The 110,921-nt window shown below is 38.9% G+C and overlaps 5 protein-coding genes, 1 long non-coding RNA gene and 2 pseudogenes across 6 annotated transcripts; 5 read left to right on the top strand and 3 right to left on the bottom strand.

The window, feature by feature from the left end:
* Positions 1–2,764: 2,764 nt before the first annotated feature.
* On the bottom strand, positions 2,765–4,141 carry LOC121743330. Its single transcript, XR_006038242.1, has 2 exons — positions 3,397–4,141; positions 2,765–3,313 (listed from the first exon to the last, which is right to left on the bottom strand). It is a non-coding gene; the product is annotated as an uncharacterized LOC121743330 (long non-coding RNA).
* Positions 4,142–6,404: 2,263 nt separating this feature from the next.
* Positions 6,405–7,042, top strand: LOC121743545 (14 kDa proline-rich protein DC2.15-like). The gene has a single exon (XM_042136872.1). It carries the CDS (start codon positions 6,462–6,464, stop codon positions 6,870–6,872), a length of 411 nt encoding a protein of 136 aa, XP_041992806.1. The 5' UTR covers positions 6,405–6,461; the 3' UTR covers positions 6,873–7,042.
* Positions 7,043–20,379: 13,337 nt separating this feature from the next.
* LOC121745978 lies at positions 20,380–23,563 on the bottom strand (annotated as a pseudogene).
* An 11,026-nt stretch (positions 23,564–34,589) lies between these two features.
* On the top strand, positions 34,590–39,282 carry LOC121743671 (hsp70-Hsp90 organizing protein 3-like). Its single transcript, XM_042137001.1, has 7 exons — positions 34,590–35,631; positions 37,654–37,942; positions 38,023–38,108; positions 38,194–38,417; positions 38,524–38,590; positions 38,674–38,733; positions 38,813–39,282. The coding sequence occupies exons 1-7, from the start codon at positions 34,723–34,725 to the stop codon at positions 38,924–38,926; spliced, it is 1,749 nt and encodes a 582-aa protein (XP_041992935.1). The 5' UTR covers positions 34,590–34,722; the 3' UTR covers positions 38,927–39,282.
* Positions 39,283–39,422: 140 nt separating this feature from the next.
* On the top strand, positions 39,423–43,548 carry LOC121743672 (annotated as a pseudogene).
* Positions 43,549–52,143: 8,595 nt separating this feature from the next.
* On the top strand, positions 52,144–57,049 carry LOC121743344. The gene is made up of 2 exons (XM_042136628.1): positions 52,144–52,287; positions 56,195–57,049. The coding sequence occupies exon 2, from the start codon at positions 56,218–56,220 to the stop codon at positions 56,740–56,742; it is 525 nt and encodes a 174-aa protein (XP_041992562.1). The 5' UTR covers positions 52,144–52,287; positions 56,195–56,217; the 3' UTR covers positions 56,743–57,049.
* A 4,400-nt stretch (positions 57,050–61,449) lies between these two features.
* Positions 61,450–63,690, top strand: LOC121744862 (flavonoid 3'-monooxygenase CYP75B137-like). Its single transcript, XM_042138537.1, has 2 exons — positions 61,450–62,467; positions 62,927–63,690. Exons 1-2 carry the CDS (start codon positions 61,541–61,543, stop codon positions 63,545–63,547), a joined length of 1,548 nt encoding a protein of 515 aa, XP_041994471.1. The 5' UTR covers positions 61,450–61,540; the 3' UTR covers positions 63,548–63,690.
* A 25,543-nt stretch (positions 63,691–89,233) lies between these two features.
* On the bottom strand, positions 89,234–94,689 carry LOC121745155 (primary amine oxidase-like). Its single transcript, XM_042138953.1, has 5 exons — positions 94,080–94,689; positions 92,567–93,237; positions 92,316–92,429; positions 89,909–90,456; positions 89,234–89,554 (listed from the first exon to the last, which is right to left on the bottom strand). Exons 1-5 carry the CDS (start codon positions 94,666–94,668, stop codon positions 89,344–89,346), a joined length of 2,133 nt encoding a protein of 710 aa, XP_041994887.1. The 5' UTR covers positions 94,669–94,689; the 3' UTR covers positions 89,234–89,343.
* Between the last annotated feature and the right edge of the window lie 16,232 nt (positions 94,690–110,921).

A 110,921-nucleotide genomic window follows, 5' to 3' on the forward strand; every position in this document is an offset into this window, starting at 1 on the left:
TTTTCAAGGGTCTTAGGAGCTTTTAGGAGTTATGTATTTAGGACTGACAACCCTAATGTTTGTAACCAATGTTTGCATCACATGAGCATAAGCTAGGTGACTCGTTCTATCAAAGTAAGAACTGTGCTAGGGTGTCGTAGTTGGAATTTGTATAACCATAACTGTGAACGCACATCCCTGAAATTCCCTTATCTCTATACTTCTATCTCCGTGTTTATTTGCAATTAGTTGTTTACTTGCTTTCAAATTGTTCTTTGTTTTAAAAAATTCCCAAATCTTTCGGTTCTCCAAATAGTAATTGAGTTTTAGTAGAAGATAGACAGTCTATGTTTGTTTTCCCCATGACCGATATCCGGTACTAACCTTTAGCTATACTATTTCTACTCTATATACTTGCATGTATTTATAGTGTTAATAAAAAGTGCATCATTTCATTGAACATGTCCTAAATTCAACTTTAAAATTCCATATATTTATCCTCCTTTACCATAATCATTCATCCATCATTGGAGATTGGAACATAGCAAGAGAAGACGAGAAAACTTCAAGATTCTACCTTTTGGGTTTTATCTAGTTGTTGATTAATGTATAGATATTTTAATATGAATTGTGTTACTTTGTCTATGAGTAACTAATTTATATGAATTCTAGGGATTGAAAATAGCACTTTATGCTTATATAAATTTCAGTTTTAATATACAAAGACTCCATTTACTTTGTTCAAATTAAGGGATAATGCTTTTGGTTGGTTGACAAACGTATGTACGGGAATTGGAGAAGATCCATATGTTTAAGGCAGTGGCGGACACATGATTATGATACTGAGGGATCCAAACTAACGTTAATAATTGTTGCGTATTTTTAGTAACAATAATGCCAGAAACAAGCATGAAATAGAACAATACAATGCACACGTTATAATTTTAAAATGAGCAATATAAATTAAATTACATACGATGTTAGTGTCAACTTCAAATAAATGAAGAATATAATTTTAAATAAAAAGCATGACATCATAATTAAATTTACTAATACGATATAATTGCATATAATGTTAAGTAAATAAATATTTTTATTCTTAGATTGTAAAAATTACTACTACAATAACAATATTTACCTAAATAAAAAATAAACAAAATTATATAAAGTTACTTGTGTGAAAAACACGAATAAATTAATTATTAGCTAATGAATTAATCTAGCTATAGAAAATAAAAAATCTTAAATAAATTAATGGATGAATGATTCTATTTAGCTAATAGCTTGAGAAAATCCAAAAAAACAACAACAAATACGCCACCAACTGGATTCGAAGCAGTGACGTCCAATGGGCTAGGCCAACCGCTCAACCATCTAGGCCACGGAATGACAATTAGATGCTGTACGAATAATAAATATATAGTTAATTCAAAAATGAGTGGGAGTTCCAAGGGTCCCCATGAAAAAAGGATTACCCTAGAGTGTGAGCTTTTTAAGGGTCTAATTAATCTATTTTATGATATTTGTTTTTGATTGACGACCTTAAGTTAAGTAATCAACTTTACTTGTCAAAGGGAATAATTGTGTGACTCGCTCTATTAATCATGTAGTCAGGTTTTTGGATATCCTAATTATTATTTTATAAGCTGAAGTTGTAAAATCATATCCAAAAACACGGCTACAAGATTACTAGAGCGAGTTCAAAATTATTAATATTAAATCATGAAGTTTCAATTTTTCTCAACTGTCCCTTTTATATACAGAATGTTGTCTTTTAATGATGTTCAAAACGATATTTTTTTTGTTAAAATAAGAAAAGAAAAAAGAAGAATGGAAAAGAAAAGAAAATTTACATATTTTAATGAAACTCGACATGTTGAATATCATTAAGCGTGAACTACATAAATAGTATCTGATCTTACACTTTTGTACAAAATTGATACCTGATCTTTGTTTTATATCTTTTATTATATCCGGTGACAAAAATATCCCTAGGTACTAAACATGTGATTTTTAAGCCATAAAGGGTATTTTTCAAAATTTAAATTAAATGATACTCCATCAAATGTGTGATTTTTCTTCTTCCTTTCTTCTTTTTTCTTCTTCAGTTTCTATTTCTTCTTCTTCTTTATCTTCCTTTCTTCTTTCTTTTTTCTACTTCGATTTCTATTTCTTCTTCGTTCTATCTTCCATTTCTTCTTTGTTTTTTAGTGTGATATAACGAGCTCGAAATAACTGGGTATGTTTTTCTGAAGTTAAAGATCTTATGAAGACGAAACCTTTTAATTTATCTTTATTACTCCCATTACTAAGATTATTTTGTAAAAAAGAAACAAATGTCATGAATAAGAATGATGCACACTAACAAATTGTTCAATAAATAAATGTTTGAATTATGCGATTGAATATCACACAAGTTTTTCTTATAAAACCATGATACACTATTATATCTACTAATATTTAACGAATAATTTTTTTGTTAATAATGAAATTGTGAATACATTGAACCATACTTTACTCTTATTTTTAAAAATTAAAGAATTTTTCCTACAAATTGTGCACACCAATTAAATAAAGAAGAGTGAATTAGGGAAGAAAGAGAAATGAATTAGGGAAGAAGAAAGAGAAGAAAAAGAGAAGATTTGTATAATATCGTTTTAGGTCCTTTTATTATTTATCTATCCCATATTAGGCCAGATCTAGCCTACACCGAGGGAGTAGTAAGTCAGTTCATGCATGCACCTCAAGAAGATCATTGGGAGTCAGTCATGAGAATAGTGTGATATTTGAAGGGAACAATAAGACATAGAGTCTTATTTAAGAAACATGAGTATTTGGAGATACATGGTACACTGATGCAGACTGAGCAGGAAATCCAAATGACAGAAAGTCCAAAACAGGATACTTTACCTTTGTAGGAGGTAACCTTATAGCATGGAGGAGTGAAAAGCAAAAGGTGGTAGCACTTTCAAGTGCTGAAGCAGAATTTCGAGGGATAAAAAGTGGACTGACATATGTATTATGGCTTAAGAAGCTCATGACAAAGTTGGATCTCAAATCACCTCAACCATGTCGACTTTTGCAACTATCAGCATCTCAGAGAACCCAAATCAACATGATCGGACCAAGCACGTGAAGGTTGATCGACATTTCATAAAGGATACACTTGAAGCAAAAATTGTGGAACTACCCTATGTCAAGTCAAAAGATCAATTAGCAGACATCTTGACAAAGGCCATAAATTCTCAATCTTTTCGAGGAGTATCGGTAACCCCGTTACATAACTTGAGGGGAGTGTTGGAAGGAAGATTCCCACAAATCAAGAATTGATCTCCTGCAATCAAGGATTGGTATTGTAATTAGTAATCGATTTAAATACCTTGTATAGAATACTAGGTTAGCATGATTATAGCTTACCATATATATTGGGTGATCTCCTAGCCTATAAAGAGGCGTGTAATTCTTCTCCAAAGAATAACCTAATATGATGAATATCATTCCAGAAACCATATGATCTCTTTTAACACATAGGACAGACTAGAATTTGTCCAAACTTTATAATTTAAATAAATATTAATCCTTCTCTATATTACCAAACAATTGACTAATGTTAGGTTGTGTCACTATATAGTTTTTTGAGAAAACGCGTACTTGACAAGATTTATTAACAAGATTTATTAACTAAATAATCTTCTTTTTTATACTATATAGTTTTTTGAGAAAACGCGTACTTGACAAGATTTATTAACAAGATTTATTAACTAAATAATCTTCTTTTATTACAAGTAAAAATGTCATCGGAAACTAGTCATAATATTCCGAGCAAATTAAAAGGGTACTTGGTTAAAGTTTATTGTAAAAATATCGAGTGAACTACATGTTAGAATATTTGACCAAAACAGCGAGAACAATATTTATTAAATTCACTCTATTTGTAACCTATAAAAGAAAAATGTATCAGAAAATAACGTGTATACATACAATGACAAAAGAAATCCCTATGTACCTTAAAACTACTTTGTTCTCTTCCATGGATATAACTTTACAGCTTTAAATTCAGGATGCTGGGATGAGACATAGCCCATGGGTTTGTGAAACCGGAAATTAGATGAAATGTAATTATAGTTATGGATACAAGTGGGAACTAAAGTAGTAAGCGCTCTTGAATTGATGAAACAAATTAAGAAATTTTGGAATTTTCGAGTATATATATAACGTAATTTTTTGGATGTATATGTCACGGGATGCATAATTAACCTACCAGTCCAAGATCCCTTCAATATATTCGTTCGTTAATTTGTACTAACATATTTCAATTGGTTCACTTCACACTACATACATTCAAATCTTGATCCTTTAGTTGGTTATAAATGTTATTTTCGTTATTTTTCTTTCTTTCCAGATGTATAGCTTAAAATAATTCAAATAACTTTTTTTAATATTAATGAAATAATTCAAATAAATTTTCTTTCTTTCCAGCTATTCAATCGCAAAATTTGTGTTGTATGCGTCTAGGCACACGATCAGGGGTCAAATCTCTAGAGAAACATTTTTGAATTTTTTTAAATATGTTTCTTAATATGCAGTTAATTTCATCGTGAATATAGTGACTTTATACATGTAACACAATATTTTTTGTGCTAAAAATGTGGACTTAATTTTACTAAAGTAGGAAAGAGGAAAAATTGATTATTGAAAAGAGAATAAACTAGACGAGATAATAAAGTGAGATATACAGTATTAAATTTTTTGCTTTTATCGTAAAAGAGAATAACTCAATTTTAATAAAATATTTAAAAATAAATACTATTTAACTACAAAAGAAAGGGTAGAAAAGAAACCTTTAGAATTATGGAAGACAAGTTTTAATTATTTTATTTTGTGTAACACTACCTAATTGACATAGGCAAAAAACAAAACGTTCAACATATAATTATTGGTCGAGGATTGAAGTAGTACAGCCAATAGATTTGTGCATCTGGATTTACACAAAGTTTAATGCGAATGTAGTCACGGGTCTGCATAATTTTGTGGTCATTGGTTCATCTTGTGAACATCACATCAATTCCAATTTAATCACATTTCTCCACTAAGAGTTAGAATCCCACCTGTAAATTTCACCACAAATCTAGCTAATTATTGTATGTTTAATGAATCCCCGTTATAAGTGATTCTCCTTTAATCATAGCAATTGGGGAAATTTGATCGTTCTTATTTCTGTATAGTTTGCGTTTTCAGTCGTTGGATTAAAAATATACAGTTCTTAGAGAGATTTTACTTTTTAAGGATTAACATAGGTATATGAAAATATTACTAAATTAATGCCTTATTTCCTTGGAAGGATTTAAGTTTTGGCCTTTTTTATGGCTCGTTATAACACTTATCATTTTGTTTAATTTTGCTTGATCCTCATTTCGTTAAAATACGAATTAGAGAAATCATAGTAATAGGATTATATATTTAGGCAATCCGTTGTTTTATAAATCATACTACTATAATGTAAACTCATAGCTAGTGATATATTGTCATTACATATATGCTAGATATTTGGGACACAAATTAGGGGTAGCTCCACGGTTGACTATATTATTATGGCGGCACAAATATGGGATTTGATGTTCGATACTACTTTCTTTGTTTCATAAAAAATATCTTATTTATTTTTAGTTTGTCTAACAAAAATGTCACATTTCATTTTTAAAATATATTCTTTCTTACTACATAATATAAAAATTATATCTTTCCTATTCAACTTACAAAACAAAATCTTCTAAAATTCCGTGTCATCTTACAAAATGACATCTTTTGTGGTGAATAGAGAATATATGTATTTCGGAGGAGCTTTGTTGAGTCTAATTTCTCAACTTTTTCTTTTACTTTCTCGTAATTCTTAATTTGACAATTTCTTCTTCTTATTCTCTCAAACTAATACTCATATTCTGCAGCAAATTTTCTTTGTTTTTTTTCTTTAATTTCAGCCCCAAATAATTATTCAATTTCTCACATTTAGTCTTCATTTACATCAATTCAGTAAGGGCTTGAAATAATTCCAAACAATTTTGACACTAATGACACTAGGAAAAATGAATAAAAAATTTACACTTATATCCCTCGAGCCCATTAAGGTGTGTCCACCTGTGTCTAAGATTTTCATACGGAGCAAAATATTTTCGTAAATATTGGCCACCTTAATTACTAACCTCATTCTGCATATCACACAAGGGATAAGGCATGTGTAAAATTGTTGATAAACTTTAATGAAAATCAAATACATATATTTACTTTCAAATCAATCTGTCTTAACCAACATTAACATTAGTTTGCAGATTATCCAATTTGCCGACCAATGTTTCACATGTCTAAAGATCCACTCTATCCAACATATTCTTGCTATATCCATTGCTATATATACCCTTACAATAAACCTTTTAAATCCACCAATACTAGAAAGGAAAAATATCCTCTCCACAATTCTTGATCCAATGGATTCCAAGAAACTCTCCTTCTCTCTCCTCTTCCTTGTCATCAACCTCATGTTCTTTTCCCTTGTGAGTGGCTGTTACATTTGCAACAACCCTAACCCCAAACCAAACCCTAACCCTAACCCTAACCCTAACCCTAGCCCAGCTAAGGGGAACTGCCCAAGGGATGCCCTAAAGCTAGGAATATGTGCTAAGCTATTAAACGGTAGCATCGGAACTGAAATTGGGCAGCCACCGGACCACCCTTGCTGCTCAGCCCTCGGCGGCCTGTTGGATCTTGAAGCCGCTCTTTGCCTGTGCACTGCATTGAAAGCTAACATTCTTGGAATCAACTTGAACATTCCAATTTCACTGAGCTTGCTCATCAACACTTGTGGCAAGACTCTCCCTAAGGATTTCATTTGTGCTTAGCTACTACTTCTTACTAGTTAGTCAATGTTTCGGTGTTTGTAATTCTCTTCTGTTTTCCGTTTCTTGTTTTTTGGTTTTTAACTTTTAATTATTGCAGTATTGGTGCATCGAGGGATTCCTTCTCTTTGTAATGCTTGTTGTTTAAGGATTATTATTCAGTTTGAGATTTAGTGTTGTTGCCTTTGTTCATTTAAGATTGGTTTTTGAAGAAAGTAACTGATTTAACAATATCCTTCATTGCTAGATTAGAGATTTAACAATTGTTAAAACTTAAAAGATCGAGAATGGTGTAATGGTAGAAGAATAGAGAAAGAAATGAGATGAGATCAATAATAGCGGAAAGTTGTTGTTGAAGAAAAAGTAAAAAAAAATGATAAAGAAGAAAAGAGGAAATCAAAATGAATAAATAATTAAATGTACATTAATTTACAAAGAGACAAAAGAGTTATTTTGAAAAAGTAGCTAGCCAGTATATAATAATTTAAAGAATATTTGTCGCTGTGTGCGCACCTCTTACTCACATGCATAAGGTATGTATTTATTGTTTTGGACGTAATAGCAAAAATAAATAAGTTATATTTACGACTTTCTTGATAATGTTTTTGGTGTAATCTTGCATTTGTATTACCAAATTAGAAGAGTGTGCACTTTTAAAAACCAACGAGAACTCCAACATGCGCCTATAAGCGTTTGAAGTCTAAAAATATGGGAAATAATTCAAGTTTTAACTTTCGCATACTCACTACTTAGGTACGACATATGGATCAACTTGAATTTCGGCCCCACTAGCGATGCGACTGAATTTTTTCCCGACTGCCGACGATACATATGCATATGACGAGTAGTTGTGTAGGTATAATTAGTGATTAATTAAAGAGTTGTCAAATGGATTGAGTCGACCTACCTGATGCACTTTTTATTAGCACTAAAAATAACTGCGAGTATACAATGTACGTTGATTTAGTATATCTAATGGTCAATACTAAGATATCGAACATGAGGAATACGTTTACAGACTGACTACCAATTATGTGAGAATTAAGAGTTTAGCGAGTTTGTTAAGAATACACAAAATAAAATGTGATAATGAATGAAAGAGTGAAGAAACGAGCCAAGGGCAGAATTAGGCTCTAGTGTGCCCTACTCGGTCTAGTAGAGCTCCACCTTGAAGCAACTCAACCAAGTCGAGCAAATGTCTTCTAATCCAAAAGATTATATTAGGCATAATGGTGTTTGGCCTTTAAACTCACTCGGCCAAGTCATGCCAATGCACCATCCTTCCACCACATTCTACTCAGTCGTGTCAAATATGCTGCCTGAGGCCACTAGCCATGTTGTCGATCCCCATTGATCTACGAGATTTTACTCGTCTGAGTCACACTAGGCATCTGAAGCCACTTAGTCGAGTTAACACAGGGCGTCCTAATCCTGAGACCTCTATTGACCAAGTCACTACCGTCCCAAAAGGCTACTCAGTTGAGTAGAGGCCGAACATTACAAAATTCTTTCTTATTACTCCGTTGGGCATAAGATTTAAGAAAAATGATATTTAGCGGGTTAAACTGAGAAAGAATAAAGTAGGATATGACCGAGAATCAGGTCGAAGAGATAATAAATTCAGAGTTATAATAAGAGAGATAAAAGTGGACGACCCAAAATAGAATGTGAGGGTGGGAATACTTAATTTTACAAATAAATTATTTAAAATTTAATTAAAATACTATTATGACTACAGAGTTTAATAAACTTTCAATCCTAAGACTATTTTAATTTCATTAAACGAAACATACCTGTCACGACCGCCCATGCTAGGGGTGTTACAAACGAGGCGATCGTGACCAAGGGACAAACATTTAAGAATAACATTTAAGGATTTCAGTTCATAAGAAAGACTCAATTAGCTTAAAAGAATTTTAGTTCAAAATATATATAGCATCGGAATTAAGGTTTCAAAGAGAGTCAAGGATGACGCATGTGTATGAAGACACAACGCATCCATATTCCCTAAGCCGACTCAACATCCACCGCAACATCCCGCTCAACCTGCACATAGGGAAAACACATGCAGGGCTGAGTACTTGTTGTACTCAATGGGCTCATGCCGAAAACATTTTCATAAAAACAGTTATGTCATCCATACCAGTGATCTCGAGTTTTATGAAGTTAAGAAATATCACGAGAACACAAAAATATTTCAAAGTCTGGCCAGACAATCAATCTCCCCACTTTCTCATCAATCATTCAATCACATTCTCTTTCCATAGTGCGACGAAAGTGTGGCCACACTATTCGCCCACGAGACCGGCCGACTAGCAAGGACGGCTCACGATCCCATCTGTGTACACTAGCCTGATAGGGTTTGCGGCCCTACTCAGACCCGAATTCGTTTCATTCATAGCCCTATAGCCTAATGGAGCGCACTCACAAACTAGGCATCAGGCACAATCTCATCATCAAAACAAACATGGCATGACATAACACTTTAAACCACCCTTATTACACCATAATCATAATTTTGAAAGCGTAAAAGAGTTTAGTAAAAGAAAGCCCACCTCGTTTGCTTAAACCATTCAATATCCATTTAAGGCAACCCTCGTTCCTCGAGCTCACGTATACTCAATCATCCTTGCCAACGACAAAACAGATCAGCCTTTCGTAAACTTATATTATCATGCATGTCCTATCGTTCCTTTTATCATTCTCTTACCCATATATAAATCATGTATATCACTTATAACATAACAATATAGTCATCTTGTAAAGATAAAAATTTGGCAGAACTGCGCAACCATTTTGTAAAAATCATTAAAAATTTACCCGACTTCCGTTGGGGCTAAAATTTTACCAAAATGCAGTAGACTCATCAAATAACTCCCAGTTTAAATTTCATATCAAAATATCCCCTTTTGGTCGGTCAATTCGGAAACGTAACCTACTGGTCGAGAAAACATTTTCTGGCAGAATTGCACAGTCAACTTCAAAAATTCACCAAAAATTCATCCTTCCTCATATGACGCTAAAATTTGGTCACGACACATTAGACACATTCAAGTTCACCCAGTTAAAATTTCACACCGAATCATATCATTTGGTCAGTCAAAACATTTATGCAACTCTCTGATCGAACATAAAATTCTAGCAGCACTGCGCAGTTCATTTGAAAAATTCACCGTAAATTCATACGATGTCCAATAAGGCTGAAATTTTCACAAGACTCAGAAGACACTTAAAATTTTCATCTAGTTCAAGAATCACATCAAACGGAGGTCATTTGGTCGGTCAAACAGATTTCGAAACATTCTGGCCGAGAGCACACGTTACTGGCAGAATTGCGCAGTCGACTTCAAACATTTTTCAAAAATTCATTTTTCGACAAAAAGGGCTGAAATTTATACGAGACACAGAAATCACCTTGAAATTTACTCAGTAAAATTTTCGTATCAAAATTCGACCGTTTGGTCAGTCAAATACACGTCGGAATCCAATGTCCGAACACCACAAATTTCATACTCAAAATTTCGAAATTTGAGTTTCTTCCCCAATCATCCAAACAAAATTTTCTCATGCTTATAACACACAATCATGCTTGATAAGACTCTCTTAACATGTTTGCACATAAACTTAGATCATTTACCAAGGATTCAAATCAAACTTCACACAACTTAATCAACAATCGCATAACTATCAAAGTTCTCAAGCAAACTCACTTTCCCACCGATTAACTTTGCGATCTATGATTCCTACACCCTCTATATGCATGTAGGATTCAAGAATAAAGTTTCAATGAAGGAGATGAGAAGAAAATCTTAGTTATACCTTCTTGAATCAAGAAAAACGAACGGTAGAACAAACGTTGACACGATTCGTCCCTCTCCCTTCACCGCTGCCGCCGCTGCCACGAATCTGCAGTCGCGGTCTGCAGCGCCGCCGTCCACCGTCGCCGCCTCCGGCGGCGCTCTCCCTCTCTTCTAACTCTCGGTTTTCCTTCTCTCGTTTTCTCTCTCTCGGATTTCTAAATTGACGTCAAAGAAATGAAATGAAAGGAGGTGCTATTTATAGAAAAAATTTATCATAAAAGACAAAAATTCACGTCTTTTCGTTTCGATGTGACGCGTAATTAATGTGGCGTTGAAAAACGTGCCTGATGTGACGCGATTCTTATCTAATTGGAAAACGTGCCTGATGTGACGCGATTCTTATCCAACTTTTCGTCTCGATTTGTTGTCGAAAGTGTATTTGATACGTGGTTTATTCTTTCGTGTAGGTAACGATTTAGCGGGTCGTTACATTCTACCCACCTTAACAGAAATTTCGTCCCGAAATTTGATCGTCTTACATAAACAACTCGGGGTACTTTTCTTTAATTCCATCTTCTAACTCCCACGTGGCTTCCTTGGAACCATGGTGTTTCCAACACTTTCACGAATGCTATCGACTTGTTTCGCAACTCTTGTATCTTCCGATCTAGGATTGCCTCTGGCCTTTCCTCGTAGCTCATGTCGGGGTTTAGGATCACTTCTTCTTGACGAATCACATGCTTAGGGTCAAACACGTACTTGCGCAACTGCGACACTTCGAACTTGTTGTGCACATTCCCAAACTGGGAGGTAACGCCAAACGATACGCTACAGGACCTACTTCATCGATAAACTCGTACGGTCCTACAAAGCGCGATTTCAACTTGCCCTTCATTCCAAACCTCACAACTTCTTTCGTCGGGGATACTTTCAAGAACACTTTGTCACCAACGTCGAATTTGATTTCCGTTCGACGCACGTCAGCATACGACTTCTGCCTATCTTGAGCTTCCTTGATCCTTGCGCGGATTTGATGCACAATTTCGGTCATTTCCTTTATAGCGTTGGGTCTTAACATCTTCCTCTCGCCAACTTCATCCATATATAGTGGGGATTGACACTTCCTGCCGTATAAAGCTTCATACGGAGCCATATCGATCGTCGCTTGGTAGCTATTGTTGTAGGCGAATTCAACCAACAGTAGAACAGTTTCCCAACTTTCCCCTCGATCTAAGACAACTGCTCGTAGTATATCCTCAAGCGTTTGAATCGTCCTCTCTGACTGTCCGTCCGATTGCAGTTGATAAGCAGTGCTGAAGTTTTGTTGTGTGCCCAATTCCCATTGCAAACTCATCCAAAACTTTGATGTGAACTTCGTATCGCGGTCGGACACAAAAGTCTTTGGCACTCCATGCAAACGTACATTCTCACTCACGTAGATCTTAGCTAATTTGTCCGATCCATAGGAAATCGTTAATCGGTAAGAAGTGCGCGCTTTTAGTCAGTCGATCGATAATCATCCAAATCGCAGTGTTACCCTTTTGTGACTTTGGCAAACTCATCACGAAGTCCATGGCTATATGCTCCCACTTCCATTCGGGAATTTCGAGTGGTTGCAACTTCCCATATGGCCGCTGGTGTAAGGCATTCACTTGTTGGCACGCTAGACATCGTTCCACATGTGACGCTACGTCTCCTTTCATCCCATTCCACAAAAAACGTTGCTTCAAATCTCGATACATCTTCGTACTTCCAGGGTGAGCAGTGTAAGGTGTGTCATATGCTTCACTCAAAATCTCATCTTTCAGTGCCTCGTCTTTCGGCACACATAATCGTCCATCGAACGTCAAAGCATTGTTCGCCTCTTCACGAAAATGGTCATGTTTCTCGGTTCTCACCTTCACACGTAATTCTTCCAACTTCTCATCACGTCGTTGGGCTTCTATGAGCTTGGTTCTCAAATCTGACTCAATCACTAGCGTCGCTATTCTTTCTCCTACTGTCTCGGGCGCTTTTACTATTTCCAACTGCATCTTATCGAACTCACGGATAAATGCTTCCTCCTGAGTTAGCAACAAAGCCAATTGAGGCTGGTCCTTCTTACTCACAGCATTTGCCACTACGTTCGCCTTGCCCGGATGATAGTGAATACCACAGTCATAGTCTTTCACGACTTCTAACCCATGTCATTGTCGCATATTTAGCTCCTTTTGCTCGAAGTACTTGAGACTCTTATGATCCGTATATATCTCGCATCTCACTTCATAGAGATGGTGTCTCCAAATTCTCAGTGCGTACACTACTGCTGCTAGTTCCAAATCATGGGTCGGAAAATTTAGCTCATTCGATCTCAACTGTCGGGAAGCATATGCTATCACTTTCCCATCTTGCATCAACACGCATCCAAGTCCTAGTTTTTTTTTTGTATCAGTAGAGACGGCGAAGTCCTTGTTGGCTGCCGACACCGTTAGAACAGGTGTTGTGGTCAACTTTTCTTTCAACAGTTGGAAACTCGCCTCGCATTCCGGCATCCAAACCACTTTGTTTCCTTTCTTCAACAATTGTGTCATTGGTCTCGCGATTTTAGAGAATCCCTCGATGAAGCATCGGTAGTATCCCGCCAATCCCAAGAAACTGCGGATTTCACTTGGCGTTTTCTGCGATTTCCAATTTTGCACAGTCTCAACCTTTGCGGGGTCTACTTGAATCCCATTTGCCGTCACGATATGACCAAGAAAGTTCACTCGAGTCAACTAAAATTCACACTTACTAAACTTGGCATAAAGTTTCTCCCTTCGTAACGTTTCCAACACAGTTTGCAGATGCCCTCCATGTTCCTCCTCATTCTTCGAGTATACTAAAACATTGTCGATGAAGACTAACACGAACTTGTCAAGGTACTCGTGGAAAACTCGGTTCATCAAGTCCATGAAGACGACCGGGGCGTTGGTCAGCCCAAATGGCATCACGACGAATTCATAATGGCCATAACGAGTGCGAAAAACAGTCTTAAGTACATCCTCTCGTCGGACCTTTAGTTGATGATATCCCGACCTCAAGTCCATTTTTGAAAATATGCCCGCTCCTCGAAGTTGGTCAAACAAATCATAAATCCTCGGCAGTGGGTACTTATTCTTCAAGGTCATCTTGTTGAGCTCACGATAGTCGATGCACATTCTCATCGTTCCATCCTTTTTTTCTTTACGAACAACACCGTCGCTCCCCACGGTGTCACACTAGGTCGGATAAAACCCAAGTCTAACAATTCTTGCAACTGAATCTTCAACTCTGCCAACTCTTTAGGGGCCATTCGGTATGGCGCCTTCGATACTGGCGCAGACCCTGGTTCCAAAACAAAAGTGAACTCTAATTGTTTGTCGAGTGGCGGTCCAGGCAAAGCTTCGGGAAAACACGTCGAGAAAATCTCGTACTACTGACACTTCTTCCACTCTCAATTCCTTCCTTTCCTCTCCGTTCAAGTACACAAGATACGCCGGATGCCCTTTCCTTATCATCATGGTTGCTCGCAATGCGGAGATTATAGAGGTTCGTCGATTTAAAGAAATCCCTTACAAAAAAAAAGTCGGCTCGTCGCCAGGGGTTTGAAAAGAAATTTACCTCTAGCTGGTGCATCACTTTTACGCATGTCTGAGTATAGAAACTTATTTCCCCGTGTGCATTCGAAAAGCTCAACCTCACCCTTTTCTCCAAGTCTAGTATCAAGAACTCGAAAATGGATCAAGCAGTCTTACTTGGATATGAAATGAATTCAAAATTGTAGCAACACTGCTGAAGGTGTCTTAATCAGAAAGGTTGCAAAATTAATCAAGAAACAAGAACAACACTTCTAGTTTGACTCTTTTAGATCTCATCACCAACTTGCAGAAATTGGTTCGAAAAAAAAAATATGGCAGGGTCTAAGTTTCATTGATCTTGATCATGTTCATTCTGGAAATTAAGGTTTCAAATAAACTCATAAAGATTGAGACTTTACTTCTGACGAGAGCTCGAAAGAATATGAGATAGGCCTTGAAAACAGGATGAAACTGAATCAGGTCTCAAATTCCATAGTAGGCTGCCAATTAAGATATTTCAATTGTCAAATTAAATTTGCAAAATTTTGGCATCAATGAATGATGGTTCAAACATGTCATGACATGAGATGGTCAATCGTGTAAGGATTTAGAAGCATAGACAATTTCATGAGGTAGCACTGATCATGGTTCGACGACATCATGTTACTGAATAATGATGTCACATCAATGGATTCACAGGGTTGCAACCAACGTGAAGTGAACTTTTTTTTAGGAAGATCGGCTAAATCAACCACATTAAGGAAAAAGAGACACAATAGTCTTAACTTGGTGTTGCAGAAAGAAAATCATTGAGCATGAAACAATATGTGTAGTGAAACTGAGCGAAAAATTTCACTTCTGCAAGGAAGAACTTGCCGCATCCATAGTTACGAAATAAAAAGGTGTACAAAAGTTCCAAGAAGAATATTCCATCCTTTGAAGGAACATGTTTGGGAATGTGATCGTACTGAAGGTCATAACTGCAAACAACTTTTAGAAATGAAGTTCAAAGGCGGAAGTTCATAAATTCAAAATATTGTCCTTACGAAAGATGAATCAAAGAAGACTACTAATCAAGATGTCCAAAAATGACGAAGGCAAACACAAATTTTCAAGAACTGAAAGTGAGTCATGATTCGATATAGGAAAAGAAATAACGTGCAATAATTGCGAATTGTGAGTCAAACAAGGTCGTAAATAGACAAGGGCTCACCGTTAATTGAAAGATTCCAAAAAGAATTTCTTATAATCCAAGTAAGTATTGCTGATTAAAATCATTCATTCTAGCCACGAGGGTCACTCTCTCTCGTTCATCTTTCTGAGGCCGAACATGGTAACATCGTTCTACGAAACTGCGGATTCCAAGTTGAGATTCATCGTGTCGTTACAACTAATAACAGTAGTCGAAAGCCATATCTTCATATATTCCTTGCACGTGATAATCGTCATTTTCTTAAAACGTTGTAGTTATACTCGCGCTCTCAACATGATATAATGGTCGTTTTCGCCGCATCGCCACTTTTGACCGAAGATCGGATTTATCTACTAGATCGCAAGTATGATCTCTACATCCGTTGTAGGATTACATCATTTCGCATCTCTTCTTGCCTCGAACATTTTCTCGTTTGGAACATCTCTTCAATTTGCACTTCTTCTTTTCTTAAACTCTTTATCATATGCTACGTCTTTTCGCATTCTCCTTGTTCTCGTCATTCAGAAAAAAAATTCTGAATTTGTAATCATTCGATAAAGTTCGAGTTCACACCACATTTTTCCATTTGTCCTATCACTCGGAAAAGTGATATTGCAGTTGTCAAAAACTAAATTCGATATCATTTAATATAACATACTTCTTAGGCACTCTATGTTCGCATACAAAGTTCATAGCGTCATTCCAAGAAATAGAAAAAGTTTCATGGTCCACCGGTCTCCATCCTCTATCTCGATAATTTAGAAATTTCTCCCCACTTTCCATTCTCGTTCGTTTGCATCGCTCGGGAAAGCAATAGGTGAGTTTTCAATTTAGAACTACGGTCCGCGTGGTCAACTAGTCTACATCTTCGGCACTCTAAGTTCACGACACATTTCATCATCTCGTAGAGAACAAAATATCACAACAAGTACTATAACACACAACATTTTCACATATCAAAGCAAAACACTTTCACACTTCACATTATAATTCAAAACTTTTGAAATAAAATTTTCTTCAGACTCTCACACTTTCCTCTAAATTTTCACATTTCAATTTCAACTTTAGAGTAAAAGTTTTTTTTTTGACTCAAAACTCAAAACATACTTTCACATCAACTTTCATCACTCGTATAAAACACTCCATAGAATAACGCTTCATACTTCGCACCCCATAACATATATAACATCACACTTCCATGGCTAAATTTTCCAATCGAAAAGGTTTTTTTTTTTTAAAAAAACTTAATATTTTCCATTGATCAATTAATTTTTCCCAAAAGAAAGAACTAACATGTTTTCATTTAAAGTTTTTTTTTTTTCAACAACCTTCCACAACATAAACATTTTTTTCTCAATCAAACTCCACTAGAACAACGAGCCATTAATGTTACAAAACATCATAACACATTTGTATTCCAAACAAAACACTCATGCACTTCACATATATGTTTGAAACAACATTCTTAAATTACTCATTTATTTTCTAAAATTTTTTTTTTTAACATTCTCAAAACAACTCATCAACTTTCGTCTTTCATGTAAAACACTCCATCATCCTATGTTCACATGCTCACGTCGTAGTACTTTCACACATATAAAACATACTTAGTCATCATACTAGTTTTGCTCATGCTCCATATAATCACATCATAACAATATCATGATCAACATACCACACGTGCTTAGATCATTTTGTCAATCATGCGCATACTTCACATATATAACACGTGCTTACATTTTCATGTCAATCGTACTCATATTCCACATAATCATATCATCAAAATTCATCTTCACGTATAACATTCATTCACATGCGTACACTTGCCAAAACATCCTCATCATATCATCATCAATTTCATACATCGATCTCACATTCTTTCAACAACTTAAAACATACCTCACTTTCTTTGGTTGAGCGTGATGCTTTGGATGTTGAGCCTTCGTGACACTTCCAGTTTAAGGTTTACTATTCTAGACTTAAGGTGAAAGAAGACTCTCGGACCAGAGCAAAAGAACGAAGCTCTGATACCACTCTGTCACGACCGCCCATGCTAGGGGTGTTACAAACGAGGCGATCGTGACCAAGGGACAAACATTTAAGAATAACATTTAAGGATTTCAGTTCATAAGAAAGACTCAATTAGCTTAAAAGAATTTTAGTTCAAAATATATATAGCAGCGGAATTAAGGTTTCAAAGAGAGTCAAGGATGACGCCTGTGTATGAAGACACAACGCATCCATATTCCCTAAGCCGACTCAACATCCACCGCAACATCCCGCTCAACCTGCACATAGGGAAAACACATGCAGGGCTGAGTACTTGTTGTACTCAATGGGCTCATGCCGAAAACATTTTCATAAAAACAGTTATGTCATCCATACCAGTGATCTCGAGTTTTATGAAGTTAAGAAATATCACGAGAACACAAAAATATTTCAAAGTCTGGCCAGACAATCAATCTCCCCACTTTCTCATCAATCATTCAATCACATTCTCTTTCCATAGTGCGACGAAAGTGTGGCCACACTATTCGCCCACGAGACCGGCCGACTAGCAAGGACGGCTCACGATCCCATCTGTGTACACTAGCCTGATAGGGTTTGCGGCCCTACTCAGACCCGAATTCGTTTCATTCATAGCCCTATAGCCTAATGGAGCGCACTCACAAACTAGGCATCAGGCACAATCTCATCATCAAAACAAACATGGCATGACATAACACTTTAAACCACCCTTATTACACCATAATCATAATTTTGAAAGCGTAAAAGAGTTTAGTAAAAGAAAGCCCACCTCGTTTGCTTAAACCATTCAATATCCATTTAAGGCAACCCTCGTTCCTCGAGCTCACGTATACTCAATCATCCTTGCCAACGACAAAACAGATCAGCCTTTCGTAAACTTATATTATCATGCATGTCCTATCGTTCCTTTTATCATTCTCTTACCCATATATAAATCATGTATATCACTTATAACATAACAATATAGTCATCTTGTAAAGATAAAAATTTGGCAGAACTGCGCAACCATTTTGTAAAAATCATTAAAAATTTACCCGACTTCCGTTGGGGCTAAAATTTTACCAAAATGCAGTAGACTCATCAAATAACTCCCAGTTTAAATTTCATATCAAAATATCCCCTTTTGGTCGGTCAATTCGGAAACGTAACCTACTGGTCGAGAAAACATTTTCTGGCAGAATTGCACAGTCAACTTCAAAAATTCACCAAAAATTCATCCTTCCTCATATGACGCTAAAATTTGGTCACGACACATTAGACACATTCAAGTTCACCCAGTTAAAATTTCACACCGAATCATATCATTTGGTCAGTCAAAACATTTATGCAACTCTCTGATCGGAACATAAAATTCTAGCAGCACTGCGCAGTTCATTTGAAAAATTCACCGTAAATTCATACGATGTCCAATAAGGCTGAAATTTTCACAAGACTCAGAAGACACTTAAAATTTTCATCTAGTTCAAGAATCACATCAAACGGAGGTCATTTGGTCGGTCAAACAGATTTCGAAACATTCTGGCCGAGAGCACACGTTACTGGCAGAATTGCGCAGTCGACTTCAAACATTTTTCAAAAATTCATTTTTCGACAAAAAGGGCTGAAATTTATACGAGACACAGAAATCACCTTGAAATTTACTCAGTAAAATTTTCGTATCAAAATTCGACCGTTTGGTCAGTCAAATACACGTCGGAATCCAATGTCCGAACACCACAAATTTCATACTCAAAATTTCGAAATTTGAGTTTCTTCCCCAATCATCCAAACAAAATTTTCTCATGCTTATAACACACAATCATGCTTGATAAGACTCTCTTAACATGTTTGCACATAAACTTAGATCATTTACCAAGGATTCAAATCAAACTTCACACAACTTAATCAACAATCGCATAACTATCAAAGTTCTCAAGCAAACTCACTTTCCCACCGATTAACTTTGCGATCTATGATTCCTACACCCTCTATATGCATGTAGGATTCAAGAATAAAGTTTCAATGAAGGAGATGAGAAGAAAATCTTAGTTATACCTTCTTGAATCAAGAAAAACGAACGGTAGAACAAACGTTGACACGATTCGTCCCTCTCCCTTCACCGCTGCCGCCGCTGCCACGAATCTGCAGTCGCGGTCTGCAGCGCCGCCGTCCACCGTCGCCGCCTCCGGCGGCGCTCTCCCTCTCTTCTAACTCTCGGTTTTCCTTCTCTCGTTTTCTCTCTCTCGGATTTCTAAATTGACGTCAAAGAAATGAAATGAAAGGAGGTGCTATTTATAGAAAAAATTTATCATAAAAGACAAAAATTCACGTCTTTTCGTTTCGATGTGACGCGTAATTAATGTGGCGTTGAAAAACGTGCCTGATGTGACGCGATTCTTATCTAATTGGAAAACGTGCCTGATGTGACGCGATTCTTATCCAACTTTTCGTCTCGATTTGTTGTCGAAAGTGTATTTGATACGTGGTTTATTCTTTCGTGTAGGTAACGATTTAGCGGGTCGTTACAATACCCTTTATATCTCATTTTCATACCAAGTTGTGTTATAGTCCGAATATCAATTGAAACTTCCTTACCGCAGCCAACTAAGCTATTTCATTTTGTTTGGACGAGTTCAATTTATAGGTAAAATAAAAAATAATTTAAGAATACTAAAATTCTAACATTGTTTGAACTTAAAATTATTTTATAATGTGTAAAATCATAGTACTCCTTCCATCCTCAGTAAGTGATATAATCAAGATTTTAGATAGTGCTATTTAGCGGCTAAATAAAAAAAAGCATAAAGTAGAGAGACAAACCAAAAAAGATAATAATGTAAGAGACAGATAGAGTATTTGTTTTTTCGCTAATAAAAAAACGCATCAAGTTAATAGGAACGACCCACAGAAGAATACGCCACGGAGGGAGTAACTTATTACAATCCATATCGTCGAAGACAAATGTTATCGAAAGAAAAACATAGCATCAATGTGAATATTTTTACAATCCTCTCACAGAGTACTTTGTATATATGAAGATGGATTGTTGCAGCATCAAAGTAGGCTACATAGTAGAATGTTTTTGCAACCCATAGAAATGTTTGCTTGACATTTTTGGCGAGGAAGCTGCGTTCGTCAATGCCTCCAAATCTTCTTCAATTTCACTCATGTCTCCTTTTGCCATTCTCATTTCTACTTCCTCCTATACAATTAATGAAATAATATATTGTAACATACATTTCATATCCAAATTTAATACTCCATAACCATGTAAAATAAAGTTTAACAAAAAATTTCACCCTTTGGCCTAGTAAATTTAACATCGAATTCAGTAATTTTATATGTTTAGAGCGTAGTGCAACACTAATAATTTTATATTAGTGTATAAATAAAACTCTTTTTTACCTTTTTATTTGGAATCTATGAAAGGTGGTGGCAGATTTTGTTCAGTAGCTTGGAGAGAGTTATGTACTCACGATGGAGCAATACATCCTTGATTGGAAGAGAATGGGCAGAGCAAATGTTTAAGGTGGTGACAAGAAGCTCTGCATCTTCCCACAAATTTCCTTTATCAAACTTCATCACCCATGAATACCACTGTATACATATAGGCCATTTAATTAGTGCATTGCCAAAAAAGATAAGAGGAGGAAATTAAGGAAAAGTAAATCAATATTGGTGAAACTTACTGCATTTTGTAGTTGGAGGCTAATGCATTCATCAAAACCTTTAAATAGGTCGTGGAGGGATTGTAGCATAATGTTGACAACTCGATGCTCTGTCTCAGCACTGATCCATATGATTAGAAAAAGATAGAATTTGTACATTTAAATAAAGTAATTAGGCATTAAGATAAAATAATTGGGAATAGAACATAAAAGATTAATGGGTATAGACAAAATTTATAACAATAAAATAACCTGTACTAACACGTTGTAAAATTTAAAAAATATTACTAACAAGTAAAATTTAAAATATTTTAGAATAGGCTATACATGTAAAGATTTTCGAAGTAAACTCTCCTTATCTCTTATCGGTATATTAATATTCCTTTCAAAGAAAAATAAAGTTATGGTACCACTAATGTCTAATAAGGATGTAATTATGTTGAAAGATTCGTGGTTGTAATTAAGAAGAGGGTTCATTAAAAATTATTATTGACATTTTCCATTTTATTCATTTTTTTCAAGTAATATTTAGAGAAAACAAACAAATCGATATTTATTTTTTATAAAAATACTAGAATTAAAAATATTAATAATAATTTTAATGTATTAAAACCAATTAAATGTATAAAGTAAAATAAATAAAACTCGACGTAATCATATAATGTGTTGAAGTTCAATACTATTAATTTATACTTACTAGGAGTAAACTTTACAATAGATTATACCTTAATGTAAATATAATAGATCTTTTGCTCATGTGTTCTTATTATTATAAAATTAAAAACTAAGTATACCTATATTACTAAGTGTCAAGCATAACCTAAATAACATTTTAATTTCATTTAAATAAAGAACCGAGAATACCTATTTAGTTTGCTTGAGCCATTGATGTTGTAACTGAAATCTTTTAACAGAGCAGATCTTTTCTCTCTGGAGTGTTCTTGGTCAAAAAATATTCTGATCATCCTTGAAATCAGTTGAGATTTTGCCCACAAAATTCTCTCTTTGCCTCTCTCTGGTTCAAATATAGTTGCAGCAGCCAAAAAGTAAGCTACCAATAATTGTTTTCTGCTTATTCCAAACTCTTCAAAATGTTGATTTTCATACCATCTGCTTAGTAGAAACAAAAGGGAGTTAGTGAGTAACTAAATACATTAATCATTGATTTGAACTACTTAATTCATATGACTCCACTCAATCTGTATACATTATTTCATGGAGGTATAAAAATATGTACCGTTGCATATGACTCCACTCAATCAGATGTTGTGATTGGCATCTCTCGAAATCCAATCTTGCAAGCTCCAGATACTCATCGTTTTGGATATCTGGCATCCTATTAAATGAGACAATTAATGGGGACCAGAGTGTATATCTTTAAGGCGAATACAACCTAGAACCCATATAATATTATTATGTCATAAAGTAGTAGTAATAGTTATGAAAAAAGAATGTAAAAGTCATTTTGCTAGAGATCATACTAAAAAATAGTACTATCTAAATGTAACACCAATTAAATGAGACAATTAATGGGGACTAGAGTGTATATCTTTAAGGCGAATGCAACCTCGAAAGAAAAAGAAGTTTTACCTGTACACTGTCTTGGCGAACCAGACGTTGGAGGAACCACCGTAGTGTTGCAGATAATATGCAGCCTCTACTCGCGGCAGAGTGGCATACCACGGCATCTCCAGTCCTACCTGAATCTACTGAAGAGATAATAAACGACGACGATATAATTGTTGAAAGAAATAAGTTTAAGATAACTTGTGCAACAACCTCATGAGGCAAATTCTTAGATATAACCCATTTATCAAGATGTTCATCTCCGTCCAACCAATCTTGCAGAAACTTTCTCGAGAAATCGTAAGCTTCTTCAAGAACTACATCCCCTTCAAATCGGATTTGGGAAGCCCTGTAGAGAGCATACATTGCCGAGGTAGATGGTGTCACTTCACCCCTTTGGCAAATAAATCCATCACCTTCTTTGAATTTCCTCAACACATCTACATCAAATTTAATTACATAAATAATTGTGGCTATATGTTTTGGCACAAGGATTTGAAATATATACATACTCGGGTTGACATTATATCCATGCAACCGTAGAAGCCTAAAAGCCATGGATGTGTCATCAACATCACTGTAGTTTATATCTCGCCTACAATAGATTCCGTTATCGTTCCAAAATCTGTATCATCGATCAACATCACTTGCGAGATTAAATGAACATCACATGACTTGCATATTTTATCCACACATTTCGTATATGATTATACGAATTTCAAAACTTTTCATGTATGATAGTATGATCGTACCTATATACGTATGTTAAGCAATCTTTTATCTCCGTCTCAAAGAAACGAGAAATTCCCAAGCGTTGTAGTCTATCAGTGGCCCATAGTCGCGCGTATAGGTCGACAGGATAAGTAGTAGGAGCTGAAATTTGATCAAGTAGTAACACTTGCAAGGAGTTGAAGAAGGATTCAAAATCATCAATGCTACAAGGATTCAACCTTTGGGTTTTATTGCTTTAGTTCATCTGTTTTCATTGTCTTCCCTTCAATCTATGTTTTTAGCTTATTCAATCATGTGTAACTAAACTCATAGGATTCTAGGGATGTGTTAGTAACTTTTACTGGTTTATACAATTCCTATTTCTATTTAACATCCGTTTGTTCTTACTTTGTTTCTTCCTTAAGTTATTCTGTAATACTTCACGCTTGAGTGACACATTCGGTGATGATTTAATATAACTTGCTACATAATCGTGAGAGGAGGTTGGCGAGTTAGATCCACTTAATAGACACTACAATTAGTTTCCTTTAAAAAGGCACTGTTAATTGAGAGTGAGGACTTTTCAAGGGTCTTAGGAGCTTCCTTTAAAACGGCACTGTTAATTGAAAGTGAAGACTTTTCAAGGGTCTTAGGAGCTTCTAGGAGTTACATATTTAGGATTGACAACACTAATGTTCGTAATCAACGTTTGCATCGCATGAGCATAAGCTAGGTGACTCGTTCTATCAAAGTAAGAACTGTGCTAGGGTGTTATAGTTGGAATTTGTATAACTATAATTATGAAAGCACATCCCTGGAATTCCCCTTATCTCTATACTTTTATCTCTTTAATTTATTTGCAATTAGTTGTTTCTTTGTTTTCAAAGTTAATTGTTTTAAAAAATCTTCCAATTTTTCGGTTTTTCAAATAGTAATTGAGTTTTAGTAGAAGATGGACAATTTGTGTTTGCTTTCCCCGTGATCGATATCCGGTACTAACCTTTAGCTATACTATCCCTACTCTGTATACTTGCACATATTTATAATGCTAATAAAAAGTGCATCAATACCATACCTTATTTGAATATTATGATATTACTTTCTAGTGCTAGTTAATACTTTTATATGGTTACATTCTCAATTATTTAGATAAAACTAAGATAAATATTTTATTTTAATGAATCTCGTAATTTTATTAAACTGAAAATTTAAGTTAATCATAATATATAGTAATATATACTACATTGAAATAAAAATTTAATAAAGTAGAACGAATAGTCAAAGAATGGATATGAGAATTATGAACAGTTTCATGATGTTGTAAATGGCCTAATGATAATATTAAGACACGCGAAGTAGCTAGAAAGTGCGCGTGCAATTAGGGGTGAGCAAAAAAACCAGAAACCGAATATCCGAACCGAACTAAACTGAAATTTTGAAATTCGGTTCGGTTATTTCAATTTTTCGGTTCGGTTTTGAAAATACAAAAATTTCGGTTTTTCGGTTCAGTTCGGTTCGGGCAAAGAAAAAACCGAATAATCGAATTTATTTAATTATTTATTTTATTATATATATGTTACTATTATTTAATTATAACTAAAAGTAAAAGCCCTAATTGGAAACTCACATTTCTGAATTCTGAATCAGATCCGCCGCTCTCGGCTCTCCTCTCCCTCTAACCCTAAATCCATCCACCAACTCCATCGTCCTCCGTCGCAGGTCGCCTCTCCAGCCGTCGCCTGTCGCCCCTCGCCCCTCCAGCTCCTGTCGGCCCTTCACACCGTCGTCTCCACTCTCCACAGCTCCGATTCCAGGTAAATCTCTACTTACACCTTCAATTGCATCCCTAAACCCACAACTGTGAGCCTGCAAATTCTTCCATCCCTCTAATAATTCAACATTTATTTATTAAGTTACCTAGTTCCTAATATGGAAGTATGATTAATTGATTATTAGTTTTTGCCTTTTGTTTCAGATTCTATCAATGAAATTTTTAGATTGTTTTAGATTTTAGATTGTTTCAGATTCTATCAATGAAATTTTAAATTGTTTCATATTATTCCACTGTGTCAGATTCTATCAATGAATTTTTTTTCCAGATTCTCTCAATTAATTTTTTTTTCCAGATTCTCTCAATTGAATTTCAGATTATTTGATTTTTGTTAATTAAATTTCAGATTAAATGTAGCTGTTAAATGGCAGCCGTTGTTGCTGTGTAGAAGAAGAAAGTGTTATACTGTTATGCTAATTTTGACATGTTTCTTTCGTACTTGCAGATTTCAGATTTAGTAAGTAAAAGGCAGACGGTTTTTCTCCACTCTACAACATAGATTATTCAGCATCAAGTTGTAATGTAAGTTATTCATTAATTTTGATGTAATTTATGTATTGTTATGTTGCAAATTGATTGCTAAATATCTCTGAATATTTCTTATTATAGATGTTGTGTGATGAAAGTGAAGCGGATGAAGTCAATAGTGTACATAAATATCTTAAGGAGGATATTGAGAGTGGTGGGCCAAAATTTGACCTTTTGGATTGGTGGAAAAATAATGAATATAAATGTCCTGTACTCTCCCAATCTGTCCGTGATATTCTAGCAGTTCCTATCTCCACTGTAGCATTTGAGTCCGATTTTAGCACCGGTGGCCGAGTTCTTGATCCATTTAGGAGCTCTTTAAGTCATAAAGTTGTCGAGTATCTTGTTTGTGGTCAAAATTGGCTTCGCAAATCTTCCAAATTTAGTGTTGAAGAAATTCTTGAAGATGACCAAAAGATAGAAGAAGGTAGTTTTATACATTTAAGTTTTTTGTTATTGATTATTTCATTTATAGTACTTATATAACTCTTTTTTGTGTAGGTATTGCATTGATGTCTACTCAAGATTCAACAAATTAATCAATCTCCATTATTTGTTGAAACTTGATTGCACTTGGACAATATTGAAGACTTGTCATGGAACTTCATTTTGGATTTATTTTGATGTAATGTGTTGAAACTATTGAAGACATTTTGGTTGATGTTTTTTATTGTGGAATGTTGATTGCATATTTGTATTTGTTGGTTGATGCCTTTGATGGATTAGGGATATTATCATTTTTATCATGTTATGTTTTGTAGGTTGAAAATTTCTAAGTTTCTGTACTGTTTTCTTTCTCCCCAGATTTTCGGTTTTTTAATTCGGTTTTCGGTTTAAGGTTTTTTGATTTTTCGGTTTTTTATATAATTTCGATTTTTTTATTTAGTTCGGGTTTTTAAGTTTGGTTTTCGGTTTTTCAGTTTTCGGTTTCGCTTTGGTTTTAGTTTTAGGCGAAATTCAGTTTTTCGGGTTCGGTTCGGTTAGGGCGAAAAACTGAACTGAAACCCGAATGCACACCCTGCAATTGATGTTTCTCAATCCAATAGGTCCAGAGGATTCACTATATCTCAGGGTCTAGAAGATCATGAGTCTATCAGATATGGTCATTGGATACGCTTTTTCCGGTTTAAAACCTTAACCCATTATACTATTGGCTAGTATATAGAAGTAAGGATCGATCCCACAGAGACAAAGGTGTTAGCAAGCATTCAGAGGGTTTGGGAAAGGTCGGTTGCTGCCACGCAACTCACGGGTTAAGATTTCATTAAAAGTACTGAAGGCAAGAGAATTGAAAATACTAACTAACTACTAGACCTAAGAAACAAGAAAAAAACATGTATGCATGCATGATTCGAGAGATGACTTAACTAAGGAAAGTTTATCAAACTACTAGGTCAAGTAAAAATGTTTCCCTAAACAGTTAGACAAAGATGTAAGAAAAGGCAATGAAACAGATTTTCCGATTTAGCTACTGCGACAAATAAAGCTGCAAAAGTGAACAAACAACAGATCTGAGCCTAACTACCAACGATCTTCATCTTCTTCAGGAAATTGACATGAACATGAATGAAGCATCAAACAACGAAAACAGAGCAAACTTAGATCGGACCTCGAACACTACGTTTAAGCTAAAAACTACCAGATATGAACTACAAGGTCGAGCAAATCGAAAGCAACAGTAAAAACATCCATAACCATGCAGATTCAATTCAGTATGTATCAGATCAACAACTCCAATTCACAATCCAATCCAAACTCGACCACACCCAGATCCATATCCATCAACTCCGATTCAAACACTTCAATAACAAACCAACTCCGATTCAAATGATCTCAACTCCAAATCGACAACCAATTGCAAAAAGCATCTAAATCAGTAAAAACTAACATCAATCATCAAAGTCAACATAAATAGAAAACACAAACTTCCATAGCTGCAGAAAATAGATTCGAACACAAAAGCAGTCGTCGAGCTTCCGGCAAAGAAGTTCACGGCGAGGATAAAACGACAGAAAAGTAAAATGATTGTATCTTCGCCCCCGTTGGGACGGTGCTACACCACAGATATAGCTAAACCGACCCAATTATGCCCATAATTACCCCATTGATGCCAAGTGCGTGTGTGAAATGGGCTAACTAAAAGTGAAACTAAGGAGTGTGTGGAAGCTGGTGTAGAATCCTCCTTCTTCAAGATAGTTGCCCCTTTTATAGTTGGGGCTCAGACCCCTAGGGCACTCCTTCTTCATGATTTGTCAATTTTGCCCTCCGAAAAGGATCTTTTAGAATTTGCTCCTTGTTCACTTTTGCTTCCTGCTAGCGTTTTCATCATTTCCTTGGTCAAGTAAATTGTTGGCGCTTTTTCACTTCACTTTCCTCATTTTCGTCTGCCCCGGTTGATTTGTATGCATTTCCTGGGCCTGACAGATATTTCACGCACCTGAACTTACAAACACTTATTAGTTCACTTAAATCATAGAACTTAACCACATAATCAATGCATGAAATGAGCCTTATCAACGCGATATTGTGATATTAAACAATTGACAGCAACTATTGATTTTTTTACTTAATTAAACAATCATAGATTTAAGTTAATCATATATTCAACTAAGAATGTTATTGTCTTTTTTATTAAATTGATTATTGATAATTTCAACTAATTTTTTTATACTACAATTACTACATAAGAGTAGATAAAATAAAACTTAGCTTTTTGATTATATAAGATTGTACGTATGTTAATAAATTTTATTTTATTTTTAATCATCAATTTTGTATTGTACTTAAAAATAATATATTCTATGTATAGCTTTAAGATTGAAAAATTAATATTCCATCTAATAAATTGAACTACTTTTATATACAAATATTGTATAAGTATAATGTTTACATATATTTATATCTAAGTTATTTCGCTATTAATATTAAATATAGTACAATTATTTAAAATATTACAAAGAAGTAAAACTAAACATAAATAATTAATAGTAATAGAATATTAATATCATTAAGATATTTTTATATTGAAATTAAAATTAGAGAGAACATCTTTTTCCGTACATCAACTATCCCAAATTACATACTACTTTAATGAAAATGAGAGGGTAAATAGATTGAATTGCCCTCATTGGCCTTAAGGGTACTTTGGTCAAGAAAATATTGGAAATAGCCAAAAAGTAGTTGAATTGATATTAACTTATAGTTGATAAACCTTAAAAGATATTATGAAATGTTACGAACCAAATTTGCACATTTGAAATAGTTGGTGTACTAAAAAAGATGTTCCCTCTTATTTATATAACTATCTCTGATTACGAAAAATAGTCTTGTTTCTTTATCTTGGGTACATTAAAATAAATCTCTATTTTTTTTTATTTTTTTTATCTCTATTTATATATGATAATTTTATCTTTTTAGAATGAAAGGTGTTCATTTATTTATTTCAACTACTTTCATCTCTTACTATAACCTTTCTCGTTTTATCAAATTTGTATTAAAACTTGTATCATCCATTTTTAAAACTAACTTTTTAACAAAATTTGCTCATTTATTAAATGTGTTTATTTATTTATTAAGAATGCTTCAACCACTTTTCATCTCTTACCGTACCTTTCTCATTTTATCAAATTTTATCAAATTTGTATTAAAACATGTATCATCCATTTTTAAAACTATTTTTTAACATAAACTGTTCTGTTTGATGCTTTTACATGTGTCTCATATACGACCTACTAGAAATTCTCACTAATATTGCAGTACAATTATTCTGCCTTCGTGCATGCATCTAATGTGAGTGTTATATTGGTATTTTATATTCCCTTCGTGTTAGTTGGGTTGTTTATTTTTGCGGTGTGTTCTGTAAAAATATGTGACGCCCCGGAATTTCGTTCCTTTCGTTCGAGATAAATTGACTTTATTAGCGTAACTAATTCTCGTTTAGAAGGCATAGAATTTTCGTTGTAATTTCCGACTTTAGAATAATTAAGTATTGTTTTTGGAAGAAACAAAGTGCAAGGAAATTTACTCAAGAATAAAAGTGAAAGGATATGTTTTTATTAAATGAGCACTTTAAGGATTAAAAATACAAGAATGATGAAGATGCAAATAGTACAAATGCTTACATGATCAAAAGAGACAACCCTTTTCCTATGTACTCTATTTCACATATACATTCCTAGCCTTATACAAAAAAAAAAGAAACAAGAGCCAAGGTGATGAAAGTTGCTACTTTAGGAAGCAGGCACGGAGGATGAGGTGAGCAAGAATCCACCCTCTCTTCTCTCTCAATATCCACCTCCACAACACCCCAAATGTGCAGCCATAGTCCCTACAAAATTAACACCAAATGGGGGTATCAAAATATGACTCGTAAGTAAAGGGGAAGAGCGGCACAAGCTCAAGTAAGAAAAGGGATTAGTAGGCGAAATAGGGCAGCCCAGGGGATGCATTGTAGGGCCTGGAATCAGCCATTTTGCCACCTTCCCAAGTTTCACCAAAGTGGAAATGGTGACAAGAGAAGCAAGAAAGATGAGCTTATCTTCAAACCCAAATGAGAGGAATCATATTCTCCCCAAATCACAAATGAGATCAGCAGTGATAGCCTTCCAAGACTTGCACAAAGTAGGCAAGGAAGCCTATTTCACAAGCTCAAAAGAAGGAGAGACCTTTAGTTCAAAGTAGCAAGTATACTCCACAAAAGACGAGGAAATCTGCCTATAAATACCGCCGACAATCACTAAACGGCACCTTAAGATCAGTCAATCCCCAAAGGAATAATGGAAATGATTTCACATAGTCAACACTCTTAGATCGCATAGTTGCTGCCTTCACTCAAAAGAAATCGAGTAGAAGGGGATAGGGGAGAAGGCTTAGCTTAGGCCGAAGGGTTGTCCGGCGACGGCGGAACTCCGGGAACTCTCCGCGAGGCGACGGAGGCCGAAGAGGGAGCTGCTCTTGCCGCATCCGGCAGACGAACAGCTGGGAGCAAGGGCGAGAGCCCAGTACGCCGGCAAGGACCCTCCGTCGCGAGGGAGAAAGGCGGCGGCGCTGAGATTTGAGAATCGACGAGGGCTGTGGAGCCTCAATTTGAGGAGAAGAAGAAGAGATCAAATTGGGGGAAATCGGAGCCACCCAGGGCGAGAACTCGCCGGAAAAACCGAGAAAAACGGGAATAGGGGGCGTGGAGAAGAAGACGCTGCCTTCTTGTATTCTCAAATTGGAATTTGGAAAAAAAAAAAAAAAAAAAAGAGGAAGGAATGTGAGGGAGTTGACCGATGGGTAGGGAGTATTTTCTTATTTGGGCTCATTTTTTTGTTGTTGTTGCTTGGGCCTATTGAATTAAGTAATTGGACCAACTATTTTAAAGAAGCTGGGCCAAGAATGAATTAAGGATAATGGGCTGCTCTAATTAATAATTGGACTTTTGGGTAGAGATTCCTAATTAAGTTGGCAGTTGGGCCATTTAATTAGTTGGGCAATTCGGGCAAAATTTAACTACTTGTATGAATCGAAGATTTTAGATTGTTGGTTGGAATTAATTTAAGGCTCAAGTTGAAGCTCAATTAAGTAAATTCCGAATAAATTCCTAAGTATCCGAGGATGGAAAATATTAAAGTTAAGATGCGAAGGGCCGACCGGCGTCGCCCCACGATGCCATGGGCGGTCTTAAGAAAAATCCGAAGAAAAGGAATTAAGAAAGAGATTTTTCAAGAATCTATATATTATTAAATAAGTGCCCAAGTATTTATTTTAGAGAAAATATAATCTCTCCAAAAATTGGTAAAGGGAATAATTAAATTCTGCAGAGCAGTGAAGCCCGAGATAGGATTAAGAAAAATTCTATAAGCCGAGACTAAGATATATGTGTTATCCTTTATGATGCATGCATTCTTTTCTCAGAAAAATAATTCAAGTACCAATTAGCGTGCTACGCTATTTATTTTCAAATGATTAATTATTCAAGGGCAAGTGAGGCCACACGAGAGTTGATAATTGGAGATAAGCGTATCAGGCGGGCTTTCTTTTAATATCCAACACTATAGTGTGGATATAAAGCAAATACTTTTGAAGTTGTGAAATATCTTCTTTTCTCAAAATGGGGCTGTGATTATTTTAAAATTGTTATCATGCCATAAAATGTTTGTTTTCGAGGCATGTCTGTTGGGGCTATATGCCGAGAGTTTTGGCGATGCCAAAACTAAGTAACGAATTCGGTTCCCAATAGGACGCCAAATCCTATTCGGAATAACGTGCACAAGAGCCGTGAGCCATACTAGAGAGGTTGGCCGGCAATGGTGTCCGTTGGAGGTGGCCACCTTCGCGGCACACGATTCTCAGACATGGTATGAATTTGAAGAACTTAGACTGATCAGTCGGACTTTTAATATCACAAAAGAATTTAGTATGCTCGGGCCTTTTAAGAAAAACCCCGTGTGATACTGCTGATGGATGACAACTATACGATGTATGTTTTGTTTTCGGCACGTGTCCACTGAGTACTCCTATCCTCAGCCCTGCATGTGTTTGAAAATGTGCAGGTTGAACGTCAAGAGGAAGGGGTATTGATCGGAGACGATGTTATTAAATAATCAAGTGGATTTCTCGACGATTCGTGTCTTCATACACGAAGTCGTTTAGTAAGGACCTATTCCGCTGTACTTTTGTTAAGTGAGAATTTCAAAGTCTCACCATCGAACTCTGATTTTTGTTGATATGATGAATTATTCTATTTTGAGATCTGGTAATCAAATACTTGACTTCTATTTCGTGGTATTAATTGATAGGCCGTTCGGCAAGTTCCTTAAATTTTACCCCTTTTCTTTCCCGCTTCTATAATCCCCCTTATTAGTTGTGAATTACCCGATTTTGCTATCCTTAGCAAAATAGGGTTAAAAAATAATCGCAAAAATCCAAACATTTATCTACCCAGCCATAAGGTAGATCAGCAGCAACTCCTCCGATACGAAAATAATTATGCATCATGCGCATACCGGTAGCAGCTTCAAATAGGTCATATATTAATTCTCGTTCTCGAGTCTTGGGGATTCGATCAACAGGATAGGTCGACGTCAGAGTAGGGATAGGTAGACATCTTAAAAAGCCGGATAGGTCCTCTCCGAACCGCTTCTCTCCTCTTGGTTGGATTGATTCTTTCTTTCGTCGTGACAAAATAATAAATAGTTAAAGTAGAGAGAGTAAATTAAAAGATAAAGAATACTATAGAGAATACTATTTTTTACATTTTTTTATGTTATTTTTTCTTTTTTGTTATCATCTCTCCATTCTAATTATTTATTAATTATATTTGTAAAATAAGTAAAAAAAGAAATGATCCAATTACCTTAAACGAAAGAGTATACTTTTTTAGTGAAATTTTCTTTCGTTATACTTTTTTAGTGAAATTTTCTTTCGTTGAAAAGTAAAGTTTATGAACTATCATGTCTACCATATTTTTAAAAAGTTTATAAAATGACAAAGCCTAATAATTTTTATATACCATGTGATTGTCTTCGTAATTATCCGTAGTAATGAATTCTACTCTTTCAAAGATGCAAATCTAACATATCTGTAGAAATTAATCTCAAATCAACATAGGAGTGTGAGATGTGAGAAATAACAATCAATCTCATCCCTTGGATATCAAGATCTAAGGGATCTTACTTATGTAATGTGTCGCTAGAATATTTTTATCTTTTATTTTAATTAGGAATAGATATTTTATAGATAAAAATAAAAAAATAAAAAATAAAAATTTAAGAAAATACCGCTGCGGCACCGCCGTCTCGTCCGCCGCCCGCCACACAGCTCCACCGGATACTCCGCTATGCCCCATGCGCTGCAGCTCCCTGCGCAGTTGGTCTATTGTTGTTACTCTAACAATTTTATCGTATTTTACGCTAACAATATAATTGGACATAGCAATTTATAGTGCAAAACATATCAGTTCTATTTAATATCAATATAAGTTTTAAAATTAACATGTTTTAGTAATAGTTTTATCATATTTTTACAATAACATAATAGTTTTATCGTATTTTTACACTAAAATATTTGGATATAATATTAGTTTATACAGCAAAACATATCAGTCTCTTTAGCATTAGTAATATAAGTTAAAATACTACTCCATATAGTACTTTTAGAAAATGAGTGAAGTAAGCAAAGTCACAAATGGTCCCTAGTTTTGTACGCAAACGGTCCCTAAATTTTAAAAATATCACGGGTAGTTCCTGAACTAAGGTGTAATCATATTTCACTATTCATCACAATTTTGCATCAAAAAATACCCCCAAGGCATGCAGGTCATTTTTGGACTTTCGTGATATTGGATATGATATTTTCTCTATCTCTCTCTAGTGTTGGATATAATATTTTTCGTTTCACTTTTTCAATCACTTTATACCAGTTTATCTTTCTTTCTTTTCCTCTAAAATTTTTAGAAATTAAAAAAGTTAAAATAAAAAATACCAGTATAAATTTTTAAATATATTAATATTGTAGAGTAAGCACATCAAATCATATTATCACATGTAGGTAATCCACCATAAATCCATTTGTTAAAATATTATTGAATAGACACACCAAATCATATTATCATATGTGGTATGTATTCGTCATTAAATATTTTCTAGTATTATGGATCTGTTACCGTTTCTGTTTCTATATAGCAGGACACCAAGTTATATAAATAATGCTACCAAACACTGGTTAAGCCCACATAACTCCCTCCTGTACATGGGCTTCATCAGGCCTCTACCAAACCGGGCCTAAATGAGTAATAATTATTAATAATTGGAGAAAATTAGTGGAAGTGATAAGAAAGCCATTCGGAACATTCTAGAAGCCATTTCTCGTCGTCTCTCCAATCCAACCCCCTCTGTTCACTCCACTATAAACCCCATTCTCCGATTTCTTCTCCCCCAATTAAAACACTAGATTCCTCTACCCCCAATCAAAAAAACCCTAATTAATCATCCATGGCCGACGATGCCAAGGCAAAAGGCAACGCCGCCTTCTCATCCGCCAACTTCGCCGACGCCATCCGCCACTTCACCGACGCAATCAACCTAGCCCCAACCAACCACGTCCTCTACTCGAACCGATCCGCCGCCTACGCTTCCCTCAACCAATTCTCTGAAGCTCTCTCCGACGCGGAGAAGACCGTGGAGCTCAAGCCCGATTGGGGCAAGGGCTACTCGCGGCTGGGCGCGGCGCATATCGGCCTCCAGAGATACAACGACGCCGTTTCCGCCTACAGGAAGGGCCTCGAGATCGACCCCAACAATGAGCCTCTCAAGTCTGGCCTCGCGGACGCCGAATCCGCCCTAGCCGGGAGCTCCAGGCCTCGCCCCGGCCCGGGGATGAGCCCGTTTGGTGATGCTTTTGGGCCCGAAATGTGGGTTAAGCTGTCTAGTGACCCTACCACCAGGGGATTTCTTCAGCAGCCCGATTTCGTGAAGATGATGCAGGATATCCAGAAGAATCCGAACAATTTGAACATGTATTTGCAGGATCAGAGGGTTATGAAGTCATTGGGGGCTTTGTTGAACTTGAAGTTCCAGGCGGGGCCGGAGCAGGAGGGTGCGGAGGCCCCATCGGCCTCGGGTGATGGATCGCCGGAGAGGAAGTCGAATTCGGAAGCTGAGGCTGTGAAGGAGGATACAAGGAAGGAAAGGGAAGCTGAGGCAGTGACGATATCGGAAGAAGAGAAGGAGAAGAAGGAAGTGAAAGAGCAGGCTCAGAAAGAGAAGGAAGCTGGAAATGCTGCGTATAAGAAAAAGGATTTTGAGTCGGCGATTCAGCATTACACTAAGGCCATTGAACTTGACGATTCCGACATATCATTCCTCACTAATCGTGCTGCTGTTTACTTGGAAATGGGCAAGGTACAACTTTCTTTTCACCGAGTATCTGTCAATCGTTTATGAATTCTCTTCTTAAATATGAACACAATTATATCAGATGAATATTCATTTATTGCTGAACGTTTAGACAGTAGACTGTCTTTCTATTTCATGTTCTCTCAGTCAACTTTATGGGGCATGTGTATAGTTTTGCTATTGGTTAAGTTCTAATTTGGTGAAGTTGCAAAAGATGTTTGCATTGTCTTCTGTATACCTGTTTTCTATTTGGATGCTTAAAACTGTGGCATTTGCATCCAGTGTTCTTTTTTCTAGGTTTAAATAGTCTTAGCAGTGGCAACATTTTGCTCAACCATACCCACATTTTGACCCCCTTATCTCTCTATTGTTTGATTTCATTATGCCGCTCCACCCATCATCTAAGATTTGTGCAAAGGACTAAGGACTAAGGGCTAATCCCGTCCTTTCTTAGCATAAAAAGGGAAAAGTGCATGCTAGTGAAATGGTGAATACAAATTCATTAATCAACATATGACTAGGTAGAAACTTATGACTTGCCTTTATATTCCTTTTGAAAACATCCTATTCTGATTCGTAGATTGCATTTCTGTTAGCATGATATATTTCACTTCGTCTATCATCTTTTGTGAATGTGAGATTTTTTAAGATTGTAGTTCACATTTTGCTCTTCAATGGTTTCATAAATAGAATAATGTGAACCTTAACTTATTCTTTGCTTTCCCATGAATTGTAACTATACATATTATGGAAAAAAGAAACTTATCTTATTGTTTGCTGTCCCATGAATTTTTATTCGAATTTTAGAGTCTGAATACCTTTTCTTCACTCCTGTTTCAGTTGCAGATAGCCACTTTTTGTAGTTTAATAACAGTAATGTAGAATTCTTTGTGGTGGCTTTTACTTGTGTAAGCATGCACTGCTGATGAACTAGTGCGAACCTCAGTTTACATTGAGTATAGTGCAATGGAAAGAGATGATATGAACAGTTGATGGGTGACTTTTGTGAATACATGTATAACGCATGTGAAGTTAGGATATGGATACCACCTACCTGCTGTTATTGGTTTGTTAAATCACCCCTACTAAGGATGATATTGCATTATCAAATATTTTTCTTGCTAGATGTTCTTATTCAATGCTCTACTTATTTAGTACTCACTCTGTTCCATGTTAATAGAGTCGTTTTTTATTTTGGGAAGTTTCAAATTAATTGAGTCATTTCTATTTTTGGCAAAAAGTAATTTTCACTTTTACTTCATTCTCTCTTCATCTCTCTTACTTTTTTTCTCTCTTACTTTTTCCACCATCCATTTAACACTCTATTCTTAAACTCCGTGCCAAAAAGAAATGCTTCTATTAACAAGGAACGGAGGGAGTATCATTTTAGGTTTGGTTTTTTCATTTTTCAGTGCTGAATCCACTTTGGTCAATCTTTATCTGATTATCTCTTTTAGTATGCCTTGAATCTGTATAGTTTGCCGCTAGCCAAACGGGGGTATATAACTCTGTAATCTGAATACAATCTGTTCTCCGTTTTCTGCCCGTGGATGTAGCCAACACAACGTTGGTGAACCACATAAATTCTGTGTCACTTTACGTTTCTGTTTTTGTCTCGATTACACAATTGCTCTATTCTGTCACAACAATCTCTATTCCATTAATTAGGGCTGGGGAATCACTTACTTCAAAAATTGCTAGTTAGTTGATATTGTATCTTTTTATTTTTTATCTCCGCATCATAGGATGTTGTATTTGGTCCAGCATGGGTCTTATAAGGATTACTGAGATGGGGAGGTCTAGTGGGACCTAGAAGGGTCTCCTGTCTACATAAAACTTGGTGCTAGGACTAGGAACTAGCTTCTTTAATTTGATGAGACATTATAGCATATGATCTTCCTACTTAGGTGGTATATGGTCTTCTTTTGAGTGATGTTTTGAGATCACTGTCTTTTACTCTGCTACTTACTTAAAGCATAGTCATAATTTTGGTCTGATACCATTTTCCATAATCAATATTATATTCAGTATGAGGACTGCATTAAGGATTGCGAGAAAGCTTTTGAAAGGGGTAGGGAACTGAGAGCAGATTACAAGATGTTAGCAAGGGCCTTGACGAGAAAGGGTACTGCCTTGGCAAAGATGGCCAAGTGTTCTAAGGATTATGAGCCTGCCATTGAGACATTCCAGAAAGCCTTAACTGAGCATCGTAACCCAGACACACTGAAGAAGCTCAATGATGCTGAGAGAGCAAAGAAAGAGCTTGAGCAGCAGGAGTACTTCGATCCTAAAATAGCTGACGAGGAGCGTGAGAAAGGTACTGTAGCATTTTCTTCCTTTTCGTTTACTCGTCTAGAAATCGTGTTGTGCTAAGTGTTATTGGCACGAAATCTGTAGGTAACCAGTTCTTTAAAGAGCAGAAGTATCCAGAAGCTATCAAGCACTATTCGGAAGCAATAAGGAGAAACCCAAATGATCCAAAGGTATTTCTTTATTATCACAACCTTTTTATGTAAGACCTACAAACTTGGTTCTTTCGCTAGGATATACTAAAGATTGAACTTCCAGGCATTCAGCAACAGAGCTGCTTGTTACACAAAACTTGGTGCAATGCCCGAGGGGCTCAAAGATGCTGAAAAATGCATTGAACTTGATCCGACATTCTCGAAAGGTTATACCAGGAAGGGTGCAGTCCAATTTTTTATGAAAGAGTACGAGAAAGCGCTGGAAACATACCAGGAGGGTTTGAAGCATGATCCTCAGAACCCGGAATTGCTAGATGGCATAAGGAGGTAAAAAGAAAAAAAATATGTATTTCCATTTTTCTTAGATTTTTGGTGTATATAACCTCACTGTGTTTCATATTTATTACATTGAGTTCCTACCATGTTTGTGCAGATGCGTGGAGCAGGCAAACAAGGCTAGCCGTGGAGATTTAACCCCTGATGAATTGAAAGAGAGACAGGTTTGTTCTTCATCTTACTCAGTTGCAATTTGGCTGTGAAGCTGGAATTACAAACGGGTATTAATTACTACTATTCGTTTTAGGCTAAGGGAATGCAGGACCCGGAAATCCAAAACATCCTAACTGATCCAGTAATGAGACAGGTACGATAAAAAGTTGATCACTTCTTGTATTGGTTTTCTGTTGATATGTTGTTTCTCATGCGTGATTTTGTTCCAATAGGTCCTGACGGACTTCCAGGAGAACCCAGTCGCTGCACAAAAACACATGAAAAACCCTGGTGTGATGGACAAAATACAGAAACTTGTCAATGCAGGAATTGTTCAAGTAAAATAAACCAAGCGCTAAAGGAAATGTGCATTTACAGATCTTCGTTGAAAGAAAACAATTGCTGATTGGATTAGTATCTTTTTGACATTCTCATGTTATGGTGATGATGAAATTTTCTCTCTGGATCTCAAGAACATTGCTTCTTTGGTTGTACTCCGGTGCTAAATTCATTCTATGCCTACAAAACCGTTTGAACCATCATCTCTTGACTGTGTCTCGCGACTGAAGTCATCTTTTGTCAATCTGATTCCCTTTTTTTGCTTATAGGATTCACTGTGTTGGTAAGATTGTTTTGAAAATTTATATTTTGGTGGGTAATGTTTGATATGTTTTGATGCATTGGAACATGGATGGATGAGCTATATCTAAGTACAAGTTACATCTGCAGATTGAATGCCTAAAGCATTAGATTTCCTACATTCATTGTAGTGTAATATAATCCATGTAGCCATTTTCTAAATAATTCTTCTCATTTACTCATGGCATACTTATCACTAACTTATGCAATGTTTTTTATTATTTGTGATGAGATATTCTAAATAAGCACCTGTTATTTGTTTGGTTTGATTATTTATTTAGTTTTCCGGCAAATATGACAATACAAATTCAGGGAGACTAGAGAAAAGAGGGTGGTAATCACAAAATGCAAGGAACACAATTAGGGTGTGTTTTTGCGATGTGATTAGTGATTTTTTAAAGTGATATAAATAAAATATGTTTATTTATTTTTATTTTTTACACTATTGAGTGTTCTTATTTTTCTTTGTTATTGATCATAATATCCTTCTTTTCTACTTAGATTCTTATTATTTTTATTTGTAATTGTTTATGTTTTTATTTTTTTTCTTATTAGAGTATCTTATAATCTTATGGAACCAAAATTGAATATATCAATTGAACTTGAATTCAGATTATCTCAGTTGAAGAGTTAATCAATTTTTATAAAATCGAGCACTTGGATTTGAATTGGGTTTCGATTGGATTGGATTGGATTGATATTTGATTTCATTAATTGTACGAGGATTTCAATTATTTTGTATTATTAGTTATAGACGGAATTTGTTCAGTGTCCATCAACCATCTCAAATGAGCAAATTTGATCTGTATCTTTTAAGGTCGATCAATTATAAGTTAATATCAATTCAATTACTTTTTGACTATTTTCATTAAAATATGTAATTTGGGATAGTTGATGTACCAAAAAAAATATTCCCTCTAATTATAATTTTAAAATAAAAATTTTTTAATGATAATAATATTTTATTACTATTAATTATTTCCGTTTAGTTTTACTTATTTGATCTGCTCAGCATCACGTACTTTAGAAACTATGTATTATTATGAATTGCAATATAATGGCGGAGAAAATGCAATATCAAATTAAATGAATTTAAGCATGGCATTTCGAAAAACAATGCATGAATGAGCTCGAAGGCTCCAGAATCCTTAAAAACTCTTAGAAATCTCTGGTCTCTCTCCTTCCCCTTTTATCTCTCCCTTGATCATTTGTTCCATTTTCCCACTATCAGATTCACTCTCCTTCATCACCAACACTAATCCATGGCCAACGAAGCCAAAGCCAAAGGCTACGCCGCCTTCTCCGCCGGCAACTTCTCCGACGCCGTCCGCCACTTCACCGACGCGATCGCCCTCTCCCCGGCCAACCACGTCCTCTACTCCAAGTCTCCAACCGCTCCGCCGCCCACGCCTCCCTCCAGCAATTCCCCGAAGCCCTCTCCGACGCGGAGAAGACCGTCGAGCTCAAGCCAGATTGGGGCAAGGGCTACTCCCGCCTCGGCGCCGCTCTCATGGGCCTCCGCCGCTACGCCGACGCCGCCGACGCCTACAGAAAGGGCCTCCAGATCGACCCCGCCAACGACGCCCTCAAGTCCGGCCTCGCCGACGCTGAGGCGTTCGGGGCGGAGATGTGGGTGAGGCTCGCGAGCGATCCCGCCACGAGGGAGTATCTCCAGCAGCCCGATTTCGTGAAGATAATGCAGGATGTTCAGAAAAGCCCCAATAATTTGAATATGTATTTGAAGGATCAGAGGGTTATGCAGGCGCTGGGGGTTTTGCTGAATTTGAAGTTTCAGGGGAGGGAGGATTCGCAATCGCAATCGCCGGAGAGGAAGAGGCCTGCGGAGGGTGATGATCCTGTCAAGGTGGAGAAGAGGGTGGAGAGGGAGGTGGAGCCGGAGCCGGAGCCAATGGAGATTTCGGAGGAGGATAGGGAGAAGAGGGAGAGAAAAGCGGAGGCTCAGAAGGAGAAGGAAGCTGGGAATGTTGCTTATAAGAAGAAGGATTTTGAGACTGCTATTCAGTGCTATTCCAAGGCGGTGGAGCTCGATGATGAGGACATCTCCTTCCTTACAAACCGTGCTGCTGTATACTTGGAGATGGGCAAGGTAATTAATTCCCTTTTTCTCATTGTTATTTCTATAAATCTTTGATTTTGAATAAGAATATGATCATCGTGGCTTGTTAATTGGTGTCAATCTGTTTGTAAATGATGCCTATTTGTTGATGTGGGTAGTTTACTTCAATGACTCTATGATTTGTTGGTAGGTAGTTTAGTGATCAAGAGATATGTTTTGGATATAGTGGGATTGATTTGTTGATGATCTGCTAGTGTCCATTTCTTATGCACCAAACTAAACTAAGGCTGAGGCTTACTTGGAGCTTATGAATTTCTCTTGATGGATCTTAAAGTAAGAAGTTTCATATTGGACTTTGGAGAATGTATAACCTTCTTGCGGTAGTTGGTTGGCATTGGCATATCGCTTCTATCTCTCCGCCACCACTCAAAAAACTATAGTAAAAACTTTAAGGATAGTTTGCAGCTCTCTCTCGGTTCTTCTGTCTGTTTCATATTGCGTTGAGGAGGTAGATTTTTGGTGACATTTGCCATTAGCTGCATAGAATTTTGTTACATTGATTCCAAATTAATCGTTTGTGATTTGTGTTTCTTTGCTTCCTGTAATGCTGCACCTTGTGTTGTTAGGATCAGCTATATCCATTATTGGCAGTTACTTTCTGACTCAGATTAATTCGATTGCGCTCTCTGTAGAAGTTCTGTTATTTTTATTCTGTAGCTCTTCTTGTTACTTCGAATGGTATTGCGATACACGGATGCTATTATATTTTTAAGAAATCAATGTTTGATTGTACAATGCATTTTATGGGGTGTTACTTGTTTCTTCTACTCTGAATGATCCTCATTTCTATTCCGTGGCAGTAAAGCTGTTGAGAGGGGCAGAGAACTAAGGTCAGATTTCAAGATGATAGCTCGGGCATTGACAAGAAAGGGAACTGCTTTGGTGAAGATGGCCAAGTGTTCAAAGGACTATGAGCCTGCAATCGAGACTTTCCACAAAGCCCTCACCGAGCATCGCAACCCAGACACACTGAAAAAGCTCAATGACGCAGAGAAGGCAAAGAATGATCTAGAACAACAAGAATACTATGATCCTAAATTAGCTGACGAGGAGCGTGAGAAAGGTATTCCAGCTCTATTCCAGCACGCTGTATTGTTTCACCTTCGTAGTTCAAGGCATCTTAATTCGATACTATAAACTTCACAGGCAACCAATACTTTAAGGAACAGAAGTACCCGGAAGCTGTCAAGTTCTACACTGAAGCTTTGAAGAGGAATCCAAATGATCCGAAGGTAGTTCAGACCGTATATGTATGTGCCCAACACAATGAGGTTCTTGTTTTTTATCGTTCATCGTGGTGTGGCTGATGTGCAGTCATATAGCAATAGAGCGGCTTCTTACACTAAACTTGGGGCTATGCCTGAGGGACTCAAGGATGCTGAAAAATGCATCGAACTTGATCCAACCTTTTCGAAGGGTTATACTAGGAAGGGCGCTATTCAATTCTTCATGAAGGAGTATGATAAAGCGTTGGAGACTTACCAAGAGGGATTAAAGCATGATCCTAACAACCAGGAACTTCTAGATGGAATCAAGAGGTTTGTCCATTGGCCAATTGATCTCTCTTATTCGTCTCTGAATCCTGAAGGAGCAGATGTATTGACATAATTCTCGTTTCTCTGCAGATGTGTACAGCAGATAAACAAGGCTAGCCGTGGAGATTTCAGCCCTGATGAATTGAAAGAGAGACAGGTCGGTCATCTTTTACAAACTGCAGAGTTGTGATTGTTTAGGTTGATACCGACGTTAAAATCCACTCGATATCTGTTTCAGGCCAAGGCAATGCAAGATCCGGAGATCCAAAACATCCTGACAGATCCGGTGATGCGACAGGTAAACGAGAGTTGTTGCATTGTTGATGGTTTTGAGATTCGAGGGTTGTTATCGTGGTTGGACTTACTTTGGATTGGTGTGGGGATAGGTACTGACGGACTTCCAGGAGAACCCGAAGGCGGCTCAGGACCACATTAAGAACCCTCTGGTGATGAACAAAATACAGAAACTTGTGAGTGCAGGAATAGTACAAGTCAAATAGATATAAGCCTTGTTTGGTATGTCATACTTTTGGTAGGTTCTAAGCTTGCAATTTGTCTATACAACTTTTCCAACCTTGCTGGAAAAGTGAGCTTACGCATCAGGTCATTATTTGTAGTATTTTGATAAACATGAGTTGGATTTCTTGTGATTTGGAAATTTCATCATCTTACCTGTTTGAGTTGGCACTTAATTGTTGGTTGTTTTAGCTGTTTTTTGTCATGTTTCACCCAATCTTTACTTACACTAGCTGTAAGGGAGGCCTTGTGGTTGGAATGCTAGTGCATGATTTATAAAATAATCCAATTTAAATATTATATATTTATATTTTAAGCACAGTTTAAATAATTAGATTAAGATTTTCTTAATAAGTTATTAGTTTATAACATCATTATAATAAATAATATAATTATAACATAATATGAGGTCTAAGTGATTATTCATTTCTTAATATATGTATGTAGCATTAGAGTTGATTTCCTTGTGGTGCTATCTAGTTTGATCTCTTTTGCTTGATTTGGCATTTTAGCTTAAGTTTTTTTCCCCTATACATAGAATTGTGAGGAACTAGATTGATAAAATTAAACCTAAATCTTGAGATTGATAAAGTTAAACGCTTATTTCCCCATATCAAACTGATAACATTAAACCTAAATTCTCAATTGATTGAACATTTTTTATGGACCGCAAACTTTGTTAAATTATCATTTTAGATCCGTGAACTTTGAAAGTATCGTTTGAGGTCTTTTAATTACGAGTTAGTATCATTTACTACGAGTTAGTTATTTTTATAAGTATCAATATCTCAACAATATTTTAAAATTCTTTAATTATAAAAAGTTGAAAAGGAAATTTTTCTTGGATGTCATAAAATTAAGTGATAATAATGAAAATCAAATTATATTTAGAAAATTCGTCAAAAATATATAGCAAAGATATTTATAAAAGATATGACTGTGTTAAGTTTAGTACAAAAATATATACATTCAAGGTATTGAGGTTCTTTTCATTCGAGGAAATTTGAACATAGTAAAAAAGTACTTCAATTAATATTAACTCGTAGTTGACGACCTCAAATGATATTTTCAAATTTCACGGATCTAAAGTGATAGTTTGACAGAGTTCGTGGACTATGAAAAATGTTCCCCTCTTCTCAATTCGGTTGCATTACAGGGAAAAACCAAAATTGGCTTTAATGTATTTCTTATAGTAATATTTAAACTTCCTAATAAAGACCAAAACTGGCCCCAATGTAAATTTCATCTATTATACTTCAAAATTAAAATTATTTCATCAGGGAACTAGTAGTACTTGACATAACAATTTTAGAATCCTCCAATTTCTACGCCTTCCTATTAGAGCATCCACATCCGCTCTTTGGCAAGAGCACGGACTTTTATTACTTTTTTACTCCATACTCTTCCCGAAGAGCACAACACTCACATCAATACTCTTTCGCAAGTATATGCTCAAGGGTCCCACCATTCCATTACTAAAAATACATTAAAATATAAAAATTACATAATTAAATCCTAAAAAATAAAAATTACAAACTTAAAATCCTAAAAATTATAAATTGCATAATTAAAATCCTAAAAAATAAAAATACATAATTAAAATCTTAAAAAATAAAAAAATACATAATTAAAGGCTAAAAAATACCCCCGTGGAAGATTAGTCCTAGGGGTGTGCAAAAAAAACCGAATATCCGAACCGAACCAAACCGAAATTTTGAAATTCGGTTCGGTTTTTTTCAGTTTTTCGGTTCGGTTCGGTTTTAAAAATAAAAAAAATTGGTTTTTCGGTTCGGTTCGGGCGAAGAAAAAAACCGAAAAACCGAATTATATATATATTCTATTAATTTAATATATTATATTATATTATATATAATATATATATTCTTTTAATATATTCTACTATATAATATATATTATATGTATTATTAATTTTATATTATATATAAATATTCTATTAGTATATATAAAATAAAATAAAATACACATATATAAATATATATTCATATTATATTTATTTTTTTCAGGTTTTTCGGTTTTGTTCGGGTTTTTTAGTTTTTGGGTTTCGGTTTTTCGGGTTCGGTTCGGTTTGAATTTTGAACTAAATTCGGTTTTTCGGTTTTGGTTCGGTTTTGGCAAAAAACCGAACCGAAACCCGAATGCACACCCCTAATTAGTCCTCCGGCCCTATCTCCAATGTTCTTCGGAGACCCCGTATCATTGCCAAATGTGAATCAAGTTGCTCGGGGCTCATATTTGACCTATCGGCCAAATTGAGTTGGGCCAAAAGGGTCCACAACGAGTTGGTGAGGGTTGAGGTGTCACAAAGGGAGCAGGAGCGGGGGCGGATGGAGTCGCGGCGCGGCGGCAGTTGGCCGTCGCCTTCTTCCTTCCTTGCGGCCGGCGTTGGGAAGTGCTCGGGCAGGCATTGGGGCTACCCAAGTTAGCTCCGGCGAGCTGGCTAGCCACCTTATCCTCATCGGCGTCGGATAGGGATACCGACCTCGATCGTTTGCTGGAGGAGCTGGAGGAGGATGATACACCTCCCCTATACTTCGAATGCACACTCACCTCCTGCCAAGCGCTGAGATACTTGAACGGTTTGTAATTTAGGGATTGGTAGGTCGCCAAGGCGACATTGATGATGTCCAGCTCGCTCCTGCCGCTCCCCGCCGACCGCTCTTCCTGGAGGTAATACCCCTCGAACTTTTGGATTTCTTCGTTGGCTCTGAATATGGCATTGCGCACCATACTCTCATTGCGCTCGATGGTTCCAGCCGGGCGGTTTTCTTTATACCGGTGAGAGACGTGCCACCAAAACCTATCCCCGCTTTGGTTCATGCCAACCTCCGGATCTTCGGAGATAATCAAATAGGCTTTGAATAATTGATCCATTTCCTCCGGAGTCTACGCGGTGCGGACACCACGAGAAGTAGGAGTAGGAGTAGGAAGAGGAGGAGTTTGAGAGCAGCAGCTCCCTCCCGATATGGGTTCGGGTGCCCACCCGTATCATCCATCGGGGGCATCTTGGTCGTTCACCGGGTAAGGCCGGTAGCCACCCAGAACTTGAGAACCTGGGGTTTGAGGAGGGGCCGAAAATTGCATTTCCGGACTAGGGAATGGTTGTGAGCCGAACCATTCGTGGTTCCAACCGCGGGAGTCGGAGGGGTGATCGCCAGAACCGGACATTTTTTTGAGTAAGAGTGAAAGATTGAGAATTGATAAGAGAAGATGAGAGAATTTAGATGAAAATTGTGTAGTGCGGTGTGATATATTTTGTGTGGAAGTGAGAGTATTTATAGATGAAAATGTGAATTTTGGGGAAAAAAATTGAAAAATAAATTAAAAGTGGGGATAAAACAGATATAATTTATTGGGAAGTGGGAAAATATTTTTTTGTTTAATTTGGATTTTTTTAATTAAATCCGATTTATTTTAAAAAATAGAAAAAATGAAAATGCCGTTGGCCAATCCGCGACCGCCACGTCAGCGCCACGCAAGCGGCAAGAGCACAACGGTGAGCCGCACCAGCGGCACGGACGCCGTCCTCCGCAACGAGCACCGCTGCGGATGCTCTCAATTATCTATTATTTATTTACATAGAAAATATTCAATGGTCTAGACATACCACTTAGCAATATAATGTGGTATGTCCATATAATGAATTTATAACAAGTTCAGAATATATGGAAATTAACAAATGTAAATTTAAATCTACTCATAATACTAAAATGTTCTATAATATTGAAAATTTCCAAAAAATTTGTTAATGTATGATTAAGAATTTTTATATTTAATTTTTTCTTAATAGCATTTAAGAAATTCAAGAATTGTTTTTTTAAATTATGAAATAATATTAAATATTATTTATAACATAATAGTTAGAATAATAATTTATGAATAGAATTATTTGTATAGTTTATTTAATTTATACACTATATAATACTTAGTTTATATTAATTAGTTTAAGTTATACTAATTCTAAAATATGGAAAATATCTTAAAATTTTATGGGCTTCTCATGTATATACATAATACACGTACATGAATATACTAAAAAAGTTATACTCTGTAACTAACAGAATATGCATATATTCATGCATAGATCTTATAATGAAGATATTAATCCTATTACACAATTTCATAAATTATTATTCTAACTATTATGTTATAAATAATATTTAATATTATTTCATAATTTTTTAAAAAATCTTGAATTTCTGACATGCTATTAAGAAAAAATTAAATATAAAAAACTGTTAATCATACGTACGTACGCTAACAAATATATGAGAAATTTTCAATATTATAGAATATTTTAGAATTATGAGTAGATTATAATTTATAAGTATTTGTTAATTTTCCACTTGTCATAAATTTGAGTGATACCGCATTGTGAAATGGTATGTGTTAACCAAGGAATACTTTCTCCCGATCTGCATAAGTATATGTACAAACAGAAAAGCCCAAAGCCGAAACTGTATCGTTTTTTATGGCCCAAGATAAAATTTCAGATTATCTGCCAAATAGATTTAAAAGGCCCTTGTATATTTTTAATTATGGGTGAAGCAAAGAAGGATTATTAGAGCATCTCCAGTGGGCGGATGTCCCACTCGGACATCCACTAGGACATCCCGAAAACACCTCCCGCCACGTCACTAGGACTTCCCATCCCACTGTCACGTCACTAGGACATCCCCTTCACAATCCGCCCTTCCCATCGCCCTTCCCACTAGGACTTCCCGCCATAAAAAAATCACAAATTCACAAATAAAACAATTTACGTTTACGGAAATAAAATTTCAACACGAATACGAACGGGAAAACTTAACAACTTCATTTAAAAAAAACATACATGATTTGAAAAAAAAATTACATAGTAATAAAACAAAAAAAAGTACTAACATCAACGTCAACCCTTCCGCGTCCAAACCTCTTCGATAATATCGTTCTGAAGTCGAACATGGGCATCTGTTTGCCGCATGTCGGCAAATGCACGCATCCGCTCGACCTCTCCATGAGGTACCCCCATATTCACATTCGCGGTGGCCACGCCGTGACTTGGACCTGCACCCGTATCATCTTCATTGGTCCACTGAGTCAGTTCCGCACCTTCATTTTCGACAATCATGTTGTGCATTATGATACATGCGTACATGACATCGCCGATGTTGGGAATATACCACTGCCGTGCAGGACCCTTGACTACCGCCCATCGACTCTGGAGCACACCAAATGCCCGCTCCACATCCTTGTGCGCTGCTTCCTGACGGCTAGCAAAGTATGACTTCTTTTGTCCGAGCGGATGCTTGATTATCTTCACAAAGACGGGCCAGTTTGGGTATATCCCATCCGCCAAATAGTATCCCATATTGTGCTGGTTGCCGTTGGCGACGAAACTGATGGCGGGACCAACGCCCGCACACTGAGCATTGAACAGGGGCGACGACTGGAGAACGTTGATGTCGTTGTTCGACCCGGCGACTCCAAAATAAGCATGCCATATCCACAGCCGGTAGTCAGCTACAGCTTCTAGGATCATCGTGGGATGCTTGGCTTTGAAGCCAGTAGTGTACATCCCCTTCCAGGCGGCGGGGCAGTTCTTTCACTCCCAATGCATACAATCTATGCTGCCCAACATCCCAGGGAACCCATGGACCGACCCATGCATATCTACCAGACTCTGGCAGTCTTCGGGGCTCGGACTCCGAAGATACCGCTCACCGAATATCGCTCTCACGCCCGCGCAAAAATTCTGCAGACACTCGACGGCTGTCGACTCGCCAATGTGAAGGTACTCGTCGAACATGTCGGCCGCGCCTCCGTACGCCAGTTGTCTGATTGCGACAGTGCACTTCTGCAAGGGCGTGAGTCCGGGTTTGCCAGCTGCATCCTCAGTGATTCTAAAATACAGGTATCTTCTCTCTAAAGCACCCACGATGTGCAGAAACAGCGGACGATGAATCCTAAAGCGTCGGCGGAATAAGGCTTCCCCAAAACGCGGTTGCGGAGCGAAGTAGTCTGCATACAACAGAATATGTGCAGCAATGTGGTCACGGGGTACTGTAGTTTGACGATGGATCGGCCGAGGTACCGCAGCCTGCTGCCGCCGCTGCGCCCTCTGCTGTAGCAGCCTATCTATCGCACCTTTCACAGCGACCTCCAATTCATTCTCGCTATCACTGTCACTAGACATTTTAGATATACTTGAAATTAGAGATGTAGAGAGAGAAACTTGTTAACACAAGTGGTGCGAATGAAATAAAATTCAACGAGCCGTATATATAGAGTTTAAAAAAAATAAAAAAAATGTAAAAATCGGACGTCCGACCCACGCCACAATGGCGGACGTCCGCCCGCCCGTCGCGCCGACGTCCGAGGACACCCGACGTCCTCACGGGACGTCCGTATCCGACCTCCCCTGCCACAATGGCGGACGTCCCGGTCGCCCGTCGCGCACGTCCGCCATTGGAGATGCTCTTACATCTTGAATAGAGAGAGTAGAAAGAGTAGATAAAAATAAAAAATAAGTAAATCAATCAAAGTATCAAATACTAGAAGTTACAGGTAAATTAGACAAATTAAATAAAGAGTAGTGATTTAGAGACATAATGTCTCTATGACATAATGCCCCTATGTCACTTTGCCATAACCGTAATTTAAATATGTACTAATATACCCTTATTTTAGATAAAAGGAAAATTAGTAGTTATGTATAATTAATTATTAGGGAAGGGAAGTCAAATCTAATCAAATTAACTATCTATAACTAATTAATACATAGTAGTATCAATTAAGATTCACGTTTATTAGCAAAATTTTAACAAAATTTCAACTATTTTCACTACTTAGTTTCTTATTGATATCCAACAAAATAATATTTATATTCAATTATTTTATTATTAAATAATTCTTAAAATTCTAAATAAAAAAACTAAATTTAATTTTATCAAAATTAGAAGTAAATTATAATTATACTAGTCAATGTCATCTAATTATTTTATTATCAAATATTTATAAAATTTGCAAGTTATAAAAAATACTTCATGTCTAATATAAAATAAATTAAAATGATACTCCATTAAATAGTAACATTTAAATTTTAAGTCATATAAACGATTATATAAACTCTATGATTTTATTCACCATTTTTGGATGGTAAGATGTAAACTTTTGAAACTAATGCATTTGTCAAATTAATTCACTAGTATTGTAAAGATATGAACATTTCAAATCAATGCTCTAATTTTGCAATTGTCTATATTTTCTGATTCTAAGCGCTAGCCAATAAATTGGTAAGATACTCCATATCATAAATTGACTTTCTACAAAATTTGCATTATATAAAAACATTTGAATTCAATCATCTAATAGTCATATAGGAATACTTAATTTCTTAATATTATCCTCCGATGAAATAAAAATATTCATTCGCATCCAATTATTTTATTATTAAATAATCATTAAAGTTCTAGAATGTAAAAAGTATATACGTACAGAAATATATTTAATTTTTAATTAGTATTAAATAATTACTAAAATTCTGAATCATAAAAATGATTGCATGCATATACATACTTAATTTCTTAGTGTCATCGTTCAACGAAATAGTAATTGTCACTCACATCAACTTTTTTTTCTTCTATAACAATGTTTAAATTTCTAAATTGTAAAATAGTACTCCAGTAGTATACATATGTTATATACTTAATTTATACTTGCACCATCTAATGAAAGGATAAAGTCATTTGCGTCAAATTATTTTATTAGTATTAAATAATTACTAAAATTCTGAATCATAAAAATGATTGCATGCATATACATACTTAATTTCTTAGTGTCATCGTTCAACGAAATAGTAATTGTCACTCATATCAACTTTTTTTTTCTTCTATAACAATGTTTAAATTTCTAAATTGTAAAATAGTACTCCAGTAGTATACATATGTTATATACTTAATTTCTACTTGTACCATCTAATGAAAGGATAAAGTCATTTGCGTCAAATTATTTTATTAGTATTAAATAATTACTAAAATTCTGAATCATAAAAATGATTGCATGCATATACATACTTAATTTCTTAGTGTCATAGTTCAACGAAATAGTAATAGTCACTCACAACAACTTTTTTTTCTATAACAATGTTTAAATTTCTAAATTGTAAAATTCTAAAACACATTATTTTGGCACCATGTAACAATTTAATTCTAGTATACAAATTTAAATTGTTGTTCCCTAACATTTTGTCCATTAATAAAATAAAGCATAAATAAATTTCGAATCTTTATTTGATGCTATAAGAACTCAAGCAATTAAATTGATTTATTAATTTTATAAATAGCTAAAAATGGATAAACTTTTACTTATACATTCATTAATTTATTTTTCCAGCAAATTAAAAAAAAATCAACTACTTATAAAAATTACTCCCTTAGACAAATAATCTTCGAACTTATAGGAATGTATTGGAATATTAATCCATATCTTCCATATACATTTCCCATAATGAAGCAATCTTATTGATATCATACGTAATTAATACCCCTTATTCAAAATTTCCATTTTCTAGATGTAAGGGGCAAAAAAGTACCTTTATAAAATTCAAATTTTATTAAAAGTAGAATATAATGTAATATTACTATTTAACCCTCATTATGTCTTAGACATTATGTCTCCAAAACATTTTTCTTAAATAAAATACATATGACAAATTAATTAAGACGTTTTTCATATTTAACCCGTTTTATTTTACCGGAAAACAATAAAAGCAGAGAAGTCTCAGTAAAGTCGGCGGCACAACCAAACTTGCAGGCCACGCCGGCGCGCCTTCGCTGGTCGACAAAGGAAGAAGGTAGAAGCAATTACTCCCGCGGTGTTGAAGGTATTCGTCTCTTCCCCGTTAGTTCTGCTGAATTATTGAATACAGATAATCAAACAATAAAGGAAAATTGAAGGAATGGAACTCGACGAAATAGGATTCGATTTACACAAAATTCGACGGGTCTCTGTATTGTATGCAGAGAGAAATTCATAATTTGATGACTATTACATGATTTAAATCTAGAAATGTGGCGTCAAACCCTCGAGCATTAGCGTCGAACGAATAGTAATCTGATAAACTTAATTAGAATCATTTCTCGCGATGTGATGATTTTTCCAATAATATTTTAGATTGCAGTATGTTGTGTCTCTCATCTATCATCTATGTATGTGTTAAGATACTGGAATGATAACATTTATGTTTTTCTAGCACAATTAATCTAATGTTTTTTTTTCTGTTATTGCTGACACTATATTTTGGCGTTTGGATATATTATTGTGTGATCTGGTAAGTAAGGTGCCTCTGATTAGAAATGTTTAGCAATTTTTTTATGAGATGGGTAACCTGCAACACCTACTGTAGATGCGCATCTGCGCAATAGCTTGTAAATAACAATACATGATAATAGAGGTAAACCACACTTGAAATATCAGGTGAAATGAAACGAGCTTGATCTAATAGTTGTTTGTGGGATTCCAACACGCCACACAAAAAATAGTGCACACATACAGTGACTGCTTGTTTCTAAATTTCTATAGAGATCATTTGTAGAATAATTGGAAGACATTTGGTTGGTTTATTGAATACCATAATGATTGGCTAAACTCTGTAGTTATGTTATGCCCTTCCAATTTTTCTCTTTTCCAAAAATTAATTTCTGTAAAATTGTTTGCCAATTTTATATCTGTTGAAGTAGAATGGTAGCAATTTAGTGTTGAGAGAAGTTTGGCTGTTAATTTTTGGCAGCTTATGTATTTTATATCCTAAAGTTAGTCTTGTTGCAATTTTCTGGATTTGTTTAAACTTTTTGTTGAACAAAGTGGAAAATTGCTAGATTGAGCTAGAACTCATCTTATACAAATACAATGTAGCCTTGGGCTAGGATGAATTTTCTGTTCACAAAACTAAACAATCACGCTGGACACAATTTTCTTCAACCAGGGATGAAGTTTATATAGCTTGACTAAGTAGTACTACTATTTTGAATTCTTCGTTAAGAGTTGTGAGAAATTGAGAATATACAGGTGCTAATTCCATGCATTGATTAATGATAATATTCCAGACCATACACTGGTAATTAGAGATTTGGAAAGTCTAATTATTAGAATAGCTAATTTATCCACAGAGGTTCTGTTGAAATCCAAAATAGAGATAATCAAATGAAAAACAGAAGTTGATGTAAGATTCAACTGATTACATGTTTTTGGGGGTATCTATTTTTATGAAGACTGGAATTTGTTATTTTCCTTCACTATTGCATGTTTTAATTGAGAAATGGGATGTGAAACTCCTGCGCATTAACATCGAATGAAATGTACTCTGATAAGGTAGGAGAGGTTAGAAAGTTATAATGCTTGATTAAGCATAGGTTTCGGCCATATCATAGTAACCGTGCCCAATAATATATTGGCAATAGTTTAATGAATGATATAACTGATTCCTATCTGGCTGATGGTTGGTAGAATATGGCTGCAGTCCTTATTTATGTTTAAATTTTTTTTCTAATGAAGGTTTACGAGATGTAGAGTACCTACTAACTTAAGTTGCGAGTTTTTTTTATACTTTTAATTTGTAAGAACTTTAAAAGGGAGGAACATAATCAATATTGATGAACTTTGCTAGTTTGCTTTCAAAAACCTATATGTTTGGACCTGGAATAGATTGCATTATTTTGTAAACATATTGTAGAACGTTGCCTTAAGTTCCCTTCAATTGTATGAAAGACTAGATAACCCTGAATTTCCCTTTAGAATGGCTAACATAGGGAAGTATAGATGTATACTTGTACTCAAGTCTTTATGTTATCTGTATCATTATCTAATTCACGACAACTTAATTATGGGTGAAACTTTCACTTTGCATATATATATTGGCGCATATAGAAGAATAATTGGTTCTAAATATTTTCTTTATTCCAACTAGAAAATTTAAAATTGGAATATAGTCATCTTCACCTCTGCTTTTATCTTCCAATCATGATGAACTATGAGAAATGTAGTTATTTGAAGATAAACAAAGGTGGTGGAATTATTCATGGGAATATGGTGTTACAATATATCATGTTCAGTTTCATAAGGAAATGTGATATGGCCAGCTACCTAAGTGGTCTATTAGTTACCATTGATAGGTCATGGGTGTTAGGAAAGTCCCCAAGCTTTTTTCCTGTCTTCAATTTTTTGCCAATGAATCAAGGGACCTATACATCTAAAACTTAAGTGGACAATGGAGTACACTTCTAGTATGAATATGGAGGAACCACTGATGCTCATCTCCTGCACTGGAAAATAAAGATTCAAGAGAAGTACTAAATACGTGTGTTTTTGGTTTAGACTTAATCATGCACATTAAGGCTGTTATTCTTTAAAATAATGATTCAAGAGAAGTACATAACATCTTTCAGTATTAACCACGTAATAAAAAGCTGTTCTTCAGAAATATGTATATTCAATGATCGAAAATAACCCATATATATTTTTCTTTGTAAGTATTTTTGTTAGCGAACTATTTCTCGTTTAGGCCTGAAGTATTTACAAATGTTACCTGTTGTAGCATAATCTCATAATGCATCAGATATTCTTATTGAAAACTTTGAGAAATCGTCAATTTTTTTTTTGGAAAATTCTAATAAGGGCTAATAAACAATTGAATTACTATTCGTATGTTTAGATCAATAAATGGACAAGGTGATTGATCTATGTAGGTCTGAGATAATTGGATATATAGGTCTTTGATATAGATCATTGGATCAGTGCAAATCTCAAGGTATGCATCTTGAATTGTTCCTAGAGGTATGCATCTTCACTTGATTTTGAAATTTCTCATCTACCAAAGGATTTCTGGAAGTCATGCAGCAGAAAATTCATTCAGCCAAATTAAAAAATTCCTTAATCTAAACGTTACTACCTTATCCAATTGATTTTAAATTTCTCATGTTTTCTGTTGTAGTGTCCAGAAAAATTGGTTCTGCTTTATTAGGACTGAAATAATTACTATGATAGCTGTGGCTTATGTAGGATATCTGCAAATTTTCAATTGCAATTTGGAATGGATAGTCAGCAATGCAATATTGATTTGACCATGTGCCTTACCCTTCTTTTTGCCCCTTCTTGGGGTTAGACTTGCACACACTGAAACAATGTTGACCGCATTTACGTCTCTGAACATTACTGAGTAATTGAGTGAGAAATTGTACTGTATGCTCTACAGTATTTGCTTCATAATTAGAATCATCAATGCTAGGGCAACTTGCAATAGTCTTTTTATTGGCCGCTGCCCCTGTTTCTTGCGTTGATCTCCACTTTGTAGTCAAAATTGGGCTGCTTCATTTCAAATGACTATCCACCTGCACTCTATTGCTGCTAATGTGAAATCTTCTGTTAATTTCTTTATGTTTTGTACATAGGATTGTTTTTATAACTTTAAGGAGAGTGAAACAAAGTAGAATGGAAATAGAGTATTAGAGAATTGCAGTAATGGTGTGAATATTATATGCAGAAAGATGGCTAACAAAGTAGGCGACACGAGAAAGTTGGAATTTTTTGTATTTCTAACGTGATTATGGTCAAGAAACCTACCATGTGCTTGTGATTAGTCATTTTGATTGATAATAGAATCCTAATTGATATCCTTGGATTCTGGAGTCTACTAACCCATTCCCAAGTTAGGACAGTAAGGTGGAACCATGATTGAAAATTTAATTTCCAAATGTTTATTTGGCTTGTTGGAATAAGTATTGTGTATATTTCAGGAGATAAAGAAGCAGCTGGTGTGATGGATGAATCATTCACAGTTCAGATCAGCAGCAACTTAGTTAAAAAACTTCTCAATAATGGTGAGGTGGTAAAGAAGAAAACTAGGAGGCCCACACCAAAAATTCCCAAAGAACCACAATCGAAACCGCTTCCTGATGATTCCGAGGCACTCAGAGGCCCTTCTTCAACTGCATGGCCGATTCAGCCTCCTTTTTACGTGCCACCACCACCTCCTTCACATAAAACTCCAAATCCAGAGTTAGAGGCCATTCGATCTGTCCTTCACGAGAGTGAGAAAGTCGTGGAGAGGTTGCATAAGCAGGAGGAGAACATGTTACAGGAGGTCACTGAAAGAGCAAAAGATCTTCATGACAAAGAGTTCAAGCTTCCGAACAGCAAGCCCATGCCTTGCCTTGACGAGAAGGATGCATGTTTGAATTGCTACAAGGAACATATCAAGGACCCTCTAAAATGTGCCCAATTGGTCAAAGATTTCGCAGATTGTGCTCGCACAGCTAGGCAGCAAGCCGGTCATAGCAACTAGCTTCTCAGCACCAAATATTCAGCAGCCATAAAATATTTTATGGTCCATGTTTCCTTGGACATGCCTTGAAACAGTTGAGTACTCATTCGTGAGTGGAGAATGCAAGGTTTCGATGAGTTGTGACTGGTGGAAATTCATACCCAGGAGCCATGTTTTAAGTTATGGATGACTCCTATGTTTCCATGGTTGTTGTTTTCTAATGATTCATAACTGTGTGGTCTTGTTAGGTAATCTTGGAAGAGTGACTCATCCATTTACTGAAATTACCAGAAAACTTCGAATAAGTTCATCACCATGTTTTCCTTCACTAGTTTTCTCCAAGTTCTTTTATTATCAATTTTTTGAACAAATTCTGTTGCCAGATCAGAGGGGCTTTTAACTACTCTTGGTAGTTCACAAATTGTGGTGCGAAATGTTTAACTGCTTTATTTGGAAATGTGAAAACTTAATAGAGAATGATCATTACGTTTGATGCCATTTTAGAACTACAAATTCAAGGATTCGTCTAATTTTCAAGATTGATATCAAATAGCAAATCAAATTCTACTACAAATCAAGATTCCCATGTAACAGATCAAGATTGATATCATCATCTTTTCAAAAATTTCACTTGAAATTAAATTCCCATTAATAATTTTTTTTTGTCCACTTAAATGTAACATAATTAGTATTATAATCTTTGTTGGCATAAAAAATTTAATAAGTTAGGTGCTGAAATTTAATAGTAGAGTGAACTATTAAATTCGGTGTTGTTTGCATGCAAGTATCATTTACAATCCCTGGATTTTAATGTTTGCACATTTTTTGTCCTTACGCACTCTATTCATTTTTTTCAATCTAACATGCCCTGTTTTTTTTGAAAGTTTTCTTTATCAACTCAGTGATGTTGACACACTTTAATTCTCTCTTTATTTTGCATTTAAATAGTGTTATTGACCCTCAAGTTATAACTCTATCAATCTTGCCAGAATGAAATTGAAGTAGTTATACGAGCACTGAACCGATGCTTCCATAACTTTTTATTTATTTATTTATCTATAGTTACTGATAGGGATATTGGTCCCTAAAATCATAAACTTGGCCAGAATTTAATTTCACGGACTTTAAAATTGGTCTTAAATATTACAAACTTTATAATGTCACCAACTAACTTACGTGCATTTTTTTATATCTTAATTGGCACTACGAAATCCTCGTGGTTTTCTACGTGACTTTTTATCTTATTTGTCACGAACTTAAAAATTGATCTTAAATATTATAAGTATTTCACGGTTGTCCACGTAGAATAAGTTTTTCACTAAAGATATTTTATTTGGGTTGGATTGGAAAATGACATACAAAATGTAAAATTTGTGATATTTTAGACCAATTTTATAGTTTGTGAGGAATACCCGAATTTGGCCAAAGTAAATGGTTTTGGGGACTAATATCCCTTACTAATACTTCATCCAATCCCCATTAAACGTCTCATATTTGACCGCTGCGAGTTTTAAGAAATTGTTTGACTTTGTGAAGGAAAGTGGGTGGAAAAAGTTAGTGTAATGTGGACCTCACTTTTATATATTATGTTTATAATAATTATGAGTTAGAATGAATTATTGGAATGTGAGCTCCACTTACTTAAAGTAATAAAAATGAAATGAGATATTTATTACGACATTCAAATAAAGAAATATGAGACATTTAATGGGGACCAAAAAGAGTAACATACAAATAAAGATAAAGTCTATTTTTGTTGATGATTACATCTACTTCTTCGGTCCCTTATAATTTGTCACAATTTGACTTGGCACTACTTTTAAGAAATGATAGAAAGTGAGTTGAAAAGGTTAGTGGCATGCGTACTACTTTTATGCATTAGTTTTATAATAAAATATGAATGAAAATGAGTTAGTAGAATATGATGCCCACTACCAAAATTGTAAAAGTGAAATGTGACAAGTTTTTAGGGACAGACGAAAATGGAAATAAGTAACAAATTTTCAGGGACGGAGGGAGTATGATGTTGTCCAGCTTTGCCATTTTGGTATGTCCGCAAAATGTTGTCCACTTTTTTGTTTTCATTTTTGATAAATGGACATCACTTTCCACTCACTCATTACGTTCACATTTTATTATAAAACTAATAGTATATAAATATGGGACCTACATTCCGCTAATTTTTTTAACTTACTTTTATTCACATTTCTTAAAATTCGCGCCGAGTTAAACATGAACAATATTTCGTGGAATAAGGGAGTATCAAGATATAAATTTACATCAAAATTCTTGAACTATTTTCAGATGCAAAACTATGATATTATGCATGAAGAAACTTTTATTACCTTGATACATATGTTAGATTGTCCAGGAATTAATTTCGTCTAGTTTTCAAGTTTTTAAGTTTTTACACACAATTTAAGTGAATAAATTCAAATAAGATGAACCATAAAACTCGGTAATAACCACCAATATAGTCTGTATAAATAAGTGAAGGATAAAATCACAATTACTATACAAACGGAGAAATTAAAGTATGCCAAGATAATTGAGTCGATAAAGAAAAATAGTATAGAAATGCCCTCCATGGCTTATGGTGCATTTTCAGTGTGAAAAAAATAAAAATAAAAGTGCAAAAGGTTAAAAATGTAAAGATCAAGGATCACATATGTATTAGGGGTGTGCATTCGGGTTTCGGTTCGGTTTTTTGCCAAAACCGAAAAACCGAATTTAGTTCAAAATCCAAACCGAACCGAACCCGAAAAACCGAAAAACCGAAACCGAAAAACCGAAAACCGAACTTAAAAAACCGAAAAACCCGAACAAAACCGAAAAACCCGAAAAAAACCGAAAAACCTGAAAAAAATAAATATAATATAAATATATATTTATATATGTGTATTTTATTTTATTTTATATATACTAATAAAATATTTATATATAATATAAAATTAATAATACATATAATATATATTATATAGTAGAATATATTAAAAGAATATATATTATATATAATATAATATATTAAATTAAAAGAATATATATATAATTTGGTTTTTCGGTTTTTCAGTTTTTTCTTCGCCCGAACCGAACCCAACCGAAAAAACCGAAATTTTTTATTTTTAAAACCGAACCGAACCGAAAAACCGAAAAAACCGAACCGAATTTCAAAATTTCGGTTTGGTTCGGTTCGGATATTCGGTTTCTGGTTTTTTTGCTCACCCCTAATATGTATGAACGATAAAGTCCATTTCCCTTAATAATATAATAATGAAATATTCAATTTTATGTACGATGTCATTACAATTTTTACAAGACGATATACTCCCTCCGTCCCCAAAGAATATACATTTTGGGGGCGGCATGAGTTTTAATGTAAAATTGATGAAGTATGAGAGATGTAGACAGAAAAAGTAAATAAAGTATTGTTAGTAGAGAATGAGTCTCACCTCATTAGAGAGAAAAGACTTTTCAAAATTAAAAATTGCATATTCTTGTGGAACGGACTAAAAAGGAAAGAATGCATATTGTTGAGGGAAGGATGGAGTAGATTAATAACATTTTTTGATGATTCGTTACCTTTTGAAATTGTCGAAGAATAGTCTCATTTTTATTTCTTGAAAATCTATCTTTCACTATACAATTAAGATTCACGAATCATCTCCAAAACTATTGGTATTAATAAACTTGAAAACATAACACCAAAATTAAATAATGCATCTTTCTCATTATTATACTCTAACCATACGTATCTTTCAAATCATTTAAATTAAAAATGCATCTTTCTCAATATTATACTCTAACCATACGTGTCTTTCAAATCATTTAAATTAAAAACTCCTTTAATTGGCATCATACAAAGTTTTTCAAAAACACAATGATTATTTCTTGATTTACAATTAGAATCAAATTGAATATAACTACTATTTGGAGCACTTGAAAGTTCAATCATTCATTAATTTTTTTCAAAAAATACTTGTAGGTAACTATAATTAAGAACAACATTTAATTAGATAATATCAATTATTTTAATCTATCTTATTTTATTTTTATATACTTTATTTTTAGTTTCATCATCTAATTTATTCCATTATCTACTGTATTCTATCCTTATTTAACTCATCACATTTCACCTTTTCATAGGTCTTCAATTAATAAAAAAAATGATTAAATCACGTTTCAATTAAAAAAAGGAGAGAAGTGCATTTTTAGTGGACAGACATTGCAAGTAATATTATCTGCAGTCTATATTTTTTTTAAAGTATCAACACACATCCTTGACATTATTTGAAGGACTTTTGTATTTTGGACCAAAATACCCTCCGGATTGTAAGTGCCTATCTTTGTCATGTGAAAGAAAAATCGTGACTTTGATTTATTCATTTCTATCAAATATGTATTGCGACAAACAACTAAATTGATGTATATCAATAATCAATTAAGTCACTTTTTATAAATAAAAATGCTACGAACGAAAAAAAATGTAGTTACTTTTAATGAGACCGGAACTCGAAAGGAGTAGCGTAGCAATGTCCACATAAATATAGTAATACTATTAAAGCATAAAAACCACAAATAATATTTAATGTTATGTCTAAAAAAAACAAAAAATGTAGCACTCTTCAATTAACTTCGCAAAGATCCGTGTACCGAATTCAACCCCAATCGGTACGTCATTGGAATTGGACATTTTATTTATTTGCATCGATAAAGCTGTACCGTCTTTGAAATTTGACATTCTAGTATTTTCTTATATTTATGAATCACTCCTCCGCTTCTATATATATATGGCTTAAAATATGTAGGCTCTTCACTAACCATGACTCTCTTATCAAATTATTGGCTGACATGGTTGGCTCCCGACGGCCTCACCTTCAATATCGTTATCATATCGATATTTATTATAATAATTCTGACCATTCTGATCATAAAAAAGTCATCCAATCAGAATCTGCCACCTGGCCCCCGCGGCCTGCCCCTGGTCGGCAACCTCCTCTCCCTCGACCCGGACCTCCACACCTACTTCGCGGCCCTCGCCCGGGCCCACGGCCCCATCTACAAGCTCCGCCTCGGCACGAAGCTCGGCGTCGTCGTCACCTCGCCGGATCTCGCCAGGGAGGTCCTCAAGGTCCACGACGCCACCTTCGCCAACCGCGACGTCCCGGTGGCCGGAAAGGAGGCCTCCTACGGCGGCGCCGACATCGTGTGGACCCCCTACGGCCCCGAGTGGCGGATGCTGCGCAAGGTCTGCGTCCGCGAGATGCTCAGCGGCGCCACGCTCGACTCCGTGTACGCGCTGCGCCGTCGCGAGCTCCGCCAGACGATCGCGCACCTCTACGTGGCGGCGAAGAATGCGGCGGCGGTGGATGTTGGGGAGCAGATGTTTTTGACGGTGTTGAATGTGATTACGAGTATGCTGTGGGGCGGGACGGTGGAGGGGGAGGAGCGGGCGGGGCTTGGGGCGGAGTTTAAGCAGGTGGTTGGGGAGATGACGGAGCTCCTTGGAGCTCCGAATTTCTCGGATTTTTTTCCGGTGGTGGAGAGGCTGGATTTGCAGGGGATTCAGAGGAGGATGAGGGGTTTGGCGAAGAGGTTTGATGGGATTTTTGAGAGTATGATTGATCGGAGGTTGAAGATGAGTGGTGGAAGCAAGGATTTTCTGCAGATTTTGCTGCAGATGAAGGATGCTAGTGGAGATGGTGACGCCACGCCTTTTACCATTAGTCATGTTAAAGCTCTCCTCATGGTAACCATTCTAATTAATCCAATTTTCAAACGGAATCTGCGAACTCCATCTTTTGCGACAACTCGTAGCTATTTCAGTAGATGTTATTTGTCATTGATATAAAATCTTGAAATCTAACGCTCTAGTTCTAGATCATAGTTAGAAGTTTGTACGATATATATAGAATTTGGATTTGATTATCCTATTCCTATATTATCCTATATCGACAAAATAATGATCCTGACTCAGTCGTTTGTAAGAGTTATCATTCTTATTTATACACAATAAGAGTATTTGATTTGTGACTGTGGTCTTGCCTTTTGACTTGAATTCTCTCTCTTTTCCAAGGAAAGTGACACATTTTTTGTGGAGAGAGAGTAAAAGTGTTTCTATTTTTAATAATGAATCATTTTAATTGAGACAGATTAAAGAGTAGTCAAGTGAGTATAGTTAAACTGGAAAATGGTTTGCCTTTTGCAGGATATGGTAGTAGGAGGGACGGACACGACATCGAACTCGGTGGAGTTTGCATTGGCTGAGATGATGAACAAGCCACATATCCTAAAGAAAGTGCAGCACGAGCTCGAGAGTGTAGTAGGAAAGGACAAGATTGTCGAAGAATCCGACATCAACAAATTGCCCTACTTATACCTAGTGATGAAGGAGACTCTGCGCCTGCACCCTGTCCTGCCTCTGCTCGTCCCTCACTGCCCCAGCGCGACCAGCCTGGTGGCCGGCTACACCATTCCTAAGGGCGCCCGCATATTTGTGAACGTGTGGGCCATCCACAGGGATCCTTCTGTGTGGGAAGACCCTCTTGAGTTTCGCCCCGAGAGGTTTTCTGATGGGAAATGGGATTACAGTGGCAATGACTTCAAGTACTTCCCCTTTGGAGCGGGGCGAAGAATATGTGCAGGCGTAGCCATGGCTGAGAGGATGTTCATGTATTCGCTTGCTTCGTTGCTTCATTCGTTCGATTGGAGTGTGCCTGATGGCCACAAGTTGGACTTGGAAGAGAAGTTTGGGATTGTTTTGAAGAAGAAACACCCTCTTGTTGCTATGGCCACTCCAAGATTGTCTCATCCTAGCTTGTATGAGTGATGAGAGATCATAAGGGGATTTGGGGTTATGTTTCTGTCTTGTTGTTTTGCATAGCAAAAGTTGTTATTTGCATAAGCATGTAATGCCACACTCCCTTCTTGAAAACTAATGTTGCATCAATTAAGATTACTTGTTTTTGCCAAGTTTTGTTTTGGCCTATTAGGGCCCGGAATAAATACTTCATCCGTCGATTAAAAATAGATCGCATTTGTTATTTGAAGATATCTCTTAAAAATAAACCAATTTTATTTAAGGAAATATTTGATCTCTAATGACCTGAATTTCCTTCTCCACTAACAATACTCTAATCATTTTTTTGGTATCTCTTACTTTTACAAATTGTGCATTAAAATCTGTGTCGTTTTAAAAATTTTCTATTTTGTAAGGGACGGAGGAGGGAGTATAATGGAACAGTAGAAAATTTTTGTTATTGTAGCATCACAGAATCTCCTGCACATGGTTATTTGATTTTGGACAAAGTCTCCTAGAGATCTACACCTTGTTCTTTGTTAAGAGCAAAATTCTTATCACAAACAATTTTTTATCAACGATTGATGAAATGCAATTCACATGTTATCGATGAAAACAAAAACCACACTTGGCTCTAACTCGAAATAAAGATTCGCATCTTATTATTGTTTATTTCAATCAAGATCATAAACAGCATATATATTTGCCAATAAAGTCAGAACAAATTAAATACGATTCCAAGGCGGCCGAACTTCAACTTATAAATATTCAGTAGCATATACTCCCATGTCCCACTTTAGGAGTTTCGATTTCCATTATAATCCATCCCAAATAAAATATTTCATAAATAGTAATGACCTCACATTCCACTAATCTTGTTTTACTCAAATTTTATTATAAAATTATATAAAAATATTACATATATTACATTATTTTTTTAAACCAAATTTCCTTTACATTCATTAAATTTTATGTCAAATTCAATTGAGATTGGCGGGGATCAAAATTCGGTCCAACTAAGCTGTAATAGGTAAATGTCCTAGTCCGTATCAGTTTGTCAACAGAGAAAAACATACCATGTTGTGTACTCACTCCATTCTACCTAATTTCTCTTTTGAGGCTAAATAATACTCCCCTCGTTCCGTATTAATAGATGCATTTCCTTTCGCCACGGAGTTTAAGAATAATGTGTTAAATTGATGGTGAAAAAGTAATAGAGAATAAAGTAAGAGAGATGAAGAAAAAATAAATAAAAAAGAGAATTACTTTTTGCCAAAAGTAGAAATAACTCAATTAACTTGAAACTTTTCAAAATAGAAAATGACTCTATTAACATGGACGGGAGATAGTAGTAATAACAATAATATGGAGAATCACATAAATAAAATAATAGATAAAAAATGATCTGATTAATGGTAATTCAATAAAATTAATGCACCTTAAAAGTATCAAATATGTTAGGACTATTATACCCCTTTGTTTGAAATACTCCACATCTTTTGTTAAAATATACTACTCCTTAACACACTTTTGTGGTGGTATTTTTTAAAGTGCATCTTTTTGTTAAATAAAAATAAAAAATAAGAACAAATGATTATAAAAAGGAAAAAAAGAATAATTTTTTTAAAAAAAATCATCAAATTTGAAAATGCCAAGTAACGTCGCCCTCCAATGCATCGTAAATATGGAGTAAATCAAACCATTAGAAAAGACGAGCAAATTATCTTTAAAATTAAATAAAAAAGAGTAATAATCTCATGTGGAGTAAATATATCTATCAAGGCTAATAATCAAACCATTAATTTGAACATTTTAAATTATGTTAAATTGGATTTTTTTCCATGTGTCAATATTCAAGATAATATGTAATTGAAAAAAAATGCAAAAACAAAGAAATATGGATCTCCATCTGGAAACATCAAAGTTTGTTGACCATAAAAGAGTTTTTTGTAAAATGAATTATTTATGATCAAATTTCGTAACATTATTACCCATTTCTATTTGATCTAGAGATCGATAATGATTTGACTTTGAATGGTATAATAGTAAAAAAGAGAATTATGTTTTTTTATATATGAATTACTCTTTCCATTTTATAATAAGAAATTTTTTTGTCATTTAAATATGTTTCATCATAGAGTCTATTTCCACTTACTCATTTTACTCACATTTAATATAAAACTAATACTCCATTCGCCCATAAAAATAAGCTAATTGGAATGACACTTTTTAATTCGCAATTGATAAAGTGAGAGAGAAGAAGAAAAATTAGTAAAAACAATGTAGTGGTTGATGAGGTCATAAATGACTTCATCCGTCCACCGTTAAATGTCATATTTTTCCTTTTTTATCCGTCCGACCATAAATGTCTCATTTCACTTTTACTATATTTGGTAAGTGAGCCCAATATTCCACTAACTCATTTCACTCACATTTTATTATAAAACAAATATATAAAAGTAGGTCCTAAATTCTACTAGCTTTTCTACTCACTTTACTACATAAAGTCAAACAATTTCTTAAAACCTGTGCCGGTCAAATATAGGACATTTAATCACAGACGGAAAAAGTATTTCTGTGCAACGAACGAAAAAAGAGATTCAGTTGTGAGACGGAGAGAATATATAAAAATTAAATTTATGTTCCAGTAACTTTTCAATTTACTTTCTTTTATACTCCCTTTTCTTAAACCATTTCGAGTCAAAAAGGGGCTCCTATGGAGTATATTTTCTTTTTTTTTGGTAAGAAAAGCGAGCAAAACCCTATTACACGCTAACGAACTGATAAGGCTAATTTCGTACATTGATTAAGGGGTTGAATTCATACATTTACGGGGTCTAACACACCTTTTTAAGCCAGGTGTGTAGAAAGTTCGCCAGGTCCAGGAAAAAGAGAAGGACGTTTGCATGGCCAAGGAACTGGCGAGAAAAGTGAGCAATATGAAAAAGATGGCTAGACGGAGGAGATCACGGATGCTGAAGGGCAGAATAGAGATTTATGCGAAGGCTTCTAGAAGATCAACCCCGCACCTATATAAAGAAGAGAGCATGCAATTAAAATGGGAGAGTTCGTTCTGGGGTTTCTCGGCACTTAGGCCTTGTAGCTCCCAGCTCACACACACTTCTACACACTTTGGTTTTTTATTTTTCCGGGAACCAGAGGGGGGTTTCGGGTTTCGTTTGCTGCTAGTTTCCTGTGTAACAACGTCCTCACGGAGGGCGAAGATACAATTATTTGCTTTCGTTTTATTTTGCTGACGTGAATTTCACCGAGCTTCGTCGTTCGAAGCTCGGCTTTGTTTCCTGTTGAATTCTCGTGACTTTATGCAATTTCTATTTTCAGACATGGCAATGTTGATTTCGAGCATGAATGATGTTTTTATTTCTGCGTTTGTGGTTGTTTACCCGATTGGATGCTTTTCGCATTTGCTTGTTGATTTGAAGTAAAATCGTTGAGGATTGTGGTGGATCTGAACAGAATCGGAGTTCAGGGAGTTGATTTTGGTTGTTGTTGGATTCAGATTGCTTGGATCCGGAGTGGATTAAGCATCCGACGTTTGGATCTGAAACAGAGTTGATCGTGATTGATGCCTAATTTTCGTGTTTTCGTTTCATTTCGTCTAGTATATGCTCTGTTTTATTTCCGTCTATTTGCAAGTTTCCGACGTCCAAACTTTTACATTCTGTTCGAATATGGATATGTGCTCTGTTTTCTTCATGTTCCCGTTTGATTCAGGTAATGAGATGCTCGCCGTTGTTAGTTAAATTCTTTGTTTGTTATTTGCAGCTTTTATTCCGTACTTGCTATTTCTGGAACATGGTCTCCACTGTTTACTCGCTTTCTGTCTAGCTATTTTAGGAAGTTGTTCGCCCGGTCTAGGAAGTTAGTTTGATATCTCGTATGTATGAGGATGTTCGATGTTAGCATGATGTTTTCAGTTTCCTAGGTCCAGTGTTTAACTCGTTCCTAGGTCTAGTAGTAGTTATACCTCAACCCAAAATTTGTGTGGCAGCAGCCATTCACCCTTCCAGAGTCTTCCAAATGCTTTCTTACGTTTCCATCTTCGTGGGATCGACCCCTGCTTCCATGTACTAATTTATAGTATAGCGGGTTGAGGGTTTTTTTAATGCGGAATTTGTGTGTCCAACGACTAAGACTTCTGAGATCCTCCGAGTTCCTAGACCTTGTGATCTAGCGGATTCTCTGGTTTGAGAAGCTTGACCTAGAATAAAAGCACACACAAGTGAGAACCCACCTATCAAAATGGCGCCGTTGCCGGGGATGGATGGCGTAATTTGCGATTGTGTTTAAAAGATTTTGGCGTACATAGTTTTGATTTTTTTTCTTTTTCCTTTATTTTCAGTTTATGAGCAAGGACTCGCGGTTTGGATACTGGAGTAACTCGTCTGGGTGGAAGAATGATCGGTTTACTTGGCAGGTCAGAGACACAGGATCTACGGTCACCACCAGATTGGGAATATCTACGGGAGATCCATTTCCGTTTGGTTCGGAAAGTGAAGACGATTGGAGTTCGTCAGGAAAGGAGGATCCGAAGTCAACTTCAGAAACAGATACAAAGGAGGCAGAGATCAGAGACATGGCACACGTAGTCGACCCAGATCCGGAGATCGGTTCGCTCACTGCCCATCTAGATGGTGAGCCAGCCCAAGTTATAGTTATGAACCCGCGTCAGAGAGCCATCGGTATCAAAATGAATGTGCTAGGCATTCTACCAACGTTCTCTGGACGTAGGAACGAGTGTCCATACGAGTTCTTGAATGAGTTTAGCAAGCTGTGCAATACTTAGAAAAAGCCCAATGATGCGACAGAGGAGGACTACCGCTTACGTGCAATTCCGTTCGCCTTGAAGGGAGAGGCTAACACATGGCTACTGAGGCTACCTCCGGATTCCATCCGTACATGGAGGGACTTCAAGTTGGAGTTCCTGGATTACTTTTTCCTTTCGAACAAGACGAACGCCCTCAAGAAGGAGATCGTGGAATGCAAGCAGGAGTACGATGAGTCTCTGAGTCAATATTGGTCTCGATTCAAAGGATTGCTAGATGCTTGTCCAAACCACAGGATGATCGAGGTAGAGATTTATTATCTGTTCTATGAAGGAGCAAACCCCGAGTCAAAGGATTTGATAAATTCGTCGAGCGGGGGAAATTTTACAAAGAAAAAGGGAAGTGAAGCAAGAGAAATTTTGGGGAAGCTGATAGAGGCTAAGAAGGCGTACGACAGTCCAAGGAATGTTATGCGAAGAGGGATGGCAAACGCTCTGAGAGAGCAAGATGATGAAAGAGTAGAGGCAAGGATAGATAGGCTTGAGAAAGCACTTTTGAATGCAATCGAGAAAACCACCTCATCAGCCTCACAAGAGAAAGAGAAATCTCCGGGTCAAAGAGAAATGTCACCCCAACAATATTATGGTCCTCAAGAAGGAGATTACCAGGCCCAAGTTAATGCGATGGGGAGTTGGAACCCAGATGGAAGTTGGAATCCAGGGAGACAAAGGGATGCACCCTGGAGGAACCATCCAAATTTTAGATGGTCTGACAACGATCCGACCCAGCCACTTCCACAACAGCACGCCCAGTTAACACATCAACCAGAGAGACAGACTAACTGGTCTGGGAGATATCAGGAGGGGCAGAATAGCTGGAGCAGCTGGAACCAGGGAGATCATTCAAATTGGGGAAACAGGAGTAAAACCCACCAAGGGAACTCTTATGTACCGCCACACCAAAGGAACTACACTGGAAATTATCAGAATACCCAACCTACTTACCAGGGGAATCAAGGGACGGGAAATCAGTAGAACAACAGTTTAGGAGACCAGGGGAATTTTTGCCAGAACCAAGGAGGTGGACCGAACCAAGTCTCGGGACCGAGTCCCAGCCAACCCACTTCTAAGCCACCAAAGAATATTGATGATATGGTGCATGATCTAGTCAGTTCACAACAACACATACAGAACAAGTTGCAATCTAACAATGACATGGTGCATAAGCTTCAAGACGCTCAGTTAGAACAGAAGACAACAATGGATATGTTGGCTAAACAATTGTCCCAGATCGCAACTTCCTTGAGCGAGATATGAGGGAACCTAGGAAGGATTCCTGCCTCAGTAAGGCCACCGGACAGAGCAAATATCAGTCAAATCACTTTGAGATCTGGGCGAGGATATGAAGGTCCAACGATGAGGAAGGATGAAGAAACAACTCCAGTGAATGGCAAGAAAGGGAAGGATCTAGTTCCTGAGTCTGAAAATTTTGAAGCAGGAAGTTCCGAGAGAAGAGATGACCTTCAGGGAGGTGATTTGAGGAAACCATTACCGAGTATGGCTGAACCATTTTTCCTAGACCCAGAGCCAGAAGTGGAAAATGAGGTAGTAAGGAAAGAAACTGGTGAGTTTTCAGCTGGAGGATCTACAAGTGCGGAGAAACAATTGAAACCGTTCCCGCAACGAGGAGAGGTAAAGAGGAAGAAGGATGAGCCGGTGGATTTCATGGATATCTTTGGGAAGTTGGAGATAAACCTGCCATTCTTGCAAGCTTTGAAATTGCCGGTATTCAGTAAGTTCATCAAGGAGTTTATAGCTGGGAAGACAAGGCCCAGTGGGAAGATTCTGATTGGAGAAAATGTCTCCGCGGTGATTCAGAAGCGAAGGATGCACTCGAAATGCACTGACCTAGGTATGCTCACTTTACCTATTTCAATCGGTGATGTCAGAATTGAGCATGCCATGTGTGATTTAGGAGCATCGATAAATGTTTTACCGCTTTCCGTTTACAAGAAGCTGGTAGGAGTAGGGATGGTGAATACAAAAGTGGTGATCTAATTGGCGGATAGATCGTGCATTTGTCCAGAGAGAGTCTTAGAAAATGTTATCGTCAAAGTGCATGATTTTTTGTATCCTGCCGATTTCCATGTTATCAAAATGAATAACGATGAGTCTGCTGAGTCTAGTGGCGTTCTTTTAGGGAGACCTTTTCTCCATACTGCCAAGACCATAATTGGTGTTTTTGATGGAACCATATGCATGGATTATAATGGGGAAAAATATACATTTAGCATAGATGAAGCAATGAAGAAACCATTATATGTTGAGAATATGCATGCTATCAATGTTATTAACCCTGTGGTCCAGGAATATCGTGAGACTGAGTTGATGCAGGAGCAGATTGATAATTCAGAATTAAGTAACTCTATTGACAAAGAAGTAGCTGGATGGTGCGAGGCAATGAATACAAGGGAATTATCAGATGAAGAGCTGGCCGAAGCTATTTCAGAATTTTGTACGAATCTAGAGTCAGCCAGGTCAAGGGGATTAACTCATGTAGCTAGTGTGGAAAATTCTTCCAGGTCTGGGAAGGGAATGACAACAGAAGCTATAGAAAAAAATCCTTTGCCCCAGGAAACAAGTACCCCCAAGAAGGAATTAAAGACGCTTCCGCCAGGACTCAAGTATGCCTACCTAGAAGAGAACGAGAATTTCCCGGTAATCATCAACAGCGATTTGGCCGAGGAACAGGAAAGGGAGCTACTGGAGGTAATCAGAAAGAACAAGAAGGAAATAGGATGGATTCTCTCAGACCTAGTCGGGATCAGTCCTGGTCTTTGCATGCACCACATCAGGCTGGAGGAGGGTGCGATGGCCTGTAGAGACCCGCAACGCAAGCTGAATCCAAATATGAGAGAGGAAGTTTCGAAGGATGTTTTGAAGCTGCTTTCGCTGGGAATCATCTACTCTATTCCAGATAGTGAATGGGTCAGCCCGGTTCACATAGTACCTAAAAAGTCAGGAATTCAAGTAGTTACGAATGATATGAATGAATTGGTGCCTACTCGATTTGTCACTGGGTGGAGGATGTGCATCGATTACAGAAAACTGAATGAAGCAACTAGGAAGAATCATTTTCCCCTACTCTTCATTGATCAGATGCTAGAGAGGTTGGCTGGGACGCAATATTTTTGTTTCCTTGACGGGTATAGTGGATACTTCCAGATCTATGTAGACCCCGAGGATCAAGAGAAGACTACATTTACGTGTCCCTTAAGCACGTATGCTTATAGAAGAATGTCGTTCGGACTGTGCAATGCGCCAGACACTTTTCAACGCTGTATGATGAGTATCTTCTCGGATCTACTAGAGGATTGTATTGAGATTTTTATGGATGACTTCACCGTATATGGGGACTCTTTCGAGTCCTGTTTAGCTAGCTTGGACGTAGTATTGAGGAGATGCCAGGAAAAGAGTTTGGTCATTAACTTCGAGAAGTGTCACTTCATGGTACCCAAGGGAATCGTCTTAGGGCATGTGGTTTCGGAGAAAGGCATACAGGTGTACCAAGCAAAGGTTGAAGTGATTTCGAAGTTGCCTTACCCAACGAATCAGAAAGAAGTCAGGGGATTCCTAGGGCATGCAGGTTTTTACAGAAGATTCATAAACGATTTCGCGAAGATTACCCAGCCGCTCACCAATCTGTTGCATAATGATGTTGATTTCATTTTCGACGAAGAGTGTAAACATGCTTTTCAATTGTTGAAAGAAAAATTAGTATCTGCCCCTATTATCAGAGCGCCCGACTGGAGTCAACCGTTTGAGATAATGTGTGACGCGAGCGACTTCGCAGTGGGGCGGTGCTAGGACAAATGATTGATGGAAAAAATTACGTGATCTTCTATGCATCGAAGACACTCAACCAGGCCCAGAGAAACTATGACACTACGGAAAAGGAAATGCTGGCAGTCATGTATTCATTTGAGAAATTTTGCCCATACCTACTAGGGTCGAGAGTGATAGTTTTCACCGACCACGCGGCTATCAAGTACTTGCTGACGAATAAAGAATCCAAGCTAAGGTTAATCCGTTGAGTGTTGCTTTTGCATGAATTCGATTGGGAAGTCAGAGACAAAAAAAGGGGGCAGAGAATAAAGTGGCTGACCATCTGAGTCGGATTTTCCATGGGGAAACGGACGAAGCTATACCTGATGCATTCCCAGAGGAGCATCTGTACTATCTAGGAAAATTTCCTAGACCTATCAGTTGGGAAATGATAATGGCGTTAGCAGGTCTAGGAGATTCTGAGAAAGGGAAATGTCATCTGAACACTGAGCCATGGTTCGCAGACCTGGCAAATTACTTGGTCACAGGGGAGGTGCCCAGTTCACAAGAAATTTCCCGGGCCCAGAAGATGAAGCTCAAAAGCGAGGCAAAATATTATTTCTAGGAAGATCCTTACTTGTGGAGGATGGGAGCTGACCAGGTGATCAGGAGATGTATCCCCGAATGGGAACAGAGGGACGTGCTTAATCATTGCCATGCATTGGCATGTGGAGGTCATTTTGGACCAAGGAAGACTGCGAGGAAAGTCCTAGACAGTGGATTTTATTGACCTACGTTACACAAGGATGCTTTTGAATTCTGTTAGAACTGTGAGAGATGCCAGCAAACAGGGGGAATTTCTAAAAGAGATGAAATGCCGCATGTCCCAGTAATCATTTGCAAAATTTTTGACGTCTGGGGAATGGATTTCATGGGCCCATTTCCATCTTCGTACGGAAATACATACATCCTTGTGGCTGTAGATTATGTTTCAAAATGGATAGAGGCCAAGGCTACTACGTCTTGTGAAGCCAAAGAGGTGGCTAAATTTTTTTGGGCTAGCATTTTCAACAGATACGGCGTGCCCTGAGCGATTATATCTGACCAAGGGACGCATTTCCGTAACCGAACCATAGAAACTTTGATGAGGAAGTACGGAGTCCACCACAGACTTTCCACCCCATACCATCCTCAGTCTAATGGGCAGGCAGAGATCTCCAACAGGGAGATAAAAGCGATACTGGAGAAGACGGTGAATCCGTCAAGGAAGGATTGGAGTAAGAGGCTTGGAGATGCATTATGGGCTTACAGGACAACATACAAAACGCCTATTGGGATGTCGCCCTACAGGATAGTGTTTGGCAAGATGTGCCACTTGCCCGTGGGAATAGAACATCGAGCATATTGGGCGGTCAAGGAGATCAATATTAGACCCCAATTCTGCGAGGAAGAGCGGAAATTGCAACTTCAAGAGCTGGAGGAACTAAGACTGGAGTCATATGAGTCTGCAATGTGGTACAAGGAGAAGACGAAGCTCTGGCATAACAAAAATCTCCGGGTCAAGGAACTACAAGTGGGTTAGAAGGTCCTCATTTTCTAATCCAGGCTCAAGCTGATGCCTGGGAAGTTGAAGTCCAAGTGGATCTGGCCATACACTATTGTTGGCCTTCGAGCAAACGGAGCTGTGGAAATCCAGGGCAGTGCCTCAAACTCTACTCCTTTCCTTATCAATGGTCATCGGGTAAAGGTTTTTAGGGACAATTATGAGTTGTGCGTAGTGGAGGAAGTGCTACTACGCGCACTCTCTATTATCACCTAAGTGGTCTAGAAAGGAGTGCTCTCGAAGAATTCCTGGGTCAGGTAAATGGGAATGCATTTTTAATCTATGTACTGACTCAGGGGATCTCGGGAGTACTCAATTGAAAGTGTAAATAGTTTAATTGCTTTTCAAAAAGTAAAAAATGCCAAACAAAGGAAAAAATTCTAATCTTCCAAAAATATTTTTGAAACATAAGACTCCTTAGGGAAATTGTTTTGTCACATGTGAATCCTTGACCTGGGAGTCTGGCGTTTCATTTTTGCTGATTTTTATCTAAGTGTGGTATTGCAGAGAGTAGCATTTACATGAGGCAGAGAAATTTTAGTTTGGGAGGGAAGTGGTGACGTTTCAAATTTCAAATTTTCACTTTATAGGAAAACGTACGGTTGCTTACGTCACGCCTGCAACCGTTCCATCCTTACCCAAAACGCCTATTTCCCTCCTTATTCCTTTATTTTCCAAACACCTAATTTTCTCTCACCCTAAAAAATCCCCAAATTCACTCTCGCCAAACCCACATTTCTCTTACCCTAATCGAAGTTTTTCTCCCAAGAATTTTGTTTAATTTTCAGATTCAGATCGTGGAGAACGCACTAAATGCAGGGACCCCCACCGCATCTGCCGATTCAAGTGCGGAAACGTTCATGGCAGAATTAATGCAGAAATTCGGCGGTGCAGAAGAGGCGATGAAAGCTTTCACCCTGTTCACGACGATGATGGAGAAAGCAGCACCCACCGCACCACCACCACCACAAATTCCGGCTGATTCGAAGACCCAACCCGTTGTTGTACATACAGTAGTCGAACCGTCCGCCAGCGCACCAAAGAAAGACGCCGCGTTAGGCGAAGAACAGGGACAGAAGGCGGATCAAGCTGCGGGGTTGGAGCAAATGGCGGTTGGTGATCAAGGTTTAGCACATGTCGTTGAGGGGGAAGCCCCTGTTATTTCTGCAAGTATGGGTGATGGGGAAACCCCTGTTGTTTCTATTGACGGTTTGATTGAGGAGGAAACCCCTGATGTTTCTGTTGAAGTGGCTCAGGGGGAGACCTATGTTGGTGTTTCGGAGGGGGGATCCCCTGTTATTTCTGAGAAGATTGTTGAGGGGGAAACCCCATAGAGGTTCTTGGGCGGTGAAGCCCTAATGTCTGATCCGATAGTTGCTGAGGGGGAAACCCCTGTCTACATTGAGGGGGGACCCCTATTTTGTCTGAAAGGTGGGGGACCCCCATCACTGATAATGTTTCGGAGCCCAAAGAGAGTGGGCTGAATTTAGTGATAGATCTGGACAAGATTCCGGCAGACGCAGACTCACCGGTGGTCAAGAGAGCGGCCAGGCGTAGGGCCCGACGAAACTTGAGTGACGAGATTGAAGAGCTGACTCTGCCCACGGAGGGGGAATATCTAGCCCCGGGAACGAAGGGCGAACGAGCGGAGATAGTCCCGGGATCTAGCAGGGATGCAGACGAAATAGAAGAATGTCGCCTGGCGGCAGAGCGAAAAAAGAAGGGCAAACATGCTGCTACTTCCCAGGTCAAGAAGTCCAAGCAGACTACCGGGGGCAAATCTGTTGATACAACACTCCCATCCCCGTGTCAGTGAAGAAGCCCGTGTCAGTATCGCAACCGAGTGAGAAAGATGAGGATAAGCCGGAGTCACCGGCCAGGAAGAAAGCAAAAGTGACCTGACCCTACGTACCACCCCAGTTTGGCTCCCGAGGGGGCCAAACCCCGAATTGAGACCCCCATTGTCAGCCAGGTCAAGGGGATTAGCTCATGTAGCTAGTGTGGAAACTTCTTCTAGGTCTGGGAAGGGAATGACAACAGAAGCTATAGAAAAAAATCCTTTGCCCCAGGAAACAAGTACCCCCAAGAAGGAATTAAAGACGCTTCCGCCAGGACTCAAGTATGCCTACCTAGAAGAGAACGAGAATTTCCCGGTAATCATCAACAGCGATTTGGCCGAGGAACAGGAAAGGGAGCTACTGGAGGAAATCAGAAAGACCAAGGAGGCAATAGGATGGACTCACTCAGACCAAGTCGGGATCAGTCCTGATCTTTGCATGCACCACATCAGGCTGGAGGAGGGTGCGATGGCCTGTAGAGACCGGCAACGCAAGCTGAATCTAAATATGAGAGAGGAAGTTTTGAAGGAAGTTTTGAAGCTGCTTTCGCTGGGAATCATCTACTCTATTCCAGATAGTGAATGGGTCAGCCCGGTTCACATAGTACCTAAAAAGTCAGGAATTCAAGTAGTTACGAATGATAGGAATGAATTGGTGCCTACCCGATTTGTCACTGGGTGGAGGATGTGCATCGATTACAGAAAACTGAATGAAGCAACTAGGAAGAATCATTTTCCCCTACCCTTCATTGATCAGATGCTAGAGAGGTTGGATGGGACGCAATATTTTTGTTTCCTTGACGGGTATAGTGGATACTTCCAGATCTATACCCCGAGGATCAAGAGAAGACTACATTTACGTGTCCCTTAAGCACGTATGCTTATAGAAGAATGTCGTTCGGACTGTGCAATGCGCCAGACACTTTTCAACGCTGTATGATGAGTATCTTCTCGGATCTACTAGAGGATTGTATTGAGATTTTTATGGATGACTTCACCGTATATGGGGACTCTTTCGAGTCCTGTTTAGCTAGCTTGGACGTAGTATTGAGGAGATGCCAGGAAAAGAGTTTGGTCATTAACTTCGAGAAGTGTCACTTCATGGTACCCAAGGGAATCGTCTTGGGGCATGTGGTTTCGGAGAAAGGCATACAGGTGTACCAAGCAAAGGTTGAAGTGATTTCGAAGTTGCCTTACCCAACGAATCAGAAAGAAGTCAGGGGATTCCTAGGGCATGCAGGTTTTTACAGAAGATTCATAAACGATTTCGCGAAGATTACCCAGCCGCTTACCAATCTGTTGCATAATGATGTTGATTTCATTTTCGACGAAGAGTGTAAGCAGGCTTTTCAATTATTGAAAGAAAAATTAGTATCTGCCCCTATTATCAGAGCGCCCGACTGGAGTCAACCGTTTGAGATAATGTGTGACGCGAGCGACTTCGCAGTGGGGCGGTGCTAGGACAAATGATTGATGGAAAAAATTACGTGATCTTCTATGCATCGAAGACACTCAACCAGGCCCAGAGAAACTATGACACTACGGAAAAGGAAATGCTGGCAGTCGTGTATTCATTTGAGAAATTTTGCCCATACCTACTAGGGTCGAGAGTGATAGTTTTCACCGACCACGTGGCTATCAAGTACTTGCTGACGAAGAAAGAATCCAAGCCAAGGTTAATCCGTTGGGTGTTGCTTTTGCATGAATTCGATTGGGAAGTCAGAGACAAAAAGGGGCAGAGAATAAAGTGGCTGACCATCTGAGTCGGATTTTCCAAGGGGAAACGGACGAAGCTATACCTGATGCATTCCCAGAGGAGCATCTGTACTATCTAGGAAAATTTCCTAGACCTATCAGTTGGGAAATGATAATGGCGTTAGCAGGTCTAGGAGATTCTGAGAAAGGGAAATGTCATCTGAACACTGAGCCATGGTTCGCAGACCTGGCAAATTACTTGGTCACAGGGGAGGTGCCCAGTTCACAAGAAATTTCCCGGGCCCAGAAGATGAAGCTCAAAAGCGAGGCAAAATATTATTTCTAGGAAGATCCTTACTTGTGGAGGATGGGAGCTGACCAGGTGATCAGGAGATGTATCCCCGAATGGGAACAGAGGGACGTGCTTAATCATTGCCATGCATTGGCATGTGGAGGTCATTTTGGACCAAGGAAGACTGCGAGGAAAGTCCTAGACAGTGGATTTTATTGACCTACGTTACACAAGGATGCTTTTGAATTCTGTCAGAACTGAGAGAGATGCCATCAAACATGGGGAATTTTTAAAAGAGATGAAATGCCGTAAGTCCCAGTAATCGTTTGTGAAATTTTTGACGTCTGGGGAATGGATTTCATGGGCCCATTTCCATCTTCGTACGGAAATACATACATCCTTGTGGCTGTAGATTATGTTTCAAAATGGATAGAGGCCAAGGCTACTACGTCTTGTGAAGCCAAAGAGGTGGCTAAATTTCTTAGGGCTAACATTTTCAACAGATACGGCGTGCCCTAAGCGATTATATCTGACCAAGGGACGCATTTCCGTAACCGAACCATAGAAACTTTGATGAGGAAGTACGAAGTCCACCACAGACTTTCCACCCCGTACCATCCTCAGTCTAATGGGCAGGCAGAGATCTCCAACAGGGAGATAAAGGCGATACTGGAGAAGACGGTGAATCCGTCAAGGAAGGATTGGAGTAAGAGGCTTGGAGATGCATTATGGGCTTACAGGACAGCATACAAAACGCCTATTGGGATGTCGCCCTACAGGATAGTGTTTGGCAAGATGTGCCACTTGCCCGTGGGAATAGAACACCGAGCATATTGGGCGGTCAAGGAGATCAATATGAGACCCCAATCCTGCGAGGAAGAGCGGAAATTGCAACTTCAAGAGCTGGATGAGCTAAGACTGGAGTCAAATGAGTCTGCAATGTGGTACAAGGAGAAGACGAAGCTCTGGCTTGACAAAAATCTCCGGTTCAAGGAACTACAAGTGGGTCATAAGGTCCTCCTTTTCCAATCCAGGCTCAAGCTGATGCCTGGGAAGTTGAAGTCCAAGTGGATCGGGTCATACACTATTGTTGGCCTTCGAGCAAACGGAGCTGTGGAAATCCAGGGCAATGCCTCAAACTCTACTCCTTTCCTTGTCAATGGTCATCGGGTAAAGGTTTTTAGGGACAATTATGAGTTGTGCGTAGTGGAGGAAGTGCTACTACGCGCACTCTCTATTATCACCTAAGTGGTCTAGAAAGGAGTGCTCTCAAAGAATTCCTGGGTCAGGTAAATGGGAATGCATTTTTAATCTATGTACTGACTCAGGGGATCTCGGGAGTACTGAATTGAAAGTGTAAATAGTTTAATTACTTTTCAAAAAGTAAAAAATACCAAACAAAGGAAAAAATTATAATCTTCCAAAAATATTTTTGAAACATCAGACTCCTTAGGGAAATTGTTTTGTCACATGTGAATCCTTGACCTGGGAGTTTGGCGTTTCATTTTTACTGATTTTTATCTAAGTGTGGTATTGCAGAGAGTAGCATTTACATGGGGCAGAGAAATTTTAGTTTAGGAGGGAAGTGGTGACGTTTCGAATTTCAAATTTTCACTTTATAGGAAAACGTACGGTTGCTTACGTCACGCATGCAACCGCCTGCAACCGTTCCATCTTTACCCAAAACGCTTATTTCCCTCCGTATTCCTTTATTTTCCAAACACCTAATTTTCTCTCACCCTAAAAAATCCCCAAATTCACTCTCGCCAAACCTACATTTCTCTTACCCTAATCGAAGTTTTTCTCCCAAGAATTTTATGTAATTTTCAGATTCAGATCACGGAGAACGCACTAAATGCAGGGACCCCCACCGCATCTGCCGATTCAAGTGCGGAAACGTTCATGGCAGAATTAATGCAGAAATTCGGCGGTGCAGAAGAGGCGATGAAAGCTTTCACCCTGTTCACGACGATGATGGAGAAAGCAGCACCCACCGCACCACCACCACCACAAATTCCGGCTGATTCGAAGACCCAACCCGTTGTTGTACATACAGTAGTCGAACCGTCCGCCAGCGCACCAAAGAAAGACGCCGCGTTAGGCGAAGAACAGGGACAGAAGACGGATCAAGCTGCGGGGTTGGAGCAAATGGCGGTTGGTGATCAAGGTTTAGCACATGTCGTTGAGGGGGAAGCCCCTGTTATTTCTGCAAGTATGGGTGATGGGGAAACCCCTGTTGTTTCTATTGACGGTTTGATTGAGGAGGAAACCCCTGATGTTTCTGTTGTAGTGGCTCAGGGGGAGACCTATGTTGGTGTTTCGGAGGGGGGATCCCCTGTTATTTCTGAGAAGATTGTTGAGGAGGAAACCCCATAGAGGTTCTTGGGCGGTGAAGCCCTAATGTCTGATCCGATAGTTGCTGAGGGGGAAACCCCTGTCTACATTGAGGGGGGACCCCTATTTTGTCTGAAAGGTGGGGGACCCCCGTCACTGATAATGTTTCGGAGCCCAAAGAGAGTGGGCTGAATTTAGTGATAGATCTGGACAAGATTCCGGCGGACGCACACTCACCGGTGGACAAGAGAGCGGCCAGGCGTAGGGCCCGGCGAAACTTGAGTGACACGGAGGGGGAATATCTAGCCCCGGGAACGAAGGGCGAACGAGCGGAGATAGTCCCTGGGTCTAGCAGGGATGCAGACGAAATAGAAGGATGCCGCCTGGCGGCAGAGCGAAAAAAGAAGGGCAAACATGCTGCTACTTCCCGGGTCAAGATGTCCAAGCAGACTACCGAGGGAAAATCTGTTGATACAACACTCCCATCCCCGTGTCAGTGAAGAAGCCCGTGTCAGTATCGCAACCGAGTGAGAAAGAGGAGGATAAGCCGGAGTCGCCTGCCAGGACGAAAGCAAAAGTGACCCGACCCTACGTACCACCCCAGTTTGGCTCCCGAGGGGGCCAAACCCCGAATTGAAACCCCCCTTGACCAAGTAACTTTACTCTCAGTTTTTTTCTTTATTTTCTTTCTGTTTTTAGATGTTTATATGTTTGCTGTTTGTGATTGTGCTTTTGTGTTTGTTATTCCAGCATGCCTTGTGATGTATATATTTGTCTGTGTATTTTTTATGTGTCTTCTGCCACTTAGCCCAATTTTGGTCTAAGTGTGAGAAGTTTGAGTTTCTTTTGGGCATGTTTTGGTTTATAGCTGTTGTGCTTTCTCCCACTTAGCCCGTTGCTCGGTCTAAGTGTGAGAAGTTTGTTTTGTTTATGAGTGTCTGTTGTTATATGTTTCGTGGTTGTCTGTCTTGTACTCCCCTGTTTCCCCCCTTCACTATGATAGCTTGGGGACAAGCGTGAGTGAAGTGGGAGGGGGATGGAGTCGTACAGTTGTGTTTTAATGTGAATAGGTGTCTTTAGGTCTAGTTTTTTTTTGTGTCGCGTGAGCTAGTGAATATAATAAGACAAGATTCTCTTAGTAAGAGCAATTGAAGATAGGATGCATGTCAACTTTGAGGCCTGTTTCCTTAATAAGCTGAAGTCGGTTTGAATGAAGTAAGGACGATAGAGGATACCTTAGATAACCTAGTTGTGAAGCCCCTCTATAAGAGTGAGTTATAAGCCGAAACTTTGTGAGCTAACTTGTATAAAAAGGGGCCGAAACAAAAAAATGGGTTCAGGAGGTATAATCTGGTCGAAGTCCAGGAAATGAGGTATAAGCTGGACAAAGTCCATGGGAGGAATAAAATAAAAATTTCAGAGGTATAAGCTGGACTGAGAAGTTTGAGTTTCTTTTGGGCATGTTTTGGTTTATAGCTATTGTGCTTTCTCCCACTTAGCCCGTTGCTCGGTCTAAGTGTGAGAAGTTTGTTTTGTTTATGAGTGTCTTTTGTTATGTGTTTCGTGGTTGTCTGTCTTGTACTCCCCTGTTTCCCCCCTTCACTATGATAGCTTGGGGACAAGCGTGAGTGAAGTGTGAGGGGGAGGGAGTCGTACAGTTGTGTTTTAATGTGAATAGGTGTCTTTAGGTCTAGTTTTTTTTGTGTCGCGTGAGCTAGTGAATATAATAAGACAAGATTCCCTTAGTAAGAGCAATTGAAGATAGGATGCATGTCAACTTTGAGGCATGTTTCCTTAATAAGCTGAAGTCGGTTTGAATGAAGTAAGGACGATAGAGGATGCCTTAGATAACCTAGTTGTGAAGCCCATCTATAAGAGTGAGTTATAAGCCGAAACTTTGTGAGCTAACTTGTATAAAAATGGGCCGAAACAAAAAAATGGGTTCAGGAGGTATAACCTGGACGAAGTCCAAGAAATGAGGTATAAGCTGGACAAAGTCCAGGGGATGAATAAAATAAAAATTTCGGAGGTATAAGCTGGACGAAGTCCAAGAAAATATGGTAGCAAAAGAGAAATTCCTAAGGGCAGGAAGCAATAGTAACCTGACCCAGGAAGTGAAAAGAAGAACTATAGGAAGGAGAAACTCTCATAACCCGACGCATCACTGGTGTAACATTGACTTAAGAGTAATTCGATCTTAACATCCCTGGTGAGGATTGAGTGATCGAGTGAATCCAACAATTGGGAAGTCAATATGCTATCTTGACGAACTAACAGACCAATTAGGTGGAAGTAGGAAAGGGGAGGATTTGGAGACTGTAGACGAATCAGATAGACCTTAAGCTTGTGGGGACGGCTGCCCAAAAGTTGAAGCTAGTTCATGCCTTTGTGTTTTTCTTTAAGTGTTTATTTTTTTTTGTGAGTGTGTAGTATGTTTAGGTCTAGGAGTTTGTGTTTTGTTTGTAGAGTCGGTCATAGGATAATCATGGATTAAAATTCGCCTTATTTCTTTTTTCTTGTCTTTCATACTTGAGAACAAGTATTGTTTAGGTGTGAACAGTTTGATACGGCTAATTTCATGCATTGATTAAGGGGTTGAATTCATATATTTACGGGGTCTAACACACCTTTTTAAGCCAGGTGTGTAGAAAGTTCGCCAAGTCCAGGAAAAAGAGAAGGACGCTTGCATGGCGCAAGGAACTGGCGAGAAAAGTGAGCAATATGAAAAAAATGGCTAGACGGAGGAGATCACGGATGCTGAAGGGCAGAATAGAGATTTCTGCGAAGGCTTCTAGAAGATCAACCCTGCACCTATATAAAGAAGAGAACATGCAATTAAAAGGGGAGAGTTCGTTCCGGGGTTTCTAGGCACTTAGGCCTTGTAGCTCTCAGCTTACACACACTTCTACACACTTTGGTTTTTTATTTTTCCGGGAACCAGATGGGGTTTCGGGTTTCGTTTGCTGTTGGTTTGCTGTGTAACACCATCCTCACGAAGGGCGAAGATACAATTATTTGTTTTCGTTTTATTTTGCTGACGTGAATTTCACCGAGCTTCGCCGTTCGAAGCTCGGCTTTGTTTCCTGTTGAATTCTCGTGACTTTATGCAATTTCTGTTTTCAGATATGGCAATGTTGATTTCGAGCATGAATGATGTTTTTTGTAACACCCCGAAAAATAAAGGAGAGAAAAAAAATCAAATTTATCTAATTAAATCTTTTCCTGTTGACTCACCAAGTCAATAATTCAAAGATAATTAAAGATTCTACAAAGATTTTCCTCATCCGTGATATGATTTTCCTCCTCCGTGATCTGCAAATAAATATCAAACAGATCCAAATTATCAAAATATAATGCGGTTTCTCCCATATCTCCGCTCCCTAAAATCTCTCCAACAAACAAAATCCCCACATAATCTATTATATAACCATCCCCACACGTACGTTTTTCACCTTTCATAAATCTGAGAAAAAGTAGAGTAGAGATCCGCGAGGGATAGAGAAGCAAAGGCAGATTCTTCGCTGCATAAGGTAAACCCCAAGGTCTCAAGTTCCCTTGTTTGATTTCACAAGTTCCATATGCATTAGTACACCACATACCCAACATCTTTTCCCTCTGAAATTGCCTCAAATTTTTACATCTCATGAAAGTTGAAAACCGATCTCCGAATTGAATGAATCAAAGCAAAATGAATTAAAGAATCGCACTTTAATCCATAGAATAAAAAAAACAAACTCATCTGCGGTGTTAATCGGGGTTGTTTCGGGGGTGGAAAAGGAGCTGTCGAAGCCGACGGACAACTCCGGTAGCGGTGGCTGAACTGGAAAGAGAGGAGGGCAACGACGGTGATCGGTGTTGGCGGTGGAACCCGAGAGAGATAGACGGAGGGCCACGACGGTGAATCGCCGCGCGCACAGCAGCAGTGACGGCAGTGAATTTCGGCAGCTTTGGGCGGTGACTACTGGAGCAGTAGAGAACCAGAGAGATAAAAGGAAGAAGAGAGGGATTGGAAAGTTGAGGCAGAGAGAGAGAGTTGCGTGTTGATGGTGGGAGCATATGAACTAATCTCTATTTCTTTTCTTTAGTTTAATAAATGTGCTGGGCCTCTTAACTGTAATAAATATGTGTTTTGGTTATTTAGATTGTTGGGCTTCTTTAGTAAATAGAATTTGGGTTTTCAGTTAGTTTATTCTACGCGATAGGTTGGAATATGTTAACCTCGGACTGTAGACAAAGAAGTAATTGAACCCACTGTGTGCGAGAACTTTGAATTCGTTTTATGAAAACCATGGATAAAATAATACGAGCACACATGTAGGATGCATGCATTCTAATTAGATGTTTTCTTGAGTTGATGAGTTTATTATTTTATTTCAAAAGGGTTTTCTTTCGCAAGCGAGTAAGGCGAAGTGAGAGTTTTCAAGTTAAGAATATTAAGAGAACGAGGTGGGCTTTCTTTTTAAATAAGGGCAATGCCCTAAGTATATTTTTATGTGAAAATGATATGAATATTTGTCATGTCGTGTTTTGTTTTATTCTATGGAACCTATCTGATGTGGCTTCTGCCATCAATGGATAATCGAATTCGGGTCTGTCTAGGGAGTGAGTCCCTATTCAGGCTAGTGTACACCTATGGAGATCGTGAGCCGTCTTTTGGGTCGGCCGGTCTAGTGACTTGGAATGTGGCCACATTCCTTGTCATCAATGGATCAGATATGGTAGACATCTATGGGAAAATGACTGCGCAGTCACGAGTTTTTACAATGGAAATGATTTTAGTGTCTTGGGCGATTTCTAAAGTTAAAACCCCAAGGTCACTCAATGGTGGCATGATAAATACTTTTTATAAAATGTTTTCGGCATGAGTCCACTGAGTGCATCAAGTACTCAGCCCTGCATTTCTTTTAAAAAATGTGCAGGTTGAGCGTGACGGGTGTGGTGGGTGTTGAGCAAGACCATTGAAGAAATTTAAGTGTCTAGAATGTGTCATGTCTTCACACGTGGCATATTCCTTCTCTCAAATGCTTCCGCTAAGTAATTGTCCTTCTTTTGAGTTCTTGTATCGCTGAGATAATATTCTTTTTGAGTTGTGGATTGTTGAGATACTCTGATTTTATTCGAGCTATTCCCATTTGTTTTGATCGAGTTGTGTTGTTTTCCCCTTTCTTCTCCGCTTCTTTAATCCTTCTCTAGTCGCGATCAACCGTGTTTTCTATCCTTATAAAATGCAGGCGTGACATTTTTATTTCTGCGTTTGTGGTTGTTTACTCGATTGGATGCTTTTCGCATTTGCTTGTTGATTTGAAGTAAAATCGTTGAGGATTGTGGCGGATCTGAACAGAATCAGAGTTCAGGGAGTTGATTTTGGTTGTTGTTGGATTCAGATTGCTTGGATCCGGAGTGGATTAAGCATCCGACGTCTGGATCTGAAACAGAGTTGATCGTGATTGATGCCTAATTTTCGTGTTTTCATTTCATTCCGTCTAGTATATGTAGATCTGTTTTATTTTCGGCTATTTGCAAGTTTCCGACGTCCGAACTTTTACATTCTGTTCGAATCTGGATATGTGCTCTATTTTCTTCATGTTCGCGTTTGATTCGGGTAATGAGATGCTCGCCGTTGTTAGTTAAATTCTTAGTTTGTTATTTGCAGCTTTTATTACGTACTTGCTATTTCTGGAACATGGTCCCCACTGTTTACTCGCTTTCTGTCTAGCTATATTAGGAAGTTGTTCGCCCGGTCTAGGAAGTTAGTTTAATATCTCGTATGTATGAGGATGTTCGATGTTAGCATGATGTTTTCAGTTTCCTAGGTCTAGTGTTTAACTCGTTCCTAGGTCTAATAGTAGTTATACCTCAACCCAAAATTTGCATGGCAGCAGTCATTCACCCTTCCAGAGTCTTCCAAATGCTTTCTTACGCGTCCATCTTCGTGGGATCGACCCCTGCTTCCCTATACTAATTCATAGTATAGCGGGTTGAGGGTTTTTTTTAATGCGGAATTTGTGTGTCCAACGACTGAGACTTCTGAGATCCTCCGAGTTCCTAGACCTTGTGATCTAGCGGATTCTCTAGTTTGAGAAGCTTAACCTAGCATAAAAGCACACACAAGTGAGAACCGCACCTATCACGAACGTAAGAAACACCTAATCTATCATGCATCTAGGGCTGGGGAAAAATGTCGAAATACCGAAATACCGGCCTTATAGTACCGAAAATACTAAATTTTTGGTATACCGTGATTTTCTGTACGATATGATACTTTACCGAAAGATTTCGGTAAAGTAACGGTATGAATTTTCATATACCGCTTCATACCGAAATTCGGTATATACCGTAAATTAAGGTATATACCATAAAATATAAATATAATTATATAAAAAATATATTTCATATATTTTAAAATTATAAAATTATTTTGAATTTAATTATAATTATGAATAAAATATATTTAATATATTTTTTTTAATTATAAAATATAAATAATATTTTAAAAACTTAAATTATCTATTTTCATTGATGTTGAAATTAAGGTATACCGCAAAAGTACGGTATATCGAACTTTGGTACAGAATACCGAAAATGAGGTACGACATCAGTATGGAAATCGGTCATATCGAAAATATGGTATACCGAAAATTTTGGTAAGGTAAAGGTATGATTTTTTTGTATACCGAATTTATAATAAGGTATACGGTATGATGGTTTCGGTAAGGTATATCGTACCTACCCACCCCTACATGCATCAACCAAATACTAAGACCCGAAGGAGGAGACTCTAAAACATGGATACCTTTATGAAAGTTGTATGCGTAATGTGTCAGAAAGTCAACAACGAAATTTCCTTCCCTGTGCACGTGACGGAGCACCACTGAGTCAAACTCATGTAACAAACTCTGCACTTTACGTACTATAGATCTGCGATTGATGGTCACTTCAAAGTTCCTCACAATCATGGACACACCAGTGAAACTATTACTCTCCACCTCCAACTTTCGAATACCCATATTCTTTTCCAACTGTAGCCCATGAAATAAGCATCAAATTTCAGCAGTCAAAATAGAACACACTCCAATATTAGCAACAAAACCATACCTCCAAGATCCTGTAGTATCACGGATGAGACCACCACCAAAAGCATGTCATGATCCTCCCTCTAGCGATGCGTTAATATTGAGCTTAAGGATATCCGGTAGAGGGGGCAACTGACAAAAGTGGGTAGTCGAGCTACTCCAATGGCTGTATCGTTTGCCATTTTAGCTTCTTCCACCGTCTTTGCTATACTAACAATCTGAATCATGCTCTCTATCAGGCTAATTCTCTCTCCTTTAAAGATGAAGTCACATCGCCTTTTTCAAATTTGCCAGCAGCCTACTCCATATACCGTGCACCATTTGACTCCACTTCCTAACAAGATTTTTAAGCTGATATTTTGAATAATCCAATCCGTCACATTTAAGGCCACATCAAAAAAACCTCTCCTCCATATCTCATAAGTCATTCCTTCCCATATCCTTTTTGCGTGGATGCAATCTCGTAGCATATGTAGAGCAGTCTCCTCTTCACAACCACACATGCTACACATAGCTGACGGAGAAATATGTCTTCTTGCTCTCTCCGCATTTGTTAGGATCCCATTATTCAGGAGCAGCCAAAAAAAAGTTTTAATCCTTTGTGGTCCGTACCAGCTCCAAATTCTCTTCCATAGTAAGAAGATCTGTGACCTCTATCCTTCCACCAGAACATTATAAGCAGATTTGATAGAAAACATACCAGATGATGAAAGACCCCAAAAACCAATCTTTATTTGTACTGAAATTATGGTAAGTATGACATGCATGTAAATCAAAAACGGAGTATTTATTTGAACTATGGTAAGTCGAAATTATGCTAAGTCAAACATGTGGAATAAAACGTGGGATAAAGATATTTGGGCTTTGACTATGGGTTAAAAGGAATTTATATGGGGCCCAATGAAGTTATTTCGGATCACCTAATCATAATGTGTGGGCTCTTACAAAAACTAAAAACTAACATAACGTATTTATTTCGGGCCACTGCAACCACTACTTTCATTGAACTTTATTGTGTGGAAAGTGGAAACCACTAAACCAGCAGTTACTATTAGTTTCAAAATCTACAAAATTATCAGTATATTGAAAAGGTATATTTAATAAATAAGGAAGGACGAGAAATTTTGGAAATTTGAAAAGAAATTGTTTAGATTTATGCAAAAGGGAAAAATAGAGAGTTCTAATTTGCAAAGCAGATGTCAAAATATAACACGACAATATTTGAAGATACTGCTTGGTATAATAGAATGTAATGATATTTTTATTTTTATTCTATTCTTTTGTTTGACAAGTTTTTCTTTAGGAATTACTATTCCATTTAGACGGAAATATCTATTCTTTCCATTTAGCTAAAGAATGGTCATTCCTTTCCGTTCTCTTTCTTATTTTAGATTTTATAAAATTAAACAATATATTATGTTATTTTTTTCTGTCCACAAAAAATAGTCTCATTTTGACACTTTGGGATATCCAAAAAAATAGTCTTATTTCATAAAATGGAATATTTATCTTATATACTTTATCCATTTTTTCTCATTTCTCTATACATACTTTTTTTTCTTTTTATCTCTCTTACTTTAACTACTTTTTTTTCTTCTTATTTCTTACTTTATTCCTTTACACATGAGACTATTTTTTATGGATGGAGGTAGTATTATATTTCAATTCAATATCATCTCAATTTTATTATTTTTAGATTTAATAACAAGACTAACATTTAAAATTTTTAATAATCTAAAAAAAAATTTAAACACTATATACACTTTCACATAATGCGCGCGTGCACACGACACACAATATGATTCAAAATTTTTGGTGAAATAATTTTTGAACATAATTGATTTTTCGGTGTAATAAGCATATTAATTATTAACATTTCATTCCATTTTTTTCCGTTCTCTTCCTATATTATTTGTAGGTACCAACCATATATAGAAATGAAATCAACCAATAAATAGCAATTTCATTGCTTTTGTCTTCCTTGTTGCTACCAAGCAAAAGAATAGAATCATTCCATTCTCATGTTAGTTCCATTCTTTTCTTATTCCACTTAACATACCAAGAAGGGCTTAAATATCTAACACACACAAAGGAACAACATAGTCCATGACTTGGTCTAATATAGTCCATAAGCCTACACAATGAGAAATGTTTCACAAGACACAACTCTTAAGGGCCAAAATACCCTTTTTTCACACAGTTTTCAATCGACCATTTAGGCATTTTTGGTAATATATGAGTACTTAATATTGAAATCGAGTCTAATGAAAATTTCAACTGAGAAAAGAGTCTTATTATTCCAAATCCAAGCATATATACAAGAAAACAAAGACCTCTGATTTCTCGAAGCATTCATTTCCTATCCACAAGTGGATATCTAATTAAGCTGATGCATCAGCTTTGCAAACAGGAAGATCATTCTCAAAGTTTGGAGGAATGTTAAGAATCGGATTACGCTCGAAGAAATTCACCGGCTTAAGATCGAAGCTCGAAGACACGGTGGGCATAATGGGGAAGTCTTCTTGGCATGGAACATGATGGAACCCTAATGTGTACCACACTACAATATCCTTCTTCTCTATGCTCCTATCCCTGCATCATCGACGAGGGACACGCATAATGTTCGCCCATGGCAAAACCCACCCCGCTCGTATGCAATAGCTTTCAAACAAACACAAGCTTTGTCCACTATTTAAAAACTCATTTTGACTCTGCACGAGTTTTAAGAAATTGATTGACTTTCTAGAGAAAAGTAAAGGCAGAAAAGTGAGTGGAACGTGGGACCAATTTTTATATTGGTTTTATAATGGATTATGAGTGTAAAAAGTTATTAGAATATGAGGTCTGTATACCAAAAGACGAAAAAAAGTAAATAGTTATTTAAATCGTGGACAACTAAAATGACAAAATTGTTTTTTAAATGGTGGACAGAGGAAGTATATGTACCTGTTAGACCACACTTGTAGAGTGTCGTCGCCATGGCTCTGGCTGACGAACGCGCCCCCGGCCCATTGCTCGGAGGTGTTGTAAGGCGTGACCCAGATCTGGTTGTTGGTGAAGGCGCCCCGCTGCTGCGGAGGATCTTTGGGATCAAGGAGATTGGCTGCGGTGCCACTGGGGACGAGCTTGTACCCAACGGGGTTTCCCACCCTCGTCTTCTTGGTAGGGTTTACGATGTGGAACTCGGACGGATCGTGGAGATTGATCTTGACTTGGGCATCTTTCTCCGTCTTGGCCACCTTCCTCACGGCTTTCAAGTAGCTCATCCGGGGGGACTCTGCCGGTGAGGCGTACTCACGTTGGAGATTGACTTTGACGAAGGAGTTGTTGGCGCCGTCGACGTCCATGTCAAGGTAGAAGGTGATAAAGTGGTCGTGGATGACACCGATCACGTTCTCGGACAAGAGTGTGCCGTAGAGGTCCTCTTCATTGTTAACTTGGTTGGTGTTGGAATAAGTAGAGCCTTTCACCATCAGTATTCCACTTAGCCCAACCTAGTACGATCAAAATATTATACGCCGTTCAGTTGTCATGTTTAATTATGACCAGAAAGTCATGTCCAATCTTATTTGTAGAGAATATTAAAAAATATATCAAATTTTAGTTATGAAAGTTTGAGAAAATCGGGTTTATAGGCTACTTTGCCACTAAAATAACGAAAATGTACCAATTTTATTATCTCTTCCATAAATGGGAAAAATGCCACCATGGTTGGCGTGTCTATAAGTAAAAACGCCAACATAGTTGGCGTTTTATAATGTCGTCGTATTTTTTCCAAATACAGTTAAGTTAAAACACGCCAACCAACATTGGCGTGTTACGTGAAAAAACGCCAACTATGTTGGCGTGTTATATACTTTGCTTTTCTAAAAAACGCCTGCGTTTTATACTTTGCTCTTCCCATCACCAACATTACTTCTGATTGAACTATCCCCTCTCTCACTAGAAACCCCCTCCACCACCACACCACTCAATTCTCCAACTTTCCCATCAACATTCACAATTTCCTTGTTGGATTAGTACTATCTGAAGAATTAACACCATCAACAAACAAATTCTTGTTTTCACCAAAAGGGGTGGAGCTAGAATTTGAACTATCCTCTCTCTCACTAGAAACTCCCTCCACCACCACACCACTCAATTCTCCAACTTTCTCATCAAAATTCACAACTTCCCACAGTTGGTACTATCCGAAACATTAACACCATCAATAAATAGATTCTTGCTATTACCAAAAGGGGTGGAGCTAGAATTTGCAGTTAGCAAACTACCTTCGCTCTCCGCCGCCACGTCAGCAGCAACAGCTGGAGATGAAGAAGAAGAAGAAGAAGAAGAAGAAGAAGAATTGCCACCGCCCACAAAGCTTTCATCCATTGAGATTGAATTTATCATATCCGAAGAAGCGTGCCTGAATGCTTCGGAGCTCTCCACACCGAGATTCTGGGCGCTCAAATGAATGGAAGCGGGGTGAAGCAGAAGATGACGGAGATGATTAATCGTGAAGAGGAGGAGACCAAGAACTGGGTTTCACAGAGAAGCTTTTTTGCTTCTCCATAACTGAATTTGCTTCTCCATAAAAACGCCAATGAAGGTGGCGTGTTTCAGAAAAGACGCCAGCGAGGGTGGCGTATTTCAGTAAAAAGGCCAATCAGGTGGGTGTCTCTTATAAAAACGCCAATCGGGTGGGCGAGTCAATACAGAATGAGTGTTTTCATCGGCAAAAAATTGAAGGAAAGAGCGAAGTATAAAACGCCAACATGGTTGGCGTTTTTTCACATAACACGCCAACCAAGTTGGCGTGTTTTAACTTAACTGTATTTGGAGAAAATACGACTAAAATACGACGACATTATAAAACGCCAACTATATTGGCGTTTTTACTTATAGACACGCCAACTATGGTGGCGTTTTTCCCATTTATGGAAGAGATAACAAAATGGGTACATTTTCGTTATTTTAGTGGCAAAGTAGCCTATAAACCCGATTTTCTCATGAAAATTCTTGATTATCAAATTGATCAATCAGTTATAGGTGCAATAAAGAAGTTGAATGGAGAAATTGGTTTCCTTTTTGTGACGCTTTTAACATCTCTAATTTGATAATGCTTTCCTAGTTAAAAAGCCAACAAAGTTAAAAAGATTCGTTATGTCATTTTCAACAATAGCACCTAGTTTATGGACAAGTCTAGATCAAAGTATATTCAAAAAAGTATTTTGGCCCATTCCTAATCAAAAGGTATAAAATTTTTGGCACCACATAAATAATACAAGATGATGAGTGTATTTTCCAACTAGCGAAAAGGATTGATAGAGAAAATTAAACCAAGTATAGCAACAAGTGCACTCCTACTTACCTTGATCCTAATTAGTCCATCGGTTTGGAACTCCCAGTCCACAATGTAGTCGTAGTTGGCTACCGACGCCGCCATACGCACCACCAGTGTCACCTTTGGTCTGACCTCCCGAATCTTCAGGACCGTTTAGTAGAGAAGATACATAAAGAAAAATATGATAAGAAGACACATTTTAAGATTATATTAGGTCAGATAACTTATAGATAGATGAAATAATTGGAAAAAGTAATTGCGACATTTTAAAACAGTACCTCCATTCCGGTGATGGGGCTCTCAGCGTGCCTCCACGCTATGTCCCCTGCATAGCTCTCAAACACACAAACCATGCTAGACCGAACATATGGCGTCCCATCGGCCGCAGCAAACACGCCATCCATATAATAGGCATTTCTTGGGCAGTCGTTAAGCGGGTCGAGGGGCATGGCCTGCAGCCCAAACCCGTATTCCCCTGCATCCATATACGTCTTGAAGTACCAAGCATCCGTGGGGTCCATATACGGCACAAAGAGCTCGGATGTGAGTCCTTTGTACATAACATTTCTCATCTCGCCCGTCCCAGGGTCGAGGACCATGGCCCTTGAGATGATGACACCTGCCCTCGGGTCGGGTTTGAGGTGAAATTCCCAGTTTGCCCACTTGACCAAATGGTTGTCCTCCACCGTGAAGCTCGGGCCCTTTGGTTGCTCGAGCGATATGGGATTCACTAGCCGTTGGTACGAATTTTGAGCCGCGAAACGATAATCGGTGTTGGCTGCATTCGGAATGGGTACGTCTCTGCCCTTCTCTGTGATTTCTAATATCTCGTGGGTGTCGAGATCGACGACGACGGTTAGGCCTTCGATTGGCCTCATGTAGAAGTTTGCGGTGCCTTCGGTGGTGTAGCATTGGACTTTTACCAACCTTCTGTTCTCCTCATTTTTGCCTGATCAATATATCATAATAATCAACCCAAAATTGAAGAAAAATTACGATAACTTATCTATGATTCATGATGTATAACAAATGAACCAGTCACTCGTCACGTCATTTTTGGAAAGTTTTAAATCTAATTTGTGGCCTAAAACTAAAAATACAATCCAAAATTCAAATCATGAATTTAATTCGTGTGAGCATCATCATTGTTAATGTCTTCGTATATATGGTATACAATCAAATTATAGGAATAATAACTTGCAAATTACCAAGTTTTGGCCTAATTTTGAAGATATTGCCGGTATACTACTAATATACTTGTAAAAAAATTACTACATTTTACAATTAAGAATGATTTACCCCAAGTCCGTTCTTATATGACATGGCTGAATTTTGGCATCTCGAATATTCATTCATATTGTCATATCAGCATCAATCTAATTGAAAAATTAAGCTATATTAATATTACTAGTGGAATCATTGTACATACGGTCTCAGTGCCACTCTAGGTAACACATTTTTTTTTGAATATCTCACTCTAAATGACACCTTTCTAAATATAGAAACATTAGTTCCTCAATTTTTTTTCTCGCTTACTTTATTCTATCAACTTTACTCACAAAACAACACTACATAAAATCTCGTACCGAATTAGAAATGTTCCACTTAAAGTGGGACGGAGAGTATGTAAAACAAAAAATTGTCAATTCCATAATTTTCGAACTAAAATTCGAAAGTCATTAAATGTGGCAACAATAACAATCACCTTTTCATTTTTCTGAATTATTAATATTTTTTCAATAATTTTGGAACTATTCTAAGGTGGTAAAATAGGAGACGGCAGCCACTTACCGAACCACCCAGTGGAAAGAGGCAGGCAGGCGAGGTCCTCCAAATCGACGCCACGCGCCACCACCGTCCGATTGAAATCAGCGCTGGCGAGCGGGGCCCACGTCGCCGACGTCATGTCCTCCACCGTCATGGTCGGGTACCCCGAGGCCCGGCCGGCTTCGTGGCGGACCACCTCGCCGGAGCCGACGTCCGCCGTCAGCACGAGGGTCTCCCCACCGGCGCGCGCCACCACGGCGGCCTTCCGCGGTGGCAGGGGGTTCCCCTTCCTCCACCGGAGCACCGCCTGCTTCTCGGGCTCCTCGAGGACTACGGAGTGGAGGGCGTAGGCTTTGTTTGTGAAGAAGTGGTGGTTCTGGATTATGTGTTTGACACGGTGGATCTCCGTCACGGTGAGGGGGTCGAGAGGGTGGTGGGGGACGGCGGCGGAGTGGCGGCGGGGGGTGTGGTGTGTGGGAGTTTGGAGGAAAGCAGGTGTCTTGCGATTTTTGGAGGGGTCGGCCTTGTGGGAGGGCGGCGATGAGAGGATGGAGAGAGTGAAGAGTGTGAGTAGGACGGCGGAGAAGAGGAGCAACACACTTCTTGCATCCATTTTCCCCCTGTGTTTTTGTTAGAATAGTGATTGATATGTCTTATATATACATATATATTCAAGTGCGTTTGTTAAAAGAGAAAACCCATTTAGTCTATATATCTCATATCGATTGCTTTTATGGCTAATGTGGAAAATTGAGTCCTTAACAATTGACTCCTTTAAGGGTCAACGTCCTCGTTGGTCACTGCTAGTTCTTTACCAGACTACCACTTTGAGTTCTCATTGGTCACGACTAGTTCTTTGTCTGGCCATCACTCCGAGTCACCCCAAACGTACCCATTGATCACATCGACTTCTTTGTCCGGCCACCATTCTAAACCATTTGGACTCTCAATTAAAGTTCCAATGATAAAGATTAAATAGGAGAACCCATTCCAAAATATTAGACTGTTAAAAGACATAGATTACTTAATCTATAAACCCTATATCAATTGCTCTTATGGCTAATATGGGAAATTGAATATGTAACATCTTAGAGCAAATAAAAATTGTAAATGGAAAATACAAAAGAATCTTTTCGGAAAAAGTAAAATAGACGAGTAAATTAGATCAAATAAATGCACTCGTATATATAAATAGACATATTGCGTTTATCTAGACAAGCTATCACATGACTTTGTATTTAACCAAGCACTTAATATAAACTTATTCGTACGATTTGTTTTACAAAATGTTAAGATTCAGTTTAAAGTCTAAACCATTTAATATATTCCCTCATAGAGGTGTGTGATCAAATACTAACTTTTTATAGTAATAACTAATAACTAAATATCAATTTTGTATGTTAAAAATATCAACACAAAGACATAAATTTATCAATCTTTCTTATGTTGATAAATTATGTCTTTGTGTTGATATTTAAATTTACATGTTGTATTGATATAATTATGTCTTTGTATTGATATTTTTAATACACAGTATTGAAAGTTATTAGTTATTACTGTAAATTAGTTAGCACACTAACGCAACCCCTCCCTCAGATAATATATCACCTTGCTTTCATAGGTTGATCATTATTCATGAAGATTATTGATGGTTGGGCGAATTTTTGATGGTAGTAAATGCAGGTAAAAGAAAATATAGATCACGACACAAGGAATTACGTGGTTCGATTTACTGAGGTAAATCTACATCCACGGGAAGAAAGGAGGGCAAGATTGTATTGCTTGATCTGGTTTACAGCTTACAAATACAGACTTGCTATATGATATTTGATGTCTAGAGAGCTCTCTTTCTCCTTCTGATATAAGTTCTATTTATACATTGAACTAAGATCGTGGCTTGCATCACCACTAACTAGGTCGTGGCTTACATCATCACTAATTAGGTCGTGGCTTACATCATCACTAATTAGATCGTGGATGTCGTGGAGGTCATGAGATCTTGCATGGGTCCACCACTAAATAGATCGTGTAGTGGAGGTCGTGGAGGTTCTGCATGAGTCCACTATCTCCCAGTTCGGTCGAATACTGAGACCGAACTGCTGAACTATTGCCGAGCAGCTTTTGCCGATCTGAGAGTAGAGCTTGATTGGTCGGCTTTTACCGAGCTGTAGGCTGGGGCCGAACTCTTTGGTAATGCCGAACTGATTGGTCGGCTTTTACCGAGCTGTAGGCTAGGGCCGAACTCTTGCGAATTTTTGATGGTAGTAAATGCAGGTAAAAGAAAATATAGATCACGACACAAGGAATTACGTGGTTCGATTTACTGAGGTAAATCTACATCCACGGGAAGAAAGGAGGGCAAGATTGTATTGCTTGATCTGGTTTACAGCTCACAAATACAGACTTGCTATATGATATTTGATGTCTAGAGAGCTCTCTTTCTCCTTCTGATCTAAGTTCTATTTATACATTGAACTAAGATCGTGGCTTGCATCACCACTAACTAGGTCGTGGCTTACATCATCACTAATTAGGTCGTGGCTTACATCATCACTAATTAGATCGTGGATGTCGTGGAGGTCATGAGATCTTGCATGGGTCCACCACTAAATAGATCGTGTAGTGGAGGTCGTGGAGGTTCTGCATGAGTCCACTATCTCCCAGTTCGGTCGAATACTGAGACCGAACTGCTGAACTATTGCCGAGCAGCTTTTGCCGATCTGAGAGTAGAGCTTGATTGGTCGGCTTTTACCGAGCTGTAGGCTGGGGCCGAACTCTTTGGTAATGCCGAACTGATTGGTCGGCTTTTACCGAGCTGTAGGCTAGGACCGAACTCTTTGGTAATGCCGAACTGATACTCTTCCTTGGGCTTTGGGCTGATGGGCCGTCACTGCTATTGGGCTTGTTTAGTACGTACCCCATCACTACCCCCCCCGAAAAGCGAAGTGAATCACTTCGGCGAAGCGAGTCACTTCGGCATTCTGGATAAAGGTACGGGGGAGGCTGACGTTAGGGGACGTGCCTTGCGCGTGACTGCATTAAATGCGACAGTAAAATCCGGCCGTTGAATCCTGAAAAGGTGGGATTCGAAACGGTGCGATGATTTTGAAATCTTCTCCGAATCTGATAAATACGTCCTTTCTTCATCAGTTGAACACTTTTGCTATTGCTTCTTCTGCATTCTCTCTCTTTTGCGTAAAAATTTCCTTCCGCTTTCAAGAATTTCTTCAGAATTTCTTCAGACTTTCAAAGAGTAAGAACTATGTCTTCTTCTTCTTCTTCTGAGTCAGGTAGCGGTAGGAAAGGGGATAAGGGGTCTTCTAGCCGGAAAGAATCCGGGGAGAAGACCGTAGAGTATTTTCACAGCATCTTGAGTAAGGATACTGTGATATCCTTATGATGGGGTACGTACTAAACAAGCCCAATAGCAGTGACGGCCCATCAGCCCAAAGCCCAAGGAAGAGTATCAGTTCGGCATTACCAAAGAGTTCGGCCCCAGCCTACAGCTCGGTAAAAGCCGAGCAATCAAGCTCTACTCTCAGATCGGCCCATCAGCCCAAAGCCCAAGGAAGAGTGTCAGTTCGGCATTACCAAAGAGTTCGGCCCCAGCCTACAGCTCGGTAAAAGCCGACCAATCAAGCTCTACTCTCAGATCGGCAAAAGCTGCTCGGCAATAGTTCAGCAGTTCGGTCTCAGTATTTGACCGAACTGGGAGATAGTGGACTCATGCAGAACCTCCACGACCTCCACTACACGATCTATTTAGTGGTGGACCCATGCAGGATCTCATGACCTCCACGACATCCACGATCTAATTAGTGATGATGTAAGCCACGACCTAATTAGTGATGATGTAAGCCACGACCTAGTTAGTGGTGATGCAAGCCACGATCTTAGTTCAATGTATAAATAGAACTTAGATCAGACAGGGGAAAGAGAGCTCTCTAGACATCAAAGATCATATAGCAAGCCTGTATTTGTAAGCTGTAAACCAGATCAAGCAATACAACCTTGCCCTCCTTTCTTCCCGTGGACGTAGATTTACCTCAGTAAATCGAACCACGTAATTCCTTGTGTCGTGATCTATATTCATTACCTGCATTTACTACCATCAAAAATTCGCCCATCCATCACTGGCGCCGTCTGTGGGAAACAGAGAACCAAATTTGTGATAAAGCGAGTTTTTGATCCTCTTCCACCAAAAAAATGCATACCAGATCACGTAACACCCATAATACCGTTCGTAATAACCATGAGGAAGCTAGTCCAGCCCGCAGGTCTGGAAAACAGCCTCGGGAGAAATCTACTTCCAGTTCTCACGGAGAAGGAACAAACCGCTCAAAGACTCATCGCACCGAGTCTTCCCAGCAGCCCGATTTGAACGAGGCTGTCAAGTTGTTTTTGGCCGAGAAGCAGGAAGAGTTCTTAATTTTCCTGCAAAAGGGCCAAAAGCCGGAGACGAAAACGGTGGATTCTCCCTCCTCATCCAGACATGAAAGTCACTACCGCAGTAGTGCCGTGTCTTCCAGGAAGAAGAATCCTCAACCCCGACATGTTCCTGTTCCTCCTCGGTACCGGAATCACAGGAGAACTCCATCTCCTCCATACCAAAGAGATGTCGGGTTCACCATGTACGGAGCATTGAAGACTCCGTTCTCGGACGATATCACCCGAACTCCCTTGCCACAGAACTACCGAACTCCGTCGATGACTTATGACGGGTTAGTGAATCCTCATGACTTCCTGGGACGCTATCAGTATAACATGGCGAACCAGGGTCTCAATGAGGTCCATATGTGCAAGCTGTTTCCCGAGCTGCTTATCGGGAACGCAAGAAGGTGGTTCGATAGCCTCCCCCAAGGCAGCATTAAATCTTACCGAGATCTAATGGATGCTTTCCACAGGAGGTTCTTTCAGAAAGCGGAAGCCCGAATCACTTCGGCTCAGCTGCTTTCTACACGTCAAGGTCGCGACGAAAAGATCAGCGACTTTATGACGAGATTCCACAAGGAATGCCTACAAGTAGATGATCTCAATGATCTACTTGTCATTTCGGCGTTCCAAAATGGAATCCTGCCCGGAGCTCTCTACAGAAAGCTCGTGGAATGCAGTCCGCAAACAGCTCAAGAGATGTGGGACATTGCGGACCAGTTTTCTCGTGCCGATGAGGCAGACCGTCGAAAACGGTCTTTAGACAGCTCATCTAGAGAAGACAAAAAGAAGCCCGATCATAGCGATCAGAGGCTTCCTCGCCGAACTCCTTCCCCACTAAAGGAGGGATAGCGGTCATCCGAGGTGATCAAAAAAGAGCAAGTGTTTGCAGATTGCGCTTAAAAGTGCCGAGCAATCAGATCGGCACCATCAAGCATAGCAATCACAGCAGTCGGAGTCAGAGGCAGGCGAAATGACCGAAGTCACACCGGAGCCGAACTCGATGGTGTACGGCACTGAAGCCGTGATTCCGGTTGAGATCGGCATACCCAGTCCCCGAACTCTTAATTTCTCAGCAGAACTGAATGAGGACGGACTGAGAGCCGAACTAGATCTGGCCGAAGAAAGAAGAGAATTGGCCTGCATAAAAGCAGCCAAGTACAAGGAGCAAGTAGCCCGGTATTATAACCAAAGGGTGAAAAAGCTGCAATTTCAAGTGGGAGATCTCGTCTTGAGAAACAACGAAGTAAGCCGAGCAGAAAAGCTGGGCAAACTCGAACCCACATGGGAAGGTCCATATCGGGTGTCAGAAGTCCTCGGCAAAGGGTCTTATAAATTGACTCACATGTCAGGAGAACAAGTACCCCGAACATGGTACATTTCCAACCTCAAGAAGTTCCATTTGTAAGAGACAGTCCGGTCAGTCAGTCTTGTGTCTAGTTCGGTCCTAGGGGTATGTGCTTTCTTTGTTTTTTACTTGTTTTTCATGTTTGTCTATGTGCGTTTTGTCTGTCTATGTGCGTGTCGTCTCTTACAAATGTTACTGAGGTATCTTGTTCTTCGAAGGCTGATCCCCTTTTTAGAACATATATAAGCCAACGATTGTGAGTCCAAGCTTCTAAGGAGGATACAAGACCACAATTCAGCTTAAGAAACAAGCAGTCCGTCTGAAACGAACTGCAACAAAGGGAAAGTCCGATCCACGCGATAAAACTCGCCGAATTAGGACAAGGGAAAGTCCGATCCACGCGATAAAACTCGCCGAATTAGGACAAGGGAAAGTCCGATCCCCAAATTAGGACAAGGGAAAGTCCGATCCGAGCGATAAAACTCGCCAAATTAGGACACAAGCTTAGTCTGGTCAAAGAAATTTACTTCATAAGACCAAAGACGAGTCCGGTCAAAGAAGTTTACTTCATAAGACCAAAGACGAGTCCGGTCAAAGAAGTTTATTTCATAAGACCGAGGACCAAGTCCGGTCAAAGAAGTTTACTTCATAAGACCAAAGACGAGTCCGGTCAAAGAAGCTTACTTCATAAGACCGAGGACGAGTCCGGTCAAAGAAGTTTACTTCATAAGACCGAGGACGAGCACGATGAATTTTTTTCGCTGAGCTGTAAATACGCAGTGATAGAAGCGAAATGAAGATTTCATTTATTAAAACTTGTTCGGCATACAACTCCGCTGCCCTACGAGAAGGCGTTACGCTATTACAAAGGACTATTCTACTGTCCCTGGTTGCTAAAGTTGAGCCATCTATTCACAAAATCCTCGTGAAGCCGAGTTCGGGCGTTCCGGGCAGCTGAAGAATAAGCAGGTCGACGAGATGCTCTGATCGACCTACCGCCTCTTCCTTGAGTCCGGGAAGTTCTGGCACCTCGGCGGCGAAGAGTCTCTTCACGAAGCATTTGTTGATCTTGCTCACTCATAATCACAGCTCCTCTACGAACTTCAGTCCGTTCTCGTCTTGACGTTTCCGGTTGCTCCTGAGTTCGTTGCTGATTTGGAGTAGGATTTTGAGCAAGTGGATCAGAGGTTTGAGCTGGAGTATGAGCATCTGTTGGCGGGAAATGCCTAAGGAATCTCTCGATTGAAGGACGCCGGGAAAGAACGATGTCGTACCGAGAAGCCCAGCGCCGCAATGATTTCACAACTTGTTGGCAAGCCGAGCTCTCCAGCGCATTGTTCCTCCGGAGTACATGAAGCTCCTCCCACAGTTCATCAACTTGATTCTGAACTTCAGATATGCTCATTCCCCCGCGTCCGCAGATGAAATCCTCATACGCAGTCCTCTCAGCGACGGCAGTATTCAGCTCGGCCTCCAGATCTTTCTTTTCGGACTCTAAGTCCTTATTGTCGGCCTCCAGCTTCACTAAACAAGCCAAGAGTTCGTCATTCTTCATCTGGTCAGCCATGGCTTTTTTCTCAGCTTCGTCTAAAGCGGAAGAGTACAGCCGCTTCCAGTGAAGTACCTCCAGCTCCTTAAGAGTTAAGAATACAAAGCAGCTATGTCAGTTCGGCATTTCAGTTTACTGAGCAGGTGGTAAACCACAACAGGAGTAAAAGAGAGTACGAAAAGCTATACGAAGACACAAGTGTAGAAAGAAGAATTTTTTCGTTCATCAGAAAAAAATTTTTTACACAAGGAGGGCTTCAAGGCCATTTTACAAGAAGGAAGAAACTAAACTAAGAGAAGGGAGACGAAATCATACTCCGCCAGCTTCGTCTCCGGCTCCTCGGTGAGGTTCAGCTTCCTTCTCCTTGTCTGCCTCAGCTTCAGCCTCGGCCTCCCTGCTCCCCCCAGCCTGCTCGGTGCCCCCATCACCGATCAGCAGCACCTCTTGCTCGGCCTGCCTGTCTCCGGTCTGCTGATCAAGCTGCTCGGTCTCACCTTCTCCGTGGAAAATTGGAGCGGGTGAAACTGGCCCTAAGGAGGCAAAGATAGCCTCCATATTCTCGTCCCGGTCAGCTCGGCAACTACGAACTCGGTCAGCAGAAAGCAAGACCGAGGACGAAGCAAGCTCCTCAAGGAGCGGCAGACTCTGGAGACGAGCTGCTATCTCTCGGCCGTACAGCGGCAGGACGACTTCGGGCCCCTGCTCGGCATTATCGGTCATCAGTTTCAGCAGATCACCGACAAAGGCCGAAAATTGATTGCTCAGAAAGAGTTTCTCCGCGAAAGCACGGAGAACCTCCCCTTGGGCAACCACGGCGGCAGCATCCCTCCGTTTCGTCTGCTCTCGCTGGATGACGAGCTGGTTCTTGGCAAACTGGGCTTCATCCTGGGCCGAGATCCTAGCAGCTCTGGCCTTCTCAAAGTCTGCCTTAGCCTGTTCGGCCTGGTGACGAGCAGCCGCCAACTTCCTCTGCATCTCAGCATAATCGTTGGACGCTTTGGAGAGTTCAACGGCGACGAGCTTGGAGAGCATATCGTTCCTCTGAAAATGGAAAAAGGAAAAAGTCAACCGAGGGGCCACAAAAAATACGGGAAAAAAGCAAGGCCAGAAAATCAAGAAGAGAATTCACCTCGGCGAAGTCCGTGGGCCATAAAAAGGGCTCACAGATATGTTCCGAAGGAGGCGCCAAGACCACGTCTTTCTCTGGCGCTCTTGGGGGCTTCTGGGTCTTCCCCTTCCTATTTGCCGAAGTCGACTCCGGCTTTTTTGGATCCGAAGAAGAGGTCTTTTGCCTCTTCGGATTCTTCTCGGCATCAGACGCCGAGCTGGTAGCCTTCTCTTTCTCCGGCTCCTTAAGCTCGGAGGATTTGCGGCTAATCTTGTTCAGCAAGTTCACTGCCAAAAAGCAAGAAAACAAGGTTAGTTTTCGTCGTCAAGGCAGTAATGCATAAAAAAGAAATCCTCACCCTCAGTCTCTTCGTCCGAAGACGAGGAGTCGAAAACGAAGTCGCCCTTGACGAGCTCAGACTCCGAGTACTGCTTCCTAATCATGGGAATCTTATTGAGCTCGGCCTCGAGCTCGTCCAACGGTTCTACCCGAGGATGAGGAATAACGGACTTCGGCCCTCTCCAGGAAAAGTCCGAAGCCGAAGTCCTATTAAAAAAAAAGAAGCGATGTTGCCACTTTGGCCACTTGGTTTTGCAGAAGGCCCTAAAAGGCTGTAAAGGGATCAAGTAAAACCAAGATCCTTTTCTCTTAAACTGGAAAAAATTAAGGATTGCCCTCAGAGACAGATCCTTATCTAGCCTACGCAGTTCGGCAGCAAAGGCCGATAAGTGCCTCCAAGAATTCGGAGTCACCTGACCTAAAGGGAGTTGGAAAAAATCAAGCAGCTCTACAAAGGCAGGGGGAAGAGGGAAACGAAGCCCGCATTCCAAGCCGGCTTCGTAAACGGTGGCGTAACCCTCCGGCGGCGAGTCAGCCCTATGAAGGTCGTCGGGAATCGCAACCTTCCCCCCAGGAAAAAAATATTTTTCGTGTAGGGATATCACAGTATCCTTACTCAAGATGCTGTGAAAATACTCTACGGTCTTCTCCCCGGATTCTTTCCGGATAGAAGACCCCTTATCCCCTTTCCTACCGCTACCTGACTCAGAAGAAGAAGAAGAAGACATAGTTCTTACTCTTTGAAGGTCTGAAGAAATTCTGAAGAAATTCTTGAAAGCGGAAGGAAATTTTTACGCAAAAGAGAGAGAATGCAGAAGAAGCAATAGCAAAAGTGTTCAAATGATGAAGAAAGGACGTATTTATCAGATTCGGTGAAGATTTCAAAATCATCGCACCGTTTCGAATCCCACCTTTTCAGGATTCAACGGCCGGATTTTACTGTCGCATTTAATGCAGTCACGCGCAAGGCACGTCCCCTGACGTCAGCCTCCCCCGTACCTTTATCCAGAATGCCGAAGTGACTCGCTTCGCCGAAGTGATTCACTTCGCTTTTCGGGGGGGGGGGTAGTGATGGGGTACGTACTAAACAAGCCCAATAGCAGTGACGGCCCATCAGCCCAAAGCCCAAGGAAGAGTATCAGTTCGGCATTACCAAAGAGTTCGGCCCCAGCCTACAGCTCGGTAAAAGCCGAGCAATCAAGCTCTACTCTCAGATCGGCCCATCAGCCCAAAGCCCAAGGAAGAGTGTCAGTTCGGCATTACCAAAGAGTTCGGCCCCAGCCTACAGCTCGGTAAAAGCCGACCAATCAAGCTCTACTCTCAGATCGGCAAAAGCTGCTCGGCAATAGTTCAGCAGTTCGGTCTCAGTATTTGACCGAACTGGGAGATAGTGGACTCATGCAGAACCTCCACAACCTCCACTACACGATCTATTTAGTGGTGGACCCATGCAGGATCTCATGACCTCCACGACATCCACGATCTAATTAGTGATGTAAGCCACGACCTAATTAGTGATGATGTAAGCCACGACCTAGTTAGTGGTGATGCAAGCCACGATCTTAGTTCAATGTATAAATAGAACTTAGATCAGACAGGGGAAAGAGAGCTCTCTAGACATCAAAGATCATATAGCAAGCCTGTATTTGTAAGCTGTAAACCAGATCAAGCAATACAACCTTGCCCTCCTTTCTTCCCGTGGACGTAGATTTACCTCAGTAAATCGAACCACGTAATTCCTTGTGTCGTGATCTATATTCATTACCTGCATTTACTACCATCAAAAATTCGCCCATCCATCACCTTACACGAAAAATATTTTTTTCCTGGGGGGAAGGTTGCGATTCCCGACGACTTTTATAGGGCTGACTCGCCGCCGGAGGGTTACGCCACCGTTTATGAAGCCGGCTTGGAATGCGGGCTTCGTTTCCCTCTTCCCCCTGCCTTTGTAGAGCTGCTAGATTTTTTTCAACTCCCTTTAGGTCAGGTGACTCCGAACTCTTGGAGGCACTTATCGGCCTTTGCTGCCGAACTGCGTAGGCTAGATAAGGATCTGTCTCTGAGGGCAATCCTTAATTTCTTCCAGTTTAAGAGAAAAGGATCTTGGTTTTACTTGATCCCTTTACAGCCTTTTAGGGCCTTCTGCAAAACCAAGTGGCCAAAGTGGCAACATCGCTTCTTTTTTTATAATAGGACAGCGGCTCCGGGCTTTCCCTGGAGAGGGCCGAAGTCCGTGATTCCTCATCCTCGGTTAGAACCGTTGAACGAGCTCGAGGGCGAGCTCAATAAGATTCCTATGATTAGGAAGCAGTACCTGGAGTCTGAGCTCGTCAAGGGCGACTTCGTGTTCGACTCCTCGTCTTCGGACGAAGAGACTGAGGGTGAGGACTTCTTTTTTGTGCCTTACTGCTTTTGTGGCGAAAACTAACCTTGCTTTCTTGCTTTTTGGCAGTGAACTTGCTAAATAAGATTAGCCGCAAATCCTCCGAGCTTAAGGAGCCGGAGAAAGAGAAGGCTACCAGCTCGGCGCCTGATGCCGAGAAGAATCCGAAGAGGCAAAAGACCTCTTCTTCGGATCCAAAAAAGCCGGAGTCGACTTCGGCAAATAGGAAGGGGAAAACCCAGAAGCTCCCAAGAGCGCCGGAGAGAGACATCGTCTTGGCGCCCCCTTCGGAGCATGTCTGTGAGCCTTTTGCATGGCCAACGGACTTTGCCGAGGTAACTTCTCTTCTTGATTCTTTGGCTTTGCTTCTTTCCTATGTTTTTTTGGTGGCCCCTGTTGACTTTTTCCTTTTTCCATTTTCAGAGGAATAGCATGCTCAGCAAGCTCGTCGCAGTCGAACTCTCTAAAGCGTCCAGCGACTATGCTGAGATGCAGAGGAAGTTGGCGGCTGCTCGTCACCAGGCCGAACAGGCTAAGGCAGACTTTGAGAAGGCCAGAGCTGCTAGGATCTCGGCCCAGGATGAAGCCCAGTTTGCCAAAAACCAGCTCGTCATCCAGCGAGAGCAGACGAAACGGAGGGATGCTGCCGCCGTGGTTGCCCAAGGGGAGGTTCTCCGTGCTTTCGCGGAGAAACTCTTTCTGAGCAATCAATTTTCGGCCTTTGTCGGTGATCTGCTGAAACTGATGACCGATAATGCCGAGCAGGGGCCCGAAGTCGTCCTGCCGCTGTACGGTCGAGAGATAGCAGCTCGTCTCCAGAGTCTGCCGCTCCTTGAGGAGCTTGCTTCGTCCTCGGTCTTGCTTTCTGCTGACCGAGTTCGTAGTTGCCGAGCTGACCGGGACGAGAATATGGAGGCTATCTTTGCCTCCTTAGGGCCAGTTTCGCCCGCTCCAATTTTCCACGGAGAGGGTGAGACCGAGCAGCTTGATCAGCAGACCGGAGACAGGCAGGCCGAGCAAGAGGTGCTGCTGATCGGTGATGGGGGCACCGAGCAGGCTGGGGGGAGCAGGGAGGCCGAGGCTGAAGCTGAGGCAGACAAGGAGAAGGAAGCTGAACCTCACCGAGGAGCCGGAGACGAAGCTGGCGGAGTATGATTTCGTCTCCCTTCTCTTAGTTTAGTTTCTTCCTTGTTGTAAAATGGCCTTGAAGCCCTCCTTGTGTAAAAAATTTTTTTCTGATGAATGAAAAAATTCTTCTTTCTGCACTTGTGTCTTCGTATAGCTTTTCGTACTCTCTTTTACTCCTGTTGTGGTTTACTACCTGCTCAGTAAACTGAAATGCCGAACTGACATAGCAGCTTTGTATTCTTAACTCTTAAGGAGCTGGAGGTACTTCACTGGAAGCGGCTGTACTCTTCCGCTTTAGACGAAGCTGAGAAAAAAGCCATAGCTGACCAGATGAAGAATGACGAACTCTTGGCTTGTTTAGTGAAGCTGGAGGCCGACAATAAGGACTTAGAGTCCGAAAAGAAAGATCTGGAGGCCGAGCTGAATACTGCCGTCGCTGAGAGGACTGCGTATGAGGATTTCATCAGCAGGCGCGGGGGAATGACCATCTCTGAAGTTCAGGAACGAGTTGACGAACTGTGGGAGGAATATCATGTACTCCGGAGGAACAATGCGCTGGAGAGCTCGGCTTGCCAACAAGTCGTGAAATCATTGCGGTGCTGGGCTTCTCGGTACGACATCGTTCTTTCCCGGCGTCCTTCAATCGAGAGATTCCTTAGGCATTTCCCGCCAACAGATGCTCACACTCCAGCTCAAACCTCTGATCCACTTGCTCAAAATCCTACTCCAAATCAGCAACGAACTCAGGAGCAACCGGAAACGTCAAGACTAGGACAGACTGAAGTTCGTAGAGGAGCTGTGATTATGAGTGAGCAAGATCAACAAATGCTTCGTGAAGAGACTCTTCGCCGCCGAGGTGCCAGAACTTCCCGGACTCAAGGAAGAGGCGGTAGGTCGATCAGAGCATCTCGTCGACCTGCTTATTCTTCAGCTGCCCGGAACGACCGAACTCGGCTTCACGAGGATTTTGTGAATAGATGGCTCAACTTTAGCAACCAGGGACAGTAGAATAGTCCTTTGTAATGGCGTAACGCCTTCTTGTAGGGCAGCAGAATTATATGCCGAACAAGATTTAATAAATGAAATTTTCATTTCGCTTCTATCACTGCGTATTTACAGCTCAGCGAAAAAATTTCATCGTGCTCGTCCTCGGTCTTATGAAGTAAACTTCTTTGACCGGACTCGTCCTCGGTCTTATGAAGTAAGCTTCTTTGACCGGACTCGTCTTTGGTCTTATGAAGTAAACTTCTTTGACCGGACTTGGTCCTTGGTCTTATGAAATAAACTTCTTTGACCGGACGCGTCTTTGGTCTTATGAAGTAAACTTCTTTGACCGGACTCGTCTTTGGTCTTATGAAGTAAATTTCTTTGACCGGACTAAGCTTGTGTCCTAATTTGGCGAGTTTTATCGCTCGGATCGGACTTTCCCTTGTCCTAATTTGGGGATCGGACTTTCCCTTGTCCTAATTCGGCGAGTTTTATCGCGTGGATCGGACTTTCCCTTGTCCTAATTCGGCGAGTTTTATCGCGTGGATCGGACTTTCCCTTTGTTGCAGTTCGTTTCAGACGGACTGCTTGTTTCTTAAGCTGAATTGTGGTCTTGTATCCTCCTTAGAAGCTTGGACTCACAATCGTTGGCTTATATATGTTCTAAAAAGGGGATCAGCCTTCGAAGAACAAGATACCTCAGTAACATTTGTAAGAGACGACACGCACATAGACAGACAAAACGCACATAGACAAACAAAACGCATATAGACAAACAAAACGCAAGTAAAAAACAAAGAAAGCACATACCCCTAGGACCGAACTAGACACAAGACTGACTGACCGGACTGTCTCTTACAAATGGAACTTCATGAGGTTGGAAATGTACCATGTTCGGGGTGCTTGTTCTCCTGACATGTGAGTCAATTTATAAGACCCTTTGCCGAGGACTTCTGACACCCGATATGGACCTTCCCATGTGGGTTCGAGTTTGCCCAGCTTTTCTGCTCGGCTTACTTCGTTGTTTCTCAAGACGAGATCTCCCACTTGAAATTGCAGCTTTTTCACCCTTTGGTTATAATACCGGGCTACTTGCTCCTTGTACTTGGCTGCTTTTATGCAGGCCAATTCTCTTCTTTCTTCGGCAAGATCTAGTTCGGCTCTCAGTCCGTCATCATTCAGTTCTGCTGAGAAATTAAGAGTTCGGGGACTGGGTATGCCGATCTCAACCGGAATCACGGCTTCAGTGCCGTACACCATCGAGTTCGGCTCCGGTGTGACTTCGATCTGATTGTTCGGCACTTTTAAGCGCAATCTGCAAACACTCTTGCTCTTTTTCGATCACCTCGGATGACCGCTATCCCTCCTTTAGTGGGGAAGGAGTTCGGCGAGGAAGCCTCTGATCGCTATGATCGGGCTTCTTTTTGTCTTCTCTAGATGAGCTGTCTAAAGACCGTTTTCGACGGTCTGCCTCATCGGCACGAGAAAACTGGTCCGCAATGTCCCACATCTCTTGAGCTGTTTGCGGACTGCATTCCACGAGCTTTCTGTAGAGAGCTCCGGGCAGGATTCCATTTTGGAATGCCGAAATGACAAGTAGATCATTGAGATCATCTACTTGTAGGCATTCCTTGTGGAATCTCGTCATAAAGTCCCTGATCTTTTCGTCGCGACCTTGACGTATAGAAAGCAGCTGAGCCGAAGTGATTCGGGCTTCCGCTTTCTGAAAGAACCTCCTGTGGAAAGCATCCATTAGATCTCGGTAAGATCTAATGCTGCCTTGGGGGAGGCTATCGAACCACCTTCTTGCGTTCCCGATAAGCAGCTCGGGAAACAGCTTGCACATATGGACCTCATTGAGACCCTGGTTCACCATATTATACTGATAGCGTCCCAGGAAGTCATGAGGATTCACTAACCCGTCATAAGTCATCGACGGAGTTCGGTAGTTCTGTGGCAAGGGAGTTCGGGTGATATCGTCCGAGAACGGAGTCTTCAATGCTCCGTACATGGCGAACCCGACATCTCTTCGGTATGGAGGAGATGGAGTTCTCCTGTGATTCCGGTACCGAGGAGGAACAGGAACATGTCGGGGTTGAGGATTCTTCTTCCTGGAAGACACGGCACTACTGCGGTAGTGACTTTCATGTCTGGATGAGGAGGGAGAATCCACCGTTTTCGTCTCCGGCTTTTGGCCTTTTTGCAGGAAAATTAAGAACTCTTCCTGCTTCTCGGCCAAAAACAACTTGACAGCCTCGTTCAAATTGGGCTGCTGGGAAGACTCGGTGCGATGAGTCTTTGAGCGGCTTGTTCCTTCTCCGTGAGAACTGGAAGTAGATTTCTCCCGAGGCTGTTTTCCAGACCTGCGGGCTGGACTAGCTTCCTCATGGTTATCACGAACGGTATTATGGGTGTTATGTGATCTGGTATGCATTTTTTTGGTAGAAGAGGATCAAAAACTCGCTTTATCACAAATTTGGTTCTCTGTTTCCCACAGACGGCGCCAGTGATGGTTGGGCGAATTTTTGATGGTAGTAAATGCAGGTAAAAGAAAATATAGATCACGACACAAGGAATTACGTGGTTCGATTTACTGAGGTAAATCTACATCCACGGGAAGAAAGGAGGGCAAGATTGTATTGCTTGATCTGGTTTACAGCTTACAAATACAGACTTGCTATATGATATTTGATGTCTAGAGAGCTCTCTTTCTCCTTCTGATCTAAGTTCTATTTATACATTGAACTAAGATCGTGGCTTGCATCACCACTAACTAGGTCGTGGCTTACATCATCACTAATTAGGTCGTGGCTTACATCATCACTAATTAGATCGTGGATGTCGTGGAGGTCATGAGATCTTGCATGGGTCCACCACTAAATAGATCGTGTAGTGGAGGTCGTGGAGGTTCTGCATGAGTCCACTATCTCCCAGTTCGGTCGAATACTGAGACCGAACTGCTGAACTATTGCCGAGCAGCTTTTGCCGATCTGAGAGTAGAGCTTGATTGGTCGGCTTTTACCGAGCTGTAGGCTGGGGCCGAACTCTTTGGTAATGCCGAACTGATTGGTCGGCTTTTACCGAGCTGTAGGCTAGGGCCGAACTCTTTGGTAATGCCGAACTGATACTCTTCCTTGGGCTTTGGGCTGATGGGCCGTCACTGCTATTGGGCTTGTTTAGTACGTACCCCATCAATTATCAAACTTAATTTCAAACAAGAACGGGGAAGGGGTTCTGTAATTTTGTTTAATTTTGTTGAGTAAAAATACTTCATAGTTTACATTAATATTTAAAGATTTAACATTAATATAGGGAATACCAAAGAGAATTTTTTATGGGCAACATCATTTTGCTTAGCTATTTTGGTGTAAATAGACTATCTGATCATTAATGAAATTATATAAAAAAAATTAATACAGTAATATTTAAGGCTGCTTATACGGTTGGCGTGGTTATTAACCGAACGAGGCAGTTAACTGCACCATGATAATAATGTTTAAAAAAATGTGCTTACGAGGAATTGTACTTTGGGATAATTACTTTTAGATTTTAATTGTTTGGGACATTTTTGAAGAGTATATTTTGACTAAAAT

Source organism: Salvia splendens, chromosome 8 (assembly GCF_004379255.2).
Source record: "Salvia splendens isolate huo1 chromosome 8, SspV2, whole genome shotgun sequence".
NCBI lineage: Eukaryota > Viridiplantae > Streptophyta > Magnoliopsida > Lamiales > Lamiaceae > Salvia > Salvia splendens.

Coding starts and splice junctions, on each gene's coding strand:
- LOC121744862 (XM_042138537.1), top strand. CDS start 61,541: ATGACTCTCTTATCAAATTATTGGCTGACATGGTTGGCTCCCGACGGC. Junction 62,468..62,926: donor ATGTTAAAGCTCTCCTCATG/GTAACCATTCTA, acceptor TGCCTTTTGCAG/GATATGGTAGTAGGAGGGAC.
- LOC121743671 (XM_042137001.1), top strand. CDS start 34,723: ATGGCCGACGATGCCAAGGCAAAAGGCAACGCCGCCTTCTCATCCGCC. Junction 38,109..38,193: donor GAAACCCAAATGATCCAAAG/GTATTTCTTTAT, acceptor TTGAACTTCCAG/GCATTCAGCAACAGAGCTGC. Junction 38,591..38,673: donor ATGAATTGAAAGAGAGACAG/GTTTGTTCTTCA, acceptor TATTCGTTTTAG/GCTAAGGGAATGCAGGACCC.
- LOC121745155 (XM_042138953.1), bottom strand. CDS start 94,668: ATGGATGCAAGAAGTGTGTTGCTCCTCTTCTCCGCCGTCCTACTCACA. Junction 92,430..92,566: donor GCCCCATCACCGGAATGGAG/GTACTGTTTTAA, acceptor ACGGTCCTGAAG/ATTCGGGAGGTCAGACCAAA. Junction 90,457..92,315: donor ATGGACTAATTAGGATCAAG/GTAAGTAGGAGT, acceptor TGATCGTACTAG/GTTGGGCTAAGTGGAATACT.
- LOC121743545 (XM_042136872.1), top strand. CDS start 6,462: ATGGATTCCAAGAAACTCTCCTTCTCTCTCCTCTTCCTTGTCATCAAC.
- LOC121743344 (XM_042136628.1), top strand. CDS start 56,218: ATGGATGAATCATTCACAGTTCAGATCAGCAGCAACTTAGTTAAAAAA.